At 42.8% G+C, this 144179-nt stretch overlaps 2 protein-coding genes across 3 annotated transcripts; both read left to right on the top strand.

Moving 5' to 3' along the window:
• Positions 1-27818: 27818 nt before the first annotated feature.
• Positions 27819-105833, top strand: mrps18a (mitochondrial ribosomal protein S18A). Its single transcript, XM_060902814.1, has 6 exons — positions 27819-27982; positions 41605-41636; positions 41737-41841; positions 67802-67925; positions 103627-103702; positions 104873-105833. The coding sequence occupies exons 1-6, from the start codon at positions 27829-27831 to the stop codon at positions 105015-105017; spliced, it is 636 nt and encodes a 211-aa protein (XP_060758797.1). The 5' UTR covers positions 27819-27828; the 3' UTR covers positions 105018-105833.
• A 17274-nt stretch (positions 105834-123107) lies between these two features.
• On the top strand, positions 123108-133899 carry LOC132870040 (G2/M phase-specific E3 ubiquitin-protein ligase-like). Of its 2 annotated transcripts, none has more exons than XM_060903580.1 (8): positions 123108-123509; positions 123722-123794; positions 128700-128795; positions 129698-130011; positions 130275-130456; positions 130629-130798; positions 130948-131162; positions 133551-133899. In XM_060903580.1, the coding sequence occupies exons 2-8, from the start codon at positions 123790-123792 to the stop codon at positions 133781-133783; spliced, it is 1215 nt and encodes a 404-aa protein (XP_060759563.1). In that variant the 5' UTR covers positions 123108-123509; positions 123722-123789; the 3' UTR covers positions 133784-133899. The 2 variants fall into 2 exon arrangements, with proteins under 2 accessions (XP_060759563.1, XP_060759564.1); XM_060903581.1 differs by having other exon boundaries at positions 130275-130447.
• The last annotated feature ends 10280 nt before the right edge of the window (positions 133900-144179 follow it).

A 144179-nucleotide genomic window follows, 5' to 3' on the forward strand; every position in this document is an offset into this window, starting at 1 on the left:
GAAGGGATAGGGTCAAGGGCACAGGTGGTTGGATAGTGAGAGAGCAGAAGCTGGGAGACATCAGAAGTGGAAAGAGGGGGGAAAGCAAAGAACAAGAGGGAAAAGACAGGGATGGTGGAGAGGGGGTGGGAGAGGGAGGCAGGAGTGGTGAAGGAGTTGTGGATGGCCATGATCTTCTCCTCAAAAAAGACTGCAAATTCTTCTGCAGTGATCAAAGACTGAGGTGCAGCTGGTGGAGAGTTGAGGAGAGAAAACAGAAAACAACTGATGAGGGTTGGAGATGGAGGTATGAATTTTGGAGTGATAAATCTTGATCTTAGCTGATTTGAATGAAGCTGTGAACTTGGCAAGGAGGGACTGGTAGTGAGAAAGGTCAGCTGGGGCCCTGGATTTTCTCCACTTCCTCTCTGTTGCATGTTAACTGCTTATGTTGGAGCGAAGTGCTTCAGACATCCAGGGATGAGGATAGGAAGAGCTTGCTGGCCTGGAGACAAGAAGAGATAATGTGTCAAGTGATGAGGAGAGAGAGGAGAGCAGAGAAGATGCAACAGGTTCAGTGGGGAGATTGGAGAAGGATTCAAAGGGGGGGAGGGAAGCAGTGACAGAGGAGGCAAGACAGGAGGGCAAGAGGGAGCGGAGGATATGACAGACTGTAACAGTGGGGGTGGGGGGAGGATGGGTGGTGAGGAAGAGGTAGGGGGAATGAAATGAGGAGTATAGCATTATGAGACCATTTTAATAAAAAAATAATAATAATAATAATACTCAACAATATTGTCAAACAGCAAAGATCTTTCAGGTGAGAACTCATCTATCTTGTTGCTAAAGTACATGTAGGTAAATTGTTACTTGAGGTATACAGTGTGCTTTGAATGAAAGACATTGTGATGCGTATTTCATGCTGTGTTATAACAAATTGGAAAGATTATTTTAAAGAAATTAAATGTTATATTTAGAATTTCAGGTAAGAAGACCTTTCTGCCTGACAGGACCAAATTCAATATGTATTTATCTAGGGAATTTAAATGGCCATGTTGTTCCAAACATGTTGCATTGTGGGTAACTGAGTAGATCGCAATGACAACAAAGGATTGTCTTGTGACAGCACATTGTTAGTATTACTATCATATGAGCATTTTAATGTACTGTCATGGTTATTAGAAGTTTACATGTAAGAGATCTGGGATTAATATATCTAGTTTTAAAGGGATACTCCAGTGGATTTATTCTCAAACTTATTTTATGTAAAATTAGTTGCAGATTTAAAAAATCAAACTTTAATTTTTGGAGACCAAATAGTGTTTGAGAAAAATTAATTTTCTTTAAAATGTAATATAAATGCCACAGTGACGCTCAAAAAAAGCACAAGCTGGAACTAGAGTGCATTTCTGCAGAGAAAATGCCAAGTGTGCTTGCTCAGCTGTAGCAGAGTGTCACCAACAGAAACTGGATCAGACATGAGACCTTGCGCTGCAAAATCTTTTTTACAAGATCTATAGATAGTGTGTGTGGGGGGGGGGGGGGGTGGCTGCGTGCTCTAAAATCTTGGTTTAAACTGGCTCAATTTGCAGCGCGACATGACACTTCATGCTCTAAAATCTTTTTTTTTTTTTTACATGATCTACAGCATCCTGAAGTGGTGTATTGTGCTTGTATACAGCTTTTGGACTGACGCACCTGTTCTCTAGTTCTTGTTTTTCTGTCTTTTTTTCCCATAGAGAAAAGAATGGGGCTCACAAATCGAACTGTCCTGCTTGGACACACTTCATCGGAGACCCACCAAGGTTCATGTGATACCTCAGGCCAACTCACCCGACACATACATGAAATCGGTTCTGATCTACTTTTACCTAAATTAAGTTTGAGAATAGGGCGGCATGGTGGTGTAGTGGTTAGCGCTGTCACCTCACAGCAAGAAGGTCTGGGTTCGAGCCCCGTGGCCGGCGAAGGCCTTTCTGTGTGGAGTTTGCATGTTCTCCCCGTGTCCGTGTGGGTTTCCTCCAGGTGCTCCGGTTTCCCCCACAGTCCAAAGACATGCAGGTTAGGTTAACTGGTGACTCTAAATTGACCATAGGTGTGAGTGTGAATGGTTGTCTGTGTCTATGTGTCAGCCCTGTGATGACCTGGCGACTTGTTCAGGGTGTACCCTGCCTTTCGCCCGTAGTCAGCTGGGATAGGCTCCAGCTTGCCTGCGACCCTGTAGAACAGGATAAAGCGGCTAGAGATAATGAGATGAGATGAAGTTTGAGAATAAATCTGTGGAGGATCCCTGTAAATTATGCTTGTTCACAGGTCTTGAGCAAGCATAAAAGGACTAATTCACCATGACTAATTAATATCAGTGTGTGATTTGAAGTGCAAACTGTGTGGTCTGAAAATGTGATTTCATTTTTACAAATTTGTGTAGATTGTGTAGAGGAGGATTTCCACTTCTACCACTCCAACCAGTGATAAACAGTCATGTGACCACAATATGGGGCTCAACAGCAACTACTGAAGAGGCATTTCACTGATTTTCATAATACAAATACCCTTTTTTGACCAACAGGGAACAGGTTATGTTATTGTTTGAGCACCAAATTTGGAACCATTCAGAGCATTTCAACCAAAAATAAACTGTTTCAGAATCTGAAAAGTTGGTTCCCATCTAGAACCAAAATATAGCTGGTTTTTACAGCATGAACCATGAGAGGAAGTGGAGTGTAGCACTGGAGAATAGAATGGAAAAGGACACATCTCTAAATTGACCGTAGGTGTGAATGTGAGTGTGAATGGTTGTCTGTGTCTATGTGTCAGCCCTGTGATGACCTGGCGACTTGTCCAGGGTGTACCCCGCCTTTCGCCCGTAGTCAGCTGGGATAGGCTCCAGCTTGCCTGCGACCCTGTAGAAGGATAAAGCGGCTAGAGATAATGAGATGAGATGAGACAGCTACAGAAAAAAAAATTGGACTGAAAAGAAATATCTTCAATAACAGAAAAAAGGCTCACAGGTATTCAATGAGATCTGCCATCTTCCTCCTACTGTTTACTCCCATTGTGCAATGCCCTCCATTCATAACGCATCCTTAATTACGATGGTTCTGCTCAAAATTGGTGAAAACGCAGGCTGGTTCAAAGAATCCTGAATGGAACCAGTTCAAGAACCTGTTCTCTGTTGGTTGAAAAGGGGTAATATAAATATAGTGGCATTGCCTAAACGCAGAGCTTCTGATGAGTGTATGAGCAAAATATTTGCAAGAGCATAAATTAACCTGAATAGAATAATAATATTATAGCATATGAACCATCAAATTGGTTAGTGTAGTGTATTTCTTTTGTAAATAAAGATACAAATTTCATTGTCCAGTGGTCAAGTGTTCATGAGATCCATTCCCTTGCACTTACATGAAAGATGGCGGCGCGTGCGGCTGCAGCGGCCCCTCTCTGTCCCAATAATGTGGTGTTTACGTGTTTGTCTGAGTCGGTGTGCTCGAGTGATTGTATGTTTTCGTCGCTGTTGCATTTCGTAGGGGTGGGTGGAGCACAGAAGGACGGCAGGCCAGAACTGAGTTCTCAAAACTTTTATTTTTGCTTTTCAGCTTTGCAACCGGGTGGCACGGTGGTGTAGTGGTTAGCGCTGTCGCCTCACAGCAAGAAGGTCCTGGGTTCGAGCCCCGGGGCCGGCGAGGGCCTTTCTGTGCGGAGTTTGCATGTTCTCCCCGTGTCCACGTGGGTTTCCTCCGGGTGCTCCGGTTTCCCCCACAGTCCAAAGACATGCAGGTTAGGTTAACTGGTGACTCTAAATTGACCGTAGGTGTGAATGTGAGTGTGAATGGTTGTCTGTGTCTATGTGTCAGCCCTGTGATGACCTGGCGACTTGTCCAGGGTGTACCCCGCCTTTCGCCCATAGTCAGCTGGGATAGGCTCCAGCTTGCCTGCGACCCTGTAGAAAGGATAAAGCGGCTAGAGATAATGAGATGAGATGAGATGAGATGAGCTTTGCAACCACACTCTCCCAGTCACCTGTGTGCACACAGACACACAAGTCGTCTGGTTGGGGAGAGAGCCCCTTTCCTCTCTCTCTCTCCTTATGTAGGGCGCGGTCACTGGGGAAGACACACAAACACACATTAATAGACATCAGGTGCAGTGATTCTGCCACTTACCTTCCCTGACTCCGCCCTCCGGTCACAGACCGACGCTTGACCACGCCCCCGTTGCCACATACCCCCACTGCCCGACTCAGGCCGGGCGGCTGTCCAGCCTGCAGCCGACTCCCCCCCCCCCGACGGGAGAGGAAGTCCACCACGACCATCTGCTACCCCAGCCTGTGGATCACCTTGAAGTTAAAGGGCTGGAGTGCCAGATACCAACGGGTGATCCACGCGTTGGCATCCTTCATGCGGTGGAGCCACTGGAGGGGCGCGTGGTCCAAACAGAGGGTGAAAGGGCGTCCCAGCAGGTAGTAGCGGAGGGCGAGGACCACCCACTTGATGGCAAGGCACTCTTTCTCAATGGTGCTGTAGTGCCCCTCACGCACTGACAGCTTTCTGCTGATATACAGCACTGGACGGTCCGCTCCCTCCACCTCCTGGGACAAAACAGCCACCAGCCCTCTGTCCGACACATCTGTCTGTAACATAAAGGGGAGAGAAAAGTCAGGGGAGTGTAACAGTGGCCCCACACACAGTGCAGCCTTCACCTCAGAGAAAGCCTGCTGGCATTGCTCTGTCCACTGGACTGGATCTGGTGCCCCCTTTTTAGTGAGATCAGTCAGTGGGCTGGTGACGTCCTGAAACAACTGAAACACACCCCTGAAGCATCATGTTTTATTCTAGGTGATTTTAATCATTGTAAACTTGAGGCTACTTTACCTGGGTTCAGCCAATATGTTAACTGTAATACCAGAGGAAAAAACACATTGGATAAATGTTATGGAAATATCAAAAATGCCTATACTGCTAAGGTTAAACCTCCTTTAGGGTCCTCTGATCACAATGCTGTCCATTTAATCCCTACTTACAAGTCCCTGCTTAAAAGCAACAAACCACAAGTTAAAACTGTTTCTATATGGAACAATGATAGTGTAGAAACTCTGAAAAACTGCTTCTCTTGCACCAACTGGGACCTCTTTCATAGTCTGGAACTAGAGGAGGCCACAGATACTATCACCGATTATATTAAGTTCTGTAAAGATAATGTGTTAACTCAAAAATCTATCACTATATACCCAAATAATAAATCTTATATCTCCAAGGAGATTAAAGAGTGCATAGTACAGAGGAAAGGAGCATTTATGAATGGGGACTTATTAAGCATGAAAAACATGCAGAAGGAACTTAATCACAAACTAAGGACTGCTAGGAGGAAGGAGAGGGAGAAATTTGAATCTCACTGCTCAGGTATGAATACTAAAAAACTGTGGGACCCTATGAAAACCATGACAAACATGATTCCAGCTAAGAGGTGTATCAATGTGTTACAATGGTGCTTGAAAGTTTGTGAACCCTTTAGAATTTTCTAAATTTCTGCATGAATATGACCTAAAACATCATCAGATTTTCACACAAGTCCTAAAAGTAGATAAAGAGAACCCAGTTAAACAAATGAGACAAAAATATTATACTCGGTCATTTATTTATTGAGGAAAATGATCCAATATTACATATCTGTGAGTGGCAAAAGTAAGTGAACCTTTGCTTTCAGTATCTGGTGTGACCCCCTTGTGCAGCAAGAACTGCAGCTAAACGTTTCCGGTAACTGTTGATCAGTCCTGCACACCGGCTTGGAGAAATTTTAGCCCGTTCCTCTGTACAGAACAGCTTCAACTCTGGGATGTTGGTGGGTTTCCTCACATGAACTGCTCGCTTCAGGTCCTTCCACAACATTTCGATTGGATTAAGGTCAGGACTTTGTCTTGGCCATTCCAAAACATTAACTTTATTCTTCTTTAACCATTCTTTGGTAGAACGACTTGTGTGCTTAGGGTCGTTGTCTTGCTGCATGACCCACCTTCTCTTGAGATTCACTTCATGGACAGATGTCCTGACATTTTCTTTTAGAATTCGCTGGTATATTTCAGAATTCATTGATCCATCAATGATGGCAAGCCATCCTGGCCCAGACGCAGCAAAACAGGCCCAAACCATCATACTACCACCACCATGTTTCACAGATGGGATAAGGTTCTTATGCTCAATGCAGTGTTTTCCTTTCTGCAAACATAACGCTTCTCATTTAAACCAAAAAGTTCTATTTTGGTCTCATCCGTCCACAAAACATTTTTCCAATAGCCTTCTCGCTTGTCCACGTGATCTTTAGCAAACTGCAGATAAGCAGCAATGTTTTTTTGGAGAGCAGTGGCTTTCTCCTTACAACCCTGCCATGCACACCATTGTTGTTCAGTATTCTCCTGATGGTGGACTCATGAACATTAACATTAGCCAATGTGAGAGAGGCCTTCAGTTGCTTGGAAGTTGCCCTGGGGTCCTTTGTGACCTCGCCGACTATTACACGCCTTGCTCTTGGAGTGATCTCTGTTGGTCGACCACTCCTGGGGAGGGTAACAATGGTCTTGAATTTCCTCCATTTGTACACAATCTGTTTGACTGTGGATTGGTGGAGTCCAAACTCTTTAGAGATAGTTTAGTAATCTTTTCCAGCCTGATGAGCATCAACAACACTTTTTCTGAGGTTCTCAGAAATCTCCTTTGTTCGTGCCATGATACACTTCCACAAACGTGTTGTGAAGATCAGACTTTGATAGATCCCTGTTCTTTAAATAAAACAGGGTGCCCACTCACACCTGATTGTCATCCCACTGATTGAAAACACCTGACTCTAATTTCACCTTGAAATCACTGGTTCATCCTAGAGGTTCACATACTTTTGCCACTCACAGATATGTAATATTGGATCATTTTCCTCAATATATAAATGACCAAGTATAATATTTTTGTCTCATTTGTTTAACTGGGTTCTCTTTATCTACTTTTAGGACTTGTGTGAAAATCTGATGATGTTTTAGGTCATATTTATGCAGAAATATAGAAAATTCTAAAGGGTTCACAAACTTTCAAGCACCACTGTAAATGAGGAGGAAAAGGCTAATGAGCTGAATAACTTTTTTTGCCGATTTGACTCAAGAAACTTCTCATATGAGAAGAAAATAGCTATGGATGGTGTACCTGAATCAGGCCCTGGAGTAATCACTATTGACCAGCATGCTGTGGAGAGACTTTTTTCATGCATCTTCCCCAGAAAGACCTCTGGCCCAGATGGCATCTCTGGGTGCCGATTGAAGTCCTGTAGCAAAGAACTGGCAGAAGCCTGGTGTCCCATCTTCCAGAAATCACTAGACACTCATTCTGTTCCCTCTATCTGGAAAAGTTCTGTTATCATTCCTGTGCCTAAAAAAGCAAGCTGTAAAGAGAATAATGACTACCATCCTGTTGCACTGACTTCGTTGGTAATGAAGTGTTTTGAGAAAATCATGACCAATTTCTTGAAGACAGAAGTTAGTGGTTTTGTAGATCCCTTTCAGTTTGCTTACAAGTGCAACAGAAGTACTGAAGATGCCATTTTAGCTGTGACCCACCTTATCAATAAGCACTTGGAGGATTCTAGCTCATTTGCACGTCTTTTATTGGTTGATTTTAGTTCAGCTTTTAATACATTGCAGCTACATCTTTTAATTAGCAGATTAAATGATTTTGATGTTCATCCTTTTATTATTAAATGGTACTTTTCATTTTTAACAAATCACAGACAGCGGGTCAGTGTTAATGGAACTTTATCTGAAACTAAAACTCTGAGCACAGGTGCACCACAGGGATGTGTGAGTTCACTGGTTCTGTTCACTCTGTACATAGATGCATGTAGAAGTTTTTATACAAACAATCACATCATTAAGTTCTCAGATGACACTGCAATTTTATCACTGTTGAAAAAGAATCATGATATATCTGACTACTTTCTGGAAATTCAGAGGTTTGTTGAGTGGTGCGACGATAACCACCTCATTCTGAATGTGAATAAGACGGAAGAAATGGTGATCGACCCTCGAGGAGTGGGTGACCACAGGCCCGTCGTCATCCACAATCAAGCCATTGCCCAGGTGCAGTCATACAAATATCTGGGTGTCTTTATTGACAACGCACTCACCTGGAGCACACACGTCGACAGCCTCTGTTGCAGACTACAGCAACGGTTGCATTTTCTTCATCGTCTGAGAATTCATGGCGTTGATCAAAGATTTATGTTGATTTTTTATAAGGCAGTCTTAGAAAGTCTGATCAGGTATAGTATCACAGCTTGGTTTGGTAACCTCTCTGTGCAGCTAAAGAATAAACTGCTTTGGCTAATTCATGCTGCTGGAAAAATTATTGGTGTTAAAGAGCACTTCTCCAGTCAGAGTATTTATGAACAGGCCACTCTGCAACAAGCAAATAAGATTATCTGCGATCCATCACACATCATGCATGGCGAGTATGAGCTGCTACCATCTAGTAGAAGGTTTAGAGTTCCTCACTGCAGACTGAACAGATTTAAAAACTCGTTTGTTTCTGTGTCAATTAAGCTGGTAAACAAGGTCAGATAAGACCAGAGCACAGATTACTTGCGGTTGTTTGTTTTGCACAGGTTATTATTTTTACTTATTAGAATTTTAGCATTTTATTACACCTATTAGATGTTATTTATTCATTCTCTTATTTATTTATTTTTTATTTTATTTTTATTTTTTTAAATTCACAATGTTTCTTGCACTTTTAGGCACCTTGTATGATATGGATGCACATATCTATTGTATGTTTGTTATTGTGTTGAACTGTATGTTCTGTGTTGTGGCTGCAGCATGGGCGAATGGCCCAGAACAAATTTCTCACTTTGTGAGACAATAAAGTTAATCCTGAATCTTGGATGAAATACCTGTCAAGTGTATGTGAGCATCAGGGTTTCCCACACTTGAAAGGGAAGGACTCGGACACAGGATTCCACTCGTCTTGTATTTTATTGGTTTTCAGTGGAACTGACGTTAGAATCAGAAGTAGAATCAGAGGTAGATTCAGAAGTAGAAGCTAGAAGCTTGGAGCTTGAAGCCGAAGCTAGAAGGTGAAAAACCTTTAAACATACAAACATAAAATAAATGTATGAATAAATGCCTGTTTTTCTACAACAAAGCATGTATGAATAAATGCTTGTTTTTCTATAACAAAGCCCAAGTTAATTAGGCAACAATATATAAATATTTATGTATAAGGTAAATTAAGTATATTTTAACCATTTTTAATCATTCAGGTAATATGTTGCTGAACAAATATAAATGAACAGAAAACCAGTTTTAAACTAAGAACCATTTTAACCATTAGCCCTTTCACAGGCAGTTTGTTCACTTTGAAGATATTTTACTACACACCACTGAGAAAGAAAGTTTAAACCATTAAACCAATCACAGGTAAGGAACAAACATTTCTCATGCCCACGGATTACTGCGAGCGCAGCGTTTGCATATAAAAAAGTTCAGTGGGTTTACCGGTAGCCTTTTTTGTCCTTTTTTCCCTGATGTGCTGTAAAGTTTGTGTTAGTAGCGAATTCTCTTTGCAGCTGCTGCTTCATTACAAACTGAATGTCAATTCTGCCTATCGTTCTAGAACGACCGCTGCCCTGCTAACTAGCGTTGTGATTGGCTGCCTGTTCAGCGCAGCGTGCATGCGCTGGTAGCGCAGTGATTCAGTGTAGCAGGAAGTGGCGGAGGCAGCCGTCAATCATGTGAGCCTGCGTTCAGGCACTCCTTGTGGCAGGTCGCCGCAACACCTCCCACTCGATCTTGGTGTGGCGTGACACGGGAAGATCGCACCCATCAGGCGAGCTGGTCTCTGCTGACTTGTTCCTCCACTGGGAGGAGGACGATGAGGCGTCGCACGTCCCGATGCAGTGTGGTACCCTGTGGGTCCCAGGACTTTTTGGTTGGCTTTGGAGTCTTCACCTGAGCACGTCCACCTAGGGGGACTTTCACATGGACATCCCGGACAATGCCTTTGGAGTCTGCATTCACGCTGACCACTCTTGCAAGCTTGAATTGCCCCCTCAGTGCGTTTTGGTTGCAGAGCCACACTATGTCTCCGACGGCAACATTCCTTTTTGCAGTGTGCCACTTGCTGCGGATGAACAGGTTCGGACCTGCAAGTTGGCTCCAGGACCTCCAGAAGTGGCTAACTTGTGTTTGCATTTCTTGCAGTCTCTTGAAGGGGTAGGTGGTGTAGTCTACTGTTTTGAAGTCTCCAGTTTGTGTGGCTCGGCCAAGCAACAGTGTGTTTGGGGTTACATAGTTGATGCGGTCCTCACGGCTCTGAACTCTGGCATCGATTGGCCTTTTGTTGGCAAGGTTAGCAGCTAGTTTAAGCACTGTCAGGAACTCACTGAAGGTAAGGCCTCCTCCGCCACCGAGGCTTTGCAGAGCTCTTTTGGTGACCTTGACAGCAGCTTCGGCAGCACCATTCCGGTGGGGTGAGTCAGCTGGAAGGATTTTCCACGTCCAGCAGGTACCGTTTTTGGCAGCATACTCTTCAAGTGATTCTTTGTTCAGTTGTCTCAGGTAAGTATACATTTCTTCCAGGACAGGTTTCGCTCCAATGAAGTCTGTTCCAGGATCGGACCAGATCTTCTGCGGATGACCACGGATTGAAGTGAACCTCTGGTAAGCAAGGAGGAAGCTCTCTGTTGTTAGAGTGTTTGCCAGTTCGACATGGATGGCTCGGCTTGACATACAGCAGAATAGTACGCCCCATACTTTCATGCTTGCTCTCCTTCTGACATCATCCTTCACTTGATATGGTCCGAACAGGTCGACGGATGTGAACTGGAATGGCGCAGCTGGATTGACACGCTCTTCAGGTAAGTCACCCATGATTTGCTGACAGGTTCTTGCTCTTTCCTTCTTGCAGATGATGCAGTTGTCGACAGCTTTTTGGGCCAGAATTCTTCCTCTTATCACCCAGGCTCTCTTTCGCATCCGCAGCAGAGTTCCTGCCACTCCGTCATGTCCCTCACTGTGTGCTTCACGGGCCAGGAGAGTGGAGACCCAGGCTTGGTATGGTAGCAGGGGAACAGCATTATGGTCCTCTTTGAAGGCCTGTATCCGCCCTCCACACATCAGGATCCCAGTTACTTGGTCTTTGTATACAACAAGCCTGTCAGTAGTTGTATTTGGGAACTTCACACCTTCTTGCGCTGCCAGACATAGTTTCAGGAACATGTTTTTCCTTTCGCTGACAGTGATGACGCCAGATGAAGATATTGCCTCCCACTTTGCTTCATCTCCCCTCTTGGCGTGCAAGAGCTTCTTAGCCGCCCTCCAAATCCATGCAACCGTCCCAACCAGCCGTCTTAGACTGCTGAAACGCCTTTCGTCCAATAGATTTTGGACTGCTGCTCCTGTTGGACTGCACTGGACTGCAATTGGGCTTTGTGTCTTCAGCTGACTTCGGGTGAGTACAGCAGTGAATGTTTTCTTCTGCATTTTTGTAACGACGTCTCTTGCCTGTGCAGCAACATCTTTCGCTGACTTTTTTGGCCACTCACTCTCAGGAAGCTGAAGGAACTGCGGACCTGACTGCCACTTGGATTTCTCGATTAGGTCATCAGGACTGGCCCCTCGGGTGATAATATCTGCAATGTTCTCAGCACCTGGAATCCACCACCAATCTCGGATGTCAGTGCTGCTCTGGATCTCACCAACTCTGTTTGCGTAGAAGGTTTGGTATCCATAACTTTCACGCTGTATGGCACCCAAGATGGTCTGGCTGTCGACTAGATGATACCACCTCTTGACCTCGATTCGGCAGTGCTTTTGGAAGTAGTTCTTCAGCCGTGCTGCAAAGACTGCTCCGCACACTTCTGCTTTCACAGGGTCACCTTTATGGTCAAAGGGGGTTTGTTCTCTCACTTGTTCTTTCAACAAGTCCTGGCCGAGGTGCAGGGCTTTGTTATCCTCTTCAGTGAGTTGGTTTGGCAGGATCATGGTATTTGACTCAATATTCTCACCTCTCGACTCGCTCCTCCCACTTTGATCCGAGTAGATCCAGGGCTTCATGAAGAACCCTCCTGCTTGAAGGATCTGCTCAATGTTGGATGTGAGGCATTTCAGGTGGTCAAGGTTGTTGTGGGAAGTCAATATGTCATCGACATAGGCATCCTCTTCGAGGACACATCTCTCCTTTTTGAAGTGGTTGAATGAAGGCAGGCTGGCGGTCTCTCGCATGGCAACTTGGGCTATGCAACCAGCAAGTTTGTCTCCAATGACAGCTGCAGTGCGCATGGATCTTGCAAAGTGAGTCTTGGAGTTGTGGGCCGTTAAGGTGACTTCTCCAAAGAGGTCCGGGTGTGTGCCTCCAATGGTTTTGCCAAGCGGGCCATCCCAGAGCACCAAGTCACCGACGGAACGAACCTTCTGGGGTACCAGCTGCCCTTCTTTGTGGCTGATGAGGAGTTGGATCTCCTTTGGTCTTGCTAGATCTTCCAGGGAGATGTCTGAGAAGATTTTCTGCAGTTTTTTCACCGGGACATGTCTGTGGACTTCTGCTATTTTGTCAAGTCCATAGCAGATGAGTTGGTGTGCTTTGAGTGTCCCTCTTGGGGTGCTGACTCGTATCTTCAGCAAATAGCGCTTGGTTGCAACAGACACCTTCATCCCTCCAACGCCATGAACCACCAGTGTAACGTCTTCACTTCTCAGGTTCAACTTGCTTGCAGCTTTGTGCATGATGTAGTTTGTGTCTGATGCCAGGTCGATGAGGGTCCTGACACTCTGTCCATCATTAGCAGTGACATTGAGGAGCATTAGGATGACTGGGTACTCGGTGAGGCAGTGTTCATCTAGAAGACCTCTCTCAGCAGCACTGGAGTTGAATGCCCTGGACGCTATGTTGCAGAAGGCATCTCGACACTGTTGTGCCAGCTCTGGTGTGAGTTTGGAGAGGAACTGCTCCTGGGTTTCAGTGAGTCTTCTGCCCTCAGCCCTCACTGGACTGAACTTGGGTGTTCTTTGGGACTGGGGTCTGGTAACTGGACAGAGGAGGAAGTGGTGTTGATCTTTGCATTCTGGATTCCCGCACAGGTAAGTGGTTTTCTTGCAGCTTTCACCAGTGTGGACTTCGAGGCATCTTTTGCAGGCACCGAGTTGTTGTGCTGCATCCCTCTTCTCCGATGGCTTTAGGTTGGTTCTAAACTTTCTGCAGAAGTACAGTTTTCTTCTGTGCTTTGGGTCACCACAGACGATGCAGCCTGCTGCGTCACTGTTGGATGACACTGCCGGACTGTTGGTTGCTTTTGTTCTGGCTTGCTTCAGGAACTTGGTCTTGTCCTTGGCAGGTTCAACGCCATCTTTCAGCTGGTCAAGTTGCTCATATATGGCTTCCTGTGATTTTAGGTAAGCCAGCAGCTTGTCAAAGCGGTTGTGACAGTCCACAGTGTTACTCATGTCAGCAGCATAGGTGAGCCAGTCTTTCTTTAAAGTTTCTGGAAGCTTGCCCTCAATGGATTTGGTCACAATGGGGTTCTTTATGGCCTCGGCATTGTCCAGTTCATTTAAGTCGTAGAGAGCTTTTTCCACTGTTTGGATGAGCTCGATGACTCTTCTTGGCTGGCCGGCTTTGACTTCAGGAGTTGCTTGTAGATCTTCAATGATCTCGAGAGCAATGTTGGCTTGGTTCCCAAACCGGTTATCCAGGACTCTGAAGATTTCATTTGAGGAGCTGTAGGTCGACAGGTGTAGGTTTCCGGCCACCTTTTCATCGATGCTTTCGAGCAGCTGGAATTTCTTGACCTCTCTAGACCCTGTCGGTTCACCCTGCTTCTGTAGAGCTTCCCACTCCTTCTTCCACCTGTAGTAACTTCGCTGGTTGCCAGCAAACTTTGGAAGGGCTGTGGCTTTCAGCTTTATTGCTGGCACTGGAGCTGTACGGTGGACAGTGGGCTCATCAGATTCTGTCTTGATTTTTGCAGCTTTGATGAAGGCGGCCTTGCGCGACACCAGCTGGGGAAGTTGCACTTCGAGCTCTGTCATGCGGTGATCAAAGTCTCTTTGCTCTGCAGCGGGAGCCCAGCGGTTCCAGTCACGGTGCGCTTCTTTTGCCTTCAGCACTAACGTCTCAAAGTGCTTCAGCATGAACTCATATGCCTCCAGAGTCATGTCAAGCTGGGCAGAGGAGACGCTCTTGCAGTCAGCTTCAGTGATGTATAGAGCAAGGGGCAGCTCTTTCTCCCCATACGATTCCCAGAGTTTTTGTTGAATTAGGAGCTTTGCTTCTTTAGTCCTCTGCTTACAGTATGCCTCTATCTTCTCCAGGTCGGCTTTCTTCTCGGCGCCCAGGTCCTCTACAGCGGCTGCGGCTGCTTCTGCCATGTAGGCGGCCTCAATCTCTTCGTTCGCCTCCATGAGTCTCGAGCATTCTGCTGTAAGCTTGTTGAAGTTTTGCTTTAGCTCCTCCACAGTCATCTCTGAGTGTGTTCTTGCAATGCAGTTAGCAAGACGGGAGAAAAGTCTTTTGGCTGTGGTTCGCTCTGTTTTCAGTTCTTCTAATGACTTCGCCATTTCGTTTCTTTTTTCCAGATGACTTCAAGCTTTATCCTCCAGGCCCCCAGATGAAGTGTCTTCCCTCTCTCTTGGGTTGTGGCACAAGTGGAGTCTTGCTTCTTGGTCACTGGTTTCGGTTTGATGCACTGGTGCAGCGGTGATTCACTGGCAGTCGTCTGGCAGTCGTCAGTTTCCACTGGTGCATCAGTTTTTCACTGTCAAGTGTATGTGAGCATCAGGGTTTCCCACACTTGAAAGGGAAGGACTCGGACACAGGATTCCACTCGTCTTGTATTTTATTGGTTTTCAGTGGAACTGACGTTAGAATCAGAAGTAGAATCAGAGGTAGAATCAGAAGTAGAAGCTAGAGCTTGGAGCTTGAAGCCGAAGCTAGAAGGTGAAAAACCTTTAAACATACAAACATAAAATAAATGTATGAATAAATGCCTGTTTTTCTACAACAAAGCATGTATGAATAAATGTTTGTTTTTCTATAACAAAGCCCAAGTTAATTAGGCAACAATATATAAATATTTATGTATAAGGTAAATTAAGTATATTTTAACCATTTTTAATCATTCAGGTAATATGTTGCTGAACAAATATAAATGAACAGAAAACCAGTTTTAAACTAAGAACCATTTTAACCATTAGCCCTTTCACAGGCAGTTTGTTCACTTTAACTGAAGATATTTTACTACATGCCACTGAGAAAGAAAGTTTAAACCATTAAACCAATCACAGGTAAGGAACAAACATTTCTCATGCCCACGGATTACTGCGAGCGCAGCGTTTGCATATAAAAAAGTTCAGTGGGTTTACCGGTAGCCTTTTTTGTCCTTTTTTCCCTGATGTGCTGTAAAGTTTGTGTTAGTAGCGAATTCTCTTTGCAGCTGCTGCGCTGCTGCTTCATTACAAACTGAATGTCAATTCTGCCTATCATTCTAGAACGACCGCTGCCCTGCTAACTAGCATTGTGATTGGCTGCCCTGCTAACTAGCGTTGTGATTGGCTGCCTGTTCAGCGCAGCGTGCGTGCGCTGGTAGCGCAATATTTCAGCATAGCAGGAAGTGGCGGAGGCAGCCGTCAATCATGTGAGCCTGCGTTCAGGCACTCCTTGTGGCAGGTCGCCGCAACAATACCTCAACCACAGACCTGTGACAAGGACATCATTCTGCTGAACAGTCTGAACAACTTCTTTGGACGGTTTGAAGCCGACAACAGCATGCCTGCACAAAAGACACCACCCCTTCGAGATGACCAGGTGCTGTCCCTGTCTCCAGCCAGTGTGAGGAGATCCCTCTCCAGGATCAACACCCGCAAAGCTGTAGGACCTGACAACATTCCAGGTTGTGTGCTAAAGGACTGTGCAGAAGAGCTCACAGATGTCCTCACAGACATCTTCAACACCTCCCTGAGCCAAGCTGTTGTCCCCACCTGCTTCAAGAGCACCACCATCATCCCTGTTCCAAAGAAGGCCTCTCCATCCTGCTTCAGTGACTACCACCCTGTGGCACTGACCCCCATCATTATGAAGTGCTTCGAGCGGTTAGTCATGCAGCACATCAAATCCATCCTCCATCCCTCCATGGACCTGCACCAATTTGCATATTGGGCCAACCAGTCCACTGATGATGCAATCCTCACCGCTCTCCACTCAGCTCTCACTCACCTGGACACTAAGGACTCTTACATGTGGATGCTGTTCTTAGACTTTAGTTCAGCATTTAACACAATCATCCTCCAGCAGCTGATACAGAAACTGGACTGTCTAGGACTTAACACCTCCCTCTGCAACTGGTTGCTGGACTTCCTGACTGGAAGACCACAGACAGTCCGGGTCGGCAGCAACACATCCAGTACCATCATACTGAACACAGGGGCCCCCCAAGGATGTGTGCTCAGCCCCCTTCTCTTCACCGTGCTGACCCACGACTGCACACCAACACACAACAGCAACCTCTTCATCAAGTTTGCGGATGACACGACTGTGGTGGGACTCATTAACAACAATGATGAGTCATACTCCAGGGAGGAGTCATACTCCAGGTGAGCCAACTGGCTGCATGGTGCAGAGACAACAATCTCTCTCTTAACGTGGAGCAGACAAAGGAGATGGTTGTCAACTTCCGGAGAGCCTCCACCCAGCATCCTCCACTGACGATTAACGGTGCCGCTGTGGAGAAAGTGAGCAGCACCAAGTTCCTGGGTGTGTACCTCACCGAGGATCTCTCCTGGAGCAGCAACACCGCATCGCTGGCCAGGAAAGCTCAGCAGCGCCTCTGCAGACTGAAAAAAGCTAGAGCACCAGTCCCTATCATGCACGCCTTCTACCGCGGAACCACCGAGAGCATCCTGACCAGCTGCATCACTGTGTGGTACGGCGGCTGTTCTACATCCTGCCGGAAGACCCTGCAGCACATAGTGAGAGCAGCTGAGAAGATCATCGGTGTCCCCTAACCCGCCCTTCAGGATATTTACAACACACGTCTGGCCCGCAGAGCACTCAGCATTGCGGGCAACTCCACCCATCCCAACCACCACTTCTTCAGCCTCCTGCCTTCTGGGAGGAGAATGAGAAGCCTCCGGGTGAGAATCAGCAGACTGAGAGACAGCTTTATCCACCAAGCCGTCAGGATGCTGAACTCCCTCCCGGGCCAGTACCCCCTTCCCTTAATACACAAACCAAATGTCACCAGCCACTTTAACGATCTTTAACGAAATTCATTGCACTATGTAAAAACTGTTTACAATACTGTTTACATGTTATATTTTTTACTCAATTGCACTATATAAAAACTGTTGACACTTTATACAACCCTGATTCCAAAAAAGTTGGGACAAAGTACAAATTGTAAATAAAAACAGAATGCAATAATTTACAAATCTCAAAAACTGATATTGTATTCACAATAGAACATAGACAACATATCAAATGTCGAAAGTGAGACATTTTGATATTTCATGCCAAATATTGGCTCATTTGAAATTTCATGACAGCAACACATCTCAAAAAAGTTGGGACAGGGGCAATAAGAGGCTGGAAAAGTTAAAGGTACAAAAAAGGAACAGCTGGAGGACCAAATTGCAACTCATTAGGTCAATTGGCAATCGGTCATTAACATGACTGGGTATAAAAAGAGCATCTTGGAGTGGCAGCGGCTCTCAGAAGTAAAGCTGGGAAGAGGATCACCAATCCCCCTAATTCTGCGCTGACAAATAGTGGAGTAATATCAGAAAGGAGTTCGACAGTGTAAAATTGCAAAGAGTTTGAACATATCATCATTTACAGTGCATAATATATAATAATATATAATATATAAAAGATTCAGAGAATCTGGAAGAATCACTGTGTGTATGGGTCAAGGCCGGAAAGCCATACTGGGTGCCCATGATCTTTGGGCCCTTAGACGGCACTGCATCACATACAGGCATGCTTCTGTATTGGAAATCACAAAATGGGCTCAGGAATATTTCCAGAGAACATTATCTGTGAACACAATTCACCGTGCCATCCACCTTTGCCAGCTAAAACTCTATAGTTCAAAGAAGAAGCCGTATCTAAACATGATCCAGAAGCGCAGACGTCTTCTCTGGGCCAAGGCTCATTTAAAATGGACTGTGGCAAAGTGGAAAACTGTTCTGTGGTCAGACAAATCAAAATTTGAAGTTCTTTATGGAAATCAGGGACGCCGTGTCATTTGGACTTAAGAGTAGAAGGACGACCCAAGTTGTTATCAGCACTCAGTTCAGAAGTCTGCATTTCTTATGGTATGGGGTTGCATTAGTGCGTGTGGCATGGGCAGCTTACACATCTGGAAAGACACCATCAATGCTGAAAGGCATATCCAGGTTCTAGAGCAACATATGCTCCCATCGAGACGACGTCTCTTTCAGGGAAGACCTTGTATTTTCCAACATGACAATGCCAAACCGGGTGGCACGGTGGTGTAGTGGTTAGCGCTGTCGCCTCACAGCAAGAAGGTCCTGGGTTCGAGCCCCGGGGCTGGCGAGGGCCTTTCTGTGTGGAGTTTGCATGTTCTCCCCGTGTCCACGTGGGTTTCCTCCGGGTGCTCCGGTTTCCCCCACAGTCCAAAGACATGCAGGTTAGGTTAACTGGTGACTCTAAATTGACCGTGGGTGTGAATGTGAGTGTGAATGGTTGTTTGTGTCTATGTGTCAGCCCTGTGATGACCTGGCGACTTGTCCAGGGTGTACCCCGCCTTTCGCCTGTAGTCAGCTGGGGTGGGCTCCAGCTTGCCTGCGACCCTGTAGAAGGATGGAGCGGCTAGAGATAATGAGATGAGATGAGACAATGCCAAACCACATACTGCATCAATTACAGCATCATGGCTGAGTAGAAGAAAGGTCTGGATACTGAACTGGCCAGCCTGCAGTCCAGATCTTTCACCCATAGAAAACATTTGGCGCATCATAAAACAGAAGATACGACAAAAAAGACCCAAGACAGTTGAGCAACTAGAATCCTACATTAGACAAGAATGGGTTAACATTCCTATCCCTAAACTTGAGCAACTTGTCTCCTCAGTCCCAAGACGTTTACAGACTGTTGTAAAGAGAAAAGGGAATGTCTCACAGTGGTAAACATGGCCTTGTCCCAACTTTTTTGAGATGTGGTGTTGTCATGAAATTTAAAATCACCTAATTTTTCTCTTTAAATGATACATTTTCTCAGTTTAAACATTTGATATGTCATCTATGTTCTATTCTGAATAAAATATGGAATTTTGAAACTTCCACATCATTGCATTCCGTTTTTATTGACAATTTGTTCTTTGCCCCAACTTTTTTGGAATCGGGGTTGTACATCTTTTATCTTTGATAGGCTTCACTGCTATACTGTTTATACTGTCATATCTGCCTTATTTATACATACACTGTAAATTCTGCTCATACTGCCATATTTATATTTATACTGATAATTCTGTTTATATCGTGCTATGTTGCCCTACTATACTGTCAGACTGCTGTTCCCGTTTCCAACCCCGATTCCAAAAAAGTTGGGACAAAGTACAAATTGTAAATAAAAACGGAATGCAATAATTTACAAATCTCAAGAACTGATATTGTATTCACAATAGAACATAGACAACATATCAAATGTCGAAAGTGAGACATTTTGAAATTTCATGCCAAATATTGGCTCATTTGAAATTTCATGACAGCAACACATCTCAAAAAAGTTGGGACAGGGGCAATAAGAGGCTGGAAAAGTTAAAGGTACAAAAAAGGAACAGCTGGAGGAGCAAATTGCAACTCATTAGATCAATTGGCAATTGGTCATTAACATGACTGGGTATAAAAAGAGCATCTTGGAGTGGCAGCGGCTCTCAGAAGTAAAGATGGGAAGAGGATCACCAATCCCCCTAATTCTGCACCGACAAATAGTGAAGCAATATCAGAAAGGAGTTTGACAGTGTAAAATTGCAAAGAGTTTGAACATATCATCATCTTCAGTGCATAATATCATCAAAAGATTCAGAGAATCTGGAAGAATCTCTGTGCGTAAGGGTCAAGGCCGGAAAACCATACTGGGTGCCCGTGATCTTTGGGCCCTTAGACGGCACTGCATCACATACAGGCATGCTTCTGTTGGTAAGTTGCCAGCGCCCCATAACAATCCCACAATTCCATGCGCGCTCCACCCGGATGTGACGTAAAGTGGAACTGCTTTAACTGTATCGAGAGCGCCTCGATTCGCTCTCTCATGTTCTGACTACCGGAGTGGTCGGACGGACTGTAGGCACGCAAGCTACAGTGTGAGACTAACCGCTATTGTCTGAGAACAGCCTGTTCAAATTAGTTTCGGCCGAACTTTTGAACAACCCGCTAGGTTTCAGTGATATAGTGGTTTTGATTCTAAACCTTTGCAAAGTTTAACTACAGTTAAGTAGTTTTCCACGCTAAGAGGCATTTGCGGACAGCTTCGCTCCTCTCAGCCTTTTTCTCGTCGACGCATCACCGGAGGTTTCTCCCGAAGCACCGTGGGCCAGCTAGGCCTCCATCTCCCTGCTTCGTTTAGCCGCAGTTGGACGCAACTCGCCGCTACCTCCTCTCCTCGGACCGCGACCCTCAGCGTGGACATCGGAGAACGAACTTCCATCGCATTAAGTAGGCACTTGGGCAAATTTTAATAATTTGTAGCTTATTCAGATGGTTGTTAGGGTCATGTTTAAGCTTTGAGCTGTTTAGCATACCCGCTCAGACACGGAAGGTGTTTCTGTTTTTTTTATTGTTTGTTTTGGTTCTGTTTTTTTCTTTGAACTTGTTAGACAGGCACGGGCGCAGATAGAGGGGGGGACGGGGGGGATTCGTCCCACCCAGATTTAAATTCACCTCGTTCGGTCCCCCCCACACTGATAGGGAGGAAAAAACGTCTATGCTGTCTTTCTTTGCATAAGGCAAACCTCACGGAAAAATCAAAAGACTAATTACCATTCGGTTTATTGAGGTGCACAGCAGTACAGACGTAGTTGCAACTGCGCAGACTGCACAGGTTGCGAGCTCGAGCTTGGTTGCTATGGTTACCCACAAGTTTGACAGGCATATCGGGGACAGCTCCTGCTAGTTCAGGACCCCAACACGGCATGATGAAGGGTGCCAAAAGGCAGAAAACGATTGCATCGTTTTTTCAAAAAAAAAAAAACGGCTGTAAGTAAACTGTGCCTTACTTTATCATATCACCTTGCAATTTTTTGATCGTCTGTTCAAAGTAATGTCGTAGTGAAAGTAAAATAGCACGGAGTAGAGAAGCCTTTCTGGTAGCCTCCTTCTTTCGGTGGCAGCCTGTAGATACAGTGCTCAGAAGGCAGTTTTAATGTTTAATCTGGCGTTCCCTGCCATAATTTCAGCGAGCATATTGTTTCATAAGGAAACTTTGCAAAGAGTTGTTGACTGACTGCCGCTCACGCAACACACAGGCATAGTTAGAAAGTCAGGATGCACTGGTTTACACTTTACACACACACGCGTAGCCCAGCCTCTCGCTATGTTTAACAGTTGGAACTTAGTGGTTTTAAAACTAGTTTTGCAGTTTTGCAATTTCTGTGCGTGATGATAATGTGTAAACTTTGGATTTCCATAGGCTATGTTAAAATGTTATCATTGTCCTGGCCTGCAGGTAGTTCCTGGTGATGGCAGTGAGGGAGGTGAAATAACATGTATACACCACCGTTCAAAAGTTTGAGGTCACCCAGACAATTTTGTGTTTTCCATGAAAAGTCACACTTTTATTTACCACCATAAGTTGTAAAATGAATAGAAAATATAGTCAAGACATTTTTCTGGCCATTTTGAGCATTTAATCGACCCCACAAATGTGATGCTCCAGAAACTCAATCTGCTCAAAGGAAGGTCAGTTTTATAGCTTCTCTAAAGAGCTAAACTGTTTTCAGCTGTGCTAACATGATTGTACAAGGGTTTTCTAATCATCCATTAGCCTTCTGAGGCAATGAGCAAACACATTGTACCATTAGGCTACGTTTACACTAGACCGTATCTATCTCGTTTTCTTCGCGGATGCACTGTCCGTTTACATTAAACCACCTGGAAAAGCCGGGAAACGGGAATCCGCCAGCGTCCACGTATTCAATCTAGATCGTATCTGGTCCGGTGCTGTGTAAACATTGAGATACGCGAATACGCTGTGCTGAGCTCTAGCTGGCGTCCTCATTGGACAATGTCACTGTGACATCCACCTTCCTGATTCGCTGGCGTTGGTCATGTGACGCGACTGCTGAAAAACGGCGCGGACTTCCGCCTTGTATCACCTTTCATTAAAGAGTATAAAAGTATGAAAATACTGCAAATACTGATGCAAATACTGCCCATTGTGTAGTTATGATTGTCTTTAGGCTTGCCATCCTTCCACTTGCAAGTAGTAAGTGATGTGCGCTGGGATCACACACACACAGCGGCTTAGTCCCGAATCGTGGCTTGTGCACTTCACTCGCGCGCTGTGTGAGCTGCGCAGGGCCGGAGTGCGCACCCTCCAGAGGGCACTCGCTGTTCAGGGTGGAGTGATTTGGAGCGCAGGATGCCTGCGGAGCCGAGCGTATCCGTGTATTGGTGTTGCTGTGTGCACGGCTAACGGTTTTAGTGTAAACGCGAATCGTTTTAAGAACGTTAATCTGATGATCCGCTGATTCGACGTAATGTAAACGTAGCCTTAGAACACTGGAGTGATAGTTGCTGGAAATGGGCCTCTATACACCTATGGAGATATTGCACCAAAAACCAGACATTTGCAGCTAGAATAGTCATTTACCACATTAGCAATGTATAGAGTGTATTTCTCATCTCATCTCATCTCATTATCTCTAGCCGCTTTATCCTTCTACAGGGTCGCAGGCAAGCTGGAGCCTATCCCAGCTGACTACGGGCGAAAGGCAGGGTACACCCTGGACAAGTCGCCAGGTCATCACAGGGCAGAGTGTATTTCTGATTAGTTTAAAGTGATCTTCATTGAAAAGAACAGTGCTTTTCTTTCAAAAATAAGGACATTTCAAAGTGACCCTAAACTTTTGAACGGTAGTGTGTATGTATATATATATATATATATATATATATATATATATATATATACACACACACACAAAATGGAATCATTTGCTGACAGCTCAGTCCCCCCCAGTTCAAAAATCCTATCTGCGCCCCTGTAGACAGGGTATCTTGCATGATGTCTTTCCTTAACTCCATTGCTAGCTTCCCTATCTGATTAGCAGCGCAGCGACTAGTTTGTTATTTTAAGCTCCGAGGCTGGACCACTACAAGGCCTAGTCCTCTCCATCCAACACCTATTACACACTCTCTCTCTCTCTCTCTCTCTCTCTCGCGTTGAGTTCTTTGCCTAGATAGTCTGTTGGAAATTGTTGTTAAGTACAGTGTTTGGATCCAGCTGTAACGTGGCCAGATTCTCATTAGCAACTCATTGCTAGCTACCTCCGAGTGATACGCTAGCTGGTAGGCTTGTGTTCTCGACTAGGCCTGCAGGCGCCATATTCCCCGAAGCCATTTTGGTACCTCCCTCCCTGAGTTACCTGTGATACGTCACCTGGTTTACGACATCTAGGCATTGACCGCCATTTTGTTTAAGCATTGCCAGAGTGGCTAGTCGTTAGCATCTGCCCACAGATACACACACACACACACACACACACACACCTACACACACGCACGCATCGGCTTTCCCTAGTCTCTCACACACACACACACACACACACACACACACACACACACAAGGGACTCTCTTTCCCTATCACTCTCTTTCCCTATCACTCTCTTTCTCTCTCTCTCTCTCTCACTCTCTCTTCCTCTCTCCAGCCCAAATCTATGGTCCAGGTGTAATTGTTCCATTGTTTTGTCTTATTACCTTTGCCCGACATTGCATGTATTTTGTGAGATTATTATTAGTGAGTAGTAGACAAATAAAAGCTAATCAAATTGAATTACATTTTACTTGTTCCTGTTGTTTATTCACAAGGTCAACTATTTAGAACTCCTTTTTCCTTCAAATTTAGCTTTTGTATACAACTGGGTTTCCCATCTAATGCAGAGCTACCATTAATCTTGAATGTAACCATTCACGGTGAATATTAAGATTAATAATTTAAGATTTTATGAGACTGATCTTTAATTATAAATTGATTAATTCAATTATCAATTATTACATAATTTTTAATTTAATTAATCCCAATTCCACCTACACTTCTGTATTGGAAATCACAAAATGGGCTCAGGAATATTTCCAGAGAACATTATCTGTGAACACAATTCACCGTGCCATCCGCTGTTGCCAGCTAAAACTCTATAGTTCAAAGAAGAAGCCGTATCTAAACATTATCCAGAAGCGCAGACGTCTTTTCTGGGCCAAGGCTCATTTAAAATGGACTGTGGCAAAGTGGAAAACTGTTCTGTGGTCAGACAAATCAAAATTTGAAGTTCTTTATGGAAATCAGGGACGCCGTGTCATTTGGACTAAAGAGGAGAAGGACGACCCAAGTTGTTATCAGTGCTCAGTTCAGAAGCCTGCATCTCTGATGGTATGGGGTTGCATTAGTGCGTGTGGCATGGGCAGCTTACACATCTGGAAAGACACCATCAATGCTGAAAGGTATATCCAGGTTCTAGAGCAGGGGTGTCCAAACTGATCCATAAAAGGCCGTGTGGCTGCAGGTTTTCATTCCAGCCATACAGCAGCACACCTGACTTGGCTCATTCAATCAACTGAACTGTCTTCACACAGTCAAATACTTGCAGCCACACCCTCCCTTGATTAAAGGGTGGGTGTGTCAGTTGATTGAATAAGCCAAATCAGGTGTGCTGCTGCATGGCTAGAATGAAAACCTGCAGCCACACGGCCCTTTATGGATCAGTTTGGACACCCCTGTTCTAGAGCAACATATGCTCCCATCCAGACGACGTCTCTTTCAGGGAAGACCTTGCATTTTCCAACATGACAATGCCAAACCACATACTGCATCAATTACAGCATCATGGCTGCGTAGGAGAAGGTTCCGGGTACTGAACTGGCCAGCCTGCAGTCCAGATCTTTCACCCATAGAAAACATTTGGCGCATCATAAAACGGAAGATACGACAAAAAAGACCTAAGACAGTTGAGCAACTAGAATCCTACATTAGACAAGAATGGGTTAACATTCCTATCCCTAAACTTGAGCAACTTGTCTCCTCTGTCCCCAGACGTTTATAGACTGTTGTAAAGAGTAAAGGGGATGTCTCACAGTGGTAAACATGGCCTTGTACCAACTTTTTTGGTGTTGTTGTCATGAAATTTAAAATCACCTAATTTTTCTCTTTAAATGATATATTTTCTCAGTTTAAACCTTTGATATGTCATCTATGTTTTATTCTGAATAAAATATGGAATTTTGAAACTTCCACATCATTGCATTCCATTTTTATTTACAATTTCTACTTTGTCCCAACTTTTTTGGAATCTGGGTTGTACATTCTTCATTCTGTTTATATTATCATTCGTCATATTTAAATTTATACCATTAATTTTGTTCACGGGCAGCATGGTGGTGTAGTGGTTAGTGCTGTTGCCTCACAGCAAGAAGGTCTGGGTTCGAGCCCCGTGGCTGGCGAGGGCCTTTCTGTGTGGAGTTTGCATGTTCTCCCCGTGTCCACGTGGGTTTCCTTCGGGTGCTCCGGTTTCCCCCACAGTCCAAAGACATGCAGGTTAGGTTAACTGGTGACTCTAAATTGACCGTGAGTGTGAATGGTTGTCTGTGTCTATGTGTCAGCCCTGTGATGACCTGGCGACTTGTCCAGGGTGTACCCCGCCTTTCGCCCGTAGTCAGCTGGGATAGGCTCCAGCTTGCCTGCAACCCTGTAGAAGGATAAAGCGGCTAGAGATAATGAGATGAGATGAGATTCTGTTCACACTGCCAAATTTGCCATATTTACACTTTCTGGATTGCCACTGTCTTTTCTTAGATAGCTTTAGCTTGTGTGTGTCTCGTCTCCAAGAAGGCCGGATACTCTATACTGCTATTCGGCCCGTAGGTACAAACAACAGCAAGAGCCCTCTCCCCGATCCGAAGGCGCAGAGAGGCGACCCTCTCGTTCACTGGGGTAAACTCCAAAACATGGTGGCTGAGCTGGGGAGCTATAACCAAGCCACACACCAGCCCACTGCCGCTCACCATGGGCGACTCCAGAGAAGTGGAGAGTCCAGCCCCTTTTGAGGAGCTGGGTTCCGGAGCCCAAGCTGTGCGTGGAGGTGAGCCCGACTATCTCTAGCCGGTACCTCTCAACCTCCCGCACAAGCTCAGGCTCTGCCCCCCAGAGAAGTGACATTCCATGTCCCAACAGCTAGCCGCTGTGTTTGGGGATCAGGTCGTTGAGGCCCCCGCCTTCGACTGCCGCCCAATCCACACTGCACCGGCCCCCTACGGCTACCTCTGTGGGTGGTGAACCCACAGGAGGTCAGGCCCATGTCACGGCTTCGGGCTGAGCCCGGCCGGGCCCCATGGGCAAAGGCCCAGCCACCAGGTGCTCGCATACAAGCCCCAACCCCAGGCCTGGCTCCAAGGTGGGGCCCCGGCTGCGCCATACCGGAGGACGTCACGGTCCTTGATTGAGTGTTATCCATAAGGGGTTTTGGTGAACTGCTCTTGGTCTGGCCTGTCTGCCTTGGGAGACCCTAACAGGGGCGTAATGCCCCCGACAACATAGCTCCTAGGATCATTCAAGCACACAAACCCCTCCACCACAATAAGGTGGCAGTTCTAGGAGGGATATGTGTGTGTGTGTGTGTGTGTATATATATATATATATATATATATATATATATATATATATATATATGGGGCGGCACGGTGGTGTAGTGGTTAGCGCTGTCGCCTCACAGCAAGAAGGTCCGGGTTCGAGCCCCATGGCCGACAAGGGCCTTTCTGTGCGGAGTTTGCATGTTCTCCTCATGTCTGCGTGGGTTTGCTCCAGTTTCCCCCACAGTCCAAAGACATGCAGGTTAGGTTAATTGGTGACTCTAAATTGACCGTAGGTGTGAAGGTGAGTGTGAATGGCTGTCTGTGTGTCAGCCCTGTGATGACCTGGCGACTTGTCCAGGGTGTACCCCGCCTTTTGCCCGTAGTCAGTTGGGATAGGCTCCAGCTTGCCTGCCACCATGTAGAACAGGATAAAGCGGCTCGAGATAATGAGATGAGATGTTTATTACTGTTTGCACCGCGGATAAGAGGGAAACGCAATTTCAATTCTCTGTATGCCCTGCACATATGGCATTATTGATAATAAAGTTGACTTGACTTACGGTTGGGTTCCCTGTGGTGGTACACGTTTGTCGTATGTCGTACGTACAGACGTCGTACAGTCAAAGCCATCAAAAATAAGGTCAATGCAATTCTGCTAAATAGTAGCACTGCTATTATGAAATCATTGCGAACCATTATTATATTAACAGGCCCTAATATGAAGCTTCCAAAATGATTACTTTTATTAAGAAACAAATATGAAGTAATTTAAAAAAAATTACTAATACTTTAGTATGAATAAACTAAAATGATCATGAAATGACTAGTTATTACAGAAAAAAAACAAGTCTAAGAAAAAACTGAATTGAATTGTGTAAAATAAAACAGCGCAAGAAAATAAAACGTAGGACTTATATGAAAATATATCAAACAGGGGCGCGTTTGGAGCCAATGGGCGGGGAATTAACTCCTATGACACCGCCCCTTTTTGAAGAAGCACAATAACCAGGAAGTGAAGGTCATGAGAAACATGGCGGCGCTCTATGTAATGAAATCTGTAAGGACAGGGTTTAGTGCTGTTCACTGTGCTATTAATAACAGTTTAAAACTGAGGATATTAAGCGGACCCCAGTTGTCGTTTTTTGACTGCACTTTGAATCGTGGTATTCGGCAAGGTAAATTTATATGAGCTGTTTAATTCAGCATTTTAACTTGTTCATTGAGACACGTGCATGGCCTAAACGAGAAATATTAAACCGAGTCTCAAACTGCACAAAATGTGTTAGTTTATCTCCTGTGTGTGCATGATTATAAAAGAGCAGAGGGTGTTTTAGACATGCAGACCTTTCTCTGTGATTTGATCTGGAGAATGTATTGTTTGTTTACAAGTAAAATCTAAACGTTATTTGATTAAATGTTGAATGTTCATACAAAATTCCTCAGTTCCTGCTGCATGAAAATTCTCCATAAAATGTGTTACTAGAGCGGCGGCTACAATTATCGACACCTTAACGATATTTTGGCCATTGCAAAAGTAGAAAAGACTTTCCGTGTGTAAATTGGCATGAGTAGTTACTCAAACTTCCACTGGGGGAAAAAAAAAGTTTATCCCCGATTACTAGCGTATCAGATCACGTGACACCGTTCCGTAAGTATTGACACCTTTGTCCACAGTTATCGATATCCAGATGATTTATTAAAAAATCATCGGTATGTGGTATTACGTTAACAAGTGTTTACTTAAAATTTGTTTTACATAGACTTATATTTAGTACAAAATATTTTGTGTAAAATGTGTGTGTGTATATATATATATATATATATATATATATATATATATATAATATATGTATGTATGTATATGTGTGTATATGTATGTCGGTGCTTATGTAAATGCGGAAATAATTCTAATGTTTGTAAACAAGTTAACTGATGTTTAACCTGTTTCAGAAAATTTTTGTTCCACTTTCTACCCACTTTTCTAAGTATTTTTTGTAGGTCACATTTTGTGAATCATTCGTTGTTTGTATTAATTTCGGGGTTCTCCACTTTTCCAAAATAAAAGGTGGTGGCGGGGGTTTGGGGGCCGCCTAGGCCCTCAACGGGGTCCAGGGGGACGAGGTCCCCCTGAAGCTGACACACTTTGGACTTTTTTGACTGTGAAACTGGCCAATACATGGATAGGAAATGCTAAATCATTGTTAAAATCATTTTACAAAAAAATTAACACTTTTACTGTACGTATCTTTACTGTCAATGTGAGACTCATTAGACATTTCGGTTGAGACTGATGCACCTGTTGCGCATCCCTGAATTAATTTTTTTTTGTGTGTGTGAGAAAAATAAATGAACTTCCATGCATAAACAAAATACCCAATTACAATAAATGCGTACATTTTGTACAATACACATAATGTTAATTGGGTGAAACCACTCCAATCCATGCATGAGCTGGTGCGCGTGCCCGAGACTTGCACTACAAAGCCACCCCGGCCTCCGTAGGTCGGTTCCTTTGACCCAGGAACCTGGAAGTCCTGCAATAAACAAAGAGTGAAGCAATGGGAAAATGCAGCATACACAATCACAGATACGTAAAGTAAAAGAGCTGAACTTCAATGTGTGTGTGTGTGTGTGCTGTTGTATGATTACTATAACTGTGCATGGTCAGAAAAGATGATAGATAAGCATAACCATTGCAGAATAACGCTACAAACGTGCACTCGAAAAGTTATTTAGCTTCTGGCTAGCTGCAGCTTGTAGCTTCCAACGTTACTATTGCCGCTTTTCCAACGCGGCTGGGCTGAGCCGTGCCGTGCTGAGCTGGGCTGAGTCGAGCTGAGTGGGGCTGTTGGAGTTGCATTTCGACTACAACCGCGCTGAACCGTGCTGGCTGGAAGTGGGTGGACACATTGGGTGGAGTTAGTGAAAGTGGGTGGATGTCACGTCATGTCGTTAGGCGGCGCAAACAGTGACATCAGTGACCTTTTAAGCGGTAGTCTCATGACCCGGATAGTAAACAATAAATATGGAGGACATGGAGTTGTTAGTGTTGCTGGTCTTGGTGCTGTGGCTTGTTGTCACCGACAACGCCAACAGATACTGGCAAGAGCGTATAGATGAGGCGAAGCGCATAAGGCTTCAGAAATTCTTGTAATTCGTAATTCTTCTTCCGGGTTTACGGTGGTTACAGATCCCAGTGTGCTTGCGGGGCGTGTGTGGGCATGTGAGGACACTCCTCACCAATCAGTGTACAGGGGAGTGTCTGCTCACGCCCCTAGCCCCACTCGGCTCGGTTTGGCTCGCTTCAGCCCTACTCCAAAACCGTGCGAGTTTTAGGTGCTAAGCAGGGCTGAAGCGAGCTGAGTCGTGCTGCTCTAAGGTAGTCGAAACGTGAGCCGTGTCAGGCTGAAGCAAGCTGAAAAAGGGTAGTGGAAAAGGACCAATTGTTACCCTCCCCAGGAGTGCTTGACCAACAAAGATCACTCCAAGAGCAAGGTGTGTAATAGTCGGCCCTAGCTCATGCCCCTAGCCCCACTCGGCTCAGTTTGGCTTGCTTCAGCCCCACTCCAAAACCGTGTGAGTTTTGGGTGCTGAGTAGGGCTGAAGCGAGCTGAGTCGTGCTGCTCTGAGGTGGTCGAAACGCGGGCTGAAGTGAGCTGAAAAAGGGTAGTGGAAAAGGGCCATGTGTCAGTATAGTGTAATGTGGTGCGGTGTAGTGTAACGTAGGGCTAGACCTCAATCTGCAGAGCTCTGCGTCACAATCTGTATGCAGCCGGCTGGATGTTTTTTTTTTTTTGTTTGTTTGTTTTTTACTGCAATCGCGTGGCCACTTCAGGTAGCCCCGTATGCATTTGTTTAATGGTCTTCTGTGTGTTAAATAGTTACAAAATTATAATAAAGTGAATACAACTTACTTGGTGTAAAAAAAAAAAAAGCACAACTTTATCACACACTTGTGAAATTTCCTCTCTGCATTTAACCCATCTGAAGCAGTGAACACACACATGCGCGCGCACACGTGAGCAATGAGCGCACACACCCAGAGCAGTGGGCAGCCATGCTAACAGCGCCCGGGGAACAGTTGGGAGTTAGGTGCCTTGCTCAAGGGCACCTCAGCCCAAGGCCGTCCCATATTAACAGAAGTTACGGGTTTTTTTGTTGCCAAGGGAAGGGTCGAAGGCCAAAATGATATTGTGGCGCTGCGCCACTTTAAAAGTGCCCGTGGAGAACACTGAATTTCTAGTTTTGTAGTTTTACCAATAAATGTCAACAGGCAATTGATACTGTAACCACATGAAAATCCAGGTCAAAGGTCGCATGCCATTCCTCAAACCAAAATATAAAATCTCATCTCATTATCTCTAGCCGCTTTATCCTGTTCTACAGGGTCGCAGGCAAGCTGGAGCCTGTCCCAGCTGACTACTGGCGAAAGGCGGGGTACACCCTGGACAAGTTGCCAGGTCATCACAGGGCTGACACACAGACACAGACAACCATTCACATTCACACCTACGGTCAATTTAGAGTCACCAGTTAACCTAACCTGCATGTCTTTGGACTGTGGGGGAAACCGGAGCACCCGGAGGAAACCCACATGGACACGGGGAGAACATGCAAACTTCGTGCAGGAAGGCCCTCGCCGGCCACGGGGCTCGAACCTGGACCTTCTTGCTGTGAGACGACAGCACTAACCACTACACCATTGTGCCGCCCGAAATATAAAATGTCTACTGATACTGTAAAATGTGGTAGATATTTACAACAAACTGCAAAAAATATTTTCTGAATGTAATAGAAAAATCTGAATATTTCAAGCATATAATTTTTTTTTTTTTTATATGCTAGGAATTTAATTCTGGTCTAATTCTATTTATTGCAGTAGCATTCCAAATACTATAACAGGGTACCCGCAGAGTCTTAAAAGTATTAAAGTATTGAATTTCATTTTCCAGAATTAAGGCCTTAAAAGTATTAAATTTCATCTTGAAAGTCTTAATTTTTTCCATGGAGGTCTTAATTTTCCAAAGAAAGTCTAACATCGTTGCGTAACCTAGATTAAATTCTCTGTGATGAAAATGAAGTAAAATCTAAAATGTTTTGCGCTGCCCTGGCGTTCACACGCAAACAGCGGGAAATTCACGTCGCGCCGTAAAGGGTTCACACGAAACGAGAGCAGCAGGCGCATAGAGCAGAGAGGGTGAGGGGGAGAGAGCATGGGGAAGTGCAGATTCAACCCGAAGTGGCCGCTCGACCCTAAGGCCCCGGTCACACCGCCCGAACTTTACTGGAGCGTTCCTTGAACGGTAGGGAGGGGGGGCCGAATTTCGACAACGCTCGTCACCACGCACAAAATGGGAAAAAAAATCGAAAACACGGGCGTTGGCTTAGCGGTGCACCGCTGAAGCCGGCGTTGCTTTAGCGTTGGTTTAGCGGTAGCGAGCGTTGGTATAGCGGCGTTCTGCGCATGCGGGCTTTGGCTCGGCGGGGGTATAAAGTTGGTTTAGCACCAATCATAGCAAGTCTCTCAGCATCCATGGTGATACAGTTTTACTGTAACTTTGAGCAAATTCGATATAGATGAGGTCTGAACTCAACGGCAGCTCGATTCCAAATGAGCTCCTGGTCCATTTCTCCCGTATTTATAGCCAAATTCTGGTCCCGCTCCGACACCTCTATACCAATGCCAAACCAAAGTTCATCGCCGCCATGGATAGCTGCTTCAACGCCCGACACCGTTCCAGCAACCCCGTGTCCGCTCGTAAAACGCTTACAACTGCTCCACCGAAGTTTGTGCAACGTTTAATCGCCTCCCGGGCAACGCTGGCGAAGCAGCGGTGGTCCAGTGTTCAAGATTTCTGCGTTGGCCTAGCGGACCCAAGCGTCCACGAACTTGCGTCTAGCGGTGCCAAACTTTGACTGGGCGTTGGTGGAGCGGGGGTGAACTTTGCCGGGGCGAAAATTGCCCCCTCCTCACCGCTCGCAATATTTTGTGCAGCTCAAAACTTTCGGAGCGGTAGGAGGGCCCCTCGAGAAACATCAGCGGTGGCTGAGCGTATACGGCGTTGCTTTAACGGGGGCTAACTTTTGTTAAACGGTGGTGAACGGTTACGAGCGGTGATGAATTTTTTTTCACCGCTCCAGGAACGCTCCAGCAAAGTTCGGGCGGTGTGACCGGGGCCTAAATACGCCTGGGTTAAGGGGGTTCCAAATAATGACCGTGAGGCATTATGCACTTTGTGTAAAAAAAAAACTTTCAACTAGGGACAATGGGGCTTACAGCTCTGGATTCTCACATGAAAAGTGGTAAACATATTTCGTTTGCATCCACAATTCAGAAGCAGGCAGCTATACTATTATAGCTATACTATTCTTTTTGTCTTTTGAATGCTTCTCTGGCGTGTGTGTGTGTGTGTGTGTGTATGAGGGGTGATTGTCTGGACTTACATGGGGGTGCTCTCCTCTGCATGGTGTCCAGGGGGTGTGAGTAGAAGGAATTCTGATTGATTATTTTAATAAATGTAATTTTGTTATTTCAAACACTCGTAAATAGTAATTATTTGAGGTTTAATCTGGTGCTCAATATGATTTATTCTTCCCTAATGAGTGCGACAAAGGTATTAAATTTCACTTGAAATGGCATTAAAAAAGTCTTAAAAAGTCTTAAATTTTGGTTTAACAATCCTGGGGGTACTCTGTATAAGCAGTCCATTCTGTTATGAGTCAGAGACAAATTATAAATCACAGCACTTTAAAAAAAAAAAAGTACCTCATCTACTTCAACAATGTTACACAAAGATCGATCCAGAACAGTTGTAAATGTCACTTAATTCCACAGGGTGTTGATAATGGTGGACACCAGTGAAAGTGATGTTTTGATAATAGATCACGTGACTTCTCAAACGCATGTTTAGATACAAAATGGTGACTGTCAAATAAAAAAGTAAGAAACAAAGTAGGTTTTGACAAGATCATGAAATATCGGTGAATTTGATAAGTAAAAATATGTCCATGATCTTTCCACCATGCTTACCTGCGATGATGACATCTGGGTGATTGTGCTTAAAAAAAAAAAAAAAAAAATTCCATTTCAGACGACAAGATCAAAGGGTGAGGTGGGGTCTTCCAGTTGTTTAACCAATAATAACTATTGTAACTGAAACTTACCTTTTGTAAAATTTGTTTTTAATTGGTAAATCTGAAAAGGTGCCAATGATTGTGGACTGTTTAACTGTAGCTGCCGCTCTATTTTACACACACAGTGATTTTACACTCCCACACTTGGCTTTAATATTTAAAGTGTACTGGTCATGCTTACAACATTAACTTTGCTTTATGTATTATTTATAGACAAAAGATGTGCACATTCAGTCAAAAATAAATGCTGTAAAAGCACTTTTGTGGACAATTTTATTCCATGAATTACCCATGGGGGCAGAACCAATAGGGAGCAGCCATTGCCAGCCGGAAGTGACATACAGTCGTTGATTCTGGGTTATTGTGTGCGAGTAAACAAGCAGTGTTCTGTGGGTCGAGATTCGAGGTGAAAGGAGGTGTTAAAGAAGCAAAATATGGCTAGTGACTTTTGATGAAATGAGTGTTAATGGTTATCTATTTGAGCCAGAGAGGGAGGAGGCTTGTGATGACAGTGAGTCATCACATTCTAGTGATTCAGAGGAGGAAACTGCCGCAAGAGATGTGCGTTGATGGTAGATCTAAAGTGGCTATCACTCCATGGTGTCGATATGGGCAGTGCTCTGTCATGAGAACTGACATGGAGTCCTACTGTTGTCAAGCACATGAACTTGCTGCAGACCGCTTTGACGGCTGTATCACATTCACCCAAATCTGCACGAATATGTCCTTCACAAACTGTCCCTGGAAATGGCCTTCATTGATGGCATGATCCATAGGTACCTCTGGGGACCAGCACCTGAAGGGGAGCTGATGAACAGGCAAGTTCCCAGTCAAGTAACTTCAGAACACATTGAATAAATATAGATCTAATACTTGTAATAGATCTTTATTTTATGGCGCATATCTAGTATTTCATGGCATTATGTGCAAGTAGATTTGCAATCGGACAAAATGACTGTGTGTCACTACCAGTGCTGGAACAGCCTGTGAAAGAGGCAACATGTCACTGACCATGCCTGCCTGACGGAGCAGTAACTTAAAACTCACAAAATACTTGACAAGAGCTTATAACGAACGTTGCATGACGGAACCACTGGCATCATATGTGATCTTTTGAAATGGCTAATAATTAAAATTCATGACAGGTACCCTTTAAGTTCAGCTTAACTTCAGCCCTGAGTGTTAACATCACTGGTACATGAATTAGAACATAATCTACTTAACTCCAAGTACAGTATTTTAGCTTGTATACCACTGGTAGATGTGAGTGCAGTATCTAAATGTTTTTACATTCAGTGAACACATTGTGGGTAGCATGATGGTGTAGTGGTTAGCACTATCGCCTCACAGCAAGAAGGTTCTAGGTTCGAACTCAGCGGCTGATGGGAGCCTTTCTGTGTAGAGTTTGCATGTCTGGGTCCTCCAGCTTCCCCCACAGTTCAAAGATATGCGGTTAGATTAACATGGGGCAGCCTTGCGCTGAAGTGCCCTTGAGCAAGGCACCTAACCCCCAACTACTCCCCAGGTGCTGTAGTATAGCTGCCCACTGCACTGGGTATGTGTGTGTGCACTCATTGCTTACGTGTGTGTGCGTGCGTATGGGTTAAATGCAGAGGATGGATTTCACTTTGCTTGAGTATGCATATGACAAACAAAGGCTGCTTCTGTGTAATTCAAAATGCACAATTGAAGATGTTTTAATGAATTTCATTCTCCAGTAATTCAATTCTGTACCTGATTGTTTTGACTGAAGTTAGCAAGTGCAAGTCCATGCCTTTTATTTATACACTTAAAATACATGAACGTGCATGGCTCTCAGGGTATAAAATATTGGCCTACTCCTGCAGGGTCATCCTGAGACTTGAGATTAGCACAAATAGACATGTTGGGGTAAAACTCTTCACACCTTCCCATCTTGCGCAAAGTTCCATTTATTCGTTTTGAAGCTGCTTTTACTCCATGACTTTGCATCCAAAAGTCCACTGAGCTCAGTGGACTTTTGCCTTCCCAGAAGGGAATTTTTTTATTTTAAATACTTATTGTTTTTAAAGCATATACGCAGAACCACGGCCACACTTTGTTTATAAATGCCTTGAGACCTCAAGAATGGCATAGGAATAGTTTTAAGCGTTAACAATAAATCTAATATAGTAATTTTTACGATTAAAGTGATTTCATATACGTAGGTAATGGTCTGAGTGAATGACTTTGACATCTGTGACATCACAGTAGGAAGTTTATCGGTCTCCTTGCCATTTCCGCTATACTAAAACACAGAGCTGACTGTAACTTCGATCCTCCATTTTGAGCTAATTTATCGCCATGCCACGTAGATGTATTTCTGGCGGGTACAGCAACATGACAGAAGGTGGATTTACGTTGCATTCATGGCCCAAGAATGTTCAAACTGCAAAGATTTGGATGTGTTTTGTAAGAAGTTCATGGGCACATTGGGCACCTACAAAGTGGTCTCTCCTCTGCTCTGCATATTCTACTGAAGACTCGTACGAGACCTCTGATCTGTTGAGGAGCGTTGGCTATAAGCCCGTACTGAAAGAGGATGCCGTACCAACAATTAAATAAAACTACAAGAAAAAGAAAGCAAGTTCAGTTGCACCAGTTCTCCCGGAGTGTGAGCTGAGGGTTGTTGCTAAAACCCGGGATGGAACGGGACATATTATTGCTCGAGCAGTGACCTCCCCCATGGTTTATGCTAAAACCGGTGATGTCCTGGGTTTTAGTAATTGTCTGAGCCGAGCAGTAATGGTGGAGTCCTCAGTATGGAGAAAATGGAGAATGAGTTGACCGGCCGTCTGATTTCTCCACTGGATGTGCTTGCCTCAGCAGCAATATCTCACTCTTGCATGGAAGAAGTGAATGAACAGAGAACTGAACGAACAACTGAAAGTCTGATTGTTTCAAAACGATCGGCCTTCAAGAAGCGAGAACATAGACGGGTAAGCTGCAACTCTCCTTTGGATACAAAAACAACACTCGTTTACCTGCATTTAGATTAATACATATAACTTGTATTGTGCGTTTAAGTTACCAGTATAAGATTATTTTATTTGCTACAGAATGTGATTGTCTGTACTGATTATTTAATTAGCCTTTTACATTTTATCAGTTAAAATACATGTATGTTGCATAAGTTATAACACCTATCCTGTTTTAATGAGTCAACCCACAATCAATGAAGTCAAATCAGTCTTAGTTGAGCAAGTCAGTAACATTATTTCTTACTTTCACCATAAATTTTTTATTTATATGACTTTGATCTATAGCTGTCAAAGGCCTTGGCCTTAAAACAGGTTACTGCTGTGACGTCACACACTCAGGGCTGGCTGGCTGGCTCAGTGGGGCAGCTCGAATGCCAACTTTGCGGTCGATTTTAACTAAATATTTTTATTTCCATTTATGCAGCATACAAGAGTCAAGAATGGAGATACTATCCACTCGGAAATGTATTTAAAAATAAAGGTTCTGCGTATATCCTTTTAAGTACATACAACTGCTTTTCTGGCTGTGTAAATTGGCAGTACTGGCATTTTAACTTCCAACCTTCAGGTCACTAATTACCACTGGTGATGAACATGAAACCAGTCAAGTCTCTTAAATTATTTGCTATGGGTCATTATAATTTTGTCTCGACAGTCTCTTTATTCACCACGTTTGTAAGAGAAAGTAAAAAAAAAGTGTTTAAATTTCCAGTAATAAGATAATCTAGGATAAAGCCTCACTTTATATTCATATATGCCACCACGTCATGATAGTAACTTTCTGTAAATCCATCCATTATCTGTAACCGCTTATCCTGTGCAGGGTAACGGGCAAGCTGGAGCCTATCCCAGCGGGGTACACCCTGCACTAAGCATGCACCGATACTGGCATCGGCCCCGATACTCCACTAATATACTCGTACTTGTCAAACAGTTGCCGATACCATGAACCGATACCAGTGCCGATCCCATGCGCCGATACCAATGTTCCCCGCAGCGCTTTTTGTTCCATTCGAGAGAGAAAAAAAAACTGAAGCATTGTTGAGCTCAGGCTTGAGCATAATATGATGGGCTATACCATGCGCCGATAGTGTTCCGTGAAGCGCCTTTTGCCAGCGTCCGTTCGAGGGAAAAAAAGCCTCTCCCAGGAAAAAATTGTAAATCTCAAGCATTGAGCGTAGGCTAATTTCGTCAGAAGACAAAAAAAAAATTGTTCGACAACAACCCATTTTTCCATGACGAAGATGTTTGCGTAGTCATGAAACAGTGCCGTCACAAGTTTGCTCCTGTCTTCCTCCAAAATTTTATAAAAACGCCAAACTGCTGAGGACGACATGTTCGTTTGGTTGTAACGGCTGAGTCGTCTTCTCTATACACTCGTTCATGACTAGTTGTCTCCCTCTGCTGGGTACTGAATGTCAGTGCGCAGAGTTGTAGTGGGTGGTTGCGAGCATTGCGGCGGCCCGCGGGTGTTAGTTTATAGATATGTAGGTAGCCTATATTTTAATAACATCAACAGTATCGGTAGTACTCGGTATCGGCAAGTACTGAAATGATAGTACTCATACTCGTATCGGTTTTCACAAATGTGGTATGAGTGCATCTCTACCCTGCACAAGTCACCAGATCATTGCAGGGCTGACAGAGACAAACAACCATTCATGCTCTCACCTATGGTCAATTTAGAACCACCAGTTAGCCTTACCTGCATGTCTTTGGACTGTGGGGGGAAATCCACGCAGAAATGGGGAGAACATGCAAACTCCACAAAGAAAGGTCCTCGTCGGCCACTGGGCTTGAACCCAGAACCTTCTTGCTGTGAGGAGACGGTGCTAACCACTACACCACCATGCTGCCCTGTAAATAAATGAAAAGTTTAATAATGTGATCAAGGGATGGTGATGCAGCAGGTTGCCTTGCTGCTTCACTGCTCAAGGGTCACATTTTCTTCCTGTGGCTATGTGGTTTTCATCCATGTTCTCCAGTTTCCTTCTACTTTCCAAAAAATGATGGCTTTGTGACCTCTAAAATGTAAATTGCCCCAGGTCTGAATGTGTGTGCATGGTATCTGGACTGGAATTTCATCCAGGGTGTATTCCTGTGCCCAGCAGTCACACCTAGTGTTTCAGGATAAGCTCCAGATCCACCATGATCCATTTTAAAGAAAACTGTTGCAAATGCACCTCTCTTGTGCTGAGGCCATTATTAAAAAATGTTCTGTTTCTGGTCCACCGGCCGGGTGAGTGGCATTTGTGTGGTTGAATTTTTTTTTTTTTTTAACGCCGGTTTTTCGACATTTTTTTCGGGTTCGTAAATCTAAAATCAAACTTGACATTTACGCATTCCCAGGGCTTTCCACTAAGGCTCATACTAGCCAGCCATGACAAATAAGTAGCCAGCTGGGGGGAGTAAACACAAAATAAACTCCTGTGCACGCAGTTCCCAGGATTAAATGTATTTTCCACAGACCACTTATTTATTCACTTTACTCAAATACAAAGTAAAATGGCAGTAAATCTTCTTTCTTTTCTTGCGTATTGCATCATGAGGCGTTCCTGGCTTGTAAATCTCTTATTTTCGGTGCATGACACATTTACGCAGCTGAGCATGCTATGAATTAACAATGACAGCGGTCTGCAGTGGTGGCTACACAAACACTCGGCGAACATTTCTCCATTTGTGTATGAAAATGCACCCCGACGACTCAGTTTGATTTCATTTACAACCAACGGTGTCTTTTGATGCCAGCACATAATTGAACGAGAGAAGATTGGTTTACCAGAGACAAAATAAGTGTTATCTCTGCTTCTGTTCCCTCCGACAGCCCCGACACACTACTGCCTCCGCTCAGTGTGCGCGCACTCTGAACTGAATCAGCTCTGCGCATGCGCCGTGCGGCGCAAAAAAATGGCAGCCACCATGAAGGCAGGAGATCCGGAGTTTTCAAACATTTGCTTAAGTGTGAAATTGCAAAATGGTATTCTAGCGAACGACAAAATGGTAAAGATTCAGAAAAAAATCATTCAGTGATCATTTTTATAGACCCCTTCGCATGTTTGTAAACAAACCGACCGTTGCCAGGATGCGCGTGCAGCCTGGACCCAGAAACAATGGCACTGCCCATAGACCAGGCATTATGAGCTGTCAGATTATGCAAAACAATTGTCGTTACAAGATTGAGAATGCTACATCAATAAGTTAACTCTCACAAGTGGACATTGCCTACCGGATCCGCATTTAATAAAAAAGAGTGGACGGACGATGTTAGTAAGTTCCCTGGTATACAATGGCCAGATATATACTCGTACCTTATTGACAAGACTTCAGTGTACACCCATGAAAAACTTCGTGCCTACAAGTCTTTAGACGCATATGATTGTGCGGGCATGTACAACTTGATTAACAATGGGACATTCATATTCATTTTGTTTTAATCAAATTATGCCAGTGATATGATAGCAATATGGCTTTAGCTACAACAGCAAATACCAACACTAAACAGCAATTTGCAGGAGGTAATGGCATGAAAGGAATGATAGTGTAAAGAGTGCAGCTAAGAGAAATCAGAGCTGCGTAAAAAGCGAGAGGCAGAGACCAGAAATGAAACTGAACGGGGCGGGAGCTAGGTTAGAGCAGTCAACGTAAGTTGGCATTTAGAGTGAGGGCACACAATTTTACCTTTCCATCCTTGCTTTAAAATTGTGATTTTCGGCATACACAAATAATGATGGCACAAAATCTGGACTGCTTGAGTCAAGCGAGACCTCTCCTACAAACAAAATTGCATGCAAAGCTAAGTTAACATGCTAACAATATTCATTACATTGTGTAACTATGACCCAGCTAATCAGACAAACGTTACCAAAGTATTTTGCTACATCAATAAATGAAGACTAGAAAGAAGAAAAAAAGAAAGATTTAATAAATAGCCTGATCTTACCTGTGATGAAGTGGGCGCTGCAAATCCGCGCATTTTTGATGGTGCTTTCATCCCAGTCTACACGTTTGATGGCTTGTAGCCATAGACTTCGGCTATTTTTATTTATTTTTTTTTGAATGGGTGAGATCCTGCTGGAATTCTGAACATTTTAACCCCATCACTGCTACGATTCTGACACCCGAAAACACAACAACTAGGCATTTCTGAGTCTTTTTTGGGTCCAAGCTGCGTGTGCAATTTCTGCTTACGTATGAATGACGTTTACTGCGAAGGGGTCTATAGTGTAATTTCATCCGAACTAGGCCTAACGGTCGATTTAGAACTACAAAAAGTCCATGTGCCGGACATTTTAAGTACCTTTGTAAAAGTTTTGCAAATGTTGCAGTCAGCATTTAAAATGCTAACTTAAAGTTTTTGTACAAGTTTCAGTTGATGAAACTGTAATTTTATTAAATGTGTCTGCTTTTGTAATAAAGTACTGAAAGAAAAAGCAAACACAGCATTGCGATTTCTTATCCATCCATAAAAAAAAAATCCCTCCCTCCCGACTGAAATTTATTTTGCTCTCCCGGTGGACAGGAAACAGATTTTTTTTTTTTTTTTTTTAAGGATGGCCTGATTCAGGTTCATCCTGATGCAAGAGTGGGCACTGAACTTATTTGGTTAATGTTTGACGTGTGTGTGTGGTGTTTTATTTTTATTATTATTATTATTCCTTCCCCAGTGGTGGAGAAACAGGAGGGAGAAACTACAGTGGTAAGTCTTACAAATGCAATTTTTTTTCTTTATTTATTGACTGTTTTTTACATTTTTTTTTTTTTTCCTCCAGTGGATTGTTTTTTTGTTTTACTTGTAGATTGAGGGCCGAACAGTGGCTGTACCTGAGAGCCCGCAACCTCCTAACCCAACTGCCAAATGCCCAATTTACCGATGGAACCTTCAGAATAAGTACACATACACTGTAAGTATTGAGTTTGCATTACATTAGACGTATAGCAGACACTCTTATCCAGAGCGATGTACAACAAGGTTGGAAGTTAAAGTGCCAGTCCTGCCAATTTACACAACCAGTAAAACAGTTCTGTAAAAGTTTAGGTCGACAGTGTAATGGATGAAGGGGAAAAGTTGACTTTTAATGGGTCTGACGAAGTAATAATGTGTCAAATCTTACCATGAGAGAACAGTTTGTGTCAATTGGAGACTTTAGATCCCCTAAATCACCCCTCCTTCATGGTGTCCCTCAGGGCTCTGTCCTGGGACCCTTATTATTTGTAATATACATCCTTCCTCTTGGCCACATAATACAGCATTATGGGCTTAACTTTCACTGTTATGCAGATGACACCCAAATTTCGGGGATGAGAATTTTCCACCGATCGGCGGATTTCCGACTTTTTCAGACCAAAATGATCGTTTTTGAGATCGATGTAAATCCGTTGAGAAATTTTCGGGGGGGGGTGTATGATTAACGATCTGTGGTCACCTTATAACGCAGACATCCCAAGTCTCCCAGAACTTCCGGGAGTCTCCTGCATATTAATAGAAGTGAACAAGAGCGTGCGTGCGCAACATTAAGGTCTGCATCACGCATCTTAGAATGTGCGCGCACGAGGGAGACTGTGTGCAGTGTTGCCAGATATTGCTGACGTTTTCCATCCCAAAATATGTTCAAAACCCGCCAAAATGCACTTAAAACCACCCAATGTGGCAACACTGCCTGTGTGCCTGTTCATGTAGCGCATGCCAGACAAAGAGCATCCTGATTGGGTTACTCAGCAAAATAAGCCAATCAGCTTTCAGTGTGGGCGGGCTTTTATCCCTTTTCTCGAGGACCGACCGGCATAGCAGAGAGAGAGAGAGAGCGCGCACGCCCCAAAAAACGAAAGTACAAAACCCATTTCAGCTCAGATTACACAAAAGAATCTCCCTGTCTAATAAGGGTAGAAAATAATGACAGTTTCACGCGATGTACTGTGTGCAGCAGTGATTTCAGCGTTGCCCATGGTGGCTTAAATGATTGTAAAGGACATGTTGAGGTGAGGAGTGTCATTTCATGTGCATTATAGGTCTACAACAGGCTGTCATGAAAAGACCAAACTTATTGAAGATTTCCGTAAAGTAACAATGTATGAATATACATCATATATATCAAATACACGTCATATAAGTGTGTATCTTTTTATAAATGAGGTTAGCTTGTCTAATGTAGCATGTTGGGGAGAATCATAGTATCATATCTATATTTCTGATAAAATTTTAGGTATGATACCGTGTATAACTCTCCTACTTATTGCTCATTTCATGGGGGGGGAATTGCTGGGATGTGCCGCGCGGGAGCGTCTGCCCGCGTTTTTTTAGGCCGAGATGAACTTTATAGTTTTTGATTTAAAAAAAATTTTCCGATTTGTAATGCCCATTGTACATGCCTGTTCTTTAACTCAAAATCACCATCTCGATCTTCAAATTGACCGTATGGTATATGCATTACATTACACAACATCCTGTCCAGATAAAACCTAGTTAGTACACACAACAGTTGAAAGGGAAGTGATGAGTGATGTTGAATGTTGCCTGCTTAATATGCAAGAGCTCCTGCTACCATGATAACATCAGAAGAAAGCTTCAGAGAATTATATGACAGAACTTTTTTCTGGTTTGCACTTCATTGTAAAGGATTAGAGTATTCAAAGACATGAATAGCAAAAATGCAGAAATATAATACTGTAGAGCTCGTTTATATTAAAAGGTGCATTGATTTTTTGAAATCATCAAATGTGAATTGATTAAAAACAAGTCTCTTGTACCATATTAATCATTTTCACCTGGTAGTCCACCAAGAAGGGGAATTTATTTCCAAATACATTTTCCAGTTTTTTGCTGATAAAATTAATGGTTTTGGGGTAAAAAAATAAAAAATAGCCAAAAACTCAAGCCAAATAGCCAAAACTCAGCTGCTAGGGTACTCACACCAGGCCCTGGGATCATATCACTCCTATTCTATACAACCTGCACTGGCTCCCAGTTAAATATAAAATTATCTTGCTTGTTATAAATCCCTACATAATCTGGCCCCTCCCTATTTATCAAATCTCCTAACTCCATATCAGTTACTTCTAAATCTTCGCTCCACAGATGTCCACCTATTAGCAGTCCCTTACTCTCGGCTCTGCTCTATGGGTGACAGTGCTTTCAGTGTAAATGACCCTAAGCTGTGGAATGCCCTGCCACTAGCGTTGCACCAATGCTCAACACTGTCCTCTTTCAAAAAACAGCTAAAAACACATCTCTTTAGCTTGGCCTTTTCTCTTTGATTTTTAATATTATTATTATTATTATTATTATTATTATTATTATTATTATTGATTTCTTATTTTATTATTGTTATTCTATTGTTTTGTTTTTTGTTTGTTTTTTACTGTTCAGTGTTCTTGGGTACCTTGAAAGGCGCTTATAAATAAAATGTATTATTTATTATTAAATCAGAAAAGAAAATCTGTTTAAAACAGTGTTTCTGAAATTCAGTGAGATCAGGTTTCTTACAGCAGGAAAATCTGGAACTTGTACACATCTTTTCCCTCAAACTACAATGACAACCCCTTGGTGTAAATCAAACCAGCACATGGGTTTTTTAATTTTTTTCCCATTAATATTCACGAAGATTTGTCAATTAATAATTCTGAGCGCACAAGTTACACTGCATATTTGTAGCATTACCATAGGTGCGTGCACACAGCATTGGATATACGATAGATCTCATGAATAGTGGTGGAGAGAAAATGGCAGTGCTTTTCATTGGCATGTCGATGCAGCTAGCAAGCAGTGTATATATACTGTAACTTCAATATCAAAAGAAAGTATATTTAGGAGAGAAGACGTAAAGAATATTATTTATATACTTATAAAGTGTACACACAAATAATATATAAAACATTTATTTATTTTTTTGTGTACATCAGTTAAATGGTACAGGTATTATGGAAAGTTGAAATTCAAAGATCACAGTGCTGCAGGCCACAGAGCATGAACAGGTCATTGTCTGGGCGGTTCACTATTCGGACCTTCTGGATTTCCTAGCATTACATGAAAGACCTGGTATGATTGGCTGCTTTTTCAGCGTTACAGCCAATCAGAGGAAATCCTGAGTTTCAGTCCAATACCTTGTTTACTGTTGGCAACCAGAGTGATGTAATTCTGTGGAAAGTTGAAATTTATCCTCTTCTGCATTATTGTAAAATTTGTTATTCAGGAATTGTGCAAGCTTTCGTAAGAACAGTAATGTATTCTATAACTTTTCCTGCTTCTAATCATGTATTACATATGAAAATCCATAAAACTTGATGTCCGTGGAAACGGGTTTTAAAATTGTTGGTAGACGCACGTGATATTGTAAACAAACAGTGATAAATCATGCAAATAAGGCCCGACAACACATTGCTCATTCAGGCAATTGTCATGCAACAGGTTAAGTAGTAATAAATTTGAGCTGGAATTTCTCTACCCTGCAAATACACGGGGCACATTCCGAGTACCTTCTCCTGTAGCTGTTGCCAAAGTGAACTTGGTGTTCATCTTCACCATCCTTAAAAGTCCACCAGTACAAGTGTCAGGTGCAGACCTCCAAGTGACCTGCATCTGGCGGTTCAGACCCACAAAATTATATCCAAACCAGCTGACCCGCCAAGACGTGAAAAACCCCGCATCTGATAAATCTGGAGAGTAGTGGCAGTGATTTGTCAGGATTTATCAAAGCTTAAACTTGCTAATAAATCAGCCCCGTCAATCACTGCTGGCAGCTGGCGATTTTGCCGCCTATAACTGCTCCATCCAAGGTAATTCACACTAGACAAGTCTTGCAGTGACTGCTGTTCGCATATAACAAATTATGTATGGAAAATGGACCATGTCTTTCTGATTTTCTTGAGACCTAGGACGAGTTTTAGAGTGATAATGGACAAACAAGCAATGCTTTGTGATACAAATACAGTGGTGCTTGAAAGTTTGTGAACCCTTTAGAATTTTTTATATTTCTGCATAAATATGACCTAAAACATCAGATTTTGGGCGGCACGGTGGTGTAGTGGTTAGCGCTGTCGTCTCACAGCAAGAAGGTCCGGGTTCGAGCCCTGTGGCCGGCGAGGGCCTTTCTGTGCGGAGTTTGCATGTTCTTCCCGTGTCCGTGTGGGTTTCCTCCGGGTGCTCCAGTTTCCCCCACAATCCAAAGGCATGCAGGTTAGGTTAACTGGTGACTCTAAATTGACCGTATGTGTGAATGTGAGTGTGAATGGTTCTGTGTCTGTGTCAGCCCTGTGGTGACCTGGCGACTTGTCCAGGGTGTACCCCGCCTTTCGCCCGTAGTCAGCTGGGATAGGCTCCAGCTTGCCTGCGACCCTGTAGAACAGGATAAAGTGGCTAGAGATAATGAGATGAGAACATCAGATTTTCACACAAGTCCTAAAAGTAGATAAAGACAACCCAGTTAAACAAATGAGACAAAAATATTGTACTTGGTCATTTATTTATTGAGGAAACTGAGCCAATGTTACATATCTGTGAGTGGCAAAAGTATGTGAACCTCTAGGATTAGCAGTTAATTTGAAGGTGAAATTAGTCAGGTGTTTCCAATCAATGGGATGACAATCAGGTGTGAGTGGGCATCCTGTTTTATTTAAAGAACAGGGATCTATCAAAGTCTGATCTTCACAACACATGTTTGTGGAAGTGTGTCATGGCTTGCACAAAGGAGATCTCTGAGGACCTCAGAAAAAGCGTTATTGATGCTCATCAGGCTGGAAAAGATTACAAAACCATCTCTAAAGAGTTTGGACTCCATTAATCCGCAGCCAGACAGATTCTATACAAATGGAGGAAATTCAAGACCATTGTTACCCTCCCCAGTAATGGTCGACCAACAAAGATCATTCCAAGAGCAAGGTGTGTAATAGTCGGTGAGGTCACAAAGGACCCCAGGGTAACTTCTAAGCAACCGAAGGCCTCTCTCACGGTTAATGTTCATGAGAACACTGAACAACAATGGTGTGCATGGCAGGGTTGCAAGGAGAAAGCCACTGCTCTCCCAAAAGAACATTGCTGCTCATTTGCAGTTTGCTAAAGCTCATGTGGACAAGCCAAGAAGACTATTGGAAAAATCTTTTGTGGATGGATGAGACCAAAATAGAACTTTTTGGTTTAAATGAGAAGCGTTATGTTTGGAAAAAGGAAAACACTGCATTCCAGCATAAGAACCTTATCCCATCTGTGAAACATGGTGGTGGTCGTATCATGGTTTGGGCCTGTCTTGCTGCATCTGGGTCAGGACAGCATGCCGTCATTGCTGGAGCAATGAATTCTGAATTATAGCAGTAAATTCTAAAGGAAAATGTCAGGACATCTGTCCATGAACTGAATCTCAAGAGAAGGTGGGTCATGCAGCAACACAATGACCCTACGCACACATCGTTCTATCAAAGAATGGTTAAAGAAGAATTAAGTTAATGTTTTGGAATGGCCAAGTCAAAGTCCTGACCTTAATCCAATCGTAATATTGATGAAGGACCTGAAGTGAGCAGTTCATATGAGGAAACCCACCAACATCCCAGAGTTGAAACTGTTCTGTATGGAGGAATGGGCTAAAATTCCTCCAAGCTGGTGTGCAGGACTGATCAACTGTTCCCAGAAATGTTTAGTTGCAGTTATTGCTGCACAAGGGGTTCACACCAGATACTGAAAGCAAAGGTTCACATACTTTTGCCACTCAGATATGTAATATTGGATCGTTTTCCTCCAATAAATAAATTACCAAGTATATTTTTCTCATTCGTTTAACTGGGTTCTCTTTATCTACTTTTAGGACTTGTGTGAAAATCTGATTGTTTTAGGTCATATTTATGCAGAAATATAGGAAATTATAAAGGGTTCACAAACTTTCAAGCACCACTGTATATGAGCCCACAAGTATAATAAGGGAGAGCAGGGAGACTTGGGACTGAGGAGACTTGGTGCAGGTTGTATTCCTGTAAATTAATTTCAACCAGTCAGGTTTTAGTTTACGTCAGAAGTTAGATGTTCCCTCCTTCCTTTGGAGCCACAAAGTTGGACACTGCTTTAAGGTTTGTACAGTTAAATATTTTTATGAAGCAAAACTTGTATTTTCTGCTTCGCTTCCACCTCCGTTCTCTTGTATAATATATGCTGGTGAATTTGGGATTGGTTAGGAATTAAAATATGTAACCAAGTTACCATATGTAGTACTCCGGGCTCGATATTAGTGGTAGTTTGATTGGACAGGGCAACTAAATGATTGGTCTGGACAAGTCAAATCTGCATCTGCTTATCCAACAGGACTCGTTGAATTATTCCCAACTCTCCCGGAACTTCCAGGAGTCTCTCGCATATTGATATCGACTCCCTGAGCGCGCACAAGCACATGCTGATTTGCTCAGGTTTCTTTGTGGGTGGGCTTTACATCTTCTCTCCGAGAGAGAGCAGGCATCCTGATTGGTCTACTAAACAAGACAGAGCAATCAGGATGCGCTCTCTCTCTCTCTCTCTCTCTCTGGGACAGAAGATGTAAAGCCCACCCACAAAGAAACCTGATTGATCTACTGGAGCAAGACAGCAATCAGCATGCACTCTCTCTGAGAGCAGATATCAATATGCGAGAGACTCCTGGAACTTCCGGGAGAGTTGGGAATAATTCAGCTTGTCCGACAGGACAAGCAGATGTGGATTTGACTTGTCCAGACCAATCATTTAGTTGTCCCGTCCCGTCGGGACTACCGCTAATGTTGAGCCTTGAGTACTATCTATGGCAGGGGTCGGCAACCTTTTTGCCATGTAGTGCCAATTAGAAATTTTCTTGTTAGTTAGTGTGCTATTCAAATAGGTGTTGTTAACTCTGTGTAATTAGACGCCACACATTTTAGGCAGATATGGATATTTAATGCATTGAGCAAATGTAAAACACCATTGCACTTGTTTTATGCCATTAACCTCACACACAAGGTTTAAGACCCCCCCCCCCCCCCCCATTGGATAACAACATTGCAAGCAGCTTATACAAATTCACAAAATAACATCCAAAATCTTTCAGTAGGTAACAAGCCCAAGTTATTCACAATAAAGCTGTAGCAGCCTAATGGAAATGGAACTGATGAATAATAAAACTACAGAAAAAAATTAAATAATAAGTGTCAGAGAACATTGACAAGTAGCCTACATAAAGTGGTTTAACAATAAACTGCAAATTTGAAGTAGCCTTGTTACAAAATAAATGTTTTGCCCATCAGTCAATGTGATCCCTGGCCCTGCTTCCCCTTACTTAGCTCCGAGATGTGGGGATGGCAGTTGGTCACTTTGAGTTGGACGCATGCTTCCGAATGGCCCGTTGTCAGATGACTTCGGGAGGGGCAAAGTACATTCTTCATGTGTGAAAATATCTGTTCACACGGATATGTTGATCCGAACACTGACAATAAAGCTGGTGCGATATTGCGAAGACGGTTGAACTTTTCGGGTAAAGATGCCCAGCAGGATTCATTGGCTTTAAACAGCAGAGCTCCTCTCTCACAGTCACATCACACTATCTTGCCATCACTGCCAAACGTGCCACATCATTCACATCTACGCTTTCGTCAAGCGCAATGCTAAATACCGCTGCATCTTTTATGCCAGTTGTTTGCTGCACCCTTACGTTTTCTGCCATTTCACCAATTCATCGCTCAACAGTTCTGGCTGATACGGGGATGTCTTTTATTCTTGATTTTATTGTCTCTTTATTTGGCAGCCCCTCAAAAAGACTATCCGAGCCGGAGAGAAAGGCCTCCTTAATGTATTCACCGTCTGTGAATGGCTTTCCATGTTTAGCTATGCAGTGAGAAATTATATAGCGAGCTTCAGTGGCATTGTTTTTAGCTGAGGTAAAGACTGTTAAAGTGTGGGCTTGCTTCCCATACCTGCACACTGCGCGTGAGATTGATTCGTCCCTATCTGCCTGATCTTTGAAAGTCTTTTCGTGCTTTGCCTCGAAATGACGTTTAACACTGGATGTTTGAGACACAACAGTTTCAAAACACAACGTGCACACAGCACGGTCCCTCTGAGAAACGAACCCATATTCTTTGGTCCACGAGGAGAGGAAAGCCCGAACTGTTGGCTTCTTTGCTATCTTAGCACAACTGCTGCATCAAGTGGGCCCGTCTCGTGAAAAATATGGGGAGGGGGAAGTGTTGCCAGATTGGGCGGGTTTAAGTGCATTTTGGCGAGTTTTGAACATATTTTGGGCTGGAAAACATCAGCAGTATCTGGCAACACTGGGAGGGGGGCGCTATATTGTTGTGTAGTCATGCTAAAAGAGCAGGCTCGCCATGCAACAGCCAATAACAGTTCAAGATGACGTTTGAACATTTTTAATGTGTTGAATAATTAGGTTTGTGTATCATCGTCAGTGTGCCACTGGAAATTCCTCGGTGTGCCAGTTGTGGCACGCGTGCCTAGGGTTGCCGACCCCTGATCTATGGTAACTTGAGGCTACATATTTTAATTCCTAACCAATTCCAAATTCATAAATAAAAACGGCAGGCTGAATTAATAGCAATAATGGGTTGCGCAAGGCACAAACGGACTAAATTGGGCAGGACAAGATCAGAAACCAAAACACAGAAATGAGAGCCAGTAACCAGGAAGACAGTACAATAACAACGGCTTAGTAATGGTGATGACACAATACTTCGCACCGTGTAGATGTTGGCAGTGTCCTTTTATGCACACACTGATTGAATCCAGGGCAGGTGCTTGTCGTTAGAGGTGTGCGCCGTTGAGAGCGTGTGTGTGTGTGTGTGAGAGAGAGAGTCCGTTGTGTGCGCCAATGCACTTTCCTTTCATTGAACTAGTAAATATATAGTAATAAAAGGATTATGGTTGGGAGAAGTGAAAAATCTTGCTGCTTGTCTGACTGGACAAGTGGATTAAAAAGTTAAAGTTGAATCCTGGTATTATTTATTAAAGGCAGACTGACTTTTTCAGATTTTTCAGGTTTCGGTCATAAAAAGAATTTTCCCTAACACTGTTATTTTTGTTTAGTGGACCGAAAGCTACTGATTTCGAATCACAGACTTCAAATTTAATTATTATAATTAACACACACGCATGTTATTTCTTGCTTCACCGTGACGCAGTACAAGGGACTACGTCATGCATCACATGGTGGGCTTTCCCTATTCGCGCAAGCCTTTGTGGGATACAAATTTAAACAGGAGAGGAGAATGGAGGATGCGAATGACATGTGAAAGGCTGACGACAGTAATGGAAAGTGAGAAGAAAAAGATGTTAAGGAAATGCAGGGCCAAACTAATAAATATCGGTGGTCAGCAAGCATCTTGGCGTGATCAGCTGTTCGTTTAGCGATAGAATGATGTAACTGTCAGTGCACAGTCAAGGTAAACCAGTAGGTGGCAGTAATGCAATACTGGATGCCAGCTGCTGTCAAATCCAAGAGAAGACGAGGATTCCTAAAGGTAAATATGTACACCGGACTTCCCTGTCTGCTTGACTGCGTGAAGCGAGCGATTTCATGCACATTATTTGCTAGGGAATCCTCTCAAATTAAATAACTTGCCAGCCACAGAATGGCGTGGTAGGGTTTTTATATATATATATATATATATATATATATATATATATATATATATATATATATATATATATACACACACACACTAGTGCATCTCAGAAAATTAGAATATTGTGAAAAAGTTCAATATTTTCCATCAGTTATTTAAGAAAGTGAAAGTTTTATATATTATAGACTCATTACACAAACTAAAATGTTTCAAGCATTTTTCTATTTTAATTTTAATCAGTATGGCATACAGTACAAAATAAAAAAAAAAAAGCCATCTCAAAATATTAAAATATTTCATTTCGAGTTGAGTAAAACAGTATGAACACAGTGTATTTCTCGGTCTAATTCAGTACACACAACCACAATCATGGGGAAGACTGCTGACTTGACTGTTGTCCAGAAGATGGTCACTGATGCCCTCCACGAGGAGGGTAAGCCACAAAAGGTCATTGCTGAAAAGGGTGGCTGGAAAAGGTGCACAAGCAACAGGGATGGCTGCGGTCTTGAGAGGATTGTCAAGAAAAGTTGATTCAAGAACTTGGGAGAGCTTCACAAGGAGTGGACTGAGGCTAGTGTCAGTGTATCAAGACCCATCACGAACAGACATCTTCAAGAAAGGGGATACAACTTTCGCATTCCTAATATCAAGCTACTCCTGAGCCAGAGACGATGTCAGAAGTGTCTTATCTGGGCTAAGGAGAGAAAGAAATGGACTGTTGCTCAGTGGTCCAAAGTCCTCTTTTCAGATGAAAGTCTCATCTCATCTCATTATCTCTAGCCGCTTTATCCTTCTACAGGGTCGCAGGCAAGCTGGAGCCTATCCCAGCTGACTACGGGCGAAAGGCGGGGTACACCCTGGACAAGTCGCCAGGTCATCACAGGGCTGACACATACTAGACACAGACAACCATTCACACTCACATTCACACCTACGGTCAATTTAGAGTCACCAGTTAACCTAACCTGCATGTCTTTGGACTGTGGGGGAAACCGGAGCACCCGGAGGAAACCCACGCGGACACGGGGAGAACATGCAAACTCCACACAGAAAGGCCCTCGCCGGCCCCGGGGCTCGAACCCAGGACCTTCTTGCTGTGAGGCGACAGCGCTAACCACTACACCACCGTGCCGCCCTCAGATGAAAGTACATTTTGCATTTAATTTGGAAATCACGGTTCTAGAGTCTGGAGGAAGAGTGGAGAGGCACAGAATCCAAGGTGTTTGAAGCCCAGTGTGAAGTTTCCACAGTCTGTGATGATTTGGGGTGCCATGTCATCTGCTGGTGTTGGTCCACTGTATTTTATCAAGTCCAAAGTCAACACAGCCATCTACCAGAAGATTTTAGAGCACTTCATGCTTCCATCTGCTGACGAGCTTTTTGGAGATGCTGATTTCCTTTTCCAGCACGACTTAGCACCTACCCACAGTGCCAAAACTACTACCAAATGGTTTGCTGACCATGATATTATTGTGTTTGACTGGCCAGCCAACTTGCCTGACCTGAACCCCATAGAGAATCTATGGGGTATTAAGAGGAAGATGAGAAACACCCGACCCAAAAATACAAAGACGCTGAAGACCCACTATCAAAGCAACCTGGGCTTCAATAACACCTCAGCAGTGCCACAGACTGATCACCTCCATGCCACACCGCATTGATACAGTAATTCATGGTAAAGGAGCCCCAACCAAGTATTGAGTGTATGAATGAATATACTTTTCAGAAGTTGGACATTTCTGCATTGTAAATCCTTTTTTGATTGATCTTAGGGAATATTCTAATAATTTGAGATACTGGATTTCTGATTTTCATGAGCTATAAGCCATAATCATCAAAATTAAAACAAAAAAGGCTTTAAATATTTCACTTTACATGTAATGAATATAGAAGGTATGAAAGTTTACCTTTTTGAATTATGCACTCTGTGTGTGTGTGTGTGTGTGTGTGTGTGTGTGTGTGTATATATATATATATATATATATATATATATATATATATATATATATATATATATATAAAAATCTCCTTCTCACCCCTGGCGGGGGGTGGTATCCATGTCATCCTGAAGCTCGGGTCCTCTACCAGAGGCCTGGGAGTTTGAGGGTTCTGCGCAGTATCTTCGATGTTCCTAGGACTGCGCTCTTCTGGACTGAGGCTTCAGATGTTGTTCCTGGGATTTGCTGGAGCCACTCTCCCAGTTTGGGGGTTACTGCCCCAAGTGCCCCCACTACCACGGGGACCACGCAACCCTTGACCTTCCACATCCGTTCCAGCTGCTCTTTCAACCCTTGATACTTCTCAAGTTTCTCATGTTCCTTCTTCCTGATGTTGGTGTCAGCTGGGATCGCCACATCTATCACCACCACCCTCTTCTGCTCTTTGTCCACCACCACTATGTCCGGTTGGTTAGCCAGGATCTGTTTGTCAGTCTAGAAGCTGAAGTCCCACAGAACCTTGGCCCTGTTGTTCTCAGCCACCTTCTGTGGTATGGCCCATTGAGACTTGGGTATTTCTATTCCATACTGGTTGCAGATGTTCCTGTATACTATCCCAGCCACTTGGTTGTGCCTCTCCATGTATGCTGATCCAGCTAGCATCTTACACCCTGCTACTATGTGCTGGACTGTTTCAGGGGCTTCTTTGCACAGTCTGCATCTTGGGTCTGATCTACTCTGGTAGATCCTGGCCTCTATGGCTCTTGTGCTTATGGCCTGTTCTTGTGCTGCCATGATTAGTGCCTCTGTGCTGTCTGTCAGTCCTGCATTATCCAGCCACTGGTAGGATTTCTTGATATCAGCCACTTCCTCTATCTGACGGTGGTACATGCCATGTAGGGGTTTGTCCCTCCAGGTTGTCTGTTCCTCCTCCTCCTCTGCACTCTCATCAGGGTTCTGCTGCCTGAGACATTCACTTAGCAGTTCATCCTTTGGGGCCATCTTTCTGATGTATTCTCGGATTTTCGATGTTTCATCCTGGACCGTGGTCTTGACGCTCACTAGCTCTCGGCCTCCCTCTTTCCGCTTAGTGTATAGTCTCAGGGTGCTGGACTTGGGGTGGAACCCTCCATGCATGGTGAGGAGCTTTCTAGTCTTGATATCTGTGGCTTCTATCTCCTCCTTTGGCCAGTTTATGATACCAGCGGGGTATATGATGACTGGTAGTGCGTACATGTTGATGGCTCGGACCTTGTTCTTACCATTTCAGCTGACTTTTCAGGACCTGCCTTACTCTCTGGAGGTATTTGGCTGTGGTTGACTTCCTTGTGGCCTCTTCATGGTTTCCATTAGCCTGTGGGATGCCAAGGTACTTGTAGCTGTCTTGGATATCACCTATGTTGTCCTCTGGTAGGTCAATCCCCTCAGTCCGGATCATCTTGCCTCTCTTTGAGACCATCCGGCCACACTTGTCCAATCCGAATGACATCCCTATGTCATCACTGTAGATCCGGGTGGTGTGGATCAGCGAGTCTATTTCTTGCTTGTTCCTGGCATACAGCTTGATGTCCTCCATGTAGAGCAGGTGGCTGATTGTTGCCCCACTACGGAATCGGTACCCATAGCCGCTCTTCGTGGTGATCTGACTGAGGGGGTTCAGGCCTATGCAGTGTGTGTGTGTGTATATACACACACACACATACACACATACATATATATATATATATATATATATATAAAATTAGTGTGTTAAACTAGATATTACAGAAATAAACGTTTAACACTGACCAAATTTCAGAGGGAACTAAATTTCACCGATTTTATGAAATAGAAAGGCCGCTTATTTTTAAACTTCAAGTAGATACACAACCTTTTTTATTTTTAAATAAATGAGTGGATAGTATCTCCATCCTTGACCTCTTGTATGTTGCATAAATGGGATTAAAATATATATATTTTTGAGTTAAAATCGACCGCAAAGTTGGCATTCGAGCTGCCCCGCTGAGCTAGCCATGCCTGAGTGTGTGATGTCACAGCAGGAACCGGTTTTAAGGCCGAGGCCTTTGACCGCTATAGACCCAATTCATATAAATAAAAAGTTATGGTGAAAGTAAGAAATACCGTTACTGACTTGCTCAACTAAGACTGATCTGACTTCATTGATTGTGGGTTGACTCTCATTAAAACAGGATGGGTGTTATAACTTATGGAGCATACATGAACATGCATGCATTTTAACTGATGAACCGTAAAAGGCTAATTAAATAATCAGATGAACTGAGACAATCACATTCTGAAGCAAATTAAATAATCTCGTACTGGTAACTTAAACCAGGGTTTCCCATACATAGACCATTGTGTGGTACAGCGCCACACAATGGATTCCTATCGCCACACAATCAGACTCGCGATTTTGGAAGAAAAAAAAATTCCATTGCGTATCGTTTCGTTCATTCATAGTGCTCTTTCTTCTCGTTCACGCGCGTGCACAGAGAGAGAGAGAGAGACGGAGAGGTGTGTCCACAAGCCTGCCGTTGCCTGTTAGGCTAATTAAAAATAACGCAGCCTTCCCGATTCGCCTTCCGACCCCTTATTTTAAAAGGTAGCCTACGTCGTGCTCGTGATGAGCTTTATCATAGCCTTCTTGGCTTACATGAAACGGACATCCCTGAGTCAGGCTATAAACCAATTTTGATGCATACAGTAGCAGCTTGACGCGAGGAACCGGCCTTATTGCTTTATCCCGCTTAAGTTATTAATAATGGCTTGACATTCACAATAAATAAGGATTTCCCACTAGCCTATATAAAGTGTTATACTCGTGGGGATGCATAGTTGATGCTATCTGAAGCATAAAATCTGAATCAGAGATGCACCGATTGACCGGCTGTCGATTTGGAATCGGCCGATTTTCACATGATCGTCCATGACCGGTGACCGGCTGGTCGAAATTAAAATATGCCGATTTTCTGCTGATCAAAACTTGTGTATCACAGAGAGATGAAAGTGGAAATACTCGCAATTCGCAACTAAAAAGACTGCAGCTACACTGGCAGCTTGAACATGCTTTCTAGTGCGATTGTGTTGCGCTTGCGCAGAACAGTGTCAGTCCTGCGCACCTAATGAGCTCCGGCGCACGCGCCGTTAACAAAAAAAAAAATTCACTATATTTGGATATCCAAATATAGTGTTGTGGGTTTTTTTTTTTTTTTGTGCCAGATATTGGATGTGAAAAGAAGAAAATGTTTGTGGTTGTGTGAATTTCCCATTATGGAATTAATACATTAGCCTATTAGATTTGTACAAAGAGAGAGAGGGGGAAAAAATGTCTGTCTGTTTTACAACCTTGGTTACACTTGATTCCATTGGAATCTCTCTACAAATACACTTTTGACAAAGATGATAGAATGGCTATGGTATAAGTATGACTGGAAATTATTTTTGTATTTTTATACTGAATGAAGAAATGGGTTGTTCCATAAGGCATAAGTTTTCAGATCTAAATAGGCTTTTGAAAGTGTGTTCCATAGCAGTAGGCAAATGATATATGAGGGGGAAGTTGTTTTTGTGTCAGATATTGGATGGGAAAAGAAAAAATGTTTGTGTGAATTTCCTATTTCAGGAATTCATATGTTAATACCAAACAAGAAGAAAGATTTTACAAAGAATGTCTTTTTGTTTGTTTTCAACCTTTGAGGTGTTGAAAATTTATTACTGAAAATCTGGCAGAATGTTCTGTTAAAGAAAAGATAAAAAGAAAATAGTCTTTGTGTGTGCCATGAAGTGGTTTGAAAAAATGAAATCGGAATCGGCCAAAATCGGTATCGGCAGGTCACGCTCCATGGAAAATCGGAAATTGGAATCGGCCCAAAAAATTGCAATCGGTGCATCTCTAGTAAAAGCTAAACTTTTTAATTTTGGTGAGTAATTTTCATAAATTTAAAAGACAGGTTTTCCACCAACATCAAGCCCAGCGAACTAATGGCCTGCCCTATAATGTAAAGTTGGGTCGAGGAATGAAACCAGGCAGGGTTCTGGTAAAAATTGTTTTAGCTCTCTTCTCTTAAAGAACTTAAAAGAATTTAGATTGAACTGAATAATCTCAAATGCTTCTTGTAGCTTTAAAATAGTCCCAGCAGGTGCCTCTGAAGAAAAATACTGTGTGTTTGAACACCGCCCGCTGTAAACACTTTGCATACACCCCAATGACCGACTCCACTGACCGCCATGACACCACCGCGCATGATTCCCTCATCGGCACAATGGAGCACCACAAATTGCTACCTGGTCTGTGGGGAAACACTGTTAAACACACAATACAAGTTACATGTATTAATCTAAATGCAGGTAAACGTTTTTTTTTGTTTGTTTTTGTTTGTTTTTTAAATCCAAAGGAGAGTCGGAGCTTACCCGTGTTCTCACTTCTTGAAGGCCGATTTGTTTTTGAAGCAATCTGACGTTCATTCACTTTTTCCACGTAAGGGAGAGATGGCAGCAATATCCAGTTTAGAAATAAGACTCATTCACTTTTCATACTGTGTAGTCCACCATTACTGCTGGGCTCAGGCAATCACTAAAACCTGGGACGGAACAGGATGCCACCAGTTTTAGCAACAACTGCAGGGAGGTCACTGCCCGAGCGATATGCCCTGTCCCGTTCCATCCCAGGTTTTACCAACAACCCTCGGCTCACTCTGGGAGGACTGGTGCAACTGAACTTATTTTCCTATAAATAAAATAAATATTTTTCCTTTTCTTGTAGTTTTCTTTAATTGTTGGTACTGCACCAGTGTTGTTTTTGGCAGCCATTTTTGATTTAGTTTTAGTCTTGGTCTTTTGGATGAAATGCTTTATTAGTTTTAGTCGCATTTTAGTCAGTTCCATCCTTGATAGTTTTGGTCTAGTTTTAGTCGACGAAAACTAAAAGGGTTTTAGTCCAGTTTTAGTCATTCATTTTAGTCGAAAAAATAATTACTTTAAAACATTAAATTAGGCCAATACAGAGAGAGGAAATTGTAATCGAGGTTGACAGGTTGTGCATAACATACACTCAAAACAGTATCTCAAAACAAACTTGTTTCACTTGAATGTAAAAAGTATGTCAAATATTTGGGTTTAATAATTGATGACGATCTTTCTTGGAAGCCTCATATTGCTTATTTTGTTACAAATAAAATCAAAGTTGTCGGCCTTTTGGCCAAGCTTAGACATTTTATTCCATTACATACCCTTATGACATTATATCGCTCTCTGATTCAACCTTATTGGTCTTAGTTCTTGGGGACAGGCTTGTAAAACTCAAAGTATTAATCCTACAAAAACGAGCTTTAAGATTAATCCATTTTGTTGATGATAAAGTGCCCTTCCATTGTTTTCCAAAACCAGTATTTTACTAGTAAATCTTTTCTCTGAATGTATTTCTAAATTAATGTATGATGTTAATCAAAGTGCACCCTTAAACATTTGTAAATTATTTTCTTCTATTTCTAGTATCCATTCTTATAACACTCGGTCATCTTACTCCAAGAACTTATATACTCAGTATTCTCGTACAAATCTACAAAAGAACTCATTTTCCTGTTAGGGTATGGAACCAGATTCCAACTTCGATAAGATCTTCATCTAAATTGTCATTCAAGAAAAAAGTCAGACACCACCTTTTTTCTGATTTAAGTAGATATGGATATGATGTTGACATCTCTCAACTCTTTCTACATAACTTTATTTCTATATATAATTAAGAGCTTTTATTTATTTAAGTTTTAACTTGAAATATTTAATACCATGCATGAATTATCAGTATGACAAGTATACCCCTCTGTGTGTGTGTGCATGTTATTGAATATATTACTGTACCTTTTATATCGAATAACAAGTATTGTCTCCTCTTTTTTACCAAATAGTTGTTAATTTGTCAAGTATGTTTTATCTTTTTCATACATATTTAAGTATTTTATTAATTCATATAAAATATTTTTTTCTTTGTAAACATGAGTCTGCTTTGATTAGCAGTGCGCTATTTGCAGACTCGTGTAGTCTATTATGTTTATATGTAATTGAAATAAAAGATTGATTGATTGATTGATTGATTGATTGATTGATTGAAGTGTGTATGCGCTCTACATAAACACTGTCCAGTGCGCATGCTCGCTACATAAACACTGTCTAGTGCAGACATCCCAAGTCTCCCGGAAGTTCCGGGAGTCTCCTGCAAATTGACAGTGGCTCCCTGAGTCCTGCAAATTGGAGAATGTCTCCCGGAATCTAGAGCAAGCGAGCAAGAGCGTGCACGCGAAACATTAATGTCTGCATCGCGCATATGACGGAGTGCGTGAGGGAGAGCGAGAGAGAGTCTGCGTGTGTGCCTGTTCATGTAGTGCATGCTAGACAAAGAGTATCCTGATTGGTTTACAGACATCCAAACTCATTTCAGGGAGGTGTCGTGACACCCCCCAGCTGATGGGGGGGAAAAAAGTCATGCGTCACAACACCTTCTTGAAATGAGTTTGGATGTCTGTAAACCAATCAGGATGCTCTTTGTCTAGCATGTGCTACATGAGCAGGCACACACGCAGACACACTCTCGCTCTCCCTCGCGCACTCCGTCATATGCGCGATGCAGACATTAATGTTTCGCGTGCACGCTCTTGCTCGCACATGTGCCGTTGGAGGAAACGCCATGCATTTTGATAGTCCTATAGCCAACCCACTAACATTTTCGTCTCATCAACGAGAACAACAGATACGTCTCGTCATATTTTCGTGATCAAAGAGTTATGTTTAGCTCGTCACTGTCTCGTTTTAATCATAAAAAGGTGCGTTAACAATCATTTCATCATCGTTAACGAAAACAACACTGTACTGCACCCTCTTTCAATATGGGCTTATAGCCAGCGTTCCTCGACAAATCAGAGGTCTCGTACAAGTCTTCAGTAAAATGTGCAGAGGAGAGACCACTTCATAGGTGCCCAATGTGCCTGTGAACAACTCGCAAAACGCGTCCAAATCTTTGCAGTTTGAACATTCTTGGGCCATGAATGCAACATAAGTCCAACTTCTGTTGTGTTGCTGCACTGGACAAAAACACATCTACGTGGCATGGTGATAAATTGGCTCAAAATGGAGGATCGTTGTTGCAGTCAGCTCTGTGTTTTAGTATAGCGTAAGTGGCAATGAGACCGATAGACTTCCTGTTGTGACGTTACGGACGTCATTCACTCAGACCGCTACCTATATGAATCACTTTAATTGTAAAAATTACTATCTTAGATTTATTGTTAATGCTTAAAACTATTCCTGTGCCATTCTTGAGGTCTCAAGGCATATAAACAAAAGTGAGGCCATGGCTCTGCATATATGCTTTAAATTATGGGGAAAAAAACAACATTTTTAAGGATGTTTATTTTTCTCCAAATGACCAGATGGGGAGATTTGTGACAGATCATATTGCATACTTTTTTCTTGTGGTTTACAAATAATATTGTTTTAAAAATTGTGGGGGTGTACCTGCATGAGGATCATGCTTCTTTCTGATGGACTCTAGTGCATGGTAGCCGCGGGGTCTTAAGTCTTTAAAGTAGTTTTAGAATTTGAAAATCACCTTTGCATGTAACGATGAATACTAATATTTGTAGTATATTACTAAAAAATGTTTATCCGTAATGATTTTATAGAGGATTTTCTGCGATAGCCCACGAGCAAAACATCGTGCCGTGATCACGTGACCGATGACGTAGTAAATTGACAAGCTAGACAGCTCACTGCCTGTACATACTGTGACTGTGGGTGACAATTCGCGGATCTACGGATTATTTCCACTGTATACGATGGTAAAGTGTGTAGTAGTTCATTGTCTACCTATTGAAACTATTCTTTAAATTCGTTTCTTAAGACAAGGATTTTTTAAGATGTTACCTTGACAGTTTCGGCGATAAACTTCCGCCTTCTTCAAAACAGTCACCAGATGTCGAGTGGTGACGTGCCTTATCAGCTGATGTTACTCTAAGGAGGCGTGAACGTCCCGCCCAATTTAAAAAAAAAAAAAAAGACGTTCATGCCTCCTTAGAGTAACATCAGCTGATAAGGCACGTCACCACTCGACATCTGGTGACTGTTTTGAAGAAGGCGGAAGTTTATCACCGAAACTGTCAAGGTAACATCTTAAAAAATCCTTGTTTTAAGAAACAAATTTAAAGAATAGTTTCAATAGGTAGACATAATGAACTTTCACTAGAGAACCGGGATGAGGAAGCGTACGCGCTGTCACACACCTGGAGTGCCGTCCTGGAGGAGCGACCTGACAGCAGGAGGCGTGAACTACCTGTCAAATTGGGCAGGACGTTCACGCCTCCTTAGAGTAACATCAGCTGATAAGGCACGTCACCACTCGACATCTCGTGACTGTTTTGAAGAAGGCGGAAGTTTATCGCCGAAACTGTCAAGGTAACATCTTAAAAAATCCTTGTCTTAAGAAACGAATTTAAAGAATGGTAAAAAAAAAGTGTGTTGCATACAGCTGTTCTAAAACCAACAAAGACGGAGTATCTCTGCATCAGTTCCCTGATCCTGATAAGAATAATGGATACGATCTCGCTGAGTGGAACCGGCAAGTAAAGCGGACGAGGGCAGACTGGTGCTAGTTGAAGGCTAGTGCACATATTTTATGCTGGTGAGTGTAAAGGGAAAAGTGGTTTTTATAGTCTATGGGAGAATCTTGAGGCGTGCTTTGAACGAGCTTCTCGAACCTTTAGGACAATTAAAGGGTTCTTTAACTAAACAAGAACTAGACGATCCCTGGACGAGTTCCTGCTTTGCACTTCTACGATACAGCCGTGACTGTCCCCATTCAGGCCCGCATTTTTCTTCTCCCCAAGCTCCGAACGCACACAAAGCAGACTTTGACAGCTGCAGTCATTTCCGTGTTGTTGGAAAGGCCGCTTGAACGCCATCGGTTCGCCCCAAATATACTGCCGATCACAACGCGCATTTCGGCCCAGACCTCTGATTTAGTAGAAAAAATGTTGTGCATCGACTCACCTCGACTGGAACACGATTCACTTTCGTCTTCAGACGCAATTTCGTCTGAATAATCGCTGTCTGATTCACTCATTTCGCTTGTGTTTATACTGGATGCTGCCATCCTGGTCAATTTACTACGTCATCGGTCACGTGACTCCCGACTGGGATTTCCAGGAAATGCTTCCCAGAAGCTCAGTTTTGTTGCTCAAATACACCCCTTTGATGGGGAAATTTTTTTTTTTTTAATTTGCATACATTGAATATACACTCACCGGCCACTTTATTAGGTACACCTGTCCAACTGCTCGTTAACACTTAATTTCTAATCAGCCAATCACATGGCGGCAACTCAGTGCATTTAGGCATGTAGACATGGTCAAGACAATCTCCTGCAGTTCAAACCGAGCATCAGTATGGGGAAGAAAGGTGATTTGAGTGACTTTGAACGTGGCATGGTTGTTGGTGCCAGAAGGGCTGGTCTGAGTATTTCAGAAACTGCTGATCTACTGGGATTTTCACGCACAACCATCTCTAGGGTTTACAGAGAATGGTACGAAAAAGAAAAAATATCCAGTGAGCGGCAGTTCTGTGGGCGGAAATGCCTTGTTGATGCCAGAGGTCAGAGGAGAATGGCCAGACTGGTTCGAGCTGATAGAAAGGCAACAGTGACTCAAATAACCACCCGTTACAACCAAGGTAGGCAGAAGAGCATCTCTGAACGCACAGTACGTCGAACTTTGAGGCAGATGGGCTACAGCAGCAGAAGACCACGCCGGGTGCCACTCCTTTCAGCTAAGAACAGGAAACTGAGGCTACAATTTGCACAAGCTCATCGAAATTGGACAATAGAAGATTGGAAAAACGTTGCCTGGTCTGATGAGTCTCGATTTCTGCTGCGACATTCGAATGGTAGGGTCAGAATTTGGCGTCAACAACATGAAAGCATGGATCCATCCTGCCTTGTATCAACGGTTCAGGCTGGTGGTGGTGGTGTAATGGTGTGGGGAATATTTTCTTGGCACTCTTTGGGCCCCTTGGTACCAATTGAGCATCGTTGCAACGCCACAGCCTACCTGAGTATTGTTGCTGACCATGTCCATCCCTTTATGACCACAATGTACCCAACTTCTGATGGCTACTTTCAGCAGGATAATGCGCCATGTCATAAAGCTGGAATCATCTCAGACTGGTTTCTTGAACATGACAATGAGTTCACTGTACTCAAATGGCCTCCACAGTCACCAGATCTCAATCCAATAGAGCATCTTTGGGATGTGGTGGAACGGGAGATTCGCATCATGGATGTGCAGCCGACAAATCTGCGCCAACTGTGTGATGCCATCATGTCAATATGGACCAAACTCTCTGAGGAATGCTTCCAGCACCTTGTTGAATCTATGCCACGAAGAATTGAGGCAGTTCTGAAGGCAAAAGGGGGTCCAACCCGTTACTAGCATGGTGTACCTAATAAAGTGGCCGGTGAGTGTATACCCTTATACTACCTTTTCATCAATAGTGGGTTCTAAAATTCTAGAACTACTTTAAATTTAATATTCCAAAATTAAGGCCTTAAAAAGTCTTAAATTGCTTTGCCCAAGTCTTAATTTTTTAAACAAAGGTCTTAAATTTACTCATACTATTCTACAATGTGAAAATGTGGGTTTTGCGTAACATCAGTGAATTTCTTGGAGTATGCGCAAAGAAACAATATTGATATGGCGCAATCGTTGGAGTCCGTGGTGGAGAGGAGACTCCGCGAATCGCAGCATGGGGAAGTGTCGTTTTAATCAGCAGTGGCTTTCAGATGAAAGATATCGTGATTGGGTGAGGGAGGTTCCTGGAAGCGACGTTGAAGCAAGATGCTGTGTTTGTCAAAAGACCTTCAAGTTGTCCACCATAGGTCATTTCGCTTTAGAGTCTCACATGAAGAGCTCAAAGCACATTGCATCTGCCCTCCACCACCACCAGCCCATCGCTCAGTTCTGCACGGTTCAACCTCCGAATGCACCTGGAGTTGGCACTAGCACCACTGTCGAATGTCAGCAGCATCAGCCAAGCCAGACATCATCGGCAAGGCTAGCCAACAGCACAAGGGCCGAGCAGTGGCATGATGGGTGTCGGTGGAACCCCGACACTTCGGGCAGAGGTGCTCTGGATTTTAAAAACAATTACAGAACACCACTCGTACAGCTCGAATGAGGGCATAAGCGAACTCTTTAAGGCTATGTTCCCAGACTCGGAAGTCGCTACAACATTCTCCTATGGAAAAAACAAAACGTTACATAAAATTTGGTCTTGCTTGTCTTGAATGTGAAGATTTGACCAGCAATGCACGTAATGACTTAAGTATATAACTTTTTATAATAAGTATTTTTACTTGAAACATTTGTCATTATTGGGAATTTGATCTGGTGTTCTACAACCGCATAATGGGTGCAATGTACAGTAGGTCTTAATTCTCATTTAAGTGGTCTTAAGATGTTTTTAAAGACCTTTTTTAAATTTATGGTGGTCAAACCTGGGGAAACCCTGTAGTGCAGGCCTTTTAAAAGGATAGTTCGGGATTTTTGACATGAATCTGTATGGCATCCCCATCAATAGTCTCGTGCAAACACACTGACTTACCCCTGACAGCATCCTGTTAGTCCAGTTTTGGTCCAGACGAAAGTAGTCCGGCAAGTTTGTTGGGGTCACGAAAGTAAAACGTTTTTTGTCTCAAAACAGTGTGTTCAAAAGAGTGATATATTTGCATCACAAAACTGTTGCCAAATAAAAAGTCAGACCTCGAAATCGCTTGGCACTATTTTCTCTCCCTCTGTATCACTGCGCGCTGCCGCCAGGTGACAGCCACGTTCATTGTTTACTAGTGATGGGAATTTCGGCTCTTTTTCGGGAGCCGGCTCTTTCGGCTCCCAAACGGCTCCTGAGATTTTATTTTTGATTTAAAGGAATACGCCACCCCCAGATGAAATTGAGTTAGTCCCTGCAGTCCCTAGAGTTGGATGAGTGAGCCAAAGCATTTTGTAGCCGACCCAGCCATTGTCCTGATCTATAAACGCCCAGCTTAGCTTAGCGTAGTCGCTGTAATCCGGTGTGTCCAGCTAGCATTGTCGTTGCAAAAGTGAATTAAATAACTCAAGATTTTTTATAATTATTTCTCATGACTTGTACAGTCACATCGAGTACACATATCAATGCAAATTAACACGAAGGGATTTACTAGACCAATTTATATCTGGAACTATTTTCAGCCACAGCACAGGCAAAGCACCGCTGCAGGCGAAAAGACACCGCGCAGCGCCTGAAAACCCGTTTTCAGGCGCTGCGCGGTGTCTTTGCGCCTTCCTTTTCCTACCTATTCCTTTAATTGCTGCAATTAACTAGTTAATTCTGATTCTATTTCTCCTCTCAGTTATAATCTGTCTTGCTTTTGAAAAGATCCTCTCTGGGGGGACAGATGCTGCCACTATACACATCCTCCGTGCCATCACGTGTGTAAGCCGTGGATAGAGTGCAGCCTTGGTCTCCCACCAGCTTAGTGGGTCTGCGTTTTGCTGTCACCTGGCAGCAGCGCGCAGTGATAAGAAGGGAGAGAAAATGGTGCCAAGCGATTTCGAGGTCTGACTTTATTTGGCAACGGTTTTGTGATGCAAATATATCACTCTTTTGAACACCTACTGTTTTGAGACGAAAAACGTTTTACTTTCGTGACCCCAACAAACTTGCCGGACTACTTTCGTCTGGACCAAAACTGGACAAGAACTGGACTCGCAGGATGCTGTCAGGGGTAAGTCAGTGTGTTCGCACGACACTATTGATGGGGATGCCATACAGATTCATGTCAAAAATCCCGAACTATCCCTTTAAATAGGCGAACGTCTGTAATGATCTTAGACTAATGTATGATTTATCAAATGTTGGGGTCGTCTTGTCAAAATAAACACTGCTTAGTGCTGTCAGATGCTAAACATGTGCTGATATAAACTGTCAGCAGATACACAATCCACTTGCAAGTTTGATACTGATTAAAGTATCAGTATCATGTCAGATGTCAAACACAAGCTGAAATGCTTGGAAACTTCAGTACTGTTTAAAAAAAAATAATAAAAAATTGCCGTCGTTGATCAATTGCTGTGTGACCTCAGCCTCTGACATCACTTAAGGAATGGACTGGCATTTGGAAGTTGAAAACTTGAAACTTATGCAGGTTGCTGCTTGTAGAAGATAAAAAATAATTAAAATAACATTTTATCATAATGTTATTTTAACATTAAGGTAACCTTAAGATTAAAGTTATGCATTATTGTCTATATAGCAAGAGACAACTTTTACTTAAAATATTTTATTTTAATGTTAATCTTGTTGCAGTATGATGTTCAAAGCAAAGTATATACAGTAACATATTGATACATTTATCACAATATCAGAAACTTCAATCGGAGGGCACAAACAGATCTTTCAGTGAAAAATGTATTGACTTATTCCTATAACTATTGGTACTTTAATATACATTACACATTTTTCTTGAAAAATATTAGTTTTTGTTTTAGCAGTATTGGAGTAGCTTTCAAATTATGAAGCAGGAAATGAATATCCAGTATGACAAATAATGAAATTCAAGATGGTGAATATTACATGATGCAAATAATTACAAAAATGAATACTGGAAATAAAATGAAATAAGAAATTGCGTTGAATTATATTAGTGTTTAAATTTTAAAATGTCTCATGCGTGTTTTTTTTTTTTTTTTTTTTAATTCCAAACTCTACATTGTACCACATTTCATAAATTTATAGGTGAATTATGAAATTACATGTATTTTGAATGTATGCAAACTAAACCATCAAATATGCAAATTAGGTAGTTAAAGGTAGAAAAAAGGGAGTCATAGCTTCTGTATGAATTTTTAAAGGAAAAGTAAGAAATTTGCTTTATTAACAGTTTTATTTGACATGTAGATGTGTAAATGAGTTCAAGTATATGCAAATTACATGCATAAATATGCTTTTTATATTGTGTGTATATATATGTGTGTGTGTGTGTGTATATATGTATGTATGTGTGTGTGTATATATATATATATATATATATATATATATATATATATATAAATAAATAAAAGTAGTGTGTATATAAAATGTACATGTAAAATGTAATAACACTTTGTATACTGCTGTCAGTGTTGTGTATATTTTGGTCATGTTTCTGATTTTGTTCTCTACACTTTTGTCCTTATATTCTGTAGGTTTTTGAAATGTTTCACACAGACACATCACTTGCCTAATTGCCCTTTTTTTTTTTTTTTTTTAATAAACTTAATGAGCGCCTCTACAATTTCTAAATCTGCAGGATGTTTTATTGCTGAGCCAGTTTCTTCGTTCAGATGGAGGGATGTTGCCAAGACGCATCACTGGCCTTTGTGCTCAAGAACACCGCAAGATTGCCATTTGTGTGCAGATGGCCCATCGAGCAGGTCTGTAACATTTACAGGTTTTAGGTAATGAATGATGGTGTGTGGCATGTTTTGTGCAAATTATTGTAAGTTTGTTATCGATGACCTTTATTACACACATACAGTGACTATTAAATGCATGTATATATTTGACTTTATTACATTCCTGTCATTTTTGTGACGTACTATTAGTGAATCTCAAAACATTACTGAACTTTTTCATGATATTCTATTTTCCATCAGTTATTTAAGAAAGTGAAAATGTAATTATTCTCGACTTGGTACACACAAACTAAAATACTTCAAGCATGTTTCAATTTTAATTTTGATAATTACTGTATGGCATATAGTGCAAAAAAAAAAATCAAATGAGAATATTTCGAGTAAAACAGTATACTGTGTGCATCTCAGTCTAGTTCTATACACACACTCATAATTATGGGGAAGACTGCAGACTTCACAGTTGTCCAGAAGACGCTCATCGACACCCTCCACAAGGAGGGTAAGCCACAGAATGTAATTGCTGGAAAAGGTGCACAAGCAACAGGAATGACTGCAGCCTTGAGAGGTTTGTCAAAAGTGAGTTCAAGAACGTGGGAGAGCTTCACAAGGAGTGAACGGAGTCTGGTGTCCGTGCATCAAAAGCCACCACGCACGTACGTCTTCAGGAAGGGGACTACAACTGTCACATTCTAATATCAAGTCACTGCTGAACCAGAGACAGTCACTACGTTTACATGCACATAGAGAGAATCGAATTTCTGCGGTTGCTCGACTGAAATCGAAGTTCAAAATGCCATGTATACACCTTAATTCGGCTGAAATTGAACCGAACTTGATTTCTCGGAATCGAGCTACACGACCTAGTTTATGCGATTTCTGCCAAGCTACTTTGTGCATGTAAACCCTGTCGAGCTAGTTGTCGAGCTACTTCCGGAAGTGACGAGTGACGAGACCACAAGCGGGAAACACAACAGCCTCGGTCGGCATGACAACGAATCATGACAACGGCATGAATCTTTTCTTTTTGTGGCATTGTTTGCACTGTTAAAATTTAGCTCACTTACTGTATCACCAAATACATCTGTACAGCTGTTGCATAGCTGTGAATTGTGTACATAAACAAGTCATTGTATTTGTGTGTGTGTATATATGTGTGTGTATATATGTGTGTGTATATATGTGTGTGTATATATGTGTGTGTATATATATGTGTGTATATGTGTGTGTGTGTGTATATATGTATGTGTATATATACACACACACATATATACACATATACATATACACACACATATGTGTGTGTGTATGTGTATGTATATGTATGTGTATATATATATATATATATATATATATATATATATATATGTATATATGTATATATATATATATATATATATATATATATATATATATATATATATATATATACACACATATATATATATATATATATATATATATATATATATATATATATATATATATATATGTGTGTGTGTGTGTGTCCAACATCTGAAGAATGTCAATAAAAACAAAACAATTTAACTTTGTGTGTTTATTAAGACGCAAGTTAAATTGTAAGCAAAAAAAAAAAATTTTTTGTAAGCAAAAAATGGACTTTAGAAAAATATTATTGTGCAAAATAAGTTGTCTTACAAAACAGTGGTCTGCGCCGGACAGTTTGTAGCCATAGTATGTTAGAGCAAGCCTAACAGCTTGAACACGGAACTGCTAGTGTTGCCAGATTGGGGGTTTTAAGTGCATTTTAGCGGATTTGAACATGTTTTGGGCTGGAAAACGTCAGCAGTATCTGGCAACACTATAGCTCTTCATGACGACAACGGGAAGTGTACCAACACGATAGGGTGTGTAGCGCCACGTGTGGCTCGGGTGCACAGTGCACCTTGCACAATAGCCCGATTTCACTTGTGCATGTAGGATTGGATTTCTCTGGCACCCCTGCTGGGACCCTTTGCTCGATTACCAACAGCAGCTCTATTTGGACGTGCATGTAAACGTAGTCAATGTCAGAAGCATTTTACTTGGGCTAAAGAGAGAGAATTGGACTGTTGCTCCAAAGTCCTCTTTTCAAATGAAAGTAAATTTTGCATTTCATTTGGAAATCAAGATGAGATGAGAAACAACTGACCCAAAAATACAGACAAGCTGAAGGCTGCCATCACAGCAACCTGGGCTTCAATAACACCTCCACAGTGCCACAGGCTGATCACCTCCATGCCATGCCGCCTTAATGCAGTAATTCATGGTAAAGGAGTCCTAACCAAGTATTGAGTGTACAAATGAACATACTTTTCACAAGTTGGAAATTTCTGTATTGTAAATCTTTTTTTGATTGAGCATGAGAAATAGTCTAATAATTTGAGATACTGGGTTTCTGATTTTCATGAGCTATAAGTCATAATCATCAAAATTAAAACAAAAAAGGCTTGAAATATTTCGCTTTACATGTAATGAATATACCCGCCATCCATCCATTATCTGTAGCCGCTTATCCTGTCCTACAGGGTCGCAGGCAAGCTGGAGCCTATCCCAGCTGACTATGGGTGAGAGGCGGGGTACACCTTGGACAAGTCGCCAGGTCATTGCAGGGCTAACACACAGACAACCATTCACGCCTATGGTCAATTTAGAGCCACCAGTTAGCCTAACCTGCATGCCTTTGGACTGTGGGGGGGAAACTGGAGCACCCAGAGGAAACCCACGTGGACACGGAGAGCATGCAAACTCCACACAGAAAGGCCCTCGCCGGCCGCTGGGCTCGAACCCAGGACCTTCTTGCTGTGAGGCGACAGTGCTAACCACTATACCACTGTGCCCGTAATGAATATACAATATATGAAATTTTTATCTTTTTGAATTAAATTATTAAAAAAAAAGAACTTTTCATGGTATGCTAGTTGTTTGAGATGCACTTGTATACTGAAAATCGTAATGTGTATACTGGAAAGCCTATTGTTGAGAAACTGGAAAGCACAACGTCATCAGTCCTGAAGACTGACTTCAGAAATTTTACTGACCATTCTAAAGCAAAGGCACTCGCTAGCCTCAACACCAGGTATTGCCCAATTTGCCTGACCAAGACGTTCGAACAGAAATATTTTAGTGAGTTAGGCCTGTTCGGGCACACCTATGGTTGGCTTCGTTAAACACAAATTATTTTTGAGTGAGTACGTTACAAAAAACAAGGCGTATTAACCAGCATCCTTGCCTCCACTGTGATCCCCTTTTTGTTTTTTCTTCCCGATTTGTAACGGTGATTCTGATTGGCTTGCTTCAGGCGCACGTGCACATTTGTGTGCGTTTTCTTAAAGTGGTAAAGTGGCATCTGTGACCAGGGTTTCTTGGCAGTCAAAAGAATTAAAAGTGACTGGAGATCGCACACAGAGAGCGAGATATACATTTGTGGGTAATTCTATGGATCTGTGATGCCTGCTGGAAGAGAAGAGCAGGGAGGATTGGTACTTGAGCGGCAGTCGTTTGTTTACACCCGATACCAAAACTTGTAGCATCCTAGCAATGATCTCAAAGACCCGAACAAAAAGCCCAGAAACCCCTATTTACCCAGGCAAAAACAATAGAGGATTTATCTTCTAGTGCCCTGATCCCCAGATCTTTAACCCAGTCCCATATAAAAAGTTGCACTCCTCCATGCTCTTCCAGGTTTTCATCTGTGTTTCCATGTAGAATGATGTCTGCAGCACCAGGTCATCTAAGATGTCTGGGAACTCAACGGATGGATCATTTTCCAACTCCTAATGAATGAATAACCCTTTTTTTAAAAACACCATAAGTTGATCAGCAGAGCTGGTGGGGTCGTTCATGTACAGATACAAATAATTACAAACACGACTAAAAATATACACAATCTTTTGAACATGCATGCTATTTGGTTGTGGATCCGCGAAAATTAGCGAATTTGAATAGACTTTGAAAATTTTGTGAAATGCCAAAATACTCAAAAGTCGGGAGAGGTGTTGACTTGCGGTAAATGCGCAAACGTAATATTTGCTATTTTGCATCCGATTCCGTGTCCCATTCCGTGTTTTACGGACTGACCTTGACTCCGATTAAGCGTGTGTAACGAGGTTCGTAATTGGAAGAAAATGTGTCAAGCATTAGTAATGTAGCCAATCGGTGACGTGAATATATTGTAGCTCGTTCTTGCTTGTTTACAATGTGGTAACCGCATTTCAAAGTTAGAAAGCGAATATTTTGAACAATGGCAAAAAATTCTTGATCGAAAAGAAGAAAACTGAGCAAGGGAAGTTGATAGTGAGTGCAGAGTGAAATGGAATTGGGAATGGTGTTCAAAACCGTTAAGTCATTTATAACGATAAAGAAATGGACACCACTGTGGGCAAGTATTACCGGAAAGTTGACATTGCTGGTAAATGCAGGTGTGTCTTGTGTGATGCAGAGACTAACTATGCTGATTGTGGTTGCATTGCCTGGTTGACCATATCAACCGGGCAATGCAACCACGATCAGCATAGTTAGTTAGCTCGAACCCGGACCTTCTTGCTGTGAGGCGACAGCGCTAACCACTACACCACCGTGCCACCCTGATTTGACATTTTAGATCTCGTTTTATACAGATAAAACTTATTAAATATTTAGATCTACTGCAGGCTAAGTTTAACTAATCAAATGTAGTTTTGTGTACATGTGAGTCTTCGTAATACACAATAGAACGGTTAGTGAATCTAATAGGCCTATATGCTTCTGCATGAAACTCTTAATGTTGTGGTTTAATGCTTCTCGAATTTAAATATTGTACATGTTAATATTAGCAGATATGTACTGCGAGTTTAACTTTTGAAACTTATTTGTTCAGGCTTTAATCTTGTTTTCTGCTGCAGAGAAAACACTGGCCGTGAGTGATGTAGAAGATCTTTTAGCCTTGTGTAAAGAAGTAGCTAAAGATAAAAAAAGAAAAAAGCCTTGGATGCACTTCACATGGCAAGAAGTAGTGCAAATTGCAAGCTGATTCATGGACTGAATCAGACAGGCAGTCATTTCTTAGACAGTGAACCACCCAAGAAAAAGCATGCTGCCAACTTGTGATGTGTAATTTTTCAGCAATATAATAGTTATGAGCTATGAAATCTACATTGTGTTTTTGTATTAACTAATTTTCAAAAACACTATCCTGTTTCGGTAATATTTAATGAAAATAAACTTATCAAACATTACCATTTTTAATAAGTTTTAGTAGCCCTCCACTAGTCAGAGGAGTGGAGCCAGTCAGATGAAATACCCCTCAGTGGTCATGAGATTTCTTGAAAGTGTAAAAAATTATGTTCTTGTAATTTGAAAGTTTGCATGCATTTTATTCTAAAAGTTTCTCAAATTTTAAAATATGTGCTATGAATTCTGTGAAAAGGTCTTGGCTTCTGACTGCTGAACTCCAAATCCAAATTCTAAACTTCTATTTATACTTGAACAATTCCTAATTCTACAGGTCACTTTATACTATTGCATTTTATAATATTTTTTGCTGCTTCATAATTTAATTAATATACTTCATATTTAATTCTATGCTGAGCCAAATTGCAACGAAATTTCTTTGTGTACACTTGTTGCATACTGAATGACAAAGGTTGTCTAAGTCTATATTTGATATTGATTTGTTTCATGTTTTCAGGGCTTGTCTTCTGTTGCAGAAATAAATGTTGACCGTGTACTTGAAAACTTACTGAAATACCACAAAAGGAAATTCAAAGGGGGCAAAACTTTTTTGAGGCCATTTGCCCTGCAGGGCAAAAGGTGTCAAAAGTTAACGCTGAGGCCTGACTCAAGACTCCTCTTGTACTGTAAATATGAATTAAATATCTCCTGAAAAAGTTTCATCATACCATTTTGCCATTATTTAAGCCATTAAATAAGCCATTATTATGAGGCTTAACTTATGTGGTGTGTCCACCATACAACTCCCTATGAATGAGCGGTTTCTGATGTGATTTCATATGTTCATTCTAATACAGAATATAAACCATGCTCTTGTAGAAAATTATTCAGCACCTTCTGACCAATCAGAATCAAGAATTCATCAGTGTTGTGATATAAAACAAGCTGTACCACAGTGAGATTGAATTCTTGAATCTGATTAGTCAGAATTCTGACTGATCATTAATTCCAACTGTAACATGAATGGTAGGTTAATATTGATGTGCATGTTCTACAACCCCAATTCTAAAAAAAGTTGGGAAGTTGTGTAAAACATAAGTAAAAACAGAATGCAATCATTTGCAAATCACGGAAACTCTGTATTTCATTGAAAACAGTACAAAGACAACATATGCTGAAACTGAGAAATTTTCTCACACAAACCTAATTTGGTTAATTAGCAACAGGTATGTAACATGATTGTGTATAAAAAGAGCGTCCCAGAGAGATGGAGTCTCTCAGAAGTAAAGATGGGGAGGGGTTCACCACACTGAAAGACTGTGTGGGCAAATACAGTGGGGCAAAAAAGTATTTAGTCAGCCACCAATTGTGCAAGTTGTCCCACTTAAAGATGAGAGAGGCCTGTAATTTTCATCATGGGTACACTTGAACTATGAGAGACAGAATTGGGGGAATGAATCCAGGAAATCACGTTGTAGGATTTTTAGTGAATTAATTGGTAAATTCCTCGGCAAAATAAGCATTTGGTCACCTACAAACAAGCAAGATTTCTGGCTCTCACAGACCTGTAACAACTTCTTTTAAGAGGCTCCTCTGTCCTCCACTCGTTACCTGTATTAATGGCACCTGTTTGAACTCGTTATCAGTATAAAAGACACCTGTCCACAACCTCAGTCACACTCCAAACTCCACTATGGCCAAGACCAAAGAGCTGTCAAAGGACACCAGAAACAAAATTGTAGACCTGCACCAGGCTGGGAAGACTGAATCTGCAATAGGTAAGCAGCTTGGTGTGAAGAAATCAACTGTGGGAGCAATTATTAGAAAATGGAAAACATACAAGACCACTGATAATCTCCCTTGATCTGGGGCTCCATGCAAGATCTCACCCCGTGGGGTCAAAATGATCACAAGAACGGTGAGCAAAAATCCCAGAACCACATGGGGGGACCTAGTGAATGACCTGCAGAGAGCTGGGACCAAAGTAACAAAGGCTACCATCAGTAACACACTACGCCGCCAGGGACTCAAATCCTGCAGTGCCAGATGTGTCCCCCTGCTTAAGCCAGTACATGTCCAGGCCTGTCTGAAGTTTGCTAGAGAGCATCTGGATGATCCAGAAGAGGATTGGGAGAATGTCATATGGTCAGATGAAACCAAAATAGAACTTTTTGGTAAAAACTCAACTTGTTGTGTTTGGAGGAGAAAGAATGCTGAGTTGCATCCAAAGAACACCATACCTACTGTGAAGCATGGGGGTGGAAACATCATGCTTTGGGGCTGTTTTTCTGCAAAGGGACCAGGACGACTGATCCGTGTAAAGGAAAGAATGAATGGGGCCATGTATCGTGAGATTTTGAGTGAAAACCTCCTTCCATCAGCAAGGGCATTGAAGATGAAACATGGCTGGGTCTTTCAGTATGACAATGATCCCAAACACCGCCCGGGCAATGAAGGAGTGGCTTCGTAAGAAGCATTTCAAGGTCCTGGAGTGGCCTAGCCAGTCTCCAGATCTCAACCCCATAGAAAATCTTTGGAGGGAGTTGAAAGTCCGTGTTGCCCAGCGACAGCCCCAAAACATCACTGCTCTAGAGTAGATCTGCATGGAGGAATGGGCCAAAATACCAGCAACAGTGTGTGAAAACCTTGTGAAGACTTACAGAAAACATTTGACCTCTGTCATTGCCAACAAAGGGTATATAACAAAGTATTGAGATGAACTTTTGTTATTGACCAAATACTTATTTTCCACCATAATTTGCAAATAAATTCTTTAAAAATCAGACAACGTGATTTTCTGGATTTTTTTCTCATTTTGTCTCTCATAGTTGAGGCATACCTATGATGAAAATTACAGGCCTCTCTCATCTTCTTAAATGGGAGAACTTGCACAATTGGTGACTGACTAAATACTTTTTTGCCCCACTGTAGTGCAATAATTTAAGAAGAATATTCCTCAATGGAAAAATTGCAAAGAATTTGGGGATCACATGGTACAGAACATCATTAAAAGACTTAGAATCCAGAAAAATCTCTACGTAGTGGACAAGGCCGGAAATATATTGGATGGCCGTGATCTTTGGTCCCTCAGTTGAACCTGCATCAAAAATGGACATAATTCTGTAGTGGAAATCACTGTATGGGCTCAGGAACACTTCAGAAACCCATAATCTCTGAACACAGTTCATCACTGCATCCACAAATGTTAATTAAAACTATATATAAACAATATCCAGAAAAGCCACCACCTTCTCTGGGCCCAAGCTCTTTTACGATGGCCTGAGGTGCAGTGGAAAATTGTCCCAAGGTCTGACGACTCGAAATTTGAAATTCTTTTTGGAAATCATCCTCTGGACGAAGGAGGAGGGGAATCATCTAGCTCATCAGTGCATAGTTCAAAAGTGAGCATCTGTGATTGTATTGGGGGGGGGTGCATTTAATGCACCATGGCAAGGGGAGCTTGTGCATCTGGGAAGGCACCATAAACACTGAATAATATATACTGTGTTTTGCAAAAGTATTCATCCCCCTTGGTGTTTGTCCTGTTTTGTCGCATGACAAGCTGGAATGAAAAATGGGTTTATGGGGGGTTAGCATCATTTGATCTACACAACATACCTACCACTGTCAAGGTGCAATTTTTTATTTTATTGTGACCCAAACAATAAAGATTTAAAAAAAGAGAGAGAAATCTGGAGTGTGCAGAGGTATTCGCCCCCCAAATTCAATACTTTGTATTGCCACCTTTTGCTACAGTTACAAGTCTCTTGAGGTATAGTGGTGCTTGAAAGTTTGTGAACCCTTTAGAATTTTCTATTTTTCTACATAAATATGACCTGAAACATCAGATTTTCACACAAGTCCTAAAAGTAAAGAGAACCCAGTTAAACAAATGAGACAAAAATATTATACTTGGTCATTTATTTATTGAGGAAAATGATCCAATATCACACATCTGTAAGTGGCAAAAGTATGTGGTGTGACCCCTTTGTGCAGCAATAACTGCAACTAAACATTTCCGGTAACTGTTGATCAGTCCTGCACACCAGCTTGGAGGAATTTTAGCCCATTCCTCCGTACAGAACAGCTTCAACTCTGGGATTTTGATGGGTTTCCTCACATGAACTGCTGGCTTCAGTTCCTTCCACAACATTTCGATTGGATGAAGGTCAGGACTTTGACCTGGCCATTCCAAAACATTAACTTTTCTTCTTTAACCATTCTTTGGTAGAATGACTTGTGTGCTTAGGGTCGTTGTCTTGCTGCATGACCCACCTTCTCCTGAGATTCAGTTCATGGACAGATGTCCTGACATTTTCCTTTAGAATTCCCTGGTATAATTCAGAATTCATTGTTCCATCAATGATGGCAAGGTGTCCTGCCCCAGATGCAGCAAAACAGGCCCCAACCATGATACCACCACCATGCTTCACAGATGGGATAAGGTTCTTATGCCAGAATGCAGTGTTTTACTTTCTCCAAACATAGTGCTTCTCATTTAAACCAAAAAGTTCTGTTTTGGTCTCATCCGTCCATAAAACATTTTTTCCAATAGGCTTCTGGCTTGTCCATGTGATCTTCAGCAAACTGCAGATGAGCAGCAATGTTCTTTTTGGAGAGCAGTGGCTTTCTCCTTGCAGCCCTGCCATGCACATCATTGTTGTTCAGTGTTCTCCTGATGGTGGACTCATGAACATTAACATTAGCTAATGTGAGCAAGGCCTTCAGTTGCTTAGAAGTTACCCTGGGGTCCTTTGTGACCTTGGTGACTATTACACGCCTTGCTCTTGGAGTGATCTTTCTTGGTCGACCACTCTGGGGGAGGGTAACAATGGTCTTGATTTTCCTTCCTTTGTACCCAGTCTGTCTGACTGTGGATTGGTGGAGTCCAAACTCTTTAGAGATGGTTTTGTCACCTTTTCCAGCCTGATGAGCATCAACAACGCTTTTTCTGAGGTCCTCAGAAATCTCCTTTGTTCGTGCCATGATACACTTCCACAAGCGTGTTGTGAAGATCAGACTTTGATAGATCCCTGTTCTTTAAATAAAACAGGGTGCCTACTCACACCTGATTGTCATCCCATTGATTGAAAACACCTGACTCTAATTTCACCTTCAAATTAACTGCTAATCCTAGAGATTCAAATACTTTTGCCACTCACATATGTAATATTGGATTATTTTCCTCGATACATAAATGACTAAGTTTAATAATTTTGTCTCATTTGTTTAACTGGGTTCTCCTTATTTACTTTTAGGACTTGTGTGAAAATCTGATATTTTAGGTCATTTATGCAGAAATATCAAATTCTAAAGGGTTCACAAACTTTCAAGCACCACTGTATGTCTCTAGCTTAGCACATCTTGCCACTGGGATTTTTGCTCATTCCTCAAGGCAAAACTGCTCCAACTCCTTCACGTTAGATGGGTTGTGTTGGTGTACAGCAATCTTCAAGTTTTGCCATAGATTCTGAACTGGATTGAGGTCTAGGCTTTGACTAGGCCATTCCAAGACATTTAACTGTTTCCCTTTAAACCGCTCCAGTGTAATTTTAGCACTGTGTTTAGGGTTATTGTCCTGCTGGAATGTGAATCTTCGTCCCGGTCTCAAACCTCTGGCCGACTCAAACAGGTTTTCCTCCAGAAAATGCCCTGTATTTAGTGCCATCCATCTTTCCTTCAATCCTGACTAGCTTTCCTGTCCCTGCAGATGAAAAATATCCCCACAGTATGATGCTGCTACCACCATGCTTCACTGTAGGAATGGTGATCTCAGGGTGTTGGGTTTCGCCACACATGGTGTTTCCCATGATGGCCAAAAAGTTCAATTTTAGTCTCATCTGACCAGAGAATCATCATCTGTGTGTTTGCTGTTGGGCAAACTTCAAATGTGCCCCCCCCCCCCCCCCCCCCCCAAAAAAAAAAAAAAAAAAGTGGTCCTATACTCTCCACTCTGCTGTGGATCTTTGCAGCTCCAGTGTTATCTTTGGTATCTTTGTTGCATCTCTTATTAACTCCCTCCTTGCCCGGTCTGTGAGTTTTGGTGGGTGACCTTCTCTTATCAGGTTTGGAGTGGTGACATATATTGTTTCCAGTTTGCTATAATGGATTTAATGGTGCTCAATGGAATGTTCAAAGTTTGGGCAGAGTTTTAATTTATTTAATAACCCAACCCTGATTTATACTTCTCTGCAATTTTTGTCTCGGACATGTTTGGAGTGCTCCTTGGTTTTCATGTTGCTTGCTTAGTAGTGTTGCAGAGTCAGGGTCCTTCCAGAATGGGTTGATTTTATATAGATATGTGACACATGAAGTTAATTGGTTGGACCAACTCTTATTTAGGGGTTTCATATGAAAGGGGGTGAATACCTATGCACACTCCAGATTTATTTTTTTTCCATCTTAATTATTGTGTCAAATGAGGGAGGGGAAAACAAAAAACAATTTGCACTTTTAAAGTGGTAGGCATGTTGTGTAAATCAAATGGTGCTAATCCCCAAAAAATCCATTTTAATTCCAGCTTGTAATGCAACAAAACAGGACAAACACCAAGGGGTATGAATTTTTGCAAGACACTGTATATACAGGGAGCAACATGCTGCCATCGACACAATGTCCTTTTTCAAGGAAGGCTTTGCTTATTTCAGTAAGACAATGCCAAACTGCATTCTGCACAAATTATAACCGCATGGCTCTGTAGCAAAAGCGTCCAGGCACTAAACGGGCCTGCCTGCTGTCCAGACCTGTCTCTCACTGAAAACATTTGGTGCATTATGAAGCAAACAATACCACAACAGAGATCCTGAACTGTTGAGTAACTGAAATTATATATCAGGTAAGAATGGGACAACATTTTCACTTTCACAACTAGAGCATCTGGTCTCCTCAGATCCCAAACATTGAGTGATGTTAAAGTAGAGGTGATACAAAACATTGGTAAACATGCCCCTGCCCCAACTTTTTGAAACATGCTGGTGGTATCAAATTCAAAATGAGCACGCATTTTTTCACAAAAATATAACATTTCTCAGTTTCAACATTTGATACTTAGTAAAAAAAAAAAAAAGAACCCAAACACACTGAAAATAGTACAATTTTCAGTGAAATACAGGGATTCCATGATTTGGAATTGAGCTTGTATTTATTTATTTTTTTCCCCTCGAGTGTCCATCATACAAATCCTTACAGGGATTTGTATGATGGACACTAGATAATCTAAGACCTAACAATAAATGGAGACATTTGTGCTTTGCAATGTTAACCAGCATAGGAGAGTCTTCAGGATGGAAGACTTTACACACAGAGGGAGGGAGGTGCTGGAACTGTTGATTATTAGATTCAGCTTTGTGCAGAGTACAGGTACAAAGCCAATGAAATGCAGGTAGCATCTAACTAGAAGTGCAAAATACAGTATTTACAGATAAGTGCCAGAAGTAAGTCCTGCAGCATAGTAAGACTGTTACAGTGATGGACCATGACGATATGCAGATATCTTTGTAAATATTTAAATGCATATTTACAGAGAGGAAGTGGACAGGATTAGAGCAAGATTAACCCATGTGTACAGATGTTTATATGTACAATAAAGTGGCAGTATGAACACAGTTTATATGTACAGTAATATCACAAGTGGCATAGTTTGTGCAACAATTTAAGTGGTCCATTTTATGCAAGAGATTAATAGCGCAAATGGCATGTAAAAGTACTTAACAGTGCAGGATGAGTGCAGTGATGTTAGCAAAGTGGTGGTGTGCCATTCAGCATGGCTACCACCTCGCGTAAGAAGTAGCTCCTGAGCCTGTTGGTGTGGGAGCGGAGACTTTGGTAATGTCTGCCAGATGGGAGGAGGGAGAAAAGTGCATGGTTAGGGTGGGTGGCATCCTTGATTGTTTCTCACCCTGCCCAAGCATCGCTTGTGATAAATTTTCTCCATAGAAGGTAACTGAGTGCTGGTAATTTGTTGGGTATATTTTCAAGATTAAGGCTTTGACATTTCAACCATATACAGTTGGTACAGTACACAGTTAAAAGGAAATAAAGTTTCTCCAGGACCATGGTGCTACATTTAAAGATCACAGGACTACAATCTACAATACAATATATAAAGTGCAAGAGTGCAACACTGCAGACAAACTATATAAAGTGCAGAGTTGAGTATGCATATTGAGGTAGTATATAAAAAGGGAATGAATAAATGTAAACCGTGTGTGTGAAAGACATTGTGAAGTAATAGTGCATTATTGTCCGCTATGCAAAGATTGCAGTGTGAGTGGACAACAGTTCATTCCCTCAGAGTTGAGGAGTCTAATGGCATGTGGAAAGAAACTGTTAGTCTGCCTATGAAGGCCAGAATGCTTCGATACCTTTTTCCAGATGGCAGGAGGGTGACGGGATTGTGAGAGGGGTGTGTGAGGTCGGCCACAATGCTAGTACGGTAACTTAGTGGATGTAGCGTGTGATGTAAATTTCCTTGATGGAGGGAAAGACTCCAATGACCGTCTCAGCAGTCCTCACTATCTGCTGTAAGGTCTTGCGATCCAAGATGCTGCAGCTCCCAAACCAGACCGCGGCGGCTACTTAGAATGCTCTCAGTAGTCCCTCTGTTGAAAATTGTGAGGATGGGAGATGGGTTTTCCTCAGCGTACATAGGAAGTAGAGATGCTGCTAGGCTTTCTTGGCTATGGAGCTGGTGTTGAGGGACCAGGTGAGGTTCTCTGCCAGATGAACACCAAGAAATTTGGTGCTCTTGATGTTCTCCACGAGTGAGCTGTCAATGTACAGTGGAGCGTGGTCACACCGTGTTCTTCTGAAGTCAACAACCATTTCTTTCGTCCATGTTCAGAGACAGGTTGTTGACTCTGCACCAGTCCAATACCCATTGCACCTCCTCTCTGTATGCCGACTCCTCATCCTTACTGATGAGACCTATCACAGTCGTGTCATCAGCAAACTTGATGTGGTTCGAGCTGTGAGTTGCTGCACAGTTGTGAGTCAGCAGAGTGAACAGCAGTGGACTGAGCACATAGCCCTGGGAGGCCCCAGTACTCAGCATGGTGGGGCTGGAAGTTCTGCTCCCAATCCAGACTGACCTGAGGTCTCAGTCAGGAAATCCAGGATCCATGACCTTGCAGAGCAAGGTGTTCAGGCCCAGCAGACTCAGCTTTCCAATTAGTTGCTGAGGGATGATTGTGTTGAATGCTGAACTGAAGTCTCTGAACAGTGTTCGAACGCATGTGCCTTTCTTGTCCAGGTGGCTAATGGCCAGGTGGAGGGTGGTGGCTATAGCGTCGTCTGTTGACCAGTTACAGTGATGCGCGAACTGCAGGGGGTCCAGTGATGGAGGCAGCAGGGTGTTTGTGCCTCATGACAAGCTTGTCAAAACACTTCATGATGATGGATGTGAGTGCAATGGGATGGTAGTCATTGAGGCAGGACACTGAAGACTTCTTTGGCACAGGGACAATAGTAGTGGTCTTGAAGCATTTTGGAATGATGCCGTTGCTCAGGGAGATTTTGAAGAAGTCCATGAGAACATCTGCCAGCTGGTCCGCACATTCTCTGAGCACTTTACTGGGGATGTTGTCTGGTCCAGCAGCCTTCTGTGGGTTGACTCTGCATAGAGTTTTCCTCACATCAGCTGTGGTCAGACACAGCACCGGGTCATTGGGAGGAGCGATGGTCTTCCACGTTGTCATGCCGTTCTGCGTCTCAAACCATGCAGAGAAGCTGTTCAGTGCATCTGGAAGAGAGGCATCATTGTCACAGGCAGGTGGTGTTGTCCTGTAGTTCATGATGGCCTAGATGCCCTGCCACATGCACAGTGTGTCGCCATCGTCCTGGAAGTGTATTCTCTGGGCGTGTGCGTGCTTTGCTGCTCTAATGGCCCAAGACAGTTTGGCCCTGGTTAATCTTCAGGCCGCTTGTTCACCTGCTCTGAAGGCAGCATCTCGGATCCTCAGTAGTGCCTGCACCTCTGCAGTAATCCACGGCTTCTGGTTGGGGCGAGTGGTGATTGTCTGAGAGACAATAACATTATCCATGCACTTCTTGATGTACAACCCCGATTCCAAAAAAGTTGGGACCAAGTACAAATTGTAAATAAAAACGGCATGCAATGATGTGGAAGTTTCAAAATTCCACATTTTATTCAGAATAGAACATAGATGACATATATCAAATGTTTAAACTGAGAAAATGTATAATTTAAAGAGAAAAATTAGGTGATTTTTAAATTTCATGACAATACCACATCTCAAAGTTGGGACAAGGCCATGTTTACCACTGTGAGACATCCCCTTTTCTCTTTACAACAGTCTGTAAACATCTGGGGACTGAGGAGACAAGTTGCTCAAGTTTAGGGATAGGAATGTTAACGTATTCTTGTCTAATGTAGGATTCTAGTTGCTCAACTGTCTTAGGTCTTTTTTTTTGTCTTCCATTTTATGATGCGCCAAATGTTTTCTATGGGTGAAAGCTCTGGACTGCAGGCTGGCCAGTTCAGTACCCGGACCCTTCTTCTATGCAGCCATGATGCTGTAATTGATGCAGTATGTGGTTTGGCATTGTCATGTTGGAAAATGCAAGGTCTTCCCTGAAAGAGACGTCGTCTGGATGGGAGCATATGTTGCTCTAGAACCTGGATATACCTTTCAGCATTGATGGGGTCTTTCCAGATGTGTAAGCTGCCCATGCCACACGCACTAATGCAACCCCATACCATCAGAGATGCAGACTTCTGAACTGAGCACTGATAACAATTTGGGTCGTCCTTCTCCTCTTTAGTCCGAATGACACGGCGTTCCTGATTTCCATAAAGAACGTCAAATTTTGGTTCGTCTGACCACAGAACAGTTTTCCACTTTGCCACAGTCCATTTTAAATGAGCCTTGGCCCAGAGAAGACGTTTGCGCTTTTGGATCATGTTTAGATATGGCTTCTTCTTTGAACTATAGAGTTTTAGCTGGCAACGGCAGATGGCACGGTGAAATTGTGTTCACAGATAATGTTCTCTGGAAATATTCCTGAGCCCATTTTGTGATTTCCAATACCGAAGCATGCCTGTATGTGATGCAGTGCCGTCTAAGGGCCCGAAGATCACGGGCACCCAGTATGGTTTTCCGGCCTTGACCCTTATGCGCAGAGATTCTTCCAGATTCTCTGAATCTTTTGATGATATTATGCACTGTAGATGATGATATGTTCAAACTCTTTGCAATTTTACACTGTCGAACTCCTTTCTGATATTGCTCCACTATTTGTCGGCGCAGAATTGGGGGGATTGGTGGTCCTCTTCCCATCTTTACTTCTTAGAGCCGCTGCCACTCCAAGATGCTCTTTTTATACCCAGTCATGTTAATGACCTATTGCCAATTGACCTAATGAGTTGCAATTTGGTCCTCCAGTTGTTCCTTTTTTGTACCTTTTATCTTTTCCAGCCTCTTATTGCTCCTGTCCCAACTTTTTTGAGATGTGTTGCCATCATGAAATTTCAAATGAGCCAATATTTGGCATGAAATTTCAAAATGTCTCACTTTCGACATATGTTGTCTATGTTCTATTGTGAATACAATATCAGTTTTTTTGAGATTTGTAAATTATTGCAGTCCGTTTTTTTTTTTTTTTTTTACACAATTTGTACTTTGTCCCAACTTTTTTGGAATCGGGGTTGTAGATAAAGAGAACCCAGTTAAACAAATGAGACAAAAGTATTATACTTGATCATTTTATTTGAGGAAAATGATCCAATATTACATATGAGTGGCAAAAGTATGTGAACCTTTGCTTTCAGTATCTGGGGTTACCTCCTTGTGCAGCAGTAACTGCAACTAAACATTTCTGGTAACTGTTGATTAGTCCTGCACACCGGCTTGGAGGAATTTTAGCCCATTCCTCCATACAGAACAGTTTCAACTATGGGATGTTGGGGGGGTTTCCTCACATGAACTGCTCAATTCAGGTCCTTCCACAACATTGCAAACTCCACACAGAAAGGCCCGTCGGCCACGAGGTTCGAACCCGGAATCTTTTTGCTGTGAGGCGACAGTGATGACCACCGTGCCACCTGAGCACAGTGCCAATACACAGCGCGCTTCCTCAGCATTACCGCTAGGGGAATGTAAACTCGAATTATGAATACAGAACTGAATTCCTGTGGTAAATAAAACTGTGTACATCTAACAATTGCAAACTCCACTAGCAATGAGCAATAACCAGACTTTAGTACCGAATTCCTGTACCATTCTATGTTGATGTAAATACACAAGCCACCTCCAGAAGTCTTATGGCACAGAGCTGCATTTCTGTCAGCTCGGAATGAAGTTAACCCATTGTAGTTAGCCCTGATGTGGGTGGAGTATTGAAGCACGGAAGGCGGGAGATGTTGAAACAATTTTTATTTTCAAGATTGTCGCTTTTCAGCTTCATTCATTCACATGCTCTCACACATTTGCTTTGGTCAGGAGAGCCCCTCTTTTCACACTCTCCCTCCTTTTCTGCCCTCTGCAGTCACTGCAAAAACATACACACCCAATGTTAATTGGCAACTCGTGAATTGACTTTGCCACTCATCTTCCCTGACCCTGCCCTTCTTTCACAAACTGATGCTTGGCCACGCCCCCGTTGCCACACGCATCCAGCTGAGTGGCAGTGTCTAGATCTCGGTCGCTGAGCCACGTCTCTGTGAAAACAAGGACGCAGCAGTCTCCAAACTCATGCTGGGTTGTCCGCTGGAGTCAGATATAGTCTAGTTTATTTTCCAGGGAGCAGACGTTGGAGAGTGGAATGGATGGGAGAGCCGGCTGGCTAGTGTTAGCTGTTAGCCTAACCCAGACACCCCCATGCTTGCCACGTTTCTGCCTCCTCACACACCGCTTCTGATGACTCCTCCCTGTGTCACTGGCCTCAGACCTGTTCCTTGCAGCAAGCCGAGGTCACGTCGTTTCTCCAGCAGGTCATTCTTTATGATGTTTTCTGCAAGATATCCGTATTGGAGGGGTGTCTGGCGATGGTAAACATGAACACTAGTTGATCCAATGTCCATGTGCTGTACAGGGTCGAGCAGAGGAACAAAATGACACACAAAAAAAGCACCATTTTGGATCCGGAGAGGCTGCTGCATGCTACTGTCACCCCGCCATCTTGAATCATCAGGATCCATCATGCCATCTTTTCACCACCCACTGGAGTGTTTTATGGTCTGATACAGAACAGTTGCCATACCATACTGAAATGCAGTTTGAGAGTATGTGCTCAGTGGTACAGCAGAAGTCGTCAACCAGTATCCTGGGACAGAGGTGAGCTTTCTTAGGGCTCTGTAGAAAGTAAAGATGCTGTTGTGCTTCCCCCCCCAGAATGGAGGAGTTTGGGGACCAGCTGAGATCGGAGATCTGGACACCAAGAAACTTGAAGCTTGACCCACGCTCTACGACAGCTCCGTTGATGAATCAAATCAAGTTTATTTGTACAGCGCTTTTAACAATAAACATTGTCGCAAAGCAGCTTTACAGAATTTGAACGACTTAAAACATGAGCTAATTTTATCCCTAATCTATCCCCAATGAGCAAGCCTGTGGCGACTGTGGCAAGGAAAAACTCCCTCAGACAACATGAGGAAGAAACCTCGAGAGGAACCAGACTCAAAAGGGAACCCATCCTCATTTGGGCAACAACAGACAGCCTGACTATAATATTAACAGTTTTAACAGGTGTAACCCTCAACTGTCCTCATGGGGCTGTCCTTCACAGGAGTGGGGCGATAAAACTCCGACCAGACACAGGGCACCAGGATGGATCAAGCAGGTCCGAGGGGCAGAAGAGGCCAGCATCTCAATCCCAGGATCAACATGTAACTCAGAGGGACAGATGGGGGGGGAAGAGAGAGAGAAAGAAAACACGTTGTTAGGTATGCCCTAAAAATGACAAGTATGTGTCTGTGTGGTAGGCTCGCAGAGACGAGAGTCTTTACATCAGGCATAACACACAACAATGGCATGTTAATATGGTAAAATATATCATGACCTGCTCTGGCTGGATGCTTGATTGGGTGATGGGAGCACACTTCTCAGCAATGATGAGATGCAGATGGGACCCTTAGGGCTGGCCAAGACAATTCAGTTACATTTCACTGGGTCTGGGACATGCGACAGAATGTCTGACGGCCGATTCCCTGCAGGCTGCGATAGCCAGTCGAGGTCTCCACCAAAAGATTTCCTGTTGACTCCATGTAACTCAGAGGGACAGATTTGGGGTGGGGGGGGAGGGAAAGAAAACACAGGTGGTTAGGTATGCCCAATGTCACCTGAATAAGTAGGAACAGTATACATATTGCACCGAGTACAAGCAGGGACTCCGGCAACTAACTATGACAGCATAACTAAAAGGAGAGAGCCAGAAGGTAACACAGGCATGAGGGAGCCCCGGGACATAAAGCAGCCAGCCACTACACCGTCAACAAACTCGAGTGAGCAAGCGAGTGGGGACTGACAGCATCCATACATCCCAGTTTACCAAAACACTCTGTCTGAGGACCCTCCAGATCTACTCCTTTACCTCAAACACCATTAACAAAAGGCTTGACTAAACAGATATGTTTTCAGCCTAGACTTAAATGCTGAGACTGTGTCTGATTCCCGAACATTACTTGGAAGGCTGTTCCATAACTGTGGGGCTTTGTAAGAAAAGGCTCTGCCCCCTGATGTAACCTTCACTATACGAGGTACCAGCAGATAGCCTGCACCTTTTGATCTAAGTAGGCGTGGCGGGTCATAGAGGAGCAGAAGTTCACTCAGGTACTGTGGTGCGAGACCATTTAGTGCTTTAAAGGTCAATAGTAGTATTTTATAATCAATACGAAATTTGATTGGGAGCCAGTGCAGTGTGGATAAGACAGGCGTGATGTGGTCATATTTTCTAGTTCTAGTAAGGACTCTTGCTGCTGCATTTTGAACTAACTGGAGCTTGTTTATGCACTTATTGGAACATCCAGACAGTAAGGCATTACAATAATCCAACCTGGAGGTAACGAAAGCATGGACTAGTTTTTCTGCATCATGCAATGACATTAAATTTCTTATCTTTGCAATATTTCTGAGATGAAAGAAAGCTATCCGGGTGATGTTATCAATGTGAGTTTCGAATGAAAGACTGGGGTCAATAATCACTCCGAGGTCTTTTACTGCTGCATGTGAAGAAACAGAAAGGCCATCCAGAGTTACTGTGTAATCAGAAAACTTACTTCTAGCTGTATGTGGTCCTAGCACAAGTACTTCAGTCTTGTCAGAGTTAAGCAGAAGGAAATTAATAAGCATCCAGTGTCTAATGTCCTTAACACATTCCTCAATTCTATTAAGCTGGTGTCTCTCATCAGGTTTTGCAGAGACATACAACTGTGTGTCATCAGCATAACAGTGGAAACTAATACAATGTTTACGAATAATATCGCCCAGAAGTAACATATATAGAGAAAAAAGCAGTGGACCCAAGACAGAACCTTGTGGAACACCAAACTTTACCTCGGTACGTCTAGAAATATCACCATTTATATCAACATACTGATAACGATCAGTTAGATAAGACCTGAGCCAGGAGAGGGCCATTCCCTTAACTCCCACAACATTTTCTAGTCTATCCAGAAGAATGGAATGATCAGTGGTTTCAAATGCTGCACTAAGGTCAAGCAACACAAGTAGCGAGACACAGCCCTGATCAGACGCCAACAGTAGGTCGTTTACTACTTTAACCAGTGCTGTCTCTGTGCTATGATGAGGTCTAAATCCTGACTGATGCATTTCATGGATGTTATTCCTATGTAAATATGAGCATAACTGCTGTGCCACAGCTTTTTCAAGGATCTTGGAGATAAAGGGGAGGTTTGATATTGGCCGATAATTGGACAGCTGACAGGGATCAAGGTCAGGTTTTTTAATCAGGGGTTTGATAACTGCTAGTTTAAAGGATTTGGGTACATAGCCAATCATAAGAGAAGAATTTATTATTTTTAGAAGCGGTTCAATTACTCCAGGCATTATCTGTTTGAATAGATGTGTCGGTAAGGGATCTAGTACGCAAGTTGAGGCTTTTGATGTAGAGATTAATGAAAGTAATTCAGTTTCTTTTAGGGGAGTAAAACATTCTAACTGATGATCTGATACAGTTATATTGTTAACTACGAGGTCACTTTCATTGTCTAACCTTAAATTAGTAGTTTGAATTTTTTGTCGGATATTCTCAATTTTGTCATTAAAAAAATTCATGAAGTCGTTGCTACTACATACTGCAGGTGTGCATGTGTTGATAGTGGACTTATTCCTGGTTAATTTTGCTACAGTATTAAATAGGAATCTAGGATTATTTTTATCTTCTATTAGGGAGGAGAAATATGTTGATCTCGCAGCACTAAGAGCTTTTCTATACTTCAGGAAGCTCTTCTTCCAAGCTAATTTGAACACTACCAATTTTGTTTGACGCCATTTACGTTCCAATTTTCGAGTGGTCTGTTTTAATGTGCGAGTGTCATCATTATACCAGGGTGCTAATTTTTTGTCTCTGACCATTTTTCTTTTTAGAGGAGCTACATTATCTAAAGTATGGCGGAATGTTGACTCTAAGCATTCAGTTGCCTGATCAAGTTCTGCAGGGGCTGACACTGACCCAATCAAAGTTGACAGCTCTGGGAGATCATTTATAAAGCTCTGTGCAGTAGTTGACGTGAAAGTACGTTTAATACAGTAGCGTGGTGAGGTGCATATATTATTACTCAGACATATTTTGAATGAGATGAGACAGTGATCTGAGATAACTTCAGACTGTGGAAGTATGACTATATTGTCTACGTTTAATCTGAATGTTAGTATTAGATCAAGGGTGTGACCACCATTATGGGTCGGTCCTATGACATTCTGCTTAATCCCGACTGAATCTAAGATGGACACAAACGCTGTTTTTAAAGGGTCTTCTGGGTTATCGAAGTGAATATTAAAATCTCCGACAACTAAAGCTTTGTCTAAGGAAATAACCAGATCTGAGATAAAATCTGCAAATTCAGAAAGAAACTCAGAATATGGCCCCGGGGGCCTGTAAATAATAAGCAATGGAATTAACTGGGTAGACTTATTTTTCGAGGCTACATACATTATGAGTATGAAGAACTTCAAATGTATTAAATTTATAACCAGGTTTGTGTGTTACACCTAGATAATCATTATAAATAACCGCGACGCTTCCTCCTCTGCCATTTAGACGAGGCTGGTGTATATAACTGTATCCAGGAGGACTCGCTTCATTTAATGCTATATATTCATTTGGCTTAATCCATGTTTCTGTTAAACACAGTACATTAAACTCCTGATCAGTAATGAGTTCATTAACCATTAGCGCTTTAGATGTAAGAGATCTAATATTTAATAGCCCCACCTTTAGATCAAAGGTGCTGGCAGCAGCTGTACAGTCAGTATGATCTAATTTTATCTTGATTAGGTTACTAGAACAAAAACTCTGAAAATTTCTACCTTTTTGTTGAGCTCGGGGAACAGACACAGTCTGGATGTAGTGGGCCCTGAGTGACGACTCTGTGCAGCTAGCAGACAGTCGGTTTAGCCTGTTCGTCTGCTCCCTGGCCTTGGCTCTGGATTGTCAGAAATTAACTAGGCCTGTTCTGAGACTATGACCTATGCTGCAGGAAATAAGAGCAGCACCTTCCCGAGTGGGATGGATACCGTCCCGCCCTAACAGGCCAGCAGTGCCCTCAAAATTAGCCCAATTATCTATAAAGCCCACACTGTTTTCAGAGCACCACCTGGACAGCCAGCAGTTCAGCAACCATAACCTGCTGTAAGCTACATAGCCACGCCGCATTGGGATGGGGCCAGAGCATACTACAACATCGGACATCGCCTTCGCTAATTTAAACACCTCTACAAAGTTACTCTTGGTAACCTCAGACTGACGAAGGCATATATCATTAGCTCCTGCATGAATAACTATCTTTGAGAACCTGTGCTTGCCTAGGACCCTAAGATTACCTGCTATGTCCAGCGCCCTGGCTCCCGGTATACACCTGACTAAAGCTGCTGGTGCCCCTAAAGGCTGAGCTAATTTCACGTGCCGTATGATAGAGTCCCCTATAACTAGAGCTCTTTCAGGTTTCTCAGTGGGTGCATCACTAAGGAGAGCAAACCTGTTCGACACGTGACGCGGAGAGGAGTGGTGCTCCCGTGGGCGAGCCTCAGCGGTAGCTTTGGCTCTACGCTTATGCCGCCGAGCCGTCACCCATTCGCCCTGCTGTAAGGGCTCTAATGCCGGAGTTGGGGGATTACTAACTCCACCTAGGGCGTCCAGACTTTCCCTAACGGAAACTACACTGTTCTCACACTCACTAACCTGCTCTAAAGCCTGGACACGCGCTTCTAGCACTGCAATCTTCTCCGTCAGAGAGCTAACTAATCTGCACTTATCACAAGTAAAGCTAATAGAGCTATCGCTAATGACTGAGGAAGAATGACTAAACATCCTGCACTCAGCACACTGAACAGGCTGAAGGTGTGCCATGATGAAAAGATTCACGTACCTTAAATGAAGATCTGTTGATATTAAAGCAGATCAGATGGCCTCCACTTGTGGACTTTACACAGGAGGAGAGAAAAAGAAAGATGGGAGTGTGTGCATGGCTCCCTACCTGCCTGAATTCCACAATGATCTCTGGTCTTTTGTGTGTTAAGAACCAGGTTTTTGTCACAGCATGTGACCAGATGCTGGACCTCATCCCTGTAGGCTGACTCCTGGTCACTTCTGATCTTACCCACCACCATGGTGTCCTCTATGAACTTGATTATGCTGTTACAGCTATGGACAGGAATGCAGTTGTGGGTGAACAAAGAGAACAGAAGCGCGCTCAGCACACGGCCTTGGGGTGTGCTGGTGTTCAGGGTTATAGTGGTGGAGGAGAGATTGTCTAACTTAACAGACTGAGGTCTGTTAGTCAGCAAGTCCAGACTCCAGTTGCAAAGGGAAGTGCTAATACCAAGCTGGCTAAGCTTGGAGATCAGCTTGGAGGGGCTCACAGTGTTAAATGCTGCATGGAAATCAATGAACAGCATTCTGACTCATGAGTTGTGGCAGTCCAGGTGGGTCAGAGCAGAGTGGAGTGCCATGGAGATGGCATCCTCTGTTGACCTGTTGTGGCAATAAACAGGATTTCAAGTGTGACAGAACCAGTCTCTCAAAGCACTTGGCAGTGATGAGGGTGAGTATGACAGGTTGTAAGTCATTGAGGGCTGTGGCAGTAGAGTGCTTCAGCATTGGCACAGTGGAGGCAGTCTTGAAGGTGGTGGGAAAAACTGCCTGGGCCATTGATAAGTTGAAAATGTCTGTAAACACCTTGGCCAACTGCTCTGCACAAGCTCAAAGTACATGTCCAGGTATTCCATCACGACCAGCTGCTTTTGGTACGTTTGCCCTTCTCAGAGTAGAGCAAACCTCTGAGGTGGAGAAAGTGAGAGGCTGCTCATCAGATGGTGACTCTGCCTTGATAATGACGACCTTAATTCCCCAACCAAAGCGAGCGTAAAAGTAATCAAGCTCATCAGGGAAGGAGGCCGAGCTGGTTGGTGGTACAGTGTTAGGTGGTTTGATGTCCATGATGGTCCCTAAACCTTGCCACATGCACCGAGATCAGAGGAATTGAAGTGCTCTTCAACTCTCTATTTGTAGTTATATTTTGCCTGAGAGATTTCCCTTCTCACATTGGCCCTGGCTGAGTTGTTAAGCTTCCTGGTTTCCAGACCTGAAGGCTGCGTCTCTTGCTTTGAACAGGAGTTGAATTTCTCTGTTCATCCAGTGCTTCTGACTATAAAAGGTTTTTATTTATTTGTATGTTGTCACTCTGTCCACACATTAACAAATGTGGTCCAGGGCAGAGTTGGTGTAGGTGTCAATGTTATTCAGAGAGTGGAATTAAGCACCCTCAAACCCTTGATGGTCTTTATTGTGGGTTTCACACGTTTTGATGACTGGGGTGTATTTGGGAGCAGGAACAAAGAGATGATCAGACTGCCTGAGGTAGGGGAATGGTGTGAATTTGTAAGTTTCAGCCACATTGGTGTAAACATGATCCAAAGTTGTGTGTGTGTGTTTTGTTACCTTGTGGCACAGGAGACATTCTGGTGAAACTTTGGAAGGACAGATCTCAAAGTGCAATGGTTAAAATCCCCAGCAACAATAAAAGCACCATCTGGGTGCATGGTTTGCAACTTGCTAATTGCTGGGTTTCACATGTCACATCTGCCTCATTAGTTATTGAAAACTTTAGCTGGTGGTCTACCAAAACTCAGTTGACAAAGCATTTGTACGGAGACGGTGCATTGCTCCCATGAAAAAAAATGCCTTACGCTTGCATTGTTTTAGGTTGTTTGAATCGATCAAACCATAAAACTGAAAAATTTCTTCAGGGTTCCCCGTGAACTAATAAAAACACAGGATTTCACAAAAACACAGGATTTCACAAAGATGTTGAGAAAGGTGGCTTTTGAACCTCTTACTGAAATCGAAGAGAGCCGAGTTGAAGCATGTTCGAGTTTGAAGTGATCACTTCATGAAAGGCTTGTATATCCCTCTCAGCTACAGTGCTTTGCAAAAGTATTCATCCCCCTTGGTGTTTTGTCTTGTTTTGTTGCATTACAAGCTGGAATTAAAATTGATTTTTGGGGGGTTAGCGCCATCTGATTTCCACGTCTATCACTTTAAAGGTGCACTTTTTTTGCTATATATATATATATATATATATATATATATATATATATATATATATATATATATAGTGACCCAAACAATAAGATGAAAAAAACAGAAATCTGTAGTGCGCATAAGTATTCTCCCCCCCCCAAAAAAAAAAAGTGCCAATACTTTATAGAGCCAACTTTTGCTACGATTACAGCTGCAAGTCTCTTGGGGTATGTCTCTATATTAGCACATCTAGCCACTGGGATTTTTACCCATTCCTCAAGACAAAACTGCTCCAACTCCTTCCAGTTAGATGGGTTGCGTTGGTGTACAGCAATCTTCAAGTTATGCCATAGGTTCTCAATTGGATTGAGGTATGGGCTTTGACTAGGCCATTCCAAGACATTTAAATGTTTCCCTTTAAACCACTCCAGTGTAGCTTTAGCAGTATGTTTAGGGTTATTGTCCTGCTGGAACATGAACCTTCATCCGTGTCTCAAACCTCTGGCTGACTCAAACAGGTTTTCCTCCAGAATTGCCCTGTATTTAGTGCCATCCATCTTTCCTTCAGTCCTGACCAGCTTTCCTGTCCCTGCAGATGAAAAACATCCCCACAGCACGATGCTGCCACCACCATGCTTCATTGTAGGGATGGTGTTCTTAGGGTGTTGGGTTTGCATATGGCATTTCCCATGATGGCCAAAAAGTTCAATTTTTGTCTCATTTGACCAGAGGATCTTCTTCCATGTGCTTGGGGAGTCTGCCACATGTTGGGCAAACTCAACTTTGCTTTAAAAAAAAAAAAGACTTTTTTTTTTTCTGGCCACTCTTCCATAAAGCCCCACTCTGTGGAGTATATGGCTTAAAGTGGTCCTATGGGCAGATACTCCCATCTCCACTATGGATCTTTGCAGCTCCCTCAGCATTATCATTGCCTTTGTTGCATCTTTGTTGCATCTCTGATTAATGCCCTCCTTGGCTGGTCTGTGTGTTTTGGTGGGCAGCCTTCTCTTGTCAGGTTTGTAGTGATGCCATATTCTTTCCATTTTACTATAATGGATTTAATGGTGCTCCCTGGGATATTCAAAGTTTGGGATATTTTTTTATGACCCAACCCTGATCTATACTTCTCCACAACTTTGTCTCTGACCTGTTTGGAGTTCTCCTTGGTTTTCATGTTGCTTGCTTAGCTGTGTAGCAGAGTCAGGGTCCTTCCAGAACAGGTTGAGTTATACAGACATCATGTGACAGATCATGTCACACTTTGATTGCACACAGGTGGATCTTAATTAACTAATTATGTGACTTATGAAGTGAATTGGTTGGACCAGCTCTTATTTAGGGGTTTCATATGAAAGGGGGTGAATAGTTGGGCACACTCCAGATTTCTGTTTTTTTTTTTTTATATATATATACTTTTGCAAGGCACTGTATGTCGTTAGTGTTTTTGAAGTACTTTTTTTGTCATGAAGTGCTAAAGTCTCAAGCTGTTTCTTTGTTTACGCTTCCCAAAGTCCATATGCATGAAGGTCGCAACAAAATTCTTACCCAGCCATACAGTTACAATGCGCTGTGATCACTACTTCATCTTGTTTAACATCCAGTTCTTTAAAGGGGTTTCTGATGATCTTTGTGAATGATTTCCCTGAGAGATAAGAGCAAACACAAGTGAGAATCAAACGAACTGTTTGTTTATATTTCAGCTTGCAGCGCTTCGTTGAAAGACGCGAACGAAAAACTTGGGCAAAAACAATACAGGATTCATTCAGCAGCACCTTGATGCTGAGGTCCTTTACCCAGCCACATACAAAAAAAAGTTGTAAGCCTCCATACTCTTCCACGCTTTCATCTGTTTTGCAGTGTAGAAGGATGGCTGCAAGACCAGATAGTTCGAGATGTCTGTGAACTCAACTGAAGGGTAGTTTTTGAAATCGTAGGACAAATCCCTTTTTCCCAGACTGTAGGGGTCTATTCTGCCACCAGCTATTTCACTTCTAATAAAACCGCTAAGAAAAAAAAATCACTGACTGAAACCCAGCACAAAGTTTTCATGGCCACTTCAGCATTAGCATCCGGAGGGACATAAACTGCAGCAGCAAAAATACATGTAAAAGCACATGGTAGGTTGAAGAGTTTGCACTTCACAATCAGGTACTCCAAATCGGCAGAGTAATGCATATCAGCAATGACGTTTTGTGCAACATGTTTTGCTTTTACCCAAGGTGGCTGCTACTCTGTCAGCCCTGAAAATGGTGCGCCCCTCAAAATCGACCATGCTGTTTGGAACATTGTTGCTCAGCCATGTTTCCGTGAAGAACATCAGACTACAGTCCATGAGTCTTTGCTGTGTGAGGGTCCAGATCTTTAGTTCATCCAGCTTATCAAGGAAGATGCCAAGAAATGCTGGCCGATGTGGGTTTAGTCTTGGCTTAGCATGCAAACCTCCGTGCTTACCCCGTTTTTGTTTACAACCCCGATTCCAAAAAAGTTGGGACAAAGTACAAATTATAAATAAAAAAGGAATGCAATAATTTACAAATCTCAAAAACTGATATTGTATTCACAATAGAGCATAGACAGCATATCAAATGTCGAAAGTGAGACATTTTGAAATTTCATGCCAAATATTGGCTCATTTGAAATTTCATGACAGCAACACATCTCAAAGTTGAGACAGGGGCAATAAGAGGCTGGAAAAGTTAAAGGTACAAAAAAGTAATAGCTGGAGGACCAAATTGCAACTCATTAGGTCAATTGGCAATAGGTAATTAACATGACTGGGTATAAAAAGAGCATCTTGGAGTGGCAGCAGCTCTCAGAAATAAAGATGGGAAGAGGATCACCAGTCCCCCTAATTCTGTGCCGACAAATAGTGGAGCAATATCAGAAAGCAGTTTGACAGTGTAAAATTGCAGAGTGTTTGAACATATCATCTACAGTGTATAATATCATCAAAAGATTCAGAGAATCTGGAAGAATCTCTGTGCGTAAGGGTCAAGGCCGGAAAACCATACTGGGTGCCCGTGATCTTCAGGCCCTTAGACGGCACTGCATCACATACAGGCGTGCTTCTGTATTGGAAATCACAAAATGGGCTCAGGAATATTTCCAGAGAACATTATCTGTGAACACAATTTCACCGTGCCATCCGCCGTTGCCAGCTAAAACTCTATAGTTCAAAGAAGCCGTATCTAAACATGATCCAGAAGCGCAGACGTCTTCTCTGGGCCAAGGCTCATTTAAAATGGACTGTGGCAAAGTGGAAAACTGTTCTGTGGTCAGACGAATCAAAATTTGAAGTTCTTTATGGAAATCAGGGACGCCGTGTCATTCGGACTAAAGAGGAGAAGGACGACCCAAGTTATCAGGGCTCAGTTCAGAAGCCTGCATCTCTGATGGTATGGGGTTGCATTAGTGCGTGTGGCATGGGCAGCTTACACATCTGGAAAGACACCATCAATGCTGAAAGGTATATCTAGGTTCTAGAGCAACATATGCTCTAGGGGTGTCACGGTATGAAAATTTAACATGATGGTTATTGTGACCAAAATTATCGCGGTGTACGGTATTATCACGGTTATTTGAGTGGGCGTGGCTCAGGTTGAGTGGGCGTGGTTCAGGTTTTCAAGTTTGGACTGTGGACAAGTGGATCCTGACCTGGAGATGCAAGTACAGTATGTGGAAATAGGGAGCATGTAGCAATGGGTTAAAAAGTGCAGTGTTTATTATATAATGTAAAATATATATATATATAAAATATTATGGCATGCCGTTCAGGAAATTAATCTTTGAATATATTGAATGAAACTTTGAATATATTGAATGAAACTCTGAATATATGGAATGAAACTTTGAATATATTGATTGAATCCCCGAATATATGGAATGAAACTTTGAATATATTGAATGAAACTTTGAATATATTGAATGAATCCCCGAATATATGGAATGAAACATTGAATATATGGAATGAAACTTTGAATATATTGAATGAATCCCCGAATATATGGAATGAATCCCTGAATATATTGAATGAAACTTTGAATATATTGAATGAATCCCTGAATATATGGAATGAAACTTTGAATATATGGAATGAAACCCTGAATATATGGGATGAAACTTTGTATTCTGCCCCCGCTCCCACAGCTCGGCAGACAGACAACAGGTCCCAGGAAAAACTCTGACTCAGAGGAGAGTATTAGAGTATACTGAGAAACGCTGTAAAACTCGACAAACAAAATTTAAAAATTAGTTTTATATACAGAAAATACCGTTATACAAATATGATCCACGAAGGAAATGACTTTGTCACCATAGCTTCGTTGCACATAAAAGAAGTAAACACTAATAAAACCACAAGCATTCGCCAGAGTGTTAACAATGTCTTTATTGTTTAAAATACCCGCAACCAAATCCCGAGCTGACTGACTCATTTTTGCTGCAGGACGGCGGCAGTGCCTTCATGACGTCAGCCAAGTTTCATTCCATATATTCAGAGTTTCATTCAATATATTCGGGGATTCATTCCATATATTCAGAGTTTCATTCAATATATTTGGGGATTCATTCCATATATTCAATGTTTCATTCAATATATTCGGGGATTCATTCAATATATTCAAAGATTAATTTCCTGAACGGCATGCCATAATTATTTTATATATATATATATATATATATATATATATATATATATATATATATATATATATATATATTCTAATGAAAACTGCCGTTTTCAACATCATGGTAAAGCAAAACTGGTTATGGAAGAAGCATCATAAAATCTCCGCAGGGTGCACTACTACTAAGTTATACCTAACAAACCACTCAGAAGCACAAACAACCACCTAACCGTGTAAACAAATGTCTCATCTTAAATGCTGTCAACATTTTTATATATATATATATATATATATATATATATATATATATATATATATATATATATATATATAAAAACTACACTAACCAAATGCACATGCTCAAGTATTTTGATAACTCAAAAGTGCAAAATTAAGTCTCAAAATTAAAACCTAAAACAAGACAACCTTAAAATATACATTTAAAATAAATAGGAACTTTAACCAAATTACAAAAAAATGTGCCTAGTCCACACTATGCAATCAAAGTTATAGTACTGAAAGAAAGGAAATACAAAACTTCTAAGTGCAACTTTTTACACAATCACAACTGTCAAAGTATTGCTGGCAGAAAAAAAAAAATTAAAAAGTCAGTGATTTCTCCATCAAAACTACAAACACTCATCCCGTGGGTATCCCAAGCCTTAGCAGGAACAGTGCGAAACTGACACACACGTCCATTCACTTCAGGTTGAAATGCAAAAAGGTTAACATATTAACCTTGTCTGCTTTCAGAGCGGACCTAAGAGGGGAAACAATGTACCCACTGGCACTGAAAACCCTCTCCGAAGGCACACTGGTCGCCGGGATACACAAGTTTTTTTTTTTTGCCAGCCTGGCAAGATGAGGCAGCTCAGATGCATGGCCTTTCCACCATACCAGTGGATCGTCCTCTGCTTGGATGGATGGCAGTGACAGGTATACCCTGACTTCCTCCTTCACCTTATCTTCTGGGGTGGCTGGACCTGAAGCCTCTTCTACTCGCTGCTGCCTTGATGAAGTTATCCTTTGCAGTAGCCCACCTAGGCTTTTCTCTCTTGCTGCTGCTGTGGTCACAGTGGGTGTACTGCTGGGGGGCTGTTGGTCTTCTGGTTCCTGCCTGACTTGTGGAGGTGTCAGTTTGAGGCCCTCCTGAACACAGCGGTCAACAACGTCATCCACAGGGTAGTCTAAAAAGTTGGTCTTAAACTGTGGGTCCATGAAGCACGCCATCTGCATGACACCCTTAGCCTTCTCCTCGGTGTATCTGCTTGTAAGGTCTTGTCTTATGGCCTGCTTCTTGTTCTTGAGCAGGACTGAATCCTGCTCACTCTCTTCAAGGACATCCCCTGTGATGTGGTCGAGGACAGGCTTGATGGCAGACAGAGTGACTCGTGTCTCAGAACAAAGGGCATCAGTGAACGTGTTGAGCGGGTCAAGGAGCTGGCAGAGCTGCTCCAAGACCGCAATGTCTGCATCTTTGGGCATCAGATGCCAAACACCCCTCTCTGCAGCAAGTGCAGCACAGACTGCCTGCTGCTGACTGAGGAATCGTTCCACCATTTTCAATGTGGATCCCCATCTGGTCACCACGTCGTGTATTAGGGCCTTCTGTGGCAAGTTGAGGACTGCTTGTTTTTCTCTTAGCGTTCTTTCTTTTCCAACTCCTTGAGAACGCTTGCACGAGATGCTGACAGGCCTTCACGGCGGTGTCCACTCTCTGCATCTTCAGAGCCTTTGATATGGCCAGGTTCAAGCTGTGCCCGAAGCATCCCAGCCGAAGTTCAGGGAAATCTTCAAAGGCCTTGGCCATGTTTGCGGCATTGTCTGTGGTTACAGACACTAGACTGCTCTTGCTTATCTCCCACTCTTCCAGCATGTTGTTAAAAAATTCTGCAATATTTTGACCTGTGTGGTCCTCTGGGAAAAACTGGCTCTCCAAACAGTGTGATCCCAGTTGCCAGTCTGGGGTGATGTAATGTACAGTGAAACTTATGTATGGCTCACCTCCCCCTCTTTCGCTGGTCCAGAGATCAGTGGTTGCTGCAAAGTACTCACCCTGCGCCAAACTCTGCTTTACATCAGCCTTGACCGTGTTGTACATGTTTGGAATTGCTGTTTTTGAAAAGTAATTTCTTGTGGGCACTTTGTAATGAGGTACTGCAGTTTTCATTATTTTCAGGAAGCCAGGCCGCTCAACCATCTGAAAAGGCATCATGTCTTTTGCTAGGCTATACGCAATTGCTGCTGTGAGCTCTTCAGCATTTTTGGATCCAGGTGCGTGTGCAGCTCGTCTCTGAAATGTTTGTTGCAGCGTCTGGGTCACTGTTGATGAGGAGGATGCAGGACTTTGCCTCACAGCCATTGCACTCCTATATATTAAAAACAAACAAACAAAAGTCATTAAGTTACCATTCATGCCAACAAGCATCATGTTTGCCTAAGAAATCCATTAGCTAGAAACAAATTTATTATCTAACAGGTGTAATATTGAAAGTAAATAGTACATTTAGGTTACTCAGTTTCCCTAGATCTAAAGCATAATGATCTGGGACAAATAAAAATAGAAAGCCCTATTGTCATTGTATGAGATTTTATATAAATTTATATACATTTTCTAATCTCATAGAAATAGAATGCCTGTCATTATGCAGAACAATGACGTGAAGATTTGCACAATGACATGTAAAGATTTAAATTACTAAGTCAATGTGCAGTAAAATACTGGCATCTACCATAAACGTGACCAGCAACCATGTTGAGACGGTGCCCCCTCCTTTCCCCACCAATCTAGTTCTAGTGAGAGTCGATAGGCTTCAAAAGTAAAGATCATTATCAAGGTGTAACGTTATTGACAGTCGGATATAATCGTTGCATTTACCCTTGACCAGCAGTCGGAAGCTACTTCGTGTGTTTCACTGACCCATTTCTACCGTCTTGTGGCGAATGACAGTTTAGCTGTTTAACTTGGGTTAGAATGGTGTTTACCTCCGAATAGCGCAAAACACCACAGCTAGACACATTTTAAAATGCTAGCAGTGGGCGCACTTCGCAATAAAGATCATTATCAAAGTTTAACATTATTGACAGTCGGATACAACTGTTGTATTTTCCCTTGACCCGAAGTCATACGTTACTTCGTGTGTTTCACTGATCCATTTTCACCGTCTTGTGGCGAATGAAAGTTTAGCTGTGTAACTTAGCTTAGAATGGTGATGTTTACCTCAGAATAGCGCTAACCACAGCTAGTGCTAGATGCATTTTAAAACTGCTAGCAGTGGCCGTCTTTCGACAATAAAGATTATCATCAAGGTCTAACATTATTGACAGTCGGAAATAATTGTTTCATCTTCCCTCGTCAAAAGTTACTTTGCGCATTTCAGCTAAAACATACACGTTAACCTACCTTGCACTTGCTGTACAGATGCTGATGATGGTCTTGCAGATGAGTCATTAGATTTGATGTATTGCTGCCTTTCGCTGACACCTTTTTTTCTGCACACTCTACATGCAGGAGCACCGTCATCAAGTTGTCCCTCCGAATTTTTGAAATATCCAAAATATTTCCACACTTCCGATTTTATCCGCTTGGAAGGCGGATAGATGTCTTCATCTTGATGACCACCACAGTCTCCTCCTTCCGCCATGCTTGAACTTCGGACAGTGAGTGAGTGAACTTGAGTGGCGTCGGCGGGAAAACTCGCACGAAAGTTCAAAGTCTCGCGAAAATGGAAGCTATCGCGGTTTTGACACTCAGAAGGTTATGGTCACCGTCAAAATATTTTAGCGCGGTAACCGTGTACACCGGTAATCGTGACAGCCCTAATATGCTCCCATCCAGACGACGTCTCTTTCAGGGCAGCTTACACATCTGGAAAGACACCATCAATGCTGAAAGGTATATCCAGGTTCTAGAGCAACATATGCTCCCATCCAGATGACGTCTCTTTCAGGGAAGACCTTGCATTTTCCAACATGACAATGCCAAACCACATACTGCATCAATTACAGCATCATGGCTGCGTAGAAGAAGGGTCCGGGTACTGAACTGGCCAGCCTGCAGTCCAGATCTTTCACCCATAGAAAACATTTGGCGCATCATAAAATGGAAGATACGACAAAAAAGACCTAAGACAGTTGAGCAACTAGAATCCTACATTAGACAAGAACGGGTTAACATTCCTATCCCTAAACTTGAGCAACTTGTCCCCTCAGTCCCCAGACGTTTACAGACTGTTGTAAAGAGAAAAGGGGATGTCTTACAGTGGTAAACATGGCCTTGTTCCAACTTTTTTGAGATGTGGTGTTGTCATGAAATTTAAAATCACCTAATTTTTATCTTTTAAATGATACATTTTGTCAGTTTAAACATTTGATATGTCATCTATGTTCTATTCTGAATAAAATATGGAATTTTGAAACTTCCACATCATTGCATTCCGTTTTTATTCACAATTTGTCCTTTGTCCCAACTTTTTTGGAATCGGGGTTGTACACTCTTGACACCGATGCTAGACACTTTTCGTCGGTATGAATGGCTCGTTTGGTTTCGGTGTCCTCCTCAGCTCTGGTGGTAGCTGATTTGTAGATGAAAGGATGATCTGAAATGTTGTCTGTACAGCAGTGATTTAATTGTCTAGTAGAGTTTGTCATATGAAGCTTGCACAGGTGCATAGTCCGAAAATGTAGGAGCTGAGCAGGTAAATAAATACTGTATCGCAAAAGCTGTTAAGATTCCGATTCTCACGATGTGAGCCACCATCTTGGTCTGTTATTGCTAGAATGTTAATAGTAATATAACCTTAACAGCGATAACAGGAACTAACTTTTCTCATGGATGTTCCATTAAATCTTGGCTATAAACCATTAAATTGTGCAGTGTCTCCTTCATGAATAAATTAAACAGTAATTGTTGGCAAATTTCTGTGGTATAAGTGGAATAACGCAGTCCAGACCATGCCTTCGTATGAAAATAATTTTTTTTTTAAATGCCGCTTGGTGGTGGTATCAGCATTCTGTTTGACATCATGCTGCATCACATCTGCTCCGCATGGATTATTTTATATGGTCACATGTCTGTCGGGTGTTATTCCGTAAATGTCATGAATGTATGAACAATATCAAAAGTCTTTTGTGATAACTATATAATGTTATCAGATCTTGAGTTTGAAATGAATGTATTCTTAGACTGAAAAAGAAGCTACTCTTCTCTCCCTTCTTTCTTACTGCTCCAGGTCTCCTCCCAGACCACAGACCACGTCTTCCTGAAGGCCATGTACCAAAGCCCAAACTCAGCCATCCACTATCCAGGTATGTACATCCACTATCCAGGTATGTACATTCCATCCAGCACCTTAAACATTTTATTGGATTGTTCAGTGTGAAGCCTTCACTGAATTTTTTAGAGCATCAAAATTTTAAACACTTTGTAGTATATACTCTGTGCTCCCCATTTCCCCTGCATTCTGCTCTACCTAAACTTGTCATTGAACAGTATGCCACTTGAAGCATTTAACAAACATTCCTATGTTGTTTTTGACTTAGCGCTTGCTTTTAATCAAGTAGCATTAATGTTAAGGAATTAAGGATGAACACAAGCCACTGTTGAATTCCAAAGAGCACTCATGGGGCAGGTGAGTGGAACTCGATGAGCACAATTCCTGGGAACTGTAAGCAGATGCTAATATTACCAGGAAAGAAAGGATCATGTGCTTTTGGATGACTAGTTATCTAGTAATTCATTGACTTATCATTTAGAACAACTATTTTAAAGCAACAGCACAGCAATGCATCTCCAGGTAGAAAAGACTGAAGTTTTGTGAGTTCCCTGAAGTACGTAAACTAAGGACCTGGTTAATACAGAAGTTTTTGAATGGTAGACACATACGCAGATGTTTGGAAATACCCAACCATTGCTGTGTGTTTGTTGAACATGCTGTTCCAGATTTAGTCCCTCTTTTTTGTTATTAACAAAGAGACTCTTCTGGGAAGGCTTTCCACTAGATCTTGGAGCGTGGCTGTGGGGATTTGAGCTCAAGTTCTTCCAATCCAGCCTTCAAAAACCACGTCTTCAGGTTTAGATCCCTTAGTTCCAAAAGGACTAAGGGAACTTGTAATGCTATAGCATATAACGACATTATTATACAATTGTGTGCTTTCAACTTTATGGCAACAGTTTGGGGAAGAACCACACATGGATGTGATGGTCAGGTGTCCACATACTTTTGGCCATAGTGTAGTAGTTTGTACCTGGAATGGCATAGGATGCTGGTAAAAAAAAAAAAAAATGACAGTGAATGAATAAGTGCTTCTGTACATGAGGAACTGTAGCAGCTAAATTTTGAGTAGGTTATGGTTTATAATGTTCAGGTTTTACCAGGACAGGCAAGTTAAATGTTGCATGCAGTTCAGGGTCGAGAAGGAGGAGGCAGAGCTATGCTGAAAGTAGTATTGACATAAATCTGATGTTGATTTTTGAAGGTACCTGACTCGTTACTCCGTGAAATCCATGAAGCCCATCTATAGGAAAGGAATGAAGTGGTGTAAGATTCGTATGCCTGTGGGACATCCGGCCCTCAAGGACAACATCAGATACAGCCCTAAGCCGCTCTACACAAAGCAGTGATGCATTTCCAGACGCAACAATGAAGGCATTTGTGTAATCAGGACAGCTGGACTCTTCAGGGGATCTGCAAAGTGATAATTACTGTTTTTTCATGGCCAAGACATGCTGCTTTCGATACTTCTTGGGCTGCTTGGTCACACTGAGTTGTAACAGAATTTGTTTAAATCCTTGAGAACTTAATTTGATGTTCCTGGAAATGAATACATCATACACAACACTTTTTTTTTTTTTTTAAATATATCCTCAGTTACCTCAGTTACTGTTACAGGTTCTGTGTTGGTGGGAAGCTGGCTTTCGCTTCCTGAACTACAAATGCTCCAAATAAAAATTGGTTTTACTACAATGAAACAGCTGCTATGTGAGTGAAATGTGTGGGTGTGTGAGTGAATGTGTGTATGGGTGGGGTGGGAAGTTACACTGACAAAGTTTTAATACTTAGACTTCATGCTAAAACTATAATGAATTTTGTGGTTATACAGTTGTATTTTGTGACTATGTAGGATACAGTTATACTGTAGAAGCAAGTTATTTATAATTATGGGATCTGTTATCACCTAAATAAGGATGGGTTCCCTTTTGAGTTTGGTTCCTCTCAAGGTTTCTTCATGTTATCTGAAGGAGTTTTTCCTTGCCATCGTCACCACAGGCTTGCTCATCAGGGATAAATACTTGGATGGTAGCTCTGATTAAGAACATCTGCTAATGCCTATAGTGTAAATTTATTAGGGGTAAAATTGGCTCATTTTATGTAAAGCTGCTTTGCAACAATGTCTGTTAAAAGTGCTACACAAATAAACTTCACTTCTTGATGTTGAATACCTGTTTTCAGTTCATTTACAAGGAAGCTCATCACGAGAATAAGGCATTTACAGTGTCACTTCAATCTCTCTGCATAATGAAAGGCAGGTCCCGGTTCTTGAGGCTGTCTCTCATGTTGATGTAACCATGTTGGGAAGTTACCGGCACATGGAAGGTCAGACACACAGCAGACTCCGGATCTCACACACACTGCTGCCATACTCAAACTGCAAACTCCATGATCCTGTTAACAGAATACAGAATCATTGCCACTTTCAAATCTATTTCCAGTTCAAACAGGCACTTTGACTCAAAGGTTTGCTAGTAATTGCATTTTGCATTGGCATCCTTCTGTCTCGAGAAACAATGGAGTTTTGCGCCTTAGAGTTAGTCTATGATGGAATTGCAGCGCCGGCTGTGGCTGTAGAGCCCTATCCTGGATCGGCAGGTCCTGCTGCAAGTACCACAGGTAAAGACGGTGTCGTCCAAATGCGCCGACTCTGCTCTCTCACGTTTTCGTGCTCTTTTCTCCTCCCACTGCTCCTCTCTCCTCCGCTCTGACGTCTCAACAGCAGACCTGACAGCAAGCTTCCAAGCATTACGGTTTATTGCCACTGCTTCAAAGCCTGCTGGTTCAATGCCACCCGCCTTGAGGTCCCGCTTGCACACATCTTTGTAGCGGAGTGTGGGTCTTCCTGTAGGTCTGGAGCCAGTGGTAAGCTCACCGTACAAGATGTCTTTGGGAATTCTGCCATCTTGCATGCGGGTGACATGGCCGAGCCAACGCAAGCGTCTCTTTGTGAGCAGGGCAAACATGCTGAGAGTTCCCGCCCGTGCCAAGACATCCTTGTTGGGAATGTGGTCCTGCCAAGAGATACCAAGGATCCTTCTGAGGCAGCGGAGATGAAAGGTGCTGAGCCTGAATTCCTGGCGGGAGTATAGGGTCCAGCTCTCGCTACCATACAGCAGAGTGCTCAGCACACAGGCTTGATGCACTTTGATCTTTGTATTAATGGTGAGCATGGAGTTTTCCCACACTCTCTTTGACAGGTGGGCCATTGCTGCTGAAGCTTTCCCGATTCTAGTGTTCAGCTCTGTGTCTAGGTTGAGACTGCTGGAAATGGTGGAGCCAAGGTAGGTGAAATCCTCCACCACGTCTAGAGTGCAGTCGCCGATGGAGATGCAGGGTGCCGAGGTGACATCTTGGCCGAGGACGTTCGTCGTCTTTATACTTATTGTAAGTCCAAATTCTCTGCAGGCGTCAGCAAAACAGTTGATGAGATCTTGGAGGCCAGCCTCGGTGTGTGCTGTCAGGGCGGCATCGTCAGCGAACAGCATCTCACGAATGAGAACTCTTCGCACCTTTGTCTTTGCGTGAAGGCACGTGAGATTGAACAGGCTGCCATCACTTCTGGTGTGAATGTACACGCCCTCTTGAGATTGACTGAAGGCGTAGCGCGGCAGCAGGGAGAACAGGATACCAAAAAGCATTGGGGCGAGTACGCAGCCCTGTTTGACTCCGCTCTTGATGGGGAAGGGGACAGAGGAAGAGCCATCATACTGAACTGTGCCTTGCATGTCTTCATGGAATGATGTGATGATCCTCAGAAGCTTAGGGGGACATCCGATTCTCTGTAAGAGTGTAAACAGGCCTGACCTGCTGACCAGATCGAATGCCTTGGTCAGGTCTATAAAGGCAATATACAAAGGACGTCTCTGCTCACGGCACCTCTCTTGCAGCTGCCTCAATGAGAAGATCGTGTCTTGTAGATCTCTCGGCTCTGAACCCACACTGCGCTTCAGGGTAGACACGTTCAGCAATCAGCTGCAGTCTCTTCAACACGACATTGGTGAAGGTCTTGCCGACAGTGCTTAGAAGGGATATGACGCGATAATTGTTACAATCGCTGCGTTCGCCTTTGTTTTTATAGAGCGTGATGTTGGCATCGCGCATGTCCTGAGGTACGGTTCCTTCCTCCCAGCACTGTAGCAGGAGTTCATGGAGGTAAACAAGGAGGCTCGACTGTTTGCCTACTTTGATGACCTCAGGAGGGATGCCATCATTTCCTGGAGATTTGCCACTGGCTAGAGATTCAATGGCCTTGCTAAGCTCCTTGATGGTAGGTGGGGCATCGAGCTCTTCCATGACAGGCAGGGGACTCGTGTTTTCCACCGCCATGTCTGTCACAATGGTCTCCCTCGAGTACAGTTCTTGGTAATGTTCTGCCCACCTCTCCATCTGCTTTGCAAGGTCAGTGATGATTTCGCCCGAGGTAGATTTTAGCGGGGCGATCTTGATGACACTGGGGCTGAAGGCCTTCTTCATACCTTCGTACATGGCTCGTATGTTGCCACAGTCGGCGGAAAGCTGGATACTTTGACACAAGGTCTGCCAGTAGTTATTGGCGCACTGTCTAGCAATCCGTTGGGCATTACTTCTGGCCTTCCTGAGAGCTGTAAGTGTCTTTTCACATGGATCTTGCTTGTAGTTGAGTAGGGCAATTCTTTTAAATGCAATAGCTGGCTCGATTTCCACGATACCGGCTTCAAACCAGTCGGGGTTTTTCTGCTCCCTCTTTCCAAAAGTGTCAACAGCTGACTTGTGTATAGCGTCGCGGATGTAGTTCCATCTCACATCGGCGCTGCTTGTTGGGCAGTTAGTGAGGGCCTCTTGGATGGTGTCTGCAAAGCATTCGCGCAGCTCAGGGACTGAAGTCATCGCCGTGTTGATTCGAGGTCGTCCTTTATGCTCTGAATGATGGATCCGTCTGGGTTGAAGATGCACCTTGCTGGCGACCATGGAGTGATCAGTGTCAGTCAGCTCTGTGGTAGCTGCGTGTAGAGAGGACACTGTTCAGTGAGGGTCTTCTGGTGATGACTAGATCCAACTGGTACCAGTGACGAGATCTGGGATGCCGCCAGGACATTCTGTGGTTGAGCTTCATGGGGTAGAATGCGTTTGTGATGCAGAGGTTGTGAAAAGAGCATAGCTCAAGGAGTCTTTGCCCGTTCTCATTGAGGTTACCGACGCCAAAGTGACCAATGCAGTGGGGCCAGGAAATGTAATCGGAACCAACCCATGCATTAAAGTCACCGAGCAGGAACAAGTGTTCATTGGTGGGAAGCTTCTCGATGGCAGTCTCGAGCTCCTCATAAAATTCATCTTTCGCCTCTGTTGAAGAGCATAAAGTTGGGGCATAGACACTCATGATGTTCACGGGGCCTGAAGTGGTTGTAAGGCGAAGAGAGAGGATGCAGTCTGTGCCTTCTGATGGAGGTTCGATTGCAGACAATAGGGAGTTTCTTACTGCAAAACCTATGCCGTGCACACGGTAGGCCTCTGGGGCTTTCCCTTGCCAAAAGAATGTATAGTCCTTTTCTCTAAGGCTGCCGTTTGATGGGAGCCTGGTTTCCTGCAGTGCTGCAATGTCTATCTTGAATCTCTTGAGCTCCCGACTGATGACCGCTGTCTTTCTTGCATCATCAACTTGTTGTAGGTCGTCAGAGAGGCCAGGACGCATGGTCCTGACATTCCAGGTTGCCAATCTCAGCGCTGGCGGCTTTCTTGTGTTGTTTCTTGTTTTTCCTGGTGCAGGGTTTGCAGTCAGCTCTTCGGTTTTGTCCTGAGCTCCAAGCACCCATTGGAGCAGGCAGACTGTGACGGGTCAGCACCTTACTGGCTGGGGGCTGCCCAGCTTGAGGCAGGCGGTAGCTGACCAGTGGGACGCGATGGTCCCTCCCACCGTCAGAGACAACCCATAGTGTCCGAGCTCATGTCAACTCGCTCCAGACTTGTAACTGCTGTCTCCCGTGTTGTTTCTGCTGCTGGGGCAGCGGCACTGAAGTGACCTCTCCAGGGCGTAAGCCTGGGCGAAGTATGTGGAGATCCTGGGTTGCCCAATCGTCAGGACCCCCCTCTCGGCCTCACCGGTGTAATCCAAAGGAATGCGAAGCAGTACGTTTGGCACCGGGTTGGCTGCAGGAGTTGCCGGAGTCAGTTTGCACAGCACACTGGTCTGCCTTCGGGGCTCCACTCCTGATTTGAAGGGTTTACTCCCCTACACTAGGCCGTTGGATCCACTGGGATCTCCTCCGCCCGCTAGCCGTTGACTGCCCAAAGCAGCTCCTCCGCCTAGAAATGGTGTAGTGTAAACACCACCCCCTCACGTGGTTTAGTCCTCCAGCTGAAGCGGTGTCCTGGGGTGTGACGCTTGGAGCTAGCACGTGAGAGTTTGGGAGATGGATGAGGACCAGTGATGCCCAGCTACCCTACATAGTGGGATACAGCCGCTAGATGCCAAAAGTGCTACCTCTTTCCAGAGCTCCCTACACCCCAAGTAGTAATTATACAGAAGAGAATAAATCCTTAAGGCAAACCTGACTCGAAATACAAAGAACACTGATGTGGAAGTTGAGTAAAACAAGACCTACCTACCACACTTCTTAGGAAATGCAAACAAACCAATGCACTATCAGGGGGAAAAAAAAGGATCTTGTGCTTCATATGACTTATCCTAAAATGTGCCAATATCCTTTGGAACAGACGTTTTAAAGCAAAAGCAGTAATGCAGCTACAGTTGAGAAAGTCTTAAGTTAAAAATAGACTGAAGACTGGGAAATGAAGGACAATGCCAAGATTGAAATTCTTGTTCAAATATGTATGTACATGTCAGGATGTGGTTATTTATAATCCAATTTCCAGCACATAACCTTAACATAGTGAGAAGACATGGTAAATAAGTTATACGGGATCTTGATAGTATATCAGGTTTGGGTGTAGTAAAGGTCTATCTAGTAAAAGCAAATTAAAATCAAATTAAAGGAGAAATTAAACTGAATGTCAGAATCTCCTGACAAAAATGTTAATTCTATTTTTATGTACCATGAAAGCAGGAGAACCTTTTGCTGGACGATGCTGCTCCTGGACAATGTCAGAAAACAGGAAAGCATCCAGATGAACCCATTCACCTTAAACTTTTTTTTTTTGGGGGGTGGTCTGTATGAGAGATGTAAGAAATGTTTGGGCTTCTTAAGTTTAGAAGCAGCTTTGAGGCATGAGGAAAGAAGAAAGACTGTTCTAAGTGTTTTAGCAAATGAAATACCAGGCCAAGGAACAGGGCCACTACTTCAAATGTTAACATGCAATGATCCAATATCAGAAATTTGATATATAGAAGTCCAAAGACTTGCTTTAAGGAATTCCTAAAATATATTTCTTAAGTAATCCAATATCATAAAGGGAAACATTTAAAATTGTCGGTTTGGCATCATCTATGTATAGGTAGTGACCGGACCAGATAAGATTTTGTAGTAAAAATATACAGAATCACTGCAGAACTCCTAATGGCTAGAAACAGCATTGTTACATTGAGTCTTCAAGTACTTTAAGATGTAGACTAGTACTAAAATAGTTGTCTTCTTGTATGTCAGCCATAGTTGACTGTTTTACTGCATATTAGCTACTCAAGGTGGATGTTGAGAGCGTAGAGCAGTTCCCACCCAACCATTCACACCGATGGGCAATTTAGAGTAGCCAGTTAATCTAACCGCATGTTTTGGATCATGGGGGAAATCAGAGAACATGGGGAGCCTGGGACTTCTCTGTGAGGTGACAATGCAAACCGCTGCACCACCGCGCTGCCCACTAAGACAATGATTTCCACCATTGATAGGAGCCATGATTGTCTATTCTGGATGCTTTAGAACATCCAAGCAAATTTTCCAAGGTTTCCTTAAGCGAGGAGCACAGGCATCACCCACGGCAAACCAAGGCCTGGAGGGAACCGACGCCCAAAACTGGGTCCGGAGCTACACTACAACCGGTGGACAAAACCTGCAAATGAAATACAAACATCAAACTGCACAAAGCACAAAAAAGAAAAACAAAAGGGAAAAAATAAAAAGTTCCGGTGAGAAGTGGCAGTCAGAATGTACATGGCATATTCTCAACCGGAAATGGAAAACTGACAGAAAACATAGATGCAAACAAGTTTCAAAGTCATTCAGACTGGATCCCATTCCCACTAATCCACAATGTGAGCACTTCTCAGGAAAAAAAAAAAACACCCAATCTGACTATCAGTTTTAGTAATTTTCCTTACCAGACACAGCAGAAGTTAAATAAGAATAATGTTTGTTTTTTTCTTGGTTGTGTCGAGAGAAGTACTAAAATACGTAGGAAAGGCAACTGAATTATTCTTCATCCAGAAGAGCAATCTCTTATGGGAAATAGAAATGCAAATGGAAGAATAGAGAACAATGGAATCACAGTTCACAGGACTATGCCTCCATTGTGTCCAGAGTCTGACAGTTACCAATTTACATCACTCAATAGATGGGAGCAGTCCAGCTACACAGACCAAAAATCTGTCTGATCATAGACATATTTATGCCATTATCACATTTCTCTTGCCTATTAGCGACATTTAACTATGAGCATCATTCACCCCATTCTTCAAAGTTATGTGTACTGGATACCAAGTTGTTCAAGTTATACATTATATACTCAGTTCTCAGACACACTATTACTATGATTCTTCATCTAGAAGCTACATTTTAAAAATATCAAGTACTGAGTAATGTCGTGGTCTGAAGGTGTCCTGTGGTATCTAACACCAGGACATGAGCAGCAAATCCTTTAAGTCCTGTAAATTGAGAGGTGGAGCTGCCATGGATCAGACATCTTGTTCCAGGACATCCGACACAGATGATGAAATGGATTGAGATCTGGGGAATTTAGAAGCCAGGACAACACCTTGAACTCATGTTCCTCAGACTATTCCTGAATATCCATCCATCATCTGTACCGCTTATCTGTCAGGGTCATGGGGAAAGCTGGAATCAATTCCAGCTAACTTCAAGTGAGAGGCAAGTCTATCACAGGGTTAACACAGACAAAAAATAATAATAATAATTCACACTTGCACCTATGGGCACCCTCCCCTGCAGGCATGGGGCGAACATGCAAACTCCACACAGAAAATCCCTAGTCAGCCACAAGATTCAAACCCAGAACCTTCTTGCTGTGAGGTGACAGTGCTAACCATTGTACACCATTCCTAAACAATGGGCCTCATTTATCAATCTTTTAGTAAAGTTGTGTGTAAATATTTCCGTAAGCAAATGAGACCACTTTCAGCCAGGTTTACAAAAGTTTAACAAACACTGATTATTATACTCCCATACATACAGTACGTTGATTACCCCTAAATTACAAACCACATTCCCAACACAGCTTATATGCATTTAGTGATGCCCACAAATCTCCAGGAAAAGGTCATGTCAACAGATGTATGGATTTGTGTTGGCTTGCTTTTTTAATTTCTTTTTTGATATTCTTTAATTATAACAAAATGAAAGCATGAAATGAACAATCAGGGTAAAGCCTGCAGGGCAGAAGCCTTTAGTTATTTTGAAGTTACTGAATCAGAAGTTATTTTGACTCAATTCTGTGCCAATTAACATTTAATAATATATACTATTCATAATAATAAAGCAGCACTACACAGCCCAAGGAGCAAGCTGAGGTGGTTCGAGCATCTGTCTAGGATGCCTCCCGGACTCCTCCAAGGTGAGGCATAGGAGACCCTGGGAAAAGACCCAGGCTATAATTCTCTGCTGGCTTGGGAACACCTCACTGTTCTCCTGGAAGAGCTGGAGAAGGTGGCTGGGGAAAGGGAGGCCTGAGCATCTCTATTGGAACTGATGCCCCTGCAGTCCAGACCCAGGTAAACAGCAGAGAATGGATGGCCTAATGTATGGATTTGTGTTGGCTTGCTTTTTTAATTTCTTTTTTGATATTCTTTAATTATGACAAAATAAAAGGTTTGGTTTTCATAAAATTTCCTTAATGGTTCACTTGGTCCCTGATCAAGTTTTTGACCAAGTGTCCAAGACACTTCAATAACTCTGCTAAATACTGTACACAAAATAAAAATAAGCAATTTACACCCAACAGCATATTCCATATTTAAAAGTGCAGTAATCCCCACACCCACACACTAAAATATATATAAGGCTGTCAAACGATTAAAATATTGAATTGTGATTAATTGCACGATTGTCCATAGTTAAATCGTGATTAACTGTAAATTAAATCACATTTTTTATCTGTTCTAAAATGTACCTTAAAGTGTGGATAAGCGCACTCACGACTTAGGCAGTTTTTGCTACTCGCTACATCAGTCAGTCACTCACGTCACTCCTGATTTCCCAAACCATGAGGGAGGCACAGAACATGCATGCGTTAAATGCATGTCAAAAAATTAGTGGAGCTGAAAAGAATTTTCGTTAACTTTTTTATATATTTATATATATATATATATATATATATATATATATATGTACACCCACCCACCCACACCCACACACACACACACACATATATATATATATATATATATATATATATATATATATATATAAAAAACCCAATTCCAAAAAAGTTGGGACAAAGTACAAATTGTAAATAAAAACGGACTGCAATAATTTACAAATCTCAGAAACTGATATTGTATTCACAATAGAACATAGACAACATATCAAATGTCGAAAGTGAGACATTTTGAAATTTCATGCCAAGTATTGGCTCATTTGAAATTTCATGACAGCAACACATCTCAAAAAAGTTGGGACAGGGGCAATAAGAGGCTGAAAAAGTTAAAGGTACAAAAAAGGAACAGCTGGAGGACCAAATTGCAACTCATTAGGTCAATTGGCAATAGGTCATTAACATGACTGGGTATAAAAAGAGCATCTTGGAGTGGCAGCGGCTCTCAGAAGTAAAGATGGGAAGAGGATCACCAATCCCCCTAATGCTGCACCGACAAATAGTGGAGCAATATCAGAAAGGAGTTCGACAGTGTAAAATTGCAGAGAGTTTGAACATATCATCATCTACAGTGCATAATATCATCAAAACATTCAGAGAATCTGGAAGAATCTCTGTGCTTAAGGGTCAAGGCCAGAAAACCATACTGGGTGCCCGTGATCTTCGGGCCCTTAGACGGCACTGCATCACATACAGGCATGCTTCGGTATTGGAAATCACAAAATGGGCTCAGGAATATTTCCAGAGAACATCATCTGTGAACACAATTCACCATGCCATCCACCGTTACCAGCTAAAACTCTATAGTTCAAAGAAGAAGCCGTATCTAAACATGATCCAGAAGCGCAGACGTCTTCTCTGGGCCAAGGCTCATTTAAAATGGACTGTGGTCAGACGAATCAAAATTTGAAGTTCTTTATGGAAATCAGGGACGCCGTGTCATTCGGGCTAAAGAGGAGAAGGACGACCCAAGTTGTTATCGGCGCTCAGTTCAGAAGCCTGCATGTCTGATGGTATGGGGTTGCATTAGTGCATGTGGCATGGGCAGCTTACACATCTGGAAAGACACCATCAATGCTGAAAGGTATATCCAGGTTCTAGAGCAACATATGCTCCCATCCAGATGACGTCTCTTTCAGGGAAGACCTTGCATTTTCCAACATGACAATGCCAAACCACATACTGCATCAATTACAGCATCATGGCTGCGTAGAAGAAGGGTCCGGGTACTGAACTTGCCAGCCTGCAGTCCAGAGCTTTCACCCATAGAAAACATTTGGCGCATCATAAAACGGAAGATACAACAAAAAAGACCTAAGACAGTTGAGCAACTAGAATCCTACATTAGACAAGAACGGGTTAACATTCCTATCCCTAAACTTGAGCAACTTGTCTCCTCAGTCCCCAGACATTTACAGACTGTTGTAAAGAGAAAAGGGGATGTCTCACAGTGGTAAACATGGCCTTGTCCGAACTTTTTTGAGATGTGTTGTTGTCATGAAATTTAAAATCACCTAATTTTTCTCTTTAAATGATACATTTTCTCAGTTTAAACATTTGATATGTCATCTATGTTCTATTCTGAATAAAATATGGAATTTTGAAACTTCCACATCATTGCATTCCGTTTTTATTTACAATTTGTACTTTGTCCCAACTTTTTTTGAATCGGGGTTGTACATACACACAGACATACACATTTTTCTCATCTCATTATCTCTAGCCGCTTTATCCTGTTCTACAGGGTCGCAGGCAAGCTGGAGCCTATCCCAGCTGACTACGGGCGAGAGGCGGGGTACACCCTGGACAAGTCGCCAGGTCATCACAGGGCATACACTTTTTATATAAATAGATATATATAGATAGGGCGGCACGGTGGTGTAGTGGTTAGCGCTATTGCCTCACAGCAAGAAGGTCCGGGTTCGAGCCCCGTGGCCGGCGAGGACCTTTCTGTGTGGAGTTTGCATGTTCTCCCCGTGTCCGCGTGGGTTTCCTCCGGGTGCTCCGGTTTCCCCCAAAGTCCAAAGACATGCAGGTTAGGTTAACTGGTGACTCTAAATTGACCGTAGGTGTGAATGGTTGTCTGTGTCTATGTGTCAGCCCTGTGATGACCGGGCGACTTGTCCAGGGTGTACCCTGCCTTTCGCCCGTAGTCAGCTGGGATAGGCTCCAGCTTGCCTGCGACCCTGTAGAACAGGATAAAGCGGCTAGAGATAATGAGATGAGGTGAGAAGATATATACTGTATATATATATATATATATATATATATATATATATATATGTGTGTGTGTGTGCACATTTATGTGTGTACATACATACACACACATATATATATATGTGTACATACACACACACACACATTATATATATATATATATATATATATATATATATATATATATATATTTTATGGCATGCCGTTCAGGAAATTAATCTTTGAATATATGGAATGAATCCCCGAATATATTGAATGAAACTTTGAATATATTGAATGAAACTTTGAGTATATGGAATAAAACTTTACTGACGTCATGAAGGCACTACCGCCATCTCGGATTTGTACCTGCAGCAAATATGAGTCAGTCGGCTCGGATTTGGTTGCGGCTATTTTAAATAATAAAGATATGCTTTGTACTCTGGCTAATGCTTGTGGGGGACAATGTCCTGAGACGCGTGCAAAACAGTACCGTTCCTCTGAGGAAGAGGTGCGGTCCCTTTTTAATTGAGGGAGACCTACTGCAGCAGGCCAGGCAGCTAATCAGGTCAACCTCATGCCTTCAACCTCACAGGAGTGCCCCCCAACAGCCCCTGTATACAACCTCCGGCCATACACAAGAAAGGGCCGAGGACACAAGAGGTAAGAATAGCTAGGCCTATTGTTAGCTTGGTATCATTTTAAGGTGATTTATTGAAGATAAAACACAATAAATGGCTGTGCTTAATGGCACTACACTCAGACTCGGCACTTCTCCGGGAATGGAGAAGCTGCTGCGGATGCAGAGATTTCGTGAACTGAAAGAGAAGCTTCTCATATATTCTTCGACTTCGAGTCTCCCGTATTTGATTATTGATCATTACTATGGAATAAAAAATGTGTATTACTGCTGTATTAACCACTGTTACACACTGTGATGTTACACAAGATACAAATGTTGTCTATCGACCACAAAATACATAAATGAATACAGTGTAAAATAAATTCACTGTTAACACTGCCTGTTTCTATGCATAATGATATATTTTCTTTCTAAGGTTTCAAGCACAAGGCAGTTCACGTCCTGTGGCTCAGTCCTTTTTCAAAGAGGTGATTCTCCTGCCAGACAACAAAGCTACACATGTGCCAAGACGTACAAAAAAAGCTTGGCTTTTTGAAAACGGCCACATCAAGTCTGCCTTGGAATTTAGCTGTGACTGGGATTCTGACACAGTAATGCAGGTAATAACAGCAGCTTTCCAACCAGCTGTGGAGGGATGCAGGTAAGTTTTGGAATGGTTTTGTCATACCTCTTTTCATTGGATATTTGCAAGAATACCATGTGTGAAAGGGTACCGTTGCTGTCCCACTTCCACTAAGCGTCACCACCAAATGAGTACAACGAGAACGAAGATTTTAAAAGTAAATGAGTGTGATTTATTTTACAATGCAGAGAAGTACTCAAAATACAAACAAAAAACTTTCAAAAAGAAACCAAACGGGCCATCATAGGCATAACTAAATAAACACACATAGAACTGGAAGGCAACCTCACGACAAGTTGCAACAACAGTACTTACAGTTCACAGTTCTCAATTCTGATTTACAAGGGTCTCACCTCCACAAGAGCCTGTCAAACACTGACAACAACAAAAAATACAGCCCTTTAAATATCCCACCAATTACCCTCTAATTGGCTGAGCCCACAATATACGGAGTGCTATGATTGGCTGAAATACAATGCACAGTAATACGATAATTGACAGGGATAGGAAAAGTAATAATCCTATACTTGGCCAACTTACCTCCTAAACACAGCCACCAATGAGAAACAGTGTAAATGATTGAATAAATCCATTCACCACAGAGGTACAAACCAAAACAAATCAAAATTCACAGTGAAGATTAAAAATGTCAACATTCCATTCACCATTAAAATACATAACAAACATCTACCACTATACCTACATACATCTCCCATCCCCACAGTTAACATAAATGACACAAACATCACAGAAGACACAACACTCACCCCTACAACCATTAAAATTTCCCTAGCCCCAAGGTGGAACTTAAAAAAATTGCTCACCCGAGGCGCGCGCTTCCTACGGGGAATCCATGTCAGACGGCCCAGGGAGACATTTTTTTTTCTTTTTTTTTTTTCTTCCTTTTCCTCCTTTTTTTAAAATTATTTTATTAAAGTAGTATATGAATTACAGCATCTCGTAGAGGAGACATATATCTGGGAAAAAGCAAACAATATATCACGACACACAAAAAAAACAAAAAACAAAACACAAATGGGGCAAGAGAGACATGAAGTATAGGAGCATGTTAGAGTAATAACAAAGAAAAAATTTCTTTAAGGATTTTGCCAGCCACCTTGGACTTCACATTACGGAGTGAACGACAGTATAACTGAAACTCATTAATAAAACACAAGAAGGAGGGCTTGACACTTCTCCACTTACAGCAATGAATGTGATATTTACCCATTAGTATTACAATGTTTACCAAATCAGAAATGGAAGAATCAATGTTATCCATGTAAAAAAGAATATGAGAGATAGCAAAAGGTTGCAAATCATCAATCTTAAGGGAAAGCCAATCATGAATATCCAACCAAAAACGTTGAGTTACTGGACATAAAAAGAACATATGTTCTATGGTCTCATCAGACCCGTTACAAAAAACACAAGGCTCTACCTCAAATCTAAATCTTCTTTTAAGAAAATCAGCCACTGGATAGATTTTATTGACTATTTTAAAGTGAGTTTCCTTAACCTTTGATGAAACAGGCCATTTCACATAATTTGAATGGGCCTTTTCTATGACTAACACAGTCACTTCACTTGTCTTGAACAAGGCTCTGTTAAAATTATGAAAGAACTCTGTTTTAAGAGCTGTACTAATAAGTCTGTTATTACACTCCTTGTTGTTAATTGGAGTATCGGCTAAGATCAGACGGGGTAGGAGAGATCTTACATTAGAGGTCCTTATAATATTCTGTATCAATCTGGTTAAAGGCAGGGGTATTGCCTTGCAAATTTTGTTATACTGATATGGCGTACATATCAATTGAAACTTTTCTAAAAAGACATTGTACTCCAAAAATTCCCCATCGCCATCCATAATATCAGTAACGAAGCAAATGTCTCTCTCATACCAGTCCTTCTTAAACAGAGACTTTCTATTGATGACAACAACTCTGTTATTCCATAAGGTTGAACCATGTGGTGAGAAGTTGTGAGTAAATATCATCTTCCAAAAATAAAGGATTTGTTTGTGGAATCTCGAAAGTTTCAAAGGAATTTTACTAATGTCAAAATCACATTTTAAAAGAAAATCAAACCCTCCTATCCTATTGAACAGTGATTTAGGTATATGGAACCACATAGAATCAGACTGGGCCAAGAATGTTTTGATCCACTTAACCTTCAGAGTCCCCACTAATGTTTCAAAATCTGGAGCTCTGATACCGCCTACTTTATATTCCTTAACAAGCTGCGATCTTTTGATGTAGTGTGTTTTATTCTTCCACAGGAACTGGAAAATAATTGAATTGGCTTTTTTTATGTTGCAAGGGGAGATGTATAGTGAATGGCAGGGATAGATTAAGTGTGAAATGCCATCCGCTTTAGAAAGAATCACTCTACCAAAAATGGTTAGGTCCCTGGATAACCATCGGCTAAGTTTTCTCTTCATGTCTGCTATCCGGCTTGAGATATTGGAATCCTCTCTGTTAGGTAAGTCTTTGGATTTTTTTATCCCAAGATATTTAACTTCAGATTCCACTCTAATTGAAGCAATAGAGGAATCAGGGCATGCATGAATAGGAAGTAGTTTACATTTACTGGTATTGAGGACTAGTCCTGATGCTTTTGAAAAAACATGAATTATGTTTAAAACTTTTTGTACCATGTGCTTATCTTTAAGGAAAATGGATGTATCATCCGCAAACTGACTAATTTTAAATTCTTTCTCAAAGATAGTAATACCAAGTAAATCCTGACTGTTATTAATAAGTAAAGCTAATAATTGAGTAGTCAAAATAAATAACTTAGGAAAGATAGGGCACCCTTGTCTAATACCACGCATCACCTCAAACCTAGGGGTCATGCCTGTATTTAGGACTACTGAACTGTATATATTAGTATAGAACATCTGTACTATATTGCAGAAGCTTTCTCCAAAACCAAGATAATTAAGAGCTTTCAAAAGAAAAGAATGCTCAACTGTATCAAAAGCCTTGTAAAAGTCAAGGAAAAGCACAAGACCATCGGTGTGAATGAACTCTCTGTAGTCCAACATATCTAGTATTAATCTCGTATGATTGTGAATATTCCTACCCTTAATGAAGGCTGATTGGGATTCATCAATTATAGTCGCCAAACCCTCATTCAGGCGATTTGCATAAACATGCGCTAAAAGCTTATAATCATTACAGAGGAGAGTAATTGGGCGCCAATTATCTAAAGAAAGCGGATCTTTGTTAGGTTTTGGAATTAATGTTATAAGCCCATGTTTCATAGTGGCAGACAAATTCTTACTTGAAATACATTCCTTGAAGGCTTCATAGAGCAGTATTCTGATTTCCTTCCAAAAAAATACGTAAAACTCAATGGTTAACCCATCAATTCCTGGTGACTTTCCTTTCGCCATACTTGTTACAGCCCTATCCAATTCCTCAATTTTGAGGTCATTTTCCATCGTTTCTTTAAAGTCATCATTTATCTTCCTTTTAAATTTTTCAATTTCTTCAAAGAAAAATGAACATCTTGTTTCTGAAAACTTCGAGTTATATAAGTTGCTATAGAACCTTGTTACTTCCCTATTAATATCCAATTGATTATCACTTACACAACCATTTATTGTCAACTTCTGAATTTTCTTTTTAGTTTGTCTTTGTTTTTCGAGATTGAAAAAGTAAGATGAATTTTTTTCTCCTTCTTCAATCCAACGAGCTCTCGACCGTATAAAAGCTCCCTTAGCTTTTTCCAAATAAAAGGTGTCGAGTTGAGACTGGAGATTATTCAATCTAATATGTTCATCTACAGATAAATCAGATTTGCAGCATAATTGATTGATGCTCTTGATGATACCTTCATGTTTAGATTTTTTAATCTTACATAGTTGTTTACTAGTTTTAATTGCCATCTGTTTAACCTGAAATTTAAACCATTCCCATTTACTTAAATTTGACATTTCCAAGCTATCAATTTCCCCAATTAATTTTTTAACTTCTGCACAGAAAGAAACATTTTCTAATAACATATTATTAAATTTCCAGATGTGATTTGGCATCTCCTCATTTCTGTCCATAGAAAGAGATAATTTTACAACGCAATGATCTGTTAGTGGAGAAGCAGAAATTTCACACTTACAAACATAGTTAACTAAATTATCTGCAAGTAACCAGTAATCTAACCTAGAACACTGACCATTATTTGCAGCATTAAACCAAGTATACTGTTGTGCGCCAGGATTAAGCATTCTCCAATAATCTATTAACCCTAGTTTAGTAACCAGATCAAGAAAAACTTCGTCAAAGTTATGACAATTTCCTTTCGGAGGCATGCGATCCAACCAGAGATCAGGGACTATGTTAAAGTCTCCACCTATAATAACTTTATCAGTTGTATATTGTGTCTTCCATCCTTCCACCATAGAACTTAGTGATGAAAAGAAAGATTTGTTCTGCACTTTCCTATTAAACCCGTACACACACAATAAAATGTAATTCACACCATTAATTTCAACAATCACCATTACCCAATGCCCATTATCGTCACTTTTGTGGTCAACTATAATACCAGGAAATCTGTTCAATAAAATCATTACACCTGCTGAATGTGATGTACCATGACTAAGGAAAAGTGTGTCACCCCATTGACCTTTCCAAAATGTTGAATCCTCTTTGACTGAATGAGTCTCTTGTAGAAAAATACAGTTCACTTTTTGCTCCTTACAAAAAAGAAAAATAGCCTTGCGTTTCACATTGTCTCTTAACCCCCTAGTATTTAGTGAAATAAAAGATAACATTGAACGTTTCTTTTGAACGAATGCACAAGGTTTAAATCGATGTGCAGGAATGAGTAACCAAAGTCCTTTTAAAACATACTCATGGGTATTATAACCCTCACTAACCCTTCGTTACAACTAGAATAATTCTTGCATCAGCCCAGGGAGACATCAGTGCTAATGAATGCAAGTGTGTGAGTTGTGGAGAAACCAATATCAACAACGGAATGGAAAATGGAGCAGAATCAGAAGTTATCTTACTGTTCGCTAGGATGTTTGGATTAAACTGCATTTAAACGGTAAAGTAACTGTGTTTATGATTTGTAATGTGTGCCGCTAATGATCAAAACTCACTGGGTAGATGCCACTACCGGTTCAATGGAGATACATGCAATTAGCGTGCCAGTATGACTAACAGGGTAATTTTGGGTAATGTAGTGTGAGTGAACAGGGACGGTACGCAAACAAAACAAAAGACACAGACAAGCCATGGCAAATACATTGACGCATATAAAAGTCCACATGTTGTGCACAGGTTTAAAAAGTGTTCATACTTTTTACACCATGACAGACTATACCACAAAAGCTTGGATATGCTGGGATATATAACAAGATGAACACACATTCTGTCAATGCATTGTGGTTGTAAATAGCTCATAGCAATTCCATTTAAGTTTTACTGAACCGAGGTGTCCTGGTAGCTTACCTAGAGTGTGCCCTAAAGGCCAAGTCCTTCCCACAACAGCTGGGGTTCAAGTACAACCTGGGCTCTTTGCTGCATCTCATCTGTTGCTTTCACATAAAGTTAAATTATGAAATGATATATTTTAAAAAGTTATCCTCAACTAAATAACAGAAGTAAACTGAAGTTGGTTGAACAGAGAAAATGACACATTGTAAATTTGTGTTCATACAAATGATGTATTGACACTAAATATTTTCCTTGTACTCTAGTGTGCTCTTTTAGCCTCAACAGAAGTTTCATGTACAGTGTGTTTTTCCTTCCCTTAGGTTACAAATCCTGCTGCCATGCTACAACAAACTAGTTGAGCCATCCCTTACCCCCACACAGACTTTGAATGGAGACCTTGTGAAAAAACTGTTTCATCAGAAGTCCATTTATGTCAGGCCTGACAAAATTATTTTAAGTGAGGAAAATGAATATATAAGTAGTACTGTTGATTTCAAGACATGTTTATGACAGTGGTAGTCACAATGGCAATACTGTATTTTACACTTGATTTAAACAGTTACTTGTAATATGCTCTGATATAATACAAAAGTCTGTAACAATGTTTTGTTGTTAGTACAGTTTATTGGATCCATAAAAGTAATTTTATTTATCTGTTTGCATTGACAGTCATGTTCTGATGGAGAAAGAAGCTGTACAAACGACCCTGGTTTGTCAGAAATATCTGACACTGACAAATGTGGTAAATATTTTTGTGTTAATACTATTTCATCATATGTTAAGTCTTTTTTTAAAATCAAATTTATTTCAAGTAATATCTTAATATAAAAAATATATACAATAATATAAATACTTTCAGGGGTGTCGTGGCTCAGGTGGCTAAGGCGCCATACTGTAAATCCAGGGACCCGGGTTCGATTCCGACCCGAGGTCATTTCCCGATCCCTCCCCGTCTCTCTCTCCCGCTCATTTCCTGTCCTGTCCTGTCTCTACACTGTCCTATCCAATAAAGGTGAAAAAAGCCCCCCCCCCAAAAAAAAAAAATATATATATATATATATAAATACTTCCCCTCCTAGAACTGCCACCTTATTGTGGTGGAGGGGTTTGTGTGCTTGAATGATCCTAGGAGCTATGTTGTTGGGGGCATTATGCCCCTGTCAGGGTTTCCAAGGCAGACAGGTCCTAGGTGACAGGCCAGACCAAGAGCAGTTCACCAAAAACCCCTATGGAGAAAAAATCAAGGACCATGACATCGCCCGGTATGACGCAGCCGGGGCCCCACCCTGGAGCCAGGCCCGGGGTTGGGGCTCGTATGCGAGCACTTGGTGGCCGGGCCTTTGCCCATGGGGCCTGGCTGGGCTCAGCCCGAAGAGGTGACGTGGGCCCGACCTCCTGTGGGTTCACCACCCACAGAGGTAGCAGTAGGGGATTGGTGCAGTGTGGATTGGGTGGCAGTCGAAGGCAGGGGCCTCGACGACCTGATCCCCGGACACAGCGGCTGGCTGTTGGGACATGGAATGTCACTTCGCTGGGGGGGAAAGAGCCTGAGCTTGTGCGGGAGGTTGAGAAGTACCGGCTAGAGATAGTCAGGCTCACCTCCACGCGCAGCTTGGGCTCTGGAACCCAGCTCCTCAAGAGGGGCTGGACTTTCCACTTCTCTTGAGTCGCCCGTGGTGAGCGGCGGCAGGCTGGTGTGGGCTTGCTTATAGCTCCCCAGCTCAGCCGCCATGTGTTGGAGTTTACCCCAGTGAACGAGAGGGTCGCCTCTCTGCGCCTTCAGATTGGGGAGAGGGCTCTTGCTGTTGTTTGTGCCTACGGGCCAAATAACAGTATAGAGTATCCGGCCTTCTTGGAGTCCCTGGGAGAGGTACTGAGGGGTGTTCGGACTGGGGACTCCATTGTGCTACTGGGGGACTTCAATGCTCACGTGGGCGACGACAGTGACACCTGGAGGGGCGTGGTTGGGAGGAACGGCCTCCCCGATCTGAACCCGAGTGGTGTTTTGTTATTGGACTTCTGTGCTAGTCACGGTTTGTCCATAACGAACACCATGTTCGAGCATAGGGGTGTCCATAAGTGCATGTGGCACCAAGACACCTTAGGTCGGAGGTTGATGATCGACTTTGTAGTCGTTTCATCTGATCTCCGGCCCTATGTCTTGGACACTCAGGTGAAGAGAGGGGCTGAGCTGTCAACTGATCACCACCTGGTGGTGAGTTGGATCCGCTGGCGGAGGAGGAAGCTGGACAGACCTGGCAGGCCCAAACATATGGTGAGGGTCTGCTGGGAACGTCTGGCCGAGCACTCTGTTGGGGAGGTCTTTAACTCCCACCTCCGGGAGAGCTTTTCCCAGCTTCCGAGGGAGGCGGGGGACATTGAGTCTGAGTGGACCATGTTCTCTACCTCCATTGTGGACGCAGCTGTTTGGAGCTGTGGCCACAAGGTCTCCGGTGCTTGTCGTGGTGGCAATCCCCGAACCCGGTGGTGGACACCGAAAGTAAGGGATGCCGTCAAGCTGAAGAAGGAGTCCTATCGGGCCATGTTGACCTCCGGGACTCCTGAGGCAGCTGACGGGTATCGGCAGGCCAGGCGTGCTGCAGCTCGGGCAGCTGCGGAGGCAAAAACTCGGAACTGGGAGGAGTTCAGGGAGGCCATGGAGAAGGACTATCGGTCGGCCTCGAAAAAATTCTGGCAAACTGTCTGGCGCCTCAGGAGGGGGAAGCAGTACTCTGCCAACACTGTTTACAGTGCGGGTGGGGAGCTGTTGACCTCGACTGGGGACATTGTCGGGCGGTGGAAGGAATACTTTGAGGATCTCCTCAATCCCACCGTCATGTCTTCCACTGAGGAGACTGAGGCTGATGACTCAGAGGTGGACTCGTCCATTACCCAAGCCGAAGGCACTGAGGTGGTTTGCAAGCTCCTCGGTGGCAAGGCACCGGGGGTGGATGAGATCTGCCCTGAGTATCTCAAGTCTCTGGATGTTGTGGGGCTGTCTTGGTTGACACGCCTCTGCAACATTGCATGGCTGTCGGGGACAGTGCCTCTGGAGTGGCAGACTGGGGTGGTGGTCCCTCTTTTTAAGAAAGGGGACCGGAGAGTGTGCTCCAATTATAGGGGAATCACACTTCTCAGCCTCCCAGGGAAGGTTTACTCCAGGGTACTGGAGAGGAGAATTCGACCAATAGTCGAACCTCGGATCCAGGAGGAACAATGCGGTTTTCGTCCTGGTCGCGGAACACTGGACCAGCTCTATACCCTTCATAGGGTGCTCGAGGGTTCATGGGAGTTTGCCCAACCAGTCCACATGTGCTTTGTGGATCTGGAGAAGACATTCGACCGTGTCCCCCGTGGTATTCTGTGGGGGGTGCTTCGGGAGTATGGGGTTCGGGGCTCTTTGCTAAGGGCTGTCCGGTCCCTGTATGAATGGAGCAGGAGTCTGGTTCGCATTGCCGGCAGTAAGTCAGACCTGTTCCCAGTGCATGTTGGACTCCGGCAGGGCTGCCCTTTGTCACCAGTTCTGTTCATAATTTTTATGGACAGAATTTCTAGGCGCAGCCAGGGCCCGGAAGGAATCCTGTTTGGGAACCACAGGATTTCATCTCTGCTTTTTGCGGATGATGTTGTCCTGTTGGCTTCTTCAAACCAGGACCTTCAGCATGCACTGGGGCGGTTTGCAGTCGAGTGTGAAGTGGCTGGGATGAGAATCAGCACCTCCAAGTCCAAGGCCATGGTTCTGGACTGGAAAAGGGAGGCTTGCCCTCTCCAGGTTGGTGGAGAAGTCCTGCCTCAAGTGGAGGAGTTTAAGTATCTCGGGATCTTGTTCACGAGTGAGGGAAGGATGGAGCGTGAGATTGACAGGTGGATCGGTGCAGCCTCCGCAGTGATGCGGTCGCTTTACCGGTCCGTCGTGGTGAAGGAGCTGAGCCAAAAGGCGAAGCTCTCAATTTACCGGTCGATCTACGTTCCGACTCTCACCTATGGTCATGAGCTTTGGGTAATGACCGAAAGAACAAGATCGCGGATACAAGCGGCCAAAATGAGTTTCCTTCGCAGGGTGGCTGGGTGCTCCCTTAGAGATAAGGTGAGAAGCACAGTCACTCGGGAGGAGCTCGGAGTAGAGCCGCTGCTCCTCCACATCGAGAGGTGGAGCTGAGAGCTGAGGTGGAGCTGAGAGCTGAGGTGGCTCGGGCATCTTTTTTGGATGCCTCCTGGACGCCTCCCTGGGGAGGAGGCCCCGGGGAAGACCCAGGACACGCTGGAGGGACTATGTCTCTCGGCTGGCCTGAGAACGCCTCAGTGTTCTTCCCGAGGAGCTGGCCGAGGTGTCTGGGGAAAGGGAAGTTTGGGCTTCCATGCTTAGACTGCTGCCTCCGCGACCCGGTCCCAGATAAGCGGAAGAAGACGAGACGAGATGAGACGAGATATAAATACTTTCTACCACATAATACATGCATTGTACAAGCGCTAAATATGCTCACTGTCATACAAGTTAAATATTACTCAAAAGTTAATTTTCCATGTTACAGTTACAGCCATTGGTAGTGCGGCTGACGTTTCCAAAGAAGTTGTCCCAGACATCTCCACTTCTGAGGCCCATTCCCTCCCCAGTCATACCCCTTCCATGTCCAGTGCTGACGAAGCTATATGGTGTTTTGCTACCGAAGAAATATGCACTGATGCACCTTCTATCCCAGCTGACAACCTCATCATGTCCACTAGTGCTGGTGTCATCACCATTGATGAGACTCTCACCATGTCCAGTGGAACTCCTGCCATCTCCACTGGCAACACTCATGGCTTGTCGGTTGGCCTGACTGCCAGTGCTAGTGGTAACAGGCATTTCACCCTTGCGAAGAAGACCTCTAGTGTGTCCCATGGTCCCACTTAACCCAATGCATCTGCCAACAGTTCATCCAGCATATCCTACAGGTCCATCTTTTCTAAATTTTCATTTCTTTTCATACAGTATTTGCTATGTAAAGATACTGTGGAGTCATGGTGTCTAGAACAGAGAAGAAAGTTGCCCTCCCTCTGGATTTGTTTTGATCTGAACCTCTCTGACAAACAAATGAACCTTTGCTTGCCTATAGATGGGTGTACGTTAGTGAAAGCCAGTCCATGGGTCCATTCTATTTCATTTCTGTTTTTATCACCCACATGGTCAAATAACACACTGTTATCACCACTTCATTGATTGGGGCATCAGAGAGAAAGAAAGAGAGAGCAGCAGAGGTAGAGTGACAGAGAGCGAACAAGGAAAGTGAGCAGCGGTGAGTGGCGAAACTGGTGAACCACAGAAATCTAACATTATTTTCTGATTCATAGTGGTTACATAAGCACAAAATATACACAGCGCCACACAACCCCGCGGCTGATTGTGTTGCTATATGCGCTGGCTGAGAGCTTTTTAAATGATGTGTAGCCACCACCTAATCCAAGCACCACCCACTCTCCACATTTGTTAATAACAGGCAGCAGTCAAATGGCATATATTACACCTTTAAATAATGCACTCTATTCAAGAAAATTCAAGTTATTAAACCATCAAGGAAGTTATTTGTCCAGTGGTAATGGAACTGTCTACGTGAACAAACATCATATTTGTACCTTAATTATAAAATGTTGTTGTTTTATTTTGTAGCACATACCTTGACTTATTTGAGGAAGAATACCTCTCTGATGACCCTGATCTCCAGGAAACCATTTCCGGGTCTTTAGATACCAGCACAAGTGAGAGGTCAGTACAAGATAATATATAAAACCTAAGTGTTGTAATCCAGGATAACAATAATTTATTTTCTAGCCTACAGACAAGTAGCAAAAAGCAAGCTGCAACATACTGTTCTTTATCTGTTATCCAGACCTTTCTGGGGTCATTTTGTCAACAATATTCAATAGACCTATATTTTATAATCATGGTGTAAAAAATCTCTTACCCATGCTATAACATGCATTCTATTTCATGTGTATGTATGGACACCTTGTATTAAAATGTGTTTTTTTGTGATCAGTATTAATGTACGTCTTCAGTGTACACATCTAGATCCAATTGCTATCTGATCATGCGCCTTCCCAATGACAAACATTTCCAGCAGCAGACTCTTTCAATGTTTTTGTTGTGTTTTTAGAACATATTTCTACCTGCAGCATTGTTGTATTTGGATTGGAGATGCATTTGTATTTATACTTGTGATCAATGTGGTCACAATGTGTCCCTGAACATCTTCAGAAGTAGTTTGGCAGATCGAATAACAATCTGTACTTAATTCATTTTGAGTTTCTTTTTTTTTTTACACCTGTGCTTTAATGAGGTCAAGCACTATCTGACTGCAATCCGATCACAAAAAGTGCATTTTAATACAGGTGTGAAGTGGGCTGATGTGTGTGATTTTGTAGTTTCAGTGCCTCTTTGGATTTGCATTTTGCATTTGCATTTTATGTGCAGTATATCAGTAGGTTAAGTACTTCTAGAAAAGCAAGAAAAAAGTAAAACTCTTTACCTTATCCCTTTACCTCATCACAAACGTTTTTGGAAAATGTTGTGCTGTGGATTTGTGGATGTTGTGTTATAGTTCAGTATGTGAGTTAATGCCATTGACACTAACAACGACTTTGTTTTATTGTTTATTATTGTTCCAGTGATTTAAAGATGACTTTAGAGAGAATAATGGAGGATATTTCATCTAGAGTAAATCATGACAGCACCATATGCTTCAATATCATAAGAAGAAGTGTGTGGGATGGAGCATCCAGAGCCATGAGCAGATCCAATTTTTCACCCCAGAGGGGGGTAGATGTCAAGTTTACTGATGATTATGGAATATCTGAGGGTGCCGTGGATAATGGAGGACCTACTCGGGAGTTTTTCCGACTCTGTCTTCATGAAATCAAGGACAAAATTGGCATCTTTGAAGGTCCATTTGATACCAAAGTCCTCACATGCAACTCCAGAGGTACTCTTGAATAAATTAATTCTCAGTAAGGCCTCTGCTGGATTTCTTTGGATCAATAAATACTTTGTACCTGAAATGATTATATGATAAATGATAATTATAATGATTAATAATTGATGATGTAAGATTAATGTAAGATTTCAGGTTTAAAAGCTATAATACCTTTTTGGAAATTTACCAATTACTAAACATGATAAAAAATCAGCCTGAACATTTCTGATGTAACCATTTGACATGTGATGTTTAATTTCATTTGATAACAGCAATGAAAGACAATGGATATTTCAATGCTGGTCAGATTATGGCAATGTCAATTGCCCATGGAGGACAGAGTCGATGTTTCCTGTCTGAACTCTTATATGAGTGTCTTCAAAAAGGTCTGGACAATGTAAAGGTCAAAACTGAACATATTACTGATGAAGAAACAAGGTCACAGGTGCAGTCAGTGAGCATATTTTTCTTTGATTCTATTGAATTTATAAACAGATTATTCATTTTGCATGCATTCATTAACATTCAAGTTAATCAGTAAAGCAGTACTTGTATATCTTAATTCTAAATAAAAGTCAATAAATATTAACTGTTCCCATATCCTAATGTTATTTAAATATTTTCAGATCTTACAAGCTGAGACAGAATCTCAATTGCAAGATGCAGTTGCACAGGCATCCAGCTTGATTAGTCTTGCAGGTCACAATGTTTGCATTACACTGCAAAACAAACAAGAGACTGTTTTGGACTTGACTCACTGGTATGTCCTCCAGCGGACTCGTGCACCTTTTGAAAGGTATGATAGAAACTATGTTACCACTGTATACAATCAATTTCAATGATGTAGAGTTCTAAAAAAAAAAGAGAGAGAAAAGAAATTCCTCACTAAATTGAACATTAAAGGAAACCTGAACAACACATTCCAATTTGTTTCCATTTTAATAGGTTCAGAGATGGCTTAATGTCTCTAGGTGTCCTAGATGCTCTCCAGAGACACCCTCTACAGATGAAGTGCCTTTTTGTGAAGGCTGAAAAGAGATTAACAGCAGCTGAAATAGAGAATCTCTTCCGGATCATTCAGTCTGAAAGAGGGAGTAATGGATTCGAAGAAGAGTGCCGTACCCTGGTTTTCTGGCAAGACTACCTTCAGGATGCTGAATGTAAGTTTGGCATTTCGTTGTTTCAGTAAGACATTATTTGTTAAACTGTTTTGCCTGCATCATAGTAGTACATGACATTGCTAAAAAAATCCTTTTAATTGAGATGCTCCACAATGTAAGACCATTTATATGAATTCTAAATACATTAATTGGTGCAGCAATAGTGTTTGTCAGCAGTTTGAATCCAGCTCAGACAAAATATCAGTGTAGACTAGTAGCTGGAGAGGTGCCAGTTCACCTTATGGGTACTGCCAAAGTACTCTTGTTGCTCAAGGGCACTGGGGTGCAAGTGGTGCTTACGGTAGAGCCAATGGAGATGCAGACAGGTGGAGCTTGCCCTAGTCCAGCTCCATTTCTCTGGACCTATTGTTAGGGTTTGGGTAAGAATATCTGGGGAAGCCAGTCAAAGACAGTGAGGTTGGTCATGCCTTGGCAGGTCCAAGGAGGTGGAGTTGGAGTAGGTCATTGGCTTTGCAGTGAGCAGTCTCTCATACATAGAGAGAGCCCCCTTCACTCAGTTTATGTGCAAAATATTAGGAACTTTACTTTTCCACAGCCTAGCTCAAAATACAGGTGTTCTCAGGGATACCAGGACCACCTAGCTGCTCTAAAACATTCCAAACCTGATTTTACACATTTCATTAGGTTATATACTAGTGCATCTCAAAATATTAGAATATTGTGAAAAAGTTCAATATTTTCCATCAGTTATTTAAGAAAGTGAAAATGTTATATATTATAGACTCATTACACATAACCTAAAATGTTTCAAGCATTTTTCTATTTTAATTTTAATCAGTATGGCATACAGTACAAAAACATAAAAAAACATCTCAAAATATTAGAATATTTAATTTCGAGTTTGAGTAAAACAGTATGAACACAGTGTATCTCTCGGTGTAGTTCAGTACACACAACCACAATCATGGGAAAGACTGCTGACTTGACTGTTGTCCAGAAGATGATCACTAATGCCCTCCACAAGCCACAAAAGGTCATTGCTGAAAAGGGTAGCTGGAAAAGGTGCACAAGCAACAGGGATGGCCGCAGTCTTGAGAGGATTGTCAAGAAAAGTTGATTCAAGAACTTGGGAGAGCTTCACAAGGAGTAGACTGAGGCTGGTGTCAGTGTATCAAGATCCATCACGAACAGACATCTTCAAGAAAGGGGATACAACTTTCGCATTCCTAATATCAAGCTATTCCTGAGCCAGAGACAATGTCAGAAGTGTCTTATCTGGGCTAAGGAGAGAAAGAAATGGACTGTTGCTCAGTGGTCCAAAGTCCTCTTTTCAGATGAAAGTACATTTTGCATTTAATTTGGAAATCACGGTTCTAGAGTCTGGAGGAAGAGTGGAGAGGCACAGAATCCAAGGTGTTTGAAGCCCAGTGTGAAGTTTCCACAGTCTGTGATGATTTGGGGTGCCATGTCATCTGCTGGTGTTGGTCCACTGTATTTTATCAAGTCTAAAGTCAACACAGCCATCTACCAGAAGATTTTAGAGCACTTCATGCTTCCATCTGCTGACGAGCTTTTTGGAGATGCTGATTTCCTTTTCCAGCACGACTTAGCACCTACCCACAGTGCCAAAATTACTACCAAATGGTTTGCTGACCATGATATTATTGTGTTTGACTGGCCAGCCAACTTGCCTGACCTGAACCCCATAGAGAATCTATGGGGTATTGTCAAGAGGAAGATGAGAAACACCTGACCCAAAAATACAGATACGCTGAAGGCCACTATCAAAGCAACCTGGGCTTCAATAACACCTCAGCAGTGCCACAGAGTGATCATCTCCATGCCACACCGCATTGATACAGTAATTCATGGTAAAGGAGCCCCAACCAAGTATTGAGTGTATAAATGAATATACTTTTCAGAAGTTGGACATTTCTGTATTGTAAATCCTTTTTTTGATTGATCTTAGGGAATATTCTAATAATTTGAGATACTGGATTTCTGATTTTCATGAGTTATAAGCCATAATCATCAAAATTAAAACAGAAAAGGCTTTAAATATTTCACTTTACATGTAATGAATATAGAATATATGAAAGTTTACCTTTTTGAATTAAATTATGAAAAAGGAACTTTTTCATGGTATTCTAATTTTTTGAGATGCACTAGTAGAGTGTATGATTGAATACATAGTGTATGATTGAAGTTTATAATTTTACACAACACTAGTCTGTAGCATTATGAGCTGTCCTTTCAGATTACTAAAAAATAAAAACCAATGCCTAATGCTGGGTTAGGGGAATTTAACTACTCACCTGTCTTACATCACTTTGCATCACTTCAGTGGTATACTACTTAATGGCTTCATGAAAATGCTGGTAGATGTAGTCATTGTTTAATTGTGTTATTCTTTCTTATATCTTACAGTTGAAAACAATGTCCCTCTGGAGGATATTCTTGTTTTCCTCACTGGATGTGACAGTGTTCCAGCACTGGGCTTCTCTCCAAAGCCAAGCCTTGAGTTCATTACTCATTCCCGGTTTCCACAGGCAAATACTTGTGGAAATATTCTTCGCATTCCGGTTCATTCTGAATACACTGCTTTCAAATCTGACATGGATTTTGCCATATGCAATTCACCAGGGTTTGGAAGAGCGTGAGATGTAATATTATGGAGGGCTTTTAGAGCTTGAATTATGATGAAGATGTTTGCTTGTTTTTCAAAAATAATTGCTGCTATTTCATTTTGTTTTACCTATAGACAGTATTTACTTGAATGAGGGCATGAAGAAATATAAGTAGAAATGTTCTTTGTTACTTTTGAAGATATATTTCAAACCATGGTTTTGTGTTTTCACATTTAACAATGTGCACTTGTTTTTTTTTTATGTTGACAGTGTCATTTACCTACAGCCTCTGATATGACACAAAGCAGCAATTGAGTGATTAAGCAATTGAGTGATTCCCTCTAAAGGTTATGGTAAGGCCTTCTTAATAAATGGCTCTGTGTTCCTACTGGTGGACTGGTTCATTGTCATTTTAGTGTCTACAGGATACCGTATGTGCTTCACAGACTTTTTTTCAGTTGGAAAAACTGTACGCAAAACGACACAAAAGTTCATCTTCATCAATAGGGTTAAATTAATACATTATGTATAATAATATGTAACAATCATGTGTGGACAGTAACAAAGTACATTCACCCAAGGATTGTTCTTAAATACAGATTTCAGGTCCTTTACTTGAGTATTTGCATTGTATGACACTTATATACTTTTACTTAACTAAAATAACTGAATACTTCATCCACAACTGAATATAATATACATGGCACATATCTATATGGTGATACATCACATTTTGTTATGAAAGAAAAGTATATTATAAGCATTTTTCCTAGTCCTAGGACCTGTCCATTAGCATCCCTTAAATGGTACAACTGAAAGATTAGTCATTTCAAACTAAGATTTGAAACCAAATAACAGTGTTCAATTTTGCGATATTTCTCAAAATGACTTGTTAATATCTGAGTCTGTATGTGACAATGTATGAGACCACAATAGTATAACAACTGAATTGCTCAAGCTAGCAGACTATCTCTCAAGCAGGTCACATGCTCTGACAAAAAGTTCAATTCCGTGATTTCCATCATCAGTGAAGGGGTTGATTGGCCTTAACTCCACGTTCCACTGGTGATTATAAGGGGGTTGCACAGGCACATGATTGAGTGGCCTTTGATGCTGAGGAAGTTGGAGCATTCCAATTATCCACAGTTGCAGTGGGGACCGACTCTCCATTGTTCTCAAGCTGTGGTTATTCCACTGGTTCACAAACTCATCCACAGATCTGTTTATTCTAGGATGATAAACATGGTGAAGAGCTGTAATGTGAAGAGGTCAGTGCTGTCTAAAAGTCCGGAATTTTCCATAAAGAGGAAAAGGTCTTTATAGTATCCTGACACAACCCTGTTTACTTCTGCCCACAATCTTTCGATTCTTTGATTATGCACGCTACATCCAACCATGAAACTTCCTCTGTTTGTTCCTCGATTCTGAATCATGAACCGTGCAACATCAATGTTCTCGCTACCAGCATCTCCCCTGACATGATGTGGCAGTCCAAATACATCAACAGCACCCTGGAAAAGATGCAAGGCAGTCAATGCTCGGTTGTCTGTGCAACATCTCAGGAAGGTAATGCAGCGACTGTAGCCATCAACTGCTCCGTGATACACAATTCCCCATGGATTTAACTTGTGGTTTGTGTCAATATGCCTTAAATAAGAAAAAAATGTGCTATTATTATTATTATTATTATTATTATTATTGTAATAAACCACAATGGATGTACATAAAAATGTAACTTCATTTACTTTGCTGTATGACTATTTCTACTTGGTAATAACAGTGTTGCAACCCCCCCCAAGTCCTCTGCAGGGGGCACAGGTTCGACTCCTGTGGCCCTTTGCTAAGCATCTCACCCTCTTCTTGTCTCCTCTACAGCTGCCCTATCAAGTAAAAGCAAAAAGCCCCACCTGCCCCCCACCCCCCAAAGAAATGAAAAAGAAAAAAATTGTTCCAACCTCAGAGATTGTGGAAATGTTTACATTTTTAAACATTACTGCACATTTTCATGTATATTTTACATACTGTGGCAGCAGGGGCGTGGTCTAGCATCGGTCTGTGACAGGAGGGCGGAGTCGGGGAAGTTAAGTGGCAGAATCACTACACCTGTTGTTAATTAATGTGTTTGTGTGTCTTCCCAGTGACCGCGCCCTATTTAAGGAGAGAGAGTGAGAGCAGAGGGAGCTCTCTCGACAACCAGACGGCTGATGTGCGTGCGTGTGTCTGAGTGTGTGTTTGCGACTGCAAAGTGCAAATAAAAGAGAGTTTTGTGAGATCAGTTCTGTCCTGCCATCCTTCTATGCTCCACCCACCTACATGGACTGCTACAGTGGTGCTGAAACCCAGGAATGAGCACAGAAGACAACAGCCCCATGGAGTCCTCCACCTTCGCCGACCTGATCCACGTCCTCGCCACGGCCCAACAGAGCCAGCACCAGGCGCTACTCACCCTCCGAAAGGAGCAAGAACAACGGTTCGAGGCCCTGGTGCTGGCGCAACAGGAAGATCGTTGGGCGTTCCGGCACCTCCTCGCGTCGGCGGGGTCCACCATCTCCACCGCCGTGGGCCCTTCCCCCCTCACCCTCACGAAGATGGGCCTGCAGGACGACCCCGAGACATTCTTCACGCTCTTTGAGCAGGTAGCAGAGACCTCGGGGTGGCCGGTGGAACAGCGAGCGGCGCGCCTCCTCCCCCTGCTAACGGGAGAGGCGCAGCTGGCCGCGCTACAGCTCCGCGCCGACCGCCGGCTGGCCTACGGGGACCTTCGCCGGGCCGTCCTCCAGCGGGTGGGACACACCCCGGAGCAACAACATCAGCATTTCCGCGCTCTGCACTTGGAGGAAGTCGGCCGGCCGTTCGCGTTTGGCCAGCAACTCCGGGACGCCTGCTGGCAGTGGTTGAGGGCCGACAGCTGCGATGCCGAGGGACTCATCGACCAGGTGGTACTGGAACAGTTTGTTGCGCGTCTACCAGCAGGAACCGCAGAGTGGGTCCAGTGCCACCGCCCGGCGTCGCTGGATCAGGCAATCGAGCTGGCGGAGGATCATCTGGCGGCTGTCCCGACGGCAGGACAGCAGACGACCTCTTCTCTTCTCTCCTCTCTCTCTCTCTCCCCTCCTCCTGTGTCTTCTCCTCGCCCCATTCCCCCACCGCGGAGATGGGGGCCGGCGCCACCTCAGCCGGCCTGCCGCACCCACGGTGCCCTTCCGTGTCTCCCTTCTGTGTCTGTCTCTCCCCCCCCTCAGGTGAGTGAGCCCCAGAGCACTAGTGCAGAGAGGAAGCCCGGGCCGGTTTGCTGGCGCTGCGGGGAACCGGGCCACCTCCAACAGCAGTGCTCAATAATGGAGGTGGGCGCGGTGGTTCGGATCCCCAACGCACCAGGAGCCGCCCTCGATCGGGCCAGAGCGTATCGCATACCGGTGAGTTTCCAAGGGGATACATATCAGGCGTTGGTGGATTCTGGCTGTAATCAGACCTCAATCCACCAAAACCTGGTGCAAAACGAGGCTTTGAGGGGAGCACAATTGGTGAAGGTGATGTGTGTGCACGGCGATGTTCACAACTACCCTTTAGTGTCAATCCACATTATTTTCAGAGGGGAAAAATTTATAGTGAAGGCGGCGGTTAATCCTCGCCTTACCCACTCTTTAATTTTGGGGACTGATTGGCCGGGATTTCGGGGTTTAATGACACAGTACAGAGTGGGTCCTGCCATTTGACAGGGGAGGTCCCGGTGTCGCGTTGGCGGGAGCAGCTGTCACAGAGCCGTCTACGTCATCTCCGCGCCAGAGTGAGGAGCCACCGGCTCCTCCTCTCTCTATTGGGGAATCCCTCGCGGATTTCCCATTAGAGCAATCGCGAGACGAGACTCTGTGGTATGCGTTTGACCAAGTGAGAGTAATCGATGGTCAAACGCTCCAGCCGAATGCCACCCCGTCCTTCCCCTACTTCGAGATTATGAAGGATAGATTATACCGACTGACGCAGGACACTCAAACTAAAGAGCGAGTCACGCAGCTTTTAATTCCGAAGAGCCACCGGGAATTGGTATTCCAGGCGGCTCACTTTAATCCCGTGGCTGGACATTTAGGGCAGGATAAAACACTAGCCCGAATAATGGCCCGATTCTATTGGCCGGGGATTCGCGGCGATGTCCGTAGGTGGTGTACGGCATGCCGCGAATGCCAGTTAGTAAATCCAGCGGCCATTCCAAAAGCGCCTTTGTTCCCCCTACCGTTAATCGAGACCCCGTTTGAAAGAATTGGGATGGATCTTGTCGGGCCATTAGATCGGTCAACACGAGGGTACCACTTTATATTAGTTCTGGTGGACTATGCAACGCGATACCCGGAAGCAGTGCCTCTTCGCAATATCTCAGCACGCAGTATTGCGGAGGCACTCTTCCGCATCATCTCCCGAGTTGGAATCCCGAAAGAGATTCTGACTGATCAAGGCACCTCGTTTATGTCACGAACACTGAACGAACTGTATGGGTTATTAGGTATTAAGGCGATCTGCACCAGCGTGTATCACCCACAAACGGACGGTTTAGTGGAACGGTTTAATCGCACCCTTAAAAACATAATTTAAAAATTTGTAAGTGAGGACGCACGTAACTGGGATAAATGGCTCGAACCATTGCTCTTTGCAGTGCGAGAGGTCCCCCAAGCCTCCACGGGGTTCTCCCCATTTGAATTATTATATGGGCATAAGCCACGTGGCATTTTAGACGTGCTGCGAGAAAATTGGGAGGAGGGACCTTCACCAAGCAAAAATGAAATTCAATACGTTATTGACCTGCGCGCAAAACTCCACACACTCACACACCTAACCCAGGAGAATTTGCGGCAGGCCCAAGAACGGCAAACCCACCTGTACGACAAGGGTACGCACCTTAGAGAGTTTGCACCGGGAGAGAAAGTACTCGTACTGTTGCCCACATCGAGCTCTAAATTAGTCGCCAAGTGGCAAGGACCCTTTGAGGTCACACGGCGAGTCGGGGACGTCGACTATGAGGTAAAGCGAACGGACAGGGGTGGGGCGCTACAGATTTACCACCTCAACCTACTCAAACTCTGGAACGAGGAGGTCCCCGTGGCATTGGTGTCAGTGGTTCCGGAGAAGGCGGAGCTGGGGCCGGAGGTTCAAGAAGGAACATTAGCATCACGTCCCTCTCCGGTCCCCTGTGGAGACCACCTCTCCCCGACCCAACTCGCGGAGGTTGCCCAGTTGCAGACCGAGTTTTTGGACGTGTTCTCACCCCTGCCCGACCACACTAACCTCATAGAGCACCACATTGAGACGCCCCCGGGGGTGGTAGTGCATAGCCGCCCTTACAGGTTACCCGAACACAAGAAAAAGGTGGTTCGGGAAGAACTCGAGGCCATGCTCAAAATGGGCATCGTCGAGGAGTCCCACAGTGACTGGAGCAGCCCGGTGGTCTTGGTACCCAAGGCCGACGGGTCGGTCCGGTTCTGTGTAGACTATAGAAAAGTCAACGCGGTGTCTAAATTCGATGCGTACCCAATGCCTCGTATCGATGAGTTGCTCGATCGGCTAGGCACGGCTCGTTTTTACTCGACACTGGATTTAACAAAGGGTTATTGGCAGATCCCCTTGACTCCATTATCCCGTGAAAAAACGGCCTTTTCCACACCGTTCGGCTTACACCAATTCGTCACACTTCCTTTTGGGCTGTTTGGGGCGCCCGCTACGTTTCAGCGGCTGATGGACAGGGTCCTCCGCCCCCACGCCACCTATGCGGCCGCGTACTTAGACGATATCATTATTTATAGTAATGACTGGCCGCGGCACCTACAACACCTGAGGGCCGTTCTTAGGTGAGGCGGGCGGGTCTCACAGCCAACCCGAAGAAGTGTGTGATTGGGCGGGTGGAAGTACGGTATCTGGGCTTCCACTTGGGCAACGGGCAGGTGCGTCCCCAAATTAACAAGACTGCAGCGATTGTGGCCTGCCCGAGGCCCAAGACCAAAAAGGGGGTGAGACAGTTCCTGGGCCTGGCTGGCTATTATCGTAGGTTTATACCTAATTATTCAGACGTCACCAGCCCGCTGACTGATCTGACTAAAAAGGTGGCACCAGATCCGGTCCAGTGGACGGAGCAATGCCAGCGGGCTTTTTCTAAGGTTAAGGCTGCACTGTGTGGGGGGCCACTTTTACACTCCCCTGACTTTTCTCTCCCCTTTATGTTGCAGACGGATGCGTCGGACAGAGGGCTGGGGGCCGTTTTGTCCCAGCAGGTGGAGGGGGAGGATCGCCCCATCTTGTACATTAGTCGCAAGCTGTTGGTGCGTGAGGGGCGCTACAGTACCATCGAGAAGGAGTGCCTGGTGATCAAGTGGGCGGTCCTCACCCTCCGGTACTACCTGCTGGGACGCCCTTTCACCCTCTGTTCGGACCACGCGCCCCTCCAGTGGCTCCACCGCATGAAGGATGCCAACGCGCGGATCACCCGTTGGTATCTGGCACTCCAACCCTTTAACTTCAAGGTGATCCACAGGCCGGGGGCGCAGATGGTCGTGGCGGACTTCCTCTCCCGTCAAGGGGGGGGAGGGGGGTCGGCTGTGGGCCGGACGGCTGCCCGGCCTGAGTCGGGCAGTGGGGGTATGTGGCAGCGGGGGCGTGGTCTAGCATCGGTCTGTGACAGGAGGGCGGAGTCGGGGAAGTTAAGTGGCAGAATCACTACACCTGTTGTTAATTAATGTGTTTGTGTGTCCTCCCAGGACCGCGCCCTATTTAAGGAGAGAGAGTGAGAGCAGAGGGAGCTCTCTCGACAACCAGATGGCTGATGTGTGTGCGTGTGTCTGAGTGTGTGTTTGCAACTGCAAAGTGCAAATAAAAGAGAGTTTTGTGAGATCAGTTCTGTCCTGCCATCCTTCTGTGCTCCACCCACCTACATGGACTGCTACACATACATAATGTAGTTTTGGCCATCCTAAATGCTTGTATCAATCTTAATGAATTGCATCATTGACCAGCTAAAACAACACATACCACACTTGATTTGGGGCAGAGACATTGTAGACCCTCCATTGAATTGCCCTCTGTCCTCTCAAGGCTCGCCCCACTGGATCTACTGTTCTTAAACGCTCTCATACCTGCCAACGATGAATTTTGATTCCTCTTCCTCTCAAACTACCAGTGACATAGGTCTCTCTAGAACCAGGGGTTTGTCTGAGAATCTCAGCAATAAGTCGATCTTGATCAACATTTGCAATGTCAGTGAAACTCCCATAGTCCACCAGACCAAGTTATGCCCTGTGGTTGTACAGTGTTCGGATGTTTACAGACAGCATCCGAGATATGGCCATCCAGCTAAATCCTAGGTCCCACATGTGAATCAGCTGAGCAGCTGGTATGTTGTACCTTCAAAGAGAAACAATAAAATAAAAAACAAATCTGTTACTGTGTCATTTCACATAGTGTGAATAAATTGTCTTATTACTTTGCAGCCTATAATCATATTTAGGTAATAATCAATTATAATAAGTTTGTAACTTCTTTATAGTAACATGTATTGAGTAAAGATTACTCTTGGCCTGCATCAGCCTCCATCCCCATACATTTTTTTTTTATTTTAACATTACTGACCTTAGCCTTCCTCTCTGAGATGCAGAATGTGTACCCATGCCATGCGCTTGTCCATCAGCGTTCAGCTGGAATGTTATATCCACCAACATCTCCCTTAGAGACTCGTAAATTCCTTCCAGAATGACGCATAATGTTCTTTCAGCAAAGTTTTGTTGAACATTATTACTCACAAGCGCTATGAATGTCGCAGTAATGTACATATGATCCTCAAGATGATGCGATACAATCTCCAAATTGTTAGCGTCATTTGGAGTACAACCTATAGCAAAAAAGTTTTCCAGTTCAGCAAAATACTGGAAAATTTCAATTGATGCCATTTTGTAAACCCAGTGAATTCAGAAGGCTAACACTTTGATGAAAAGGATACAAGATTCATTCTATATATTCAAAGTTTCATTCCATATATTCAGGGTTTCATTCCATATATTCAAAATTTCATTCAGTATATTCGGGGATTCATTCCATATATTCAAAGTTTCATTCCATATATTCAGGGATTCATTCCATATATTCAAAGTTTCATTCCATATATTCAGAGTTTCATTCCATATACTCAAAGTTTCATTCCAAAGTTTCATTCAATATATTCAGAGTTTCATACCATATATTCAAAGTTTCATTCCATATATTCAAAGATTGAAACTCTGAATATATTGAATGAAACTCTGAAAATATGGAATGAAACTCTGAATATATGGAATGAAACTTGGCTGATGTCATGAAGGCACTGCCACCGTCCTGCAGCAAAAATGAGTCAGTCGGCTCGGGATTTGGTTGTGGCTATTTTAAACAATAAAGACATTGTTAACACTCTGGCGAATGCTTGTGGTTTTATGAGTGTTTACTTCTTTTATGTGCAACGAAGCTACGGTGACAAAGTCATTTCCCTCGTGGATCATTAAAGTCTGTCTAAGTCTAAATCTATGCTTGTGCATTCGCCGATCGCGGCGAATTTTAGCATTAGCATATACATTAATTTTGCCATTAACATTAGCCGGAAGCTAACGCATATTTGTATAATGCGTTAATCTGTAATATGCGATAATCTGTATATAAAACTAATTTGTAAATTTTGTTTGTCGAGTTTTACAGCGTCTCCTCTGAGTCAGAGTTTTTCTTGGGAAAAACTGAGCTGTGGGAGCGGGGGCAGAATACAAAGTTTCATTCCATATATTCAGGGTTTCATTCCATATATTCAAAGATTAATTTCCTGAACAGCATGCCATAATATATATATATATATATAAAATGGCATGCTATCAATCAATCAGACGATATATATATATATCTCATCTCATCTCATCTCATTATCTCTAGCCGCTTTATCCTTCTACAGGGTCGCAGGCAAGCTGGAGCCTATCCCAGCTGACTATGGGCGAAAGGCGGGGTACACCCTGGACAAGTCGCCAGGTCATCACAGGGCTGACACATAGACACAGACAACCATTCACACTCACACCTACGGTCAATTTAGAGTCACCAGTTAACCTAACCTGCATGTCTTTGGACTGTGGGGGAAACCGGAGCACCCGGAGGAAACCCACGCGGACACGGGGAGAACATGCAAACTCCACACAGAAAGGCCCTCGCCGGCCCCGGGGCTCGAACCCAGGACCTTCTTGCTGTGAGGCGACAGCGCTAACCACTACACCACCGTGCCGCCCATATATATATATATATATATATATATATATATATATATATATATATATATATATATATATATATATATATATATATATATATTCTGATTGATTGATTCTGTGGGCAGGTGTCTTTTATACAGGTGCCAATTTAAGACAGCTGTCTTTAATGCAAGTAACGACTTGATTAGGAGTGTCTGACTGGTCTGTGGGAGCCAGAACTCTTAACGGTTGGTAGGGGATCAAATACTTATTTTCACACAAATGCAAATCAATTTATATATTTTATAAAATGTGATTTTCTGGATTTTCTTTTTGATGTTTTGTCTCTCACAGTCAAAATAAACCTACCATTAAAATTATAGAATGTTCATTTCTTTGTCAGTGGACAAACTTACAAAATCAGCAAGGGATCAAATAATTATTTCCTCCACTGTATATACACATACACACACTATATATCAAATCAAATCAAATCAAGTTTATTTGTACAGCGCTTTTAACAATAAACATTGTCGCAAAACAGCTTTACAGAATTTGAACGACTTAAAACATGAGCTAATTTTATCCCTAATCTATCCCCAATGAGCAAGCCTGTGGCGACGGTGGCAAGGAAAAACTCCCCCAGACGACATGAGGAAGAAACCTCGAGAGGAACCAGACTCAAAAGGGAACCCATCCTCATTTGGGCAACAACAGACAGCCTGACTATAATATTAACAGTTTTAACAGGTATAACCCTCAACTGTCCTCATGGGGCCGTCCTTCACAGGAGTGGGGCGATAAAACTCCGACCAGACACAGGGCACCAGGATGGATCAAGCAGGTCCGAGGGGCAGAAGAGGCCAGCATCTCAATCCCAGGATCAACATGTAACTCAGAGGGACAGATGGGGGGGGGGAGAGAGAGAAAGAAAACACGTTGTTAGGTATGCCCTAAAAATGACAAGTATTAAATCTGTGTGGTAGGCTCGCAGAGACGAGAGTCTTTACATCAGGCATAACACACAATGGCATGTTAATATGGTAAAAAATATATCATGACCTGCTCTGGCTGGATGCTTGATTGGGTGATGGGAGCACACTCCTCAGCAATGATGAGATGCAGATGGGACCCTTAGGCCTGGCCAAGACAATTCAGTTACATTTCACCGGGTCTGGGACATGCGACAGAATGTC

This window comes from Neoarius graeffei, chromosome 21 (assembly GCF_027579695.1).
Source record: "Neoarius graeffei isolate fNeoGra1 chromosome 21, fNeoGra1.pri, whole genome shotgun sequence".
Taxonomy (NCBI): Eukaryota; Metazoa; Chordata; class Actinopteri; order Siluriformes; family Ariidae; genus Neoarius; species Neoarius graeffei.

Coding starts and splice junctions, on each gene's coding strand:
- mrps18a (XM_060902814.1), top strand. CDS start 27,829: ATGAGAAACATGGCGGCGCTCTATGTAATGAAATCTGTAAGGACAGGG. Junction 41,637..41,736: donor AGGAGGGAGAAACTACAGTG/GTAAGTCTTACA, acceptor TTTTACTTGTAG/ATTGAGGGCCGAACAGTGGC. Junction 41,842..67,801: donor AGAATAAGTACACATACACT/GTAAGTATTGAG, acceptor CTAAATCTGCAG/GATGTTTTATTGCTGAGCCA.
- LOC132870040 (XM_060903580.1), top strand. Junction 130,799..130,947: donor ACTCGTGCACCTTTTGAAAG/GTATGATAGAAA, acceptor CCATTTTAATAG/GTTCAGAGATGGCTTAATGT. Junction 131,163..133,550: donor CTACCTTCAGGATGCTGAAT/GTAAGTTTGGCA, acceptor TATATCTTACAG/TTGAAAACAATGTCCCTCTG.